Below are 121951 nucleotides of genomic sequence, written 5' to 3' on the forward strand. Positions count from 1 at the left end.
GAATCTTAAAATTTGCTAAACGTGAAAAGAAAAAAAATGTTTGTTTGCTGTTAAGTGCAAAGCTATATAATGGGTTATCTTTATTGTGCCCACCCTGGGTTGTAAAACCCGATTTTTAATTTCAGTAGCTATCAAACTTACCTCTGAGCTACCCGTCAGGACACAAATAAAATAAAATAGTGATTCAAGACTTTCAAACTATCAGCACTACGGTACTACTGTTATAAGCTGTGTTTATAATGTCACAATTTGTTTAATTTAACGTGTTACAGAAAGACTCTTGGACTGCCTTAGTCATGAAGTGGGAGTATTTTGTTGCAAATAAAATTTAATTTGGACTAAACTTCAACATGACAACATGTACTCAAAGTAAGATTGAAGATTTGATACAAATAATGATACAGCAGGAAGGTTACCAAGAAGAAGTTAAAAATATTAAAAGAGCAATGAGAACTATAAGAAAACCAAGAAAAAATTAGCAAAGAGAGACAATAATTTAAGAGAGGAATTAAAATAAAGACAAGTAAGAAGGATTATAATAAGAAAGCAATGAATTACAGAAAGAAGAAAGATTAGTATCACAAACTGCAATGAAGTGGAAAATAATACTATTGTAATATACATTTTTAACTTTTTAATTTTAATTTTTGTTAGAGAGAGCTACTTGTATACGTTACAATATATTTGGAAAGTTCATGAAAATTAAGGCATCTGTAGTAGATAGAAATTTTGTGTAGTATATTAAAACAGTGGTACAATATGCTGTGATGGAAACATGTATTGCATCACGTAATTTTTCATACTTTTTTTTGCAATCATCATCTGTTTTGAAGCCCAATTCATGGAGATACAAATGTGTTTCATGGATCACGCGATACTGTCTAATTAGTATATCATCATCTTTATAAGCAGTCTGAGTATTGCATCTTATTGAGAGTGAAGTTAAAAGCCAATCTGACACAATGTGCATGCTAAGCTACTGTGCTCAAGGATTGCGAGACGATTCCATAGGAAAAAAAACATTGTGTCTTTGAGCAGAGAGGGACTTTAAACTAAAAAAGACTGCTAGAATAATTAAAATTAAGCAGTCTACCGTGAGCCGCATATAGAGAGAACTGCTGTGTGGAGTGATGGAATGTAGAAAGAACACTTCCACTGAAGCTGATAATCATATTATAAAATGCATGAACATGCAGAATCGTCTATTGTCGTCTACAGATTTCAAAGGAGCATGGCATGAAACTTTAAGTATAACTCACTGCACACACCATATGGTATCACCTGTTTTCATATGTACTCCCAGCAAGATAGTCAAGTAAACAAGTTTTTTATTACCAATAAGATGAGAAAGGATTAGGTTAAACTGGGTCAAAGAGCTTTTTGGTTGGACTGTGGCAATGTGGAGCAGAAGGCTTTCTCAAATAAATCAAAGTTCAATCTGCACTAGTCTGATGGAAATCACTTTGTATAATGTTGACGTGAAGAAGAATTTTTAATTCAGCATCTTTGATTTAACTGCAAAGCATTTGAAGGATCACGTGATATAGGGTGCATGTGAGGTATCTGCAATTTGAGAAGAGCATTGTCAATGCCAACAAGTACCTACAGAACCTAGATTCCTGATTAAGACTAACAATTCAAGATTACATTATTGAAGCTAACCAGTTCACACTCCACGACGATTCTACTCTCTGCCACAGGCCTGAAAAGTTTTGTAAGATTCATTCATTCTAAGCAAAAAACAAGAACTTTTACTCTACATGTATTTAAAAGACATCTTAGGTTTAATTGCATTGCTTCAGATAAAGAACTATCTTTAAAGAATCCGTGATGACGAGAAAACCTACTTGTAGAGAAAATTATGTATGTATAAAACAGGCTGGTATGGGTAGAATGACGATGACCGAAGAAGGTCAAAACGTGTTCGTTCCTCTACATAGTGCTTTCTCTACTCATACCAGCGGTTTTATACATGTATATATATCTATATCGTAACAGAAGTTTAAAACACTATGAAATTGAAGAAACTCTGAATAACCTTGGAACTGCAGAATGCCTTAATCATGAATTCACCCCTACTTACATTCAGTCCCTCGTACACTTTATGCCATGGCAATATCAAGTGGGTATCAAGCCCAAAGAAGTTAACCAAATATTAAAATAATAGGCAGTCTCTCTGACCATTTTTTGTCCATTATAGCGGTGATATTATCTGTAAATTCAGATTTTTCTCTTCAGAGATCATTTTCATATTTGCTAAGTACTTGTTGATCATCTACTTTAATCTGTTTGCCACTGTTAATTTATTAATAAAGCAGCGAAAATACGTTTGGATGACTGAAATATGAATTATCTTACACTGCACAATAGCTTTAACTGTTTTGCTCCAGTTCCAATACTTTCACAGTGCACAATCTTGTAAACAATGATAGAAACCAAGAAAGTTTGTGTAAATTCGGTGCTGTTGTCACTGTACATATAATAATCAATGAAGTAGCGAATTAATGAATAATTCAGTTCAGATTTGATTGTGAGAGTGTTGTATTTATTTACTTATCACGTCTGTTACTCAGTGAGATAGCGTGTTTTTGTAATGATCAAATAGTTTTGCAAGAACTAATATTGACAGTGATATGGAGGAAAAGGATCTTGTTGTTATTGTTGACCAGTCTTTTAAGCCATCCAAGCAACGTTATGTTGTTAAAAGCAAATAAAATATACTTTTTATTAAACAAACATATTGAGTAAAAGTCGAAAGAGTTTATAATGCCATTGGTTGACCAAATTTGGCATATTCTATTCAGTATTATGCTCGCTTTGCCTCAGAAAGAAAAGTGAATTGTCGAAAAGGATTGAGATAATGGAAATTAAAATGATATTTGTAATGGAAAATTTATAGTGTCATAATAGATGAAAGTCTCTGAAACTGTTTTTTTTTTTTTTTTTTGTAAAAGAAGAGTTAGTGATGATCTGATTAAAGTGTTCAAGACTGTTAAGAGTAATAATAGTGATGGTGCCTAGTCTTTTTTTTTGTACTTAATGTTAAAAATGGTAAATATAGGGTGCACATGTATATATTTCGACACTACAGTGGCCATTTTCAGTTGAAACAGTTTTATTTTCTTAACAAGTCGGTTGGACTTTGGAATAAATTCTCTTTAGATGTGATAGATATAATTTATTTTAGGAAGTTTGCAAGAAGTCTTAATAAATATTTGAATGGTGAAGGATAGTTTTCAGTGTTTAATTTTTTAGAGTTTTTTTTTTTTTTTTAGTATCGTGAATAAGATGACTTAGCTGGATGAACAGATTGTTTGTTGATCTTAAATTTCATGTATAAATTAGGCATATATACCATTAGTCCCAGAACGTCTGTTGAAATATTATTTGTGAACTCTAACCTACAACGTGTATCAAAGTAAATATAGCCTGTAGTAACACTGTTGAAGAAGTTAATTAATTAGTTATCTTTATGTGACTGAACATGGTATTATATTTAACAAGTAATGCAAAAGTAATGACATGTCATGTTACGACATTATCAATAACATAATAACACATCTGAAAAATGAACCTGTAAATGTAAGGACCAAACTAGCTACTTCCGTTTTCCATGTGCCTGAAAATTTTAATCCCAAACGCAGTTAACTATGAAAATTCCAATAAAAGAATTTATATGGTGTACACCGTTAGTACTACTACGGGTTAATTTAGAAACATTTCTCTAGAGAGAAACCAACAGGTTATGCTGGAAAGGTTTACTGGGAGATATATTAGACTTAGTTCAAAATAGAATAGAACAAGCATTTAAAACATTATCTAATCTTCCAGCTTATAGCCTTAACAACTGATGGTCATTGGTGAATAAACCTTATCAAACAGTTTTAAGAGTGACACATCAGCAGAAAGTTTCCAAACCACTATTTATGAGAACAATATGAAGATTTAGTTCAAGTTCCAGAAGATATAAAAAAGCTCTCCCAACTGTCTTATTCGGTTGCAATACATGAAATAAAAATTCGTTGGCATGTGAAAAATTCAAAGATGTTATAATAAATGAGGTCGTTCACCTTAAGTTAAAGCAAAGTAGATGTGCATTTCTGAAAAAAAAACTCTCTAATTTTTGATGTGATTTGAATCCCATAAGTCACATATAAAAAAAAACTAAAGGCAAATCAAGGAATTGCACATTTATCAGATCAAATGATATAGAAGCATTAAAACTCTCTGATGAAGAACTCGAATAGCTCAACTGGTTTAATATACGGCTGTTAATTCAGAAGAGAACAAGCAAATTACACGACAGAAGGTAATTGAATAACAAATTAAAGGGTTATATTACTAGAAACTGCATACAAAAGCCTTTAATTAGGAAGTTGATTACTCAGGATGAAAGAAGTAAACCACATGACAGAAAATATTTTCACAATAACTTAAAGTATACATTGCTAAAAAATGTTCCCAAAGGATGACAAAATAAAATTCTTTAATTACATCTGAGAATTAGTATCAACCCAAGAAGATGATATCTTGAAGGTGAAAAATACTCCACCTGTTCCAGAAAAAATAAGGATCATATTATTTAAAGAAAGCAATATGTTGATTGACACTATGTCTATAGCTAGAATTACTCAACGTAATGTAGGATAGAGGGTGGGAAACTGAATACAGAGATGAACCAAAAAGAAGGGTTGATGGAAACAGCAAATTGTCAAAAATTTCAGCAGTAGAAAATTTGGAATCACTCTCACTATGAGAAACGTCTCTACACAACATATGTATGACAACTGACACTGTGAAAGAGCAGATATTAGGAGCTGACTTGATGCTTGTTTGTTTGTTTTTGAATTTCCTTCAAAGCTACTCGAGGGCTATTTGTGCTGGCCGTCCCTAATTTAGCAGTGTAAGACTAGAGGGAAGGCAGCTAGTCATCATCACCCGCCGCCAACTCTTGGGCTACTCTTTTACCAACGAATAATGGGATTGACCGTCCCATTATAACGCTCCCACGGCTAAAAGGGCGAGCATGTTTGGCCCGACGAGGATGCGAACCCGCGACCCTCAGATTACGAGTCACACGCCTTAACACGCTTGGCCATGCCGGGCCTCACCATTAAAGGAGGTAAACCTTTGTGTTTTATCTGCAGTGTGTTATTCAGTCATTACAAAACCAGTGATTTAAAACGCCACTGTGAAACAAATTACAAAAACTTTTCTTCTGGTTATCCACCAAAATCATAGTTACGGAAAAACAAGTTAACTAGGCGAAAATCATCACTAAATAACCAGCAGACACTGTTGACAACGTTCATTAAGGAAATTGATACAATGACTGAAGCTAGTTTTATTGTATATCATGGAATATTGTTCGTGCTAAACGCCCATATTCTGATGGTGAATTTATTAGGATGAATATAGCTGAAGTTATTGCAATGTTAAATCCAAATAACACAAAACTTCAGCGACTAATGAAACAAACACCAGGTTTACGTTACACAACAGAAAGACGTATCTCCCAGATACGTGTTGATGTTTAAGGCAAAATGCAAAATATTTTAAAGAATTATCTTGCATTCAGCTTAGCCCTTGACGAATCCACAGATATACAAGACAACCCACAACTGGCGGTATTTGTTCGTTATGTTTCCTCTGATGTAACTGTGAATGAAGAGACGTTGGAGTTAGTGGTACTAAAAGAAACAACCCGTGGTGTTGACATTAAAAAATGCGCTTGACAGAGCCTTAACAAATGCTGATATTCCACTGGATAAACTCGTCAGTGTTGCAACAGATGAAGCACCTGCAATGGTGGGAAAAACATGCAGCCTTAACTGCACTTATGAAAAGTGATCCCAGTTTATTAGAGTTTCTCTCTGTTCATTGCATTATTCATCGTGAACACCTAACAGCCAGATACTTCAAGTATGAAGATGTTATGAAATTTGTTCTTGAAACTGTCAATTTCATATGCTTAAATGGGAAGACCCACCAACAGTTCCAAAATTTTATTGAAGAACTGGTGCTTGAAGATAGACCCAGTGATGTCTCTTTCTACTGCATTGTGAAGTAACTGTTAACCAGTAATGTCTTCAATATGTTTGTGAATCTGTTGGAGCCTATTATTACTTTTCTTGGAGAAAAAAAAAGATTCTATCCTCAACTGGGAAATGATGAATGGATGCGAGATGTAATGTTCCTTACTTATAAACTCTCAATTTAGCACTCCAGGGAAGAATAAGGTTGTTTCTGATCTTACTCAGACAATTTTTAGCTTTCAGAATAAAATAAGACTTTTTCAAAGAGACATATTGTCAAGAAACTTTAGTTACCTTCCCAATCTCAAAAGTAGGGTAAATAGATTTCCTGATATTGAAATAAAAGACTATAAACTGGAAGAATACAAAAAAAATTACAAGAACTGCTTGATAATTTCATAGACAGGTTTGAGGACTTGCAGAAGCTGAAGTCCTGCTTTGTCTTTCTTCTAAATCCATTCATGGTTTATACGATCAAAGATATTTGTCTAATTCTCGAACCTCTGGTTACAGAATCGTCTGCTGAAGAAATGATCTAATAGAACTACAAGAGGACTTGGGTATAAAGATGATCCGTAAATCCCATTCTACAATTGAGTTTTGGAAGCAAGTTTCATAAATAAAATATCCTGAACTGAAGAAAACCAGTGTGAGACTCATCTCAATTTTCAGAACAACATATTGCTGTGAATCACTGTATTCTGTGATGAAGTTTGTGAAACCGAAGCATCGTGCAATCCTTATAAATCAACATTTGACGGACCTAATTCGTACAGCCTTGAAAACATATCAGTCGGAATTTGAACAACTCACAAACAAAATGGAAACTCACAAGACCTCTACTAGCAATAAATAGCCTGATAATTGTATCAATGTCTGTTTATGTCAGAAAAATATTATGATCAGACTAAAATTTTGTAAGGTGGTATCTGATTAAAATATCTAATTTTGTTGTTTTACATATTTTCCTCCACGTTTTGACAAGATATTTACTAAGACAAATAAAATCATTAAAAATATCTGTTTGTATACCTTTTATTTTTATTTTTGGTAGTCTCATTTAATGTTAATGAAATGCAAAATTTGCATATTTTTTCTTAGATGTTTCTGTAGTTCATTACAGTATTAAATGCGCTCAATGTAGTTAAAACAAAAATCAGTCAGGATTTTGAAAATATTTGTTATACATACGTGTACTTTATGATTGTTAAAACTAATACAGATTAAAAGTTTAAAAACTATGTACATGAATAAATATTATTACGTACACGTATTTCTTAATACTTATATAAAATTTATGTAACAAAATGTACATGTAACAACAAAAACGTGTGTGTATTATTTGTTCATGTCTTGTGGCTCTCAAACATATGAAGTTTATTGTACATGGTTCTTACGTTAAGCAAGTTTGGCCACCCCTGCCATAAGCCATAAAAAAAAGAAACACCAAAAAGATGTGATGAATGGACAGATTAAATACTGCAAATCAGATAACAAATATTTTGTTTTTTAAAATCAAAATTGTAATTGCATTCTGGCTTATTTCATAAATGGCTTAGTTATTGTAATATCTACATATGAGTAGTATTTTCTTAGTGATTGTAAATACTAGCTTTATTTCATTATGTAAAATATTTATGATTATGCACGTTGAAGTTTTTCGAAAGAACATGGGTTTCTGAATAAATTCCTAAATTTTTTCAATAAAAGGAATTAAAGTGCAAACTGCGCCTCTATCATTGGAGATTACAATTAACATTTTCAAGTTAGGTGTAGCTGACCTTTGCTGAACTTGTAGCTGAAAATTAACAAAGGAAACAAAATATATATGTTAATAATTTCCACGGTCAGAGAAATCTAGCAGAACATGATCAGCATTCAATCGAATTCAGTCATTATTTTGCTACCTTGTAACAATGTTCTTTGTGCTTTTCCTTCCATTCATGCTCTTGTTTCTATACAAGCAAAACCCTAATGGCAAGTGAAGCTCAACACCCAGAGATACCTGCATTAATTGAATTGTTCACAGGTTTTTAGGCAAAGTGTTTTACAAATAGATTAAGCATGAGCTCACGTGGACTTGTAAAGATAGAGCTTGCTCACAGATTTATATTGGTATTTTTCACTTCAATTTTGAAGGAGCTACTGAGAAGAAATATTTTTGTAACTAAGATAATACAACTTTAACCTACATTCTTGATTGAATTTTTCTGACCAATCAGAATTCGTTTTTTTTTGCATATCCAGTCTTGACATTTCCTTTTCTAACTCACGAGGCTATCTTAGTTTTCCAACCTGTCAGTTGGAGTTATCTGTGTTTTCTTTTGTTGCAAAACTATTTCGAAACGTTAATAAATTATGAAAAGAACTAAGGGCGGGTTTTCTATGGTTGTTTTCTTCTCATGACACAAAGTAAAAATCAACAACAAAAAAACTCAATGTTATTTTCTCTGTTGCACGTGAGACGTGAATTAACTAATTAGCAAGCATCTCTTTTCCTATCGAAATAAATAGTTATGACATTTTGAGATACATTGTGGTCTTTTCTTTTAGTTAATACAATAGCCAGATGCTGCTACACTTTTACGATCAGATCGCAGTATTTTGTATATAAAACCACCTATAAGAGAAACTTTGGTGAGCCTTTTATGCTCTTGGTAACTTTTCTAGGATTGATAAATTTTGTTTGAATAATCACATCTATTGAATTTATGTTTCATAATGCATGAGAGCTTGTATGAAAGTTTGTAATTATTATTTTGCAAAATAAAATACCACGTTAATACCCTCTTTTCTCGTTTTCTTGTTGGGCATTGATGAAAGTTTAAAAGGTTAAAACAAATGATGTTTCTATAACTTGTGTGTGCTATGGATAAAAATCCGGAGTAATCTAAATGATAATCTGTATTTCCCAATAGAACCTGAAACAAATTATTTCGAAAGTGCTTTATAAACTTATGAACCTTGCTTTTCTGTCCTAAACAAGCCACTGGCAGAAACATATTAAACGTTTAAAAGACATACTCCTCAAACATTTTGTGAAAATGTAAACATATCTGGTTTGAAGTAACTACAAAAATAAAATACATAAACTTAAGCAATTCCTGTTAAATACTTACTTACATGACAATCATAATGAAAAAGAGAATAACTTACATATTGTAGCTTCAACAACAGGTCTCCTATCTCATCTTTCTCCAACTACGATAGAACATCTTCACATTCCGATAGATTATCTTCCATGTGGTTTCCATTGCTATCTTTTAGCCAACTGCACACTGGGAAAGAGGCACAATTTATGTGTTTTCTATGTTTATTTGATATACGTCCCCCGCTAGTACAACGGTATGTCTCCGAATTCACAAAGCTAAAATCACGGGTTTGATTCTCTTCGTTGGGCTCAGCAGATAGCCCGATGTGGCTTTGCTATAAGAAAACACACACACATTATTTGATATAAATTATTTCGTTTAGGTGGGGGTGTTTTATCAGTTTTATTGTTAAAATCGAAAATCAGTTTTATTAATTGATATATCTATGCAAAAACGGCTCATTTGGGTTGAGAAAATATTTTACATAGAAGAGCGAACAACGTTTCGACCTTCTTCGGTCATCGTCAGGTTCACAAAGAAAGAGGTAACTGACCGGAAGCTGACCACATGTTTGAAAGGGGTTGTGAAACTGAGTGTCGGAACGTAGAGGGCGGTGTTAGATGTTTTCTCAACCCAAACGAGACGTTTTTGCATATATATTTCTCTACAAGTGGGTTTTCTCGACATCACATCACTGATAATTGATTGGATATTTTAACATTCTGAAGGAGTTTCAGGCGCTGATTTCAAATCTGAAAATGGCCCTAGTTTGTATGCAATTTGAGGTTAATGAAATTGTACAAATGTGAACGCGTAAACCATGTATAAGCATTTTCACGCGTGCGACTCTTTTGTTTCAGATCCGAGGATCGCGGGTTCATCTTGGTGATCAAGACAAGCAATGGTCTCCTCATGTTGTGTGCCACAATTGTGAGGAAATGCTTCGAGACTGGACCAAAGAAAAACGCAATTGGCGCGAACCCACCAACCGCGCATGGTAAACACAACGGTGTTGGGAAGAAAAACCGACATAAGATTACGTATCCGAACATTCCCTCAGCTATTCGGCCTGCTCCGCACTCTGAAGAAGTTCCTGTTCCGCGACATTGGACATGATACAAGCGAACAAGACAGTTGTGACAGTGAATTGTCAGAAAAGTGTACACAATCGGAGAACTGTTCTTCAGACATTGAACCTTTCCCCGTCCCCAAGCCTCTTCCCAGGCTGAACTGAATGAACATGCTCGCCCTCAAGCTTACCAGCCGTCAGAAAGGGGCGTATAATGTGACAAGGGTCAATCCCACTTTTTTTTCGTTGGTGGGAATGTTTAAAGTAGTAGCCCTATGATGATAAGAGTTGGCGGTGGGTGGTGATGACTAGCTGCCTTCCCTCTAGTCTTACACTGCTAAATTAGGGACGGCTAGCACAGATAGCCCTCGAGTAGCTTTGTGCGAAATTCCAAACAAACAAACAAACCCACTGAAAAGCTTATTTATCTATTTATTTTTTACCGCTAGATGGTAGCACAAATTATTATGTTCTGAATGTAAAAAGTAGGAAACTAAGTTATAGTAGTAGCAGTGTAAATTGGATTATTGTAATAATGATTATGAATTATGTTTTCAAGTTTATAGTGCGTAGTTTTCTTGGTTGAAAAAGGTGTTTTGAATTCGCAAGTACGTTCGAAATTGAAAAGAAGATTACACCTAAAAGATTAACTGATAGTAACAGTGCTCATAGTAGTAGTACGGGTGATTCAAGAAATACATCACAAAGTATGGCTGTTGCAGTAGCTGTTATTGGAAAAGAGGTTGGTATTATGGACAGAGTAACTCGGGTTACAAAAATAGCTGCAACAACTAGAAATTTGTAGCAACTAATACTATTAGTTCAGTGGCAGACAGATTCTGAAATCATGACAAAACAGCCTTGATAACTTCGTGAGATGAAATGAAAAAGAAAGGTCCACCTTTCGAAAGCACTTGGGTTATAGGGTTTTTATTATTTTGTATCAGTACTGTTTAAACAATCTGTGTTGTGCATAAGTTATAAAGTTCAGGAAAGAAAATGGCTTCAAAATATCGTAATATATTAATATAAATAATAGTAAGTAGTGTTTGTATGCTGTAATACCAATACTGCTAAGGTTTGTCATGCATTATAATAATAATATTAATATTATTACAAAGTATATTCCAGGCCTACTGTTTCTTTTGAAGCTTCTCTCTCTAGATGATTGATTATAACAATAGATTATTATTTGACGTTGTAATTTTAATTGTAGCAATTATAAAGGAAGGTAAGATCAGTTTTCTATCAGTATTTTGACAGACCTTCCACAGATTCTTTAATGCACCTATCTGTCAACTTCCAAGACCATTCTTAAGCATATAAGGCAAAAAAAAAAAAGTCATTGGAGGTCTGTCTTGACAGGCATGCAGTTAAAGTGATTACCATGATTCCTGTTTCTTTATCACATTTTCTCATGAAAATAGTTTAATTTTAATGTAACTGAAAATTTTTGAAATGTCTGTCTTAAGAGCCTTTGTCATATTCAGTTTTCCAAATATCTTGTTTATCTTGTTAATTGTATCAAGAAATACATTTGACTTAATTTCTGGATTTTTCTGTCAGAGGTATTTTTGTTTTCTAACATTGCCTTCACTTTGTGATTGAAGACTTTATTCCAGGTTAACTTGTGGTGTGGTTTCACAGCTTCTTATTGTTCTAAATATTTTTGAGAGAGTTTTTCTGCTTCCATGGAGAACATTGAAGGCTTCCTACTTTAAAATGTTTTGCCTTTGTCTCTGAATTATGTAATAAACTTGCTAAGTGAATATTCTTCTTTGGAAAAGGCTATGATAATTCCTTCAAGCAATAAGTCTACTTGTGGCAAAATATAATGTAGAAGTGGTGAGAAATTGTCACCTCACAATTATTATGTGTAATAATTTTTTCTATACCAGTTAATCAATTATTGGAGTGTTATTGGTAGAAAAGTATGCCTGTTACAGACTTCCAGTCAATATTGTATTATATATTTGATATCAAAGTTACAAACGATTCATTTTATTTTACAGTGCCAGTGCAGCAACAGTTCATGGCTGAGAATGGTAAATACCAGCTACAGTGTTAAGAGATTCTTAAAAGACTGTGGAAATACATTCTGGATACCTTAGAGGTTAATTAAATGCAGTTTCCAAATTGTGTAATAGATAAGCGTTCACACTTTTCATATATACATTACCTTGTACATTAAAAAGTCAGAGTTCAAGTCAGACTGTGTTAATTCAGACATATTGTAACATATCTGATATTTATGTACAATGGATTTGTACAATTTATTTAATGCTTGTCACATTTTTTTTTATGTAAGTACATGAGGTTAATTCAGGATCATTATGAACATTCCCAGAGACACTATGAGATTGGTCTAATGGGTTGACCCTGTGCTCACTTGATTGGAAAAATGGGAAATGTTATTTTTGAAATTTTCCAGCAGTTTTTGTTATCTCAGCTGTGTTTGATTCCATGTCATAATGTTACAAAGTTTTGTTTTTTTGCTATCATATTTATGCATGTTTGTAAGATGCCTTACTCATTTTATGCATCATTAGTATCAAGAAATGTTACATTTCATTACAAATTATTTATTCCTTTTGGTAGAAAAAAAATATTAATTGAAAGTTTGTATTTCTACTTGATCATCTTACTTATAATAAATGCAAATTACATGTAATTTAACATTATACTGAGGATAAAACATGCTTTAACTTGTAGAGTTTCATTACAAAATGTTTGAATTTTATGGGTGAGAACTGTCAATTTGATTGTTTAATAGTATTTGATATGAGACTGAATTCAGGTGAATAACATTCTCTTAAAAAATATGCAACTGTAGCTGTGGTAACAGTCATTTTTAGGTATATTCACATTATTGTTAGTGAAACAAAACTTGTATATATACATTTATAATAATTTTAACAAACCTTTTTTATCAAGTTGTCAAATATCTTGTCTAATGAGTATCAGTTTTTGTGTGTGTTATTGAGTGACTTGTTTCACTGAAATCTGTTCACAAAAAGCAGTTAACTTTTTTTTATACCTCTTCTGGGTCATTTTAGTTATGAGTGTTGAACACAACAAAATTATAAACAAGTAAAATAAGTGGAAAGTATATTGATTACATAAATTATTCATTTATTTTTTTTTTTTCAGTTGCTCCTCAGTAGTACAGTGGAATGTCTATCTACTTTCAATGCTAAAAACCAGGTTTCGATACCTGTGGTGGGCAGATCACAGATAGTGTATTGTGTAGCTTTGTGTTTAACTTCAATCAAACAATTTCTTTTAAACTGTTGATGATGTGTGAATCTTTCAAGTTTTAATCTTAATATTCTATTTTGTATATTATTTATACTTTCCATTGCATGTATAAAGACTTCATGCTACTAAATTTTTTCATGTTGCTGGTAAGATAATTTTTTTTTCATCTTGATGGATATTTATATTCTGAATGAGTGAACTTTCATACTAATTGAGAGATGTATACATATAACGAAGGCCATGACATTATGTACAATGACTGAAGGCAATTCAGCTAATTAGTGACTACCTCTCTACCAATAAAATATCCAACCATAACAGTAAATTTAACAAACTAAATGCAAGATGCAATGTTTACATGTATGTACTTATCCATATATTGTTTAGAGTATTAGTTAATAGCCCAAACCATGTTGTATAAGCTATTTCACAAGTGTGTAACTCTGAGAAATAATTTTGTCTATTAATAGTGTTGACTTGAGTTTTCAAAGCTTGTTGTTATTACTATTTGATATTCATATTTACATTTTGAGCTGTTGGTCCCATTTCTCAAAGGAACTAATGTAGGCAAATGGACAAAATCTGTAACAATTTCAAATACTTTTAGAAAATCTTCCTTAGTTCTATTTCTCTAAAAAAAATGAACAGAAATCTAACTTCCTCTTGTATGTAATTTTTTAAACCAGATACAATTCTTCACTTTGTACTTTTACCACAAAGCTTACATAGTAATAAATATAACCAGTGATGGTAAATATGTAGTATAGCTGTTCAGGACCTTTGACTAGTAATTAATAAATTTTCAAACAAATACTCACCTTCATGCACAGTTATTTTCCTTTTAAAGTCATTCATATTTGTCTGAATGATTTGCATGGTACCAGCATTGTGAAAACTCCCATTTAAATTCACATTTATGTGAAGTTGCACTGCTACATCATATCATGCAGCAAAAACATCCACCAAAAGATGCATGATAGAACTTTTTGCACAAATTATTTTCCTATCTTTGTGTGTGAGGATCCTCACTTTTTTTCAGAACATTTGTGTCAAGATGTGGTTGCTTTTGCTGAGACTTGTTAAAGAACTCTGTTCTCAACATACTTTAACTATGATTAAACATCTGTTACAAATTCACAGTTATATATGGATTTTTCTTTAACTGATGTGGATAAAAATATCATTCACACTGATTAAATTGTTAATAATTATGAAATTTCTTTATCTGTGAAAGACAGCTATTGTTCAATGTGTGGTGAGGCCCATGATGGCATCAAGATCTTTTACTATTGTCCCTACCACCCAGTTCCCTTCTTGTGCATTTGATACCAATGCTGAAGAAGTTGATGATGAATGGCTTTAACAATTTTTAGGCTTTGCTTTTGGTACACCCATGTCTTATAAAGAACTCCAATCTTCATATTTCGAGAGCCTCATTACCTTGGTTTGCACTATTCTTTCTCTGTTGTCCATAATTGATGATGCTTTCTGTTCCCTCTTAAATATCTCTTCTCCTGAGCAGTTTCATTTTTTTCCCTTTATATCCTGGTATTTCTTTTCATGTCAACTCTTTTTTTTTTTTATCAACTTCATTCACATAACCTCATGCCTTATCCCCTCTGCCTGATGGATTCATATCTTTTTGCATATAATCACTTTTTTTCTTTGGAATAAATTGTTTTCTGTCAATTTTACCAACATTGTGCCTTCCGTACTGCTCTTCTTAGATAGCTCTCCATTCTTTACCTTATGGAAGTGGTTCCTCATTTTCCTGATGAATTTTCTAGTGACATCAGTGTGCTCCTCTTTTTATACATTACCTGTTCTATTTTTTCTGCCCTTTCTCTTTTCACTTTGTGTCTTTCTTGTTGGGACTTTTTGAGAAGGATACCCTTTCTTACAAAGTCTATTTTATTTTTCTCTGCCACCCTTGTTTTATCCCCTTTCTCCAACAAGCAGTCTTTTGCAGGCTTCTCTTTCTCTTGAATGATAGGTTGAAGCTGTCTGCCATCAATCTTCCCCATTTCTTCTTAGTCTTATATTTGTTCTCATCTTTTTCTTCCACACTTATCCTTTTCCCTAACTCCCTCTTTCCCATTCTGTCCCGTTATCCTGACCTTCCATCTCTTCCTGTTCTTCTTCCATCTGTCAGAGACTATTCAGTTGGTTTGTGATGACCTGTCATAGGTCATCTGTTCCTGTTTGCATATCTATAGACACTTTATATTCAAATCTTTAATCATAGTCTCATCTTTTTTGTTTTCTTCTCCACCTCTCCCAACCTTGTTTTTCACCACACTCAGATTCAGCCTATCCTCAATATCTGGAAGGGGTAGCTTTTAGGGTTAATGGAGAAATAGGTCATAGAGAGAGTTCATGATCTTCCTGCAGGTTACTACTACCTCCTTTTTATTGCCCTCCAAAAGCCCAGAAAATTGCATCCAATTATCAGTCTATCCTCCATCAATCATTTTTTGATTGTCCCACATTTTTGGAGGAAGAATTATTTCTTTCTCTGCCAATCCATGCATGGGCAGGTGGTTAAGGCACTTGACTTTTAATCTGAGGGTCATGGGTTTGAATCCTTGTCATACCAATCATGCTCGCCCTTTCAGCCATGGGGGCATTATAATGTGATGGTCAATCCCACTATTTATTGTTAAAAGAGTAGCCCAAGAGTTTCCTTCCCTCTAGTCTTACACTGCTAAATTAGGGATGGTTAGTGCAGATAGCCCTTGTGTAGCTTTGCACAAAATCCAAAAGAAAGAAAAATTCTCTGCCATTCTTTCCAGTTAGTTCTATGGATGGCCAAAGTAGATGTGTTGGATTGTTTTTTTTCCATGTCCTAATAGCCCCAGCCTTATGGTGTTTCCTCCATAGATTTATTCATAACAGTTATGTCTCTTAATTCTGTGTTTTTCCATGTGAATACTGTCAACCCCTTACATCTTGAATTGCCTTGTGATCACTTTGCTTGTAATTTTCATAGTTGGGGACTGTTTCTTTTTCCTCATGGACAACTGGCTTCTCTCCTGCTCTCAGGAGAAATCTTCAAATCATACCTTCCTCTTCCTCCACAAAGCTGCTTGATTGTTGAAATCTTTCCTTATTCTAACCCATTATTTCATCCACCAGGGAATCTTTTAATTTTCACCTCAGCCCTGCCCAACCTTCACATCTGTTTTAAATCCTCAAACATGTGTTCACTAAAGTCCACACTTTTCCTTCTGCATGAGAGGTTATATCTTCTTTTCAGAACTGTGATTTCTTTGGAACTCCTTATTGGCTCTCTCAAGTCAGTCAAGAGGTTAAATTTTCAAGATATACTGGTTGAAACATCTATATGACATCCTATCAAACTTCTCTTGAAATCAAAAGGCCTTGGGGATGTATCTATTGAGGTTACTTCCCATGCTTGTTTGAACTCCTCACAAGAATTTTCCTAGAGAGGGATTTAAAGAACATTCTAGTGTTAGAGATTTTCACTGGTTTCTTCAGCCAAGGAGTTCCTGCCATGTGATACACTTCCACTTGCAAGGATGGAATCATGTTGCTGACCAATGTACTAATTTTGACAGTTACATTGCCACGTCTACCTGCCTCTGTCAAAGTAGGTTTTCTTAACTGTAAGGTATCTTAACCCTTTCAGATGTTTTCATTGTCAACAGTTTGAACATTTTGAGGCATCTTGATGTGGTTCATTGATGTGTGCTTATTGTTGTGGCAAATATCATGATACCTGGGAGTATCAACTGCACCCTTACTGTGTATTAGTTGTAATGGTTCACATCCCTCTTATATGGTTGGAGGAGAAAGAGGTACAACATTTCTTATCCCAAGGCTTAAAAGGTGTGGTTCTCCACTCTCACACACCATGTGAAGAGCCTTTTAACCCTTTATGGATAATAAGAGTATACAACTCAACATCTACTCTTATTTTTGTCCTCACTGTTACATCCAGTGTCTGTCTGGGTCCATCTCCTTCAGCCCTGGTTTCTGGTAATAGTAATAGTTCAGTTTCATCTTCTTCAGCACCAAGAGGCAGAATGAGTATTCATTCATGCCCTCAGTCACTGGAATCTGCTTCTACTGGCAGAGATCTGTCCATTTGACCCAGGGCAGGTTCTGTGGAGGTCAACAGATCTACATCCACTGAAGTAAAATGTTGTGGTTGCAAGCAAAAGGGTTCTCTTCATAAATAAAAGTGGTCATGTTGATACAGTGAAACTGTTGAGGTTTTATTCTAATCTAAATGACGTAAGAGTCTTCATTGATCCTGTCATCCAGTGTTTCTTTCTGTACAGCAAATGTTCCTGAAATTTGTTCTATGTACATGCCTCCTGTTGAGATTCATGATCAGTCAGGCCTTGATGTTTTTTACAGAACAGTTGTTATCTACCTTTTTCATCTTGGATGACTTTAATGGACATAATCTCTTTTTGGTGGTGCTGATATTGATGGGAAGAGTTGTTCCATGCAGTGTATGCTCTTTGATCACAACTGACTCTTCAATAATCATTATTTTACCTATTTTCATGCACTTATTCAGTCTGTTACTACTATTGGTATATCTATTCCCTTCACTTTTCTCTTGTTTTTCTTGAAGGGTTGATAGTGACCTATGGGGCAGTGATAATTTTCTTATTGTTTTTAGGGAGATTGCTTATGGTCAGTTCCACCTGATCCAGGTTCCATGGCCAAATTTGAACCAGGCTAACTTGCTCTATTTCACCTCTTTCTTGGAACTTGATCCTGCTGTTATTAGTTTTCCATCTATTAATGACTGTGGAGTCAGTAAATGATTGTATCATTCAAGCAGCTGTTCATTTTATACCTGACATCTTGACATGTTTCCAAAAGTATCCTCGTTGATGGTGGTCTCCTGCCAGCAGCAGGCACAGAAGGCTAAAGTACAAGCCTAGGATACTTTTTGTAGGTATTCAGCTTTTCTTACCGTGCTGCTTTCTTGCAGGCCAGTACCCATCCTCAGCAAGTCTATTGTCAAAGTTCACAACCAGCTCCTCTTCCACTTGTTCCAAAGTCATATGGGACAAGATATGGAAGGTTAATGGTAGGTATACCTCCCATCACTTTTCTGATTGTCATGAAGTTGCTGACATAGAGAGCATCACCAATACCCTTGGGGGGTATTTTGTTTATCTTTCCAGTATTTGTTTGTTTCTCCATCTTTTTGGCTATTGAACTGATTGTGTCTATGATTACAGTTTTTCCTTTACACTGGTGGAACTTAAAATCACTCTTTATCAGTGTGACAGTATGTTGATTGGACATGATGATATTCACTATGAGATGATGCACCATCTCTTTCTTTCCTCCATGTTGTTTTTAACATGGTGTAAAGCTACTGTCTTACATTTTTCTAAACCTGAAAAGGATTTCAAGATTCTTTCTAATTATTGTCCAGTTGCTTTGATTAGCTGTGTCTGTAAAATCTTGGAGAGGATAGTTAATGCTCATTTTGAATCAAACAATTTTATTTGTCCACCCAGTTTGGGTTCCATTGACAGCACTTCACCATGGAGCATCTGATTTGACTTGAAACCTTGATCAGAGAAGCCTTCCTCAAGAGAGAACATCTTGTTTCTGCCTTCTTTGATCTTGAGAAAGCTTATGACATTACTTGGATGTATGGCATTTTACAGGACCTCCATTCATATGATGGGCGATTCCAAGACAGTGTGGGTTACACCATTTTTTGTTCTTGTACACAGGAACTTGGAGTCCTTTTAGGCTATGTCTTTAATTTCACACTTTTCAATGTGAAAATCAGTGTTATTACACAACAACTTCCTACTACAGTTGCAAATGGCCTCTATGTAGATGACTTCTTCATCTCTTGTTGGCTATCGAATGCGAGTTTTATTGAGTGGCAGCTTCAAACTGCCTTTGGTTACTTGTTAAAGTGGACCACAATAATGGTTTTACGGTTTTACTCTCCACAATTATATGCATGAATTTTTACCACCAACAATGCCTACATCCTGATCCTGAGCTCCATCTCAGTTATGTTGTTCTTTATACGGTCCCTGTGGCAAAGTTCTTTGGGCTTATCTTTTACCATAAGCTTACTTTCATTCTTCACATCAAGCAGCTATGTGTCAAGTGTACAAGGGCACTGAACATCCTTCATGTCATGTCTTTTACCTCTTAGGGTACAGATTGATGATTTATGCTCAAGATCTATTGTATCCTCATTCAATTAAAACTGGACCATGGGTGGGTATTTTGTCTGTGGTATTGCTAAGGCCTCTTCCTTGAAGATGTTGAAATACATTTACTGCCTGGGGCTTCAGTTGTCCAGAGTTTGTACACTGAGCCCTATGAACTGCTTCTTCATATTCATTGCTTGCACCTTTCTCTGCAGTATACTACCAAGCTTTGATCTTTACCAAAGCATTCCACCTAGGTTATATCTTCTTTCCTCAGTAGGTTATACTCTTTTATCATAGACAGTCTGTATTTCCTTCTTTTGACCTTCTTATCCTGGTGCAACTTGTTAAATTGAGTATGTTATTGGATGATGTTGCTGTCTCCAATAATCAGCGCATCCCACCATGATTAATTACCATCTTCACTTGTTACTTTTCTTTGAGTCATCTAAAGAAAGCATATTCTTCTGATTGAAAGTATCATTGTCTCTTTTTGAAAAATCTTTTCAACCATACAGTTGTTTATGTTTGTACAGATGGTTAAAAAATTGGGTAATTCTGTGGGCTCTGACTTGATTTGTTGTGGCTCAGTGGTTGCTTGCAGGTTCCCCCATACAGTTTCTGTGTTCACTGCCATTTTTATTCTCCTGAATAATTTAAAATCTATGCAGTATATTGAGTATACTATTTACACAAACTTCCTTAGCTGTCTATTAACCCTGGAATTGTTTAATGTTACTTCTTACCCTGTTCTTATTGATATTAAATGATGACTGGCCCATTTTTGTTTATCTTCTGTTTCAGTCCAGTTTTTCGGGATGTTTGGCCACATTGGTATTTGCGAGAACAATTTTGCTGATTCTGCAGCTGAGTCTGTCTGCTCTGGTGCTATCACAGCTGTGTCTGATCTGCATTTGATATACAGGCTTCTATTCAAGGCTTGGCTGCATGCTAATTGGCTGTTGGCTTGAAGTGAAAAATGTCATAACAAGTTCTTCCAGGTTAATCCTACTGTTGCTCTCTAACCATCTTGTTTTCATGAGGATTGGAAGGAGGAAGTTGTTATAGCAAGGCTACACATTGGTGACAGTTATTAATTTTTTTTTTTTTTACTTGGTACTGACCCACCAATATGTAGCCTTTGTGACACTCAAGTCACAATTGTGCATATTATACTTTTATGTTGTTACAACTGTGAGCAGCGGCTTCATTTTAGACGTGTTTACTTAGAGTTTATCCTGGATATTGGATGGTGTCACAGGCAATGGTCCAACTTGATTGTGGTTTTTGCTTTTTATGGGCATCAGATCTTTTTAATTCTATTTGAGTGTCTTTTTTACCTCATTTTTAGTCATTGTTTAGTCTTTAACTTACTAATATTTTTTGTTTTTAGTATTTTACTTTTTACACTTTTACTGTTTTTTTAGAGCAGATACCAAGTTACCTTGTGCCAAAAAAATGTTAACCAACCACACGGTATGGTTTGAATGTTTCCCAGTCTCACTACACATAAGTAAACCACAAACTAATGTGGCAGGAGTTTAGAGAGAGAGAAATCTGAAGAATTTTCTCTCCAACTGCGATGATCAGGAACGTTGTGGTTTCTCTTCATCCCATCTTGTGAAAGATTATTAAAATTTGCATGGGGTTATTGCCTTTCTTTTATTTTGACTCTTTAGGTGAAGGAGTGAAGTTGGTCATAATACTGATCAGCGAGACAAGGGTAGCATTAGAGAGACCAGACAGACCAGATCCCAAAAAGCAGATGTCAAAGCAAATATGAACATGCAGGTGAGACGACCCAATTCAGGGCATGGCAATATGATGCCTTGGCTGGGATCTAAAGATCCAATGCCTAAGATTTGGATGTGGGGGGGGGAGAACGGGAGTGCCCCGAGAAAACCCACTTTCACAGGACAGGCAGCAAAAGATTTACCTGTCCTGTACACTTATGTAGTACACATAAGTGGCTTTTTGATGGCTTATATGCAAATACTCAGATGTTTATTTATCTTTTACCTCTATCATTGTGACATATTTTAGGCTTTTTGCCTTGACTTTTCCTGTACACAGGTAAAGCTCTGGATAAGAAAGAGATGTGGTCTCCCATGAGTATCTCATGGCCTACCTTTAGATGTTTTCAGAAGGAAGTTCATCTAGGTTGTCTTTGCACAAGTTTCTCCATCATCTCAACATGGGATTCTGGCTGTCTGTGTACAGAGAAGCTTATTTGTTTCAGAAGTTAGCATTTTCCTTAACTGAAAATTTATTTATCATGGATATTCACTTGCATATGCATTCCCATCCGTCCTCCCCACTTTTCCAGCACATCTTTGTTGATTTCCTCATCAAATAAAGAGGATTCTTGCATGCACATGTAGAGGAAAGAGTTTTGCACAAGGAGATGAGGCGTGTCATGCTCATATTGGTAAAGGATTTTACTGCATGATACGTCATCCTTCATGTGGTAATGTAAATTGATATGAACACATGAATTTAGATGATATTTTTCACAAGACTGGTAGCATGCAAAGTTGTCAGATATGCACAATTTCAAGAGAAGAATAGTTATATAAGTACAAAGGTAAGTACCTAATGTAAATTCATTTTCAGGTAGGGGAGACTTCAAACTTTTTGTAAAATATCAAGAATTCATGGAAAGTCAATATGATTTCATAATGTTGATCCTATTATGACTGCTGAAGAAGTAATATTTTGTGACATACTTTTGGAACATAGATAAGATTGACAGCTGCCATATTTAGTAGGAGGTATCAGTAAATGTCAATCTTTTTCAGAATTCACCTTTGTTTGTCAGGACGGTTAATCCAAGTAGTGAATTGAAGTTTATGTACACTATTCATGCATCCTTAGATGTTGTAGAAGAAAAAGTGACTGTTGGAAAGAAGAGCAGTGGAGAGCTGAGAGAACTGTATTTGGGACTTCTCTATCCCACAGAAGACTATAAAGTGCAAGTGTATTTCTTTACTGTATTTATCATTGGGACTGTGCTATGCCCATTGTTAGCCACAGAATTAATAACATAATATTCTTAAATATGTTATGTCTTATTGGTTATGCTTTGTGATTTTGCAGCCTTCAATATTTGTATGATTTCCAAGAATGTAAGATGGTTGTTTATTTGGTTAAATTGCAATGTCAACATTTATAAAAGTACATTCACATACATAACTGGATATAGATATGTTAACAAGAAAAACAACAAAAAACCAGTGTATGATGGTAACAAAATTGTTTTAAAAAAATTGAGACATTGATACACTAATGTAAATGCTTTAACTTGTCATAACATTGATTTGACAAGTTGTCATCATAACTGTATTTTAAGGCAATGAGAGTTGATGTTAAGTACTTGCTTCTGAAATTTTAAATTCATACATAATACAGTATTTTCAAATATAATTGTGTATGTTCTATCACACAAAGTTTATAGAACTTGTTTTAGTTTTTAGTGTAAGAAAAATTAATGTGGTTATGATTTCTTTACTGTAGGTATGGATATGTCACAAATACAAGAATTAAATTTATAATCATTGTCGAATCAAGTTATACAACACTTCGAGATAATGATATTAGACAAGTAAGTAAGAATAGTTTTTGTACTTGCGTAGTATTATTAAGGTCGTGTAAATATAAAAGTATAATGCAGAATTATAAGGTATGTTTAAATTTTAATACTTCTTTGATTAATTTATAAATTATAAGTTTTAAATAAAATATTTATTTGTCAAGATATGTAGCCAGAATAGGATATAAGTACTATAGTAGAAAGGGCACCTAAAAGTTATTAATAATAAAATCTTAGTATTTTTGACAGGTCTGCCTGTTGGAAATACTAGGACTTTAATTAGACTGGTTAAATGATAGTTTCCATTACTGATTTGTTAGAAAAAGAGGAATGCAAGAGTTAGCAGTTGGTGGTGATGACTTCATTTCACATTGCTAAATTAGGGATGGCTAGTGCAGGTAGCCCTCATGTAGAATTTTTACGATCAGTACAAACAAACAAACCATTGCTGATTTATTTAACTTTTTTTCTGTTTTCTGCTTCAGTTTTTATTTCAGTTTCCACTTCATCTATAAAAACTTGAAAAATGGAAAGTTTCATTTTATTTAACTTAGATCTAGTGTAGGTTAACAATCTTTGTGAAGAATCATGATTAATTATTATAATTACTTTAACTTAAATTTAGTTTGGAGGTTATGGAATTAATTGAAGTAAATTTTATATCATTAAGTTTTTCTTTAAGATTGAAATCAGTTTCCCCATATGATCTGGCATTCTTGATAAACATTTGCAAATTTATGATTTTTAATAGTTACTGGTTTGAAGATTAAGATAATGTAGTGTGCTGTTTAAAGCAGAATGATAGAACATATTAATATAAAATTCCTTTAATATACTGATTTTGTTGAAAACAAGCATTAAAATTCATATCTAAAGCTTTATTTTAGAAGAAAGAAAAACAACTAAATATTAAAACTGTAACATTGTTTACTTTGATATAATAAGTTAAAGTGTATTCTCATTAGGAATATTTTCTTTTCCTAGTGTTTTCCACAATTTATGCTCAGACTGTTTTACATGATAATTTTCTATGACAGATGTTTCGAAAACTTCACAATGCCTACAGTGATGTTGTTTGCAATCCATTTTATGTACCAGGAGATACCATTTGTTCCAAGTAAGAGAGTTTAATTTAGATTAAAATTCCTAGGTTAGAGAATATTCATAAATTAATATGCTGTAAATGCATTATTTATCTTTAATGTTCACTTCTGTCAAACAAATATTTTCAGTTGCATAATGTTTACTGAATTGTGGTATACCTACTATAGAACTGTTAAATTATTCATTAGTTTTTACAGCAATTAATATGTGCTTAAAATATTCACTGGAATAAATTTGAGACATTCCATTTCCTAGTCTTAAGGTGAACCTTGTCACTGGATCAAGAGCAGTGTCTCTCAATCATGTTGTTAGTTTGTGAGATTTCATAAAAATTAAAAGCATATTCATTTGTAAATCATAATGTTTCTTTTTTAGGTGTTTGTAAACTTTGGTGGTTCATAAAGGTTTAGGGAGGCAGGGAGTCAGTCTCAATTATAAAAAATGTTGAGAAACTTATCTACAGTACAAGCTATAGAATAATTAGTGTATTTTCGTTTATTTCATATTTACCTAGTGTATTTAGTCTAGAGTGCAAGCCAAAGAATAAACTGCTTGTTGACAATTCGCCTTATATGTTACTGTTAAAATCAGTTAAGTGAAACATTGTTTATTTTCACACAGCTTAAAACTAGTTTAAAACTCAAAATGGTTCAATATGGCTGTGTAGCAAATTCAGAAGTAACTTACAGGGGACAAAGTTATTACGTGTATATTTTTCCAACTTGTCGTGACTATGGTCATAATCAGCATATTTATAGTAGGTCATCCCACATTTTAGTATTAAATGATCCATAATTTATTTAGTACACCATTACTTTTTTAAGTTTGATTATTTCTAGATATTTTCTGATATCATAAGCAATTAAATTACATGGTTTGGCTATAAAACATGATGTTGAGTAACTCGTACATGTTCAGCTAAAACATGATTTGTTGCACTGGTATTTTCATACTCCATATTCTCCTAACTTGTACAACTTTTTACATTTCATATATTGTAGTTCAGTTAATTTTAACTAAATTATGTTATTTCATAAATCCTGGTTGTTTTGTTGTAGGTTTCAAAATGGGATAAAATTTTAAAAATGCTGACTAATTTACTACATAATTGAGAAACTTAAGGTAATATTAATATCTATTTTTTATTTTATTGTATGGATATTTGAATTTGCTATCTGTACACAATATACATAATGTATTCACAGTATTACATTAAATCCTACTTCAACAATGTGCTAAAGGCCTTAACATTTATTATTTTAATCGTTTTTAGCACACAATTTTTCACCCTATGAATATAAGTATAAATGCTGTTATTTCATGTCAATTAGTACAACCATTTTCTTCGTGTGGTAGTATGAGTACTGTTAAAGGTTCCTGATAAACTGATATTTTCACATTGCTTGTTCTGACAAGCACACTTTAAGAAATGACAAATTGTTGTTTTTCTCTATTGCATGTCAATTATATTGCAGACTATACTAATCAAATAATCTACAAGTTATTTCAACATACTTTTTTCATACCTTCACTGTGGAAATGTATCATCAGTATATTTAATTCAAAGTTCAAGTTTTAAATTTGCATTATTTAGTACCAATTAATATAAAGATGACACTAATGCTGAGAGGGACGAACCTGCAGATAAATCATTCTTTATTTATAAAATGTACCATTAATTAAAATAAATTAATATTCTACACACTTGTCAAAATAATTATACATATAATTTTATCATTTGGTATATGTTTAAAACATTCAATTACATCAAAACGTACTAGTACAACTTTAACGTAATGTAAGATTTAGAGACAACAACGAACCTGTTGGTCCATCTTTGTTGTCTCATCCTGTAAGCCAATCTAAACCTATTATTTTAAAAATAGTAATTAAAGCCAGCCCTTATTATTTATGTATTTATCGAGCTTTCTTTTAAACTCACTCAAATTTACTGTCTCCATAACATCTGAATGCAACCCATTCCATAGGTCAACAACTCTGTTTGAAAAATAAAATTTTCTAAGTTGAAGATGGCTTCTACATTGCCTAAATTTATGTTTTTGTCCCTTAGTTTTATAATTATTGCTCTTAACTATGAATAATGTCGATAAACCAACAATATAAATTTTAAACACTTCAATAAGATCTGCTCTAACTCTTCATTTTTCAAGGAAAACAATTTTAAGGATCTTAATTTATCCTCATAAGACAATCTCTCCATCCCAGGTACCATTTGAATAACCCTCCTTTGAACCCTTTCAAATAATTTGATGTATTTCCCAATATAAGGAACCCAACACTGACACAGTGTTCCAAATGTGGACTTACCGTTAACATATACAATGAAATTATAACCTTTTTAGAATTGTATTTAATATTTCTGTAGATATAACCTAATATTCTAATTGTGTTACCACTAGGAACAACATACTACTTGAATGGCTTAAGAGACTGGTAATTTATTACAACACTGATATCATTTTCTTTCATGACACTGTTAAGTTTATTCATTTCCAAATTATACTTATAATTCAAATTATGATAACCTTTGTGCAAGATCTTGCATTTATCATAATTAAAACCATCTGCCATTTATTTTCCCAATGCACTAAATTATTTAAATTCTTTTGTAAATCAGCAGCATCCTCTTCACACCTAGCAACACCCAAGACCTTGAAATATCAGCAAATTTAAGTAACTTATTGTCCATTCCTTCAACTGTGTCATTAATGTAAATTGGAAAGAACAATGGTCCTAAGACTAAGCCCTGAAGTACACAACTTGCAACATTAATTCATTTTGACTTAACCTCATATTTAACAACCCTCTGCTTTTTCTATCAAGCCACACTTCTATCCAGTATGTTATCTATAAAGATAAGTTTCTTTACAAGCCTTTTAAGTGGCATTTTGTCAAATACTTTCTGAAAATCCAGATGCACCAAATCTACACCCTTATCCTCATTTACATATGCAGTAACATATTCAAACCATGTTAAAAGATTTGTAATGTAACATTTTCCCTTAGTGAAACTATGTTGACTATCCAATAAAATTCTAAATTTTGTTAAATGACTGTGTAAAGTATCTTTTATCAAACTTTCCAAAACTTTTCCCACAACTGATGTAAGACTAATATGCCTATAATCAGTGATGACAAGAAAACCCACTTGTAGATAAAAATATATATGTAAAAACGGCTGGTTTGGGTTGAGAAAATTTTTTATGCAGAGGAGTGAACAACTTTTCGACCTTCTTCGGTCATTGTCAGGTTATGACTGAAGAAGGTCCAAACATTGTTTGCTCCTCTGAATAAAAAATTTTCTCAACCCAAACCAGACATTTTTACATAATATGCCTACAATTACTGCAATAACTTATATTATCTCCTTTGGAGATAGGAGTGACATAAACTAATTTCTAATCTGTTCATACTTTTTCACTATGCAAGGTCTTACAATAACTGTGGCAAGTGGCTTACATATCCAATCTTTTATCTCCTTTAAAACCTTCAAGGAAATATTTTCTGGTCCACAAGACTTGTCATTCTTTAAACTTTCCAGATTTGTTTTAACAGGCTCAGAATTTATGCAGTTGTCTTGTTCAACTTTGTTTTCATCTATCATTTGCTCAATATGAGGAATACTTTTTAAATCTTCATTGATAAAAACTGAAGAAAAAGCAGAATTTAATAATCTAGCCATTTCTTAATAATCAGATACAAGTTTTCCTTTGTTATCTCTCAGGGGTCCTATCTCCATCTTAACATTTTGTTCACCCCAAGTATACTTTTAAAAATCCTTACTTTTAATTTTTATTTTTAGCCAAATGTTTTTCATACATCCTTTTGGATGTTCTAATTTCCTGTTTGACAAACTTTATTGATCTACAACTCTCTAAATCTTCTGTAATACCAGCTAATTTAAATTTCTTAAATTTTTGATGCTTTTCTTGCATTTTATCTCTTATTGTTTGTGACTAAACCTGGTTTTTACTTGTAGCTACTCTTTTCTTTATGTAAAGAATATATTTATTTTGAATTGTGAAAATTTTTCTTTAAAAATAAATAATTCAGTTGCCAAATTCACAACAGATAATTCTTGTTGCATCTCTTCAAAATTTTTTTTTGAATTCCTAATTTCAATATGCAGCAAGACATTAAACCTAATATAACAATGATCACTTGTACCTAGGATTTCCTCATTTTTCATCATTTCAACCATTGTTATATCAAAAGTTAACAATAAATTTAAAATAGAATTATTTGTAGCAGGTTCCTTGACCAGTTGGTGAAGAAATCTTGAACAGTTTCAAGAAACCTTTCTCCCTCTTGGTTTCACTCTAAAATTTCCCAATCAATATTTTTGAAATAAAATTATTTGTTTACATTGATCAATTGAATCTTATTTACAAACTTTGTTGAATTCTTTAGTATGTATCTGGTTTTTATCTTTTAAGTTTGAAATTTTATGAGCTATAAAATTTTCTGGTTAGATGAAATACCTATGTTTGAAACTGTAGGTATAAAACATTAATTTTGAATACTTTGGAACTGTATCAAATCTTGTTGCAGTGTCATTGATTGGTATTAAAAGCTCATTACACTACAATTTGCTTAACAACATATAACAAAACATCCTAACAAGTTAAGGATATGCATTTATAAACATGTTTTTATTTTGGTATTTCTATGCAGGGTTAATCTTAATTCTTCACACTTATTCTCTTTTAACACGTTTTCAACCCCAATATGATAGCCACTTTTCTATAGTATAGCAGTTTAATATTCTTGTTTCCTTTATTTATTGAAAGAAGATTTAACCCTGATATTGCATTTTGTGCATTATATAAATTTATGACCCTTGAAAGAGAGTAGGAAATATTAAGTTAAAATCTGCATTGAATAAAGATAACACAGAAACAGTGATGTTAAGTTACTTTTCTAGGTTATATAGTCAAATATCTAGTGTTTTAAAACATTAAGAATTTTTGTTCATTTTTAATTAATACTAAAAATAATTTAGAATTAATAGGAAAAAGTGGAATATATTTAATTGATGTGAATCTAGAAACATCAATATTGGTTAAGATAAAATAAATTAGAAATATAGGTCAGAAGAATATAAGTGTGTTGATGAATCTGAAGAAATGAAAAGCATAGTGAGATACTGATTAAAGATTATGGACTGACATGAAATATTGTGAATGTTGCTGATAATTACGTGACTTTTTTGAAAGGTATAAATATCGTAACTTATGAGTTATTTATGAAATTGGTATGGTGGTCACATCAAAACTTTTTAAACTGTGAACAAATAGGCATTTCGTTTCATTTAACTGATTTCAAACAAATGAGTCCAGTTAGATTTAAAGTTCACTGCATTTGTTTCTAAGCTGTTAACATTGTTTTGAAAAACTAGCAACAGGTAAAGTTATAAGTTACAAGTAATTAATTTATTTTGATATTAGATAATAATTTGATGTAATGATTATTTATTGTTTTGATATTTGTAATTAATTAATGTTGCAAAAGGAGAAACTTGATTGAATGTGAGTTAAGGTAAGAGTTTTTTTTATTGGCTGTCCAATAACAATGTTTGAATCTCTGTCACACCAAACATTCTCGTCCTTTTAGCAATGGAGGCATTAACAAGTGATGGTCAGTCCCACTATCTGTTTGTAAAAGAGTAGCCCAAGGGTTGGCTGTGGGTGGTGATGACTAGCTGCTTTCCCTCTAGTCTTACACTGCTAAATTAGGGACAGCTAGTGCTGATAACCCTTGTGTAGGTTTGTGCAAAATTCAAACACCAAAGCAAATAAATCATATAGATTAAATATTTTGATACATGGGCTAGAAATATTATCTTAACATAATAATTACCAAATGTATTCTTCTCCTGTTGACACTTTGTTTCATCTGCTCTACAATCAAGAAGAATAACTTGTTAATAAACTAATTCTAGAAGTCTAGCCAACTGAATGTCTGAATACTGAACTAATTCTAGAAGTCTAGCCTACTAAATGTCTGAATACTGAACTAATTCTAGAAGTCTAGCCTACTAAATGTTTGAATACTGAACTAATTCTAGAAATCTAGCCTACTAAATGTCTGAATACTGAACTAATTCCAGAAATCTAGCCTACTGAATGTCTGAATACTGAACTAATTCTACTGAAGTCTAGCCTACTTGCCTACTGAATGTCTGAATACTGAACTAATTCTAGAAGTCTTGCCTACTGAATGTCTGAATACTGAACTAATTCTAGAAGTCTTGCCTACTGAATGTCTGAATACTGAACTAATTCTAGAAGTCTAGCCTACTGAATGTCTGAATACTGAACTAATTCTAGAAGTCTAGCCTATGGAACATCTGAATACTGAACTAATTCTAGAAGTCTAGCCTACTGAATGTCTGAATACTGAACTAATTCTAGAAGTCTAGCCTACTGAATGTCTGAATACTGAACTAATTCTAGAAGTCTAGCCTACTGAATGTCTGAATACTGAACTAATTTTAGAAGTCTAGCCTACTGAATGTCTGAATACTGAACTAATTCTAGAAGTCTAGCTTACTGAATGTTTGAATACTGAAGTAATTCTAGAAGTCTAGCCTATGGAATATCTGAATACTGAAGTAATTCTAGAAGTCTAGCCTATGGAATATCTGAATACTGAAGTAATTCTAGAAGTCTAGCCTACTGAATGTCTGAATACTGAACTAATTCTAGAAGTCTAGCCTACTGAATGTCTGAATACTGAACTAATTCTAGAAGTCTAGCCTACTGAATGTCTGAATACTGAACTAATTCTAGAAGTCTAGCCTACGGAATGTCTGAATACTGAAGTAATTCTAGAAGTCTAGCCTACTAAATGTCTGAATACTGAACTAATTCTAGAAGTCTAGCCTACTAAATGTCTGAATACTGAACTAATTCCAGAAATCTAGCCTACTGAATGTCTGAATACTGAACTAATTCTACAAGTCTAGCCTACTAAATGTCTGAATACTGAACTAATTCTAGAAGTCTTGCCTACTGAATGTCTGAATACTGAACTAATTCTAGAAGTCTTGCCTACTGAATGTCTGAATACTGAACTAATTCTAGAAGTCTAGCCTACTGAATGTCTGAATACTGAACTAATTCTAGAAGTCTAGCCTACTAAACATCTGAATACTGAACTAATTCTAGAAGTCTTGCCTACTGAATGTCTGAATACTGAACTAATTCTAGAAGTCTAGCCTACTGAATGTCTGAATACTGAACTAATTCTAGAAGTCTAGCCTACTGAATGTCTGAATACTGAACTAATTCTAGAAGTCTAGCCTACTGAATGTCTGAATACTGAACTAATTTTAGAAGTCTAGCCTACTGAATGTCTGAATACTGAACTAATTCTAGAAGTCTAGCTTACTGAATGTTTGAATACTGAAGTAATTCTAGAAGTCTAGCCTACTGAATGTCTGAATACTGAACTAATTCTAGAAGTCTAGCCTACTGAATGTCTGAATACTGAACTAATTTTAGAAGTCTAGCCTACTGAATGTCTGAATACTGAACTAATTCTAGAAGTCTAGCTTACTGAATGTTTGAATACTGAAGTAATTCTAGAAGTCTAGCCTATGGAATATCTGAATAACTGAAGTGGAATTCTAGAAGTCTAGCCTATGGAATGTCTGAATACTGAACTAATTCTAGAAGTCTAGCCTATGGAATATCTGAATACTGAAGTAATTCTAGAAGTCTAGCCTACTGAATGTCTGAATACTGAACTAATTCTAGAAGTCTAGCCTACGGAATGTCTGAATACTGAACTAATTCTAGAAGTCTAGCCTACTGAATGTCTGAATACTGAACTAATTCTAGAAGTCTAGCCTACTGAATGTCTGAATACTGAACTAATTCTAGAAGTCTAGCCTACTGAATGTCTGAATACTGAACTAATTCTAGAAGTCTAGCCTACTGAATGTCTGAATACTGAACTAATTCTAGAAGTCTAGCTGAACTACTGAATGTTTGAATACTGAACTAATTCTAGAAATCTAGCCTACTGAATGTCTGAATACTGAACTAATTCTAGAAGTCTAGCCTACTGAATATCTGAATACTGAACTAATTCTAGAAGTCTAGCCTACGGAATATCTGAATACTGAACTAATTCTAGAAATCTAGCCTACTAAATGTCTGAATACTGAGCTGGTTAATTGAAGTAATTGGTTGCTGGTAATAAGTGATGTAAAAATAAATAACATTGAAAATCCTTATTCTCATTCTTACATGTTGTGGCAAATTTATACTTCACCAGCTTAATCTGTCAAATAGTTTGCAAATATAAGTAACATCTGAACCACTGCTATTTTTATTGTATTCCAGCTAGTTTGAAGAGCACTGGTACTGCACAAGAGGCCATTTTGGCACTGAATGTAGTGGATATAGTTTGATTGGCAAAATCTTGTATACTATTCTTTACTTTCATTCAGAAGTTCCTAATGACCTAACGAAAATATATTGCTTTAGAATATTAACAACTTTCAGAAACTAATAAACTAGGTGAGAAAAAACCAGTTACGTACACTGTTTTGTTAATTTAGCTTATAACACTGGCAGACCAAATAGAATTTAATTTGCTTTGAACCAGAAGAAGGTGAGACAAAAGTTAAATCTGCTCATGTTTAGTGTACAAGTGTTTCTTTATAATAAGTTGACTTTTAAATATTTTATTAACCAGTATTTACCCATGTGAAATCCTTCATATAGTTACAACTAATGTATAGTTAAACTGTTGTTTTTTTTCTGGTCCTGCAAGGGATCAGAGGATTTGATAAGAAGACTGTTTTAAAGTTTAGCTCTTAATGTTTTTTTATTGTTATTTCAGGCAGTTTGAAAGCATCGTCAAAGGAATTCTCATCCAGGAGTAATTGAGACAGTTTATAAAATACAAGTCTGTAGGTAATTGTGTGGATATCATTTTTAATGTACCTATATATATACACACACACTCATCAGTATGTTCATAAAATTGTGATTTCAATTAATATGTATGTAAAATTACAGTATCTATAATTTTAAAGTATGAAACATTATTGCAACTCTGAAATTTTCTAAACAATCACAAATTTCTTTTCTTTATGTATTTATATGATGTGTAATAATAATGTAAGTATGTTGTATTAATTTAAAAATAAAGAATATGAATAGTCTTGAATTTATACTGTTGATTTGCATTTATATTTTGTCAAGTAATGAGTCAGGACTGTTTTGTTTTTCACTAAAAAAAATTGCTAATTTAGTAATGTAAGAAATCTGGAATATATGAGTAATGTATAGTTCATAAAAATTTATTAATGGCTCTGTGACAATAAATATTTTTATTCTTTGACCAATTAAGGACAAACATTTTTATTTTCTATGTAATAATTTTACAATTCAATCTTTTTGAGAATTTGGTAAAACCAGCTGATGTACCTGTACATTGCACAGGGAGAAGACATAGTGGGGTCAGAACCATATTTCATGTCTTTCAGCATCGGTTTGTCTTCTTCACTTTGTTTGTTCATTTAACCATGTTGGTTGTTTTTTCTCTTTGATCCAATTAACATAATTTTTAAGATCTTTGTATTTTTCTTGTGCCATCCATCTAATTCTTTTCTTTCTTTCACTGTTTTTGAACAATTTTTAGTGTTATTAGTAATTTAGTAACCTAAGAAATCTAGAATAACTATAACATATAATCCATGAACAATTTTTTAAATTGCTTTTTTAGAATAATTTTATTTGCATCATTAACATTAAAAACTTTTGTAGGAAGTACTTTTATCACTGGACCTTTTTCTATATTAAGTACATGTAGCATGAGTTTGTTGAACATTTGCATATGGTTGTTTTGTTGTAATCATAAGATAATAGGATATTTATATTTCATTGCTTTGTTCTAACCATATTAAATTATGAGACTAATAGATTTACACATGATAGCTTTTATCTAGCTGTATTAAAACACTGAAATTACAGTATCTCAAAACTGAAGACAAAAGGCAGAAGACATTCGAAACTTTGTCCTCTACACTTGCGTTTTCACAACAGGCATTTGCTGTCCATTCTACAAGTTTTATTCATAATTGTTGCCGAACACAACTGTAAAGATTTTATGTAAAGTTTACTCACTAAAAATGAAAACTTGAAGGTTTGAGCACATTCCTAAGGGAAGTATTGGGACAATATTCTGAAACACAGGGATGACTGAGAACTAGACATAAAATAAGTTATTAAAATTGTGCTTGGTTTTAATAATTTTAAACACTTGATAAACCTTATGTGCATCTTATGTTTTGCAAAAAAAATATTTTCACAATAAATTTAACCTGAAAATCCACTATTTTGAAGCTATTGTGTTGAAAACACATCAAAATAATCTTGTGATTTTCTTTTACACATTTATAAATATACAGTGGTTACAATGATTGTTTCACTCTTTTTAAAATCATTTCTTAGTTTAATAATCTCTATAATGGTATTTATACAAGTACATGAGTTCCTTTTATGAGACTCCTCCATTTGTGGCTGAGCGGTAAGTCAAAAGGATTGTAATTCAAATGTAATGTTTTGATACCTTGGTGGGTAGAGAATGGATAGCCCATTGTGTTGGTAGCATTGTGCCTGACAACATAAAACAGCAACAAAAAATTATGATGCTTCACATTATATTTCAATCAACAGGTAATGTCGAGTATTAATATCCTTTCTTAGCTATATGATACACATTCATGGTCTAGTTGTAACATTATGGACATACAATACTACAATTTAGGGTTAGGTTCACTGTGGTAGACAGATTGTGAATAGTACATTTTTAGCTTTATGCCAAAACCAATAGTTAAAAATCGTTCTTTTTAACTCGCAATTGCCACATGTTGAAGGTACCTAACACAATTACAGAAAGTAAAGCTTACTGACAAAAATGATAATTTGACATCAACCATCGACAACTGTTGAACTACTATTTTACTAACAGATATTGGGACTGACTGATAGTTTAAAATGTCAACACAATGTAGAAATTAAACATGATCGTTCAAATATATTCCAATCCACAACCCTCACATTACAAGTCCAGCACTTTAATCACCACGTGTGTGACAGACTCTAAGGAAAAAGTTGTCAGAGGATAAAAGCACCGAACACTAGTGGAAACGAGAGGGAATCTTCAATAGCTGGGGCATTAGAAATTATTTTAAGCAGGATTAAATTAATCTGTGAGATCATTTTTCTTCTTTTTATTAGCTATATTTCTGTGTGCCAGCAATACCATGCATAGGGTACGTGTATGTCAAATTCGATTTCATTACTCATCAGGATCTCTACCAGTTTACCCTGAAATTGAAATTCTGTTGGGCGTGATTAGAGTAAATTAATCTCTGAGACCTTGGACATGGTCAAATACATCAGTCAATAAGATTTATCTTACTGAGTTCAAGATATGACAGAAGTGTGATTTAAAGGTTTGTACTTTATAAGCTCAGAACCATTGTATGAGCCACCAAAGATTATAGCTTACTGATAGAAAAATGAAAACCAAGACGTTTAAGCGTTCCAAAGATACCTATAAAAGTCTCACTTTGTTTTGTCGAGTGTAGAATCACGCACTCAGCCACGTGTATGATAGTGACATTAGGTCATGTGTTATAGAGCAAGCAGCAAGGTGGACTTCTGAGTTGTGTGATGATTTATTTACTCTGCAATAAGAAAAGGTACCTTGATGGTACAATTAATCTATATCACTGTTAAACTAGGTAGAAAAGTGTGTTCTTAAAGCATACTGTTCCCCTGGGTAGTAACACACTCTCAACCTAGATAGCAATAGAATAATGAGTGAAATTAAAACATTAGTATTGTTTTATAGCCAGAATAATAAGTAAGATTATGATACTTTAGGTCGACGCTATGTTGGGTTCATCCGCTCTAAGAATAAGAATATTGTCAATTCATCATTTTAAGAAATCTAACTTGGTGGTTCATTATTTCTTCTGAAAAATGAGCAGGTAAAATTAACCTAAGTATTGGTGCCATCCATATGTGATTGATTTTAGGAAAGGTATGTAACGACTATTCTCAATGTAAAAATTTCTGTTTGTCACATCACTAGAAAGCAAGAAATGTTGTAATAGTTATAGGACTGACGATAGGAGTACTCTCTCTCCTAGGAAATTATTTTGTCAAAATGAACCTGCAAATACATGAAAAAGTAGACATCGAAAGTGCTCATAATGAGATTTACTTGTACTCATTTTACTATAATGTACTCATCTCTAAAGTTTAAAACAAAATTCTACCATGTGATTTCTGTTTTATGGATATCTTCATGATTGTTTATATTTCTTTTTTAAAGAGTGTTACAAACTCAACGTGAGTTATGGGTGTGTTTATATGAGTGTGTGTTTTCTTATAGCAAAGTCCACCGAGGGGAATGTTTATAGTTGTAAAATGTGCTAGTTCTCAGAAGATATGAATTTAATGATTTTTCTCTGTACTTTTTTGGTCGCACCACACAGATGAAAGTATCACATTTTTTGAAGTCACTGTATTGATTTACAATATAACCAGAAATGTATTGATTAATGAGAGAGAAAAATTCAAAAAGTATTGACTAAAAACTGAAAATGTACACTTAAGAAAAAAGAGATGTTATAAATATTTTATTATCCTTTATTAACTCTGTGCTTACTAATCAATCCTTCCAGATGTTTCATTCCCAACAGCAACATTAAATATAGAACTAGAAAAGAATGTAATAACAATTCAGACAAAAGTGATATTTGCTGCTAAGTTTACCACAAGGAATTAAAGTTCATTTTTGCAATCGATACTCAGTTTAAAGAAGTTGGAAAATTAATGTACCTCTGTTGCATCTAATATAGATGACAAAATATCTTACTTTAACAATAACTTACACGGAATTATTACACAGAAAAAATTATGCAGGTAAGGTCTAGAATCGTACTAACACCAACACAAGTTTTTCCTGCAATCAAACGTGTTGTTAGGTTGTTTGAAAGGTATGTTAGCAGCTCGATAATTCTAAACAAATGTAATTAGTCTATTTTAAGCTAGTTGAAATTTCTTGATTTGATCGATATATATTTATGTACAGTAAACTGAGTATTTCAGAACTTAACTCGAAAGAATCATGAACTAATTGACATCAAAATAGTTGGTTTTGAAAGATTTGAGAATAAATGTTGGTGTACAAAGGATTTAAAGTTTTCCTGCCTCTCGCCCACAGAGCTTTATCATATTGGTCATTGGTAAATACAAAAACACACTAAATATTTACTTAAATACAATAAAGTCATGTTTTCAATTTGTTGTTCAAGTAATATCATGTAGATTGGACATTAAAGTGTCTTTAGTTGTTGACTCATTTTTGGCTTCAACGATTGATGTGTCAGGCTTTTATATATATATATATTGATTTTGTGTATCTTGCAAGTAGACAAATACTAACTGTATTGTTCTAGAAACTGCTCAGTGTATTCCTAAAACATCAACACATTTCCCACAGTATCCTCGTCCATGGTGGAATCCTGTCTGCCAAACGGCAAGGAAAGCTAAAAAATGAGCTTGGGATACCTTTAATAGGTGTTCCACACTTTCAAACCACACTGCATTTCAACGAACCCGAACACATGGTGGGCAAATCAGACATCAAAGACAGAAAAATCTTGGATTAAATACACTTCTAACGTCTCTTCTACCACTAGTTTGAAAGTCATATGGGACAAGATTCGAAAGGTTAGTGGCCAGTATACTTCTGCCCAGCTTTTGATCTTGCTCTCTGGTGGCCAGAAAGTTGCTGTTACCCAGAGCATCACCAATACTCTCGGCAAAAGCTTTTCTCGTGCATCTAACATTTCTGATTCATCCTTCACCTTCTTAGCCATGAAGATACGGGCAGACCAATGGCCTCTTTCGTTTTGAAATGATCATCTCTATGACTGAAATTGCCACTTTATGATTGTGGAACTCAAGCTGACTCTTACATCTGTCTAGCAGCACATCAGTCAGATCCAATGATATTCCTTATGAGATGCTATGCTACTTCTCTTCTACTTCTCTACTTCTGGTTGGATTTAACTGGATCTGGCAGGAGAATATTTTTTATGCTTGGCACTGTGCTGTTGTATTCGTTCTTTCTTAGTCTGGGAATGATCCCAAGATTTCTTTGAACTACCATCCAACTGCTTTGACGAGGTGTCTCTGTAATATCTTGGAGAAGATGGTTAATGCTTGGCTTGTTTGATTTCTAGAATTAAACAGCCTCCTCTCACTCACTCAGTGTGGGTTTGGATGACAGTGCTTAACCATGGGCAACCTGATTTGACTTGAAACATCAATCAGAGAAGTCTTCCTCAAGCGACAACATCTTGTTTCTGTATTTTGTTACAGTGAGAAAGCTTGTGATACAATGTAGAGGTATGGTATCTTGCTAGACATTCAACTCATACGGGTTGCATGGCTATTTACCCATTTTTATAAATTTTTTTTAATAAACTGGTGATTCCAAGTCCTTGTGGGTTTGATATTTTCCTGTTCTTTCCCACAAGAACTTGGGGTCCCTCAGGTTTGTGTATTGAATGTTACACATTTCATTATAAAGATTAATACCATGAGTGGACAACTCCCCCAACAGTTCGAAATGGTCTCTATGTTGAAAACTTCCCCATTTCGTGTCAGTCGTCCAATATGAGGTTTATTGAATGACAGCTATAGACTGCCCTCAACTGCTTACTTAAGTGGATCACAGCAAACTGTTTTACCTTTCTCGCTCCAGAACTGTTTGCATGCATTTCTGCCACCAAATGAAGTATTCACCCAGATCCCGAGCTCTATCTTGGAGAAGTTGTGATTCCATGGTCCCTGAAGAAAAGTTCTTGGGGCTTATCTTTGACCATAAGCTAACCTGTATTCCACACATCAAGCAGCTATGTGTCAAGTGTACAAGGGCATTAAACATCCTTTGTGTCCTCTCTTTCATCTCTCTGGGAGCAGATCAATGTTTTGTGCTAAAATCTTTTTGTCTTTATTCGATCAAAATGGGACCATGGATCTCTAGTCTATGGCTCTGCCAGGATCTCGGCCTCAAAGATGCTGGGCCCTGTTCACCATCAGAGGCTTTGGCTCTTCACAGAGACCTTCTGCACTTTTGCAATTCAGAGTGTGTACATTGAGTCTCATGAAACTCCTCCATACCTTCGCTGTTTGCAAAGCTCTTTACTGTACTCTTCAGAACTTCGATCCTTACCACAGTATCCCACCTGGGGTTGTGTTTTGTTCTCTCAGAATAGATGGTCTGCCATTGTTGTTCTTAGCTTTTGCATTCAGGCAGAGTTGGATGAATTGTGTCTGTCCTTGAATGACATAGCTGTATCCACTGATCAGACCATTCCACCAATGGTAATTACCGTTCACAAATGTGAGCTTTCTTTGAGTCATTTGAAGAAGGTGTAACTCCCAACTGGAAGTATCATCTTCTATTTGACGAACATCTTTCAACCCATCCTTCCATTTCCATTTATGCAGATGATTCGAAACCTGTTAACTCTGTGGGCTCTGTCATGGTTTGTTGTGATTCGGTTGTAGCAGTCAGAATTCCCTCTACAGTTTCTGTGTTTAATGCCGAATTGTATGCCATTTTTCTTACCCTGGATCACATAGAAATTATGCAATACACGAACTGTACTATTTATACTAGTTTGCGTAGCTCTCTATTGGGCCTGGAATCGCTTTGCGTTAGTTCTCATCCTGTTCTCGTCGATATTCAAAACCGAGTGGTCAATTTCTCTCTATCGTCTACTTCTGTCCAGTTTTTCTAGATACAAGACCACGCCGATATTCGCGGCAACGAGCTTGCTGACATCACAGTTTAGTTTATCTGCTCTAGTGCTATCACACCGAAAATGTCCCATACATGGGATAGAGTTTTGTATTTAAGATTCCACGCTAGTTGGTAGTCGACTTGAAGTGAGCAACATGATAACAAGCTTTTCCAGATCAAACCCTCTATTGCTCTTCGGCCGTCTTGCTTTTCGTAATGATCGGAAGGAGGAAGTTTTCTGGCTAGACTACGCATTGGTCACAGTTTTTTAACTCATTGCTTTCTTTTATCTGGTACTGGTGCACCATTGTGTGATCTGTGTGACACTCAAGTCACAATATCCCACATTTTACTGTGTTACTGTCCACGTCAACTGTATTTTTAAATTTTTAAGGGCCATTGGGCTTTTTATCTTTATTTACGATTTTAATTTAAAAATTGGACTATGTTTTGTTTGGTTTTGAATTTCGCGCAAAGCTACATGAGGGCTATCTGCGTTAGCCGTCCCTAATTTAGCAGTGTAAGATTAAAGGGAAGGCAGCTAGTCATCACCACCCACTGCCAACTCTTGGGCTACTCTTTTACCAACGAATAGTTGGATTCACCTTTACATTTTAACGTCCCCACGGATGAAAGGGCGAGCATGTTTGGTGTGACAGGAATTCGAACCCTCGACCCTCAGATTACGACTTGAGTGCTTTAACCACCTGGCCGTGCCGGGCCTTTTTGTTTTAGCATGATTTCCTTTTACATACTTTAATGATATTACATTTTAATCTGCTTGGCGCAGATAGCCCACTAGCTTTGGGCCAATACACGCTGAACAACCAACCAATCGACAACCCGGTATTTAGCGTTATAAGTCTGCAGAAATAAGTATATGGACAAAATGGAATTTTACACATTTGTGTAAAAAAGACGGAGCTGTAGAGACGTCGATGGTTTTTTAAAACTATAATAAATGAGTAAAGTTAGTCTCTGTTGTAATAATCATAATTGTTTTTGAGAAACTTAATATGTATTGTTTATATGTTTCATAAAAACTATTTTTACAAAAAACTTAATCTTGCTACGCGCATTGAAACTTGCACAAAAAATCGTGAGTTTTGTTGTATAGTACTAAAATGGGGTTTTCAAGTCTGTATAGGGTAACTACGTATAAATATCCATTTTTTTAGTTTTTTCCTTAATAAAAACTTCTTTACGAAGCTAACAGGGTTGAATACGTTGTATTTAAATTAGTTTGGATATGCCAATCAACAAAACACGACAAACACTAAGATATACAATACTGTTTAGAGTTTAATGTTAATGTTGGATTTAATTTTGTTTAGAAACGATAGTTTGTCATAGGTTTGTTTAAGTAAATGTAGAATACTATGGTTCAATTGTAGTAGCAAATTCAGAAGCGTAGCTGTAAACGTTAGAAGACCACTGGCACATGTATCTTACAAAGGCAACCGGTATGTACTAACAGTAGCAGACCCTGTAACACATTACCATATAGAGATGGAAAATGTAGCAGTAGCCTTTCTGAAAGTTTTCTACAGAGTATCGCTTGGCAAAAGAAGTCTTGAGTGACACAAAGGCTCTGAACTGGTTCAAGAACTGTGCAAGATGTAATGGATTTTGTAAGAGTCAACGGGTATTAAAGAGAATGGTAAAGAAGACTTGTCGAGAGACCACGTGACTGGGATAGGTACCTGTAGTCAGTGTTATTTGCCTTATTTGTTATATGCAGCTCAAGACAGTCAGAAGCATTTCTATGACATTAACATTTTCAGATGAAACAGAAGATGCTAGTTCTGCTACCCACAAATAACAACAAACTCACTGACCTGTCGAAGTCAACAAAGTGGTTAGCAGAATGAACTAAAAGGTGAAAGTGTTAGATGGGAGGAAGATCAACCATGTCAACCTGTTGAAGAGGGACTTCAAGAGGGAAGAAAGCCTAGCTAGTGAAGCTGTCAAAAGAATTGCAAATGTTGTTGCAGACTTTGAGTATATTGTAAATATTTTTTCTTGAAAATGTTCTTTGTTTGACTTACATGACTGTTTTAGTTTAATGTTAAATTTAATTGGTTTTTGAAGTGATTATTTTTCACGTGTTTATGTAATTGTTGAAATAATACGTAAACTGGCTAATGTTGTATTATTGGGCCATGTTACTGAAATGTTAATTGCTCTCTGAGAGTAGATATTTTTTGTTTTTATGTTTTTTGCCCTATTAAGATCAAACAAGGCCCATGTATATTCCTTTGTTTATACCATCTTCCTTTATTAGGATTATCAGAATTATTTTACAGGAGAGAGCATACATTACAAACCAATGTATGTATTGTTTCGTTTTGTTATTAAACAGTACACATAATTAACATGGATTTTCTCCAGCTTCCGTATAATATAAAAGATTTTTGTAAAAAAATTGATTGTTTAACCAGGTTTTATACTTTATGGCATTTCTATGTAATTACACTCACTAGTGCTTCTGGTCATATTCGTTGTATTTTTAAGTGACAAAAAGTAGTTTAATATTGGTCAAATTACTGATTTGTTTCATTAGATGAACACGTAGAAGTTCAGTTAGCGTTAAATGATAGAGAAACTAAGATTTAACGTGGAATCATAATAAATTAGACTGAGTTGTGAAGTTCTGCAAAATTCACGGAGTCGTCAAATAAAATGTCTTCGTTTTATATGACAATAAATGGGAAAGCTAATACCCTAAAGAGTTCTTAAAATTATTTATTGCTCTTTTCTTTTCAATACAATAAATAAATTTAAGAGACAGAATAATACGTACTTCAGGATTTTAAACATGAGTGTGTGTTTTTTATAGCAAAGCCACATCGGGCTATTTGCTGAGCCCACCGAGGGGAATCGAACCCCTGATTTTAGCGCTGTAAATCCGGAGACATACCGCTGTATTAGCGGGGGGCCAAAAGGCGAGCATGTTTGGTGTGAGGGGGATTCGAACCCGTGACTCTTGGATTAGGAGTCGAGTGCCTTAACCACCTGGCCACGCTGGGCCTCAACCTGTAAAGAAACTAAACGGTGAGAAAACAAAAACTGAAAGAATAGAGAAGAAAGAGGTGGAACTATTTGTGTCTTTGTAAAGTGTTTTTTTTTTCCAAGGATGATTATTGAAACGTAAAGTACCACCAAAGTTAATGTTTCTGCTGAGTTAACATTCCAAATTGATCTTGAAATAAGAAAAAACAGCACTAATGTAAGACTGACTGTTTTATTTTGCATTACATCGTATGTAACATACGTTATTAAAAAACAAAATGCTTACAAAATATTCCAATTACTAAGTTATGTTCGCAGTAACAAAACGGTATTTGAAAGTTAATATTGAGTTAATACATGCACTTAAGCTTTGAGATTACAAAAATTACTGTCCAATGAAATCACACTGTAAAGACAACTGAAGATATTTCATATCAATTTATCAATAAGAATGTATATAAGAATAAATAAACTGTATCATCTATGCTTTCCTTTAAAACTTAACTACCTAATAAATACTTAACAGATATGGCTCAGTTCCAGCTATGTGACAGTTGATCTCCCTATTCAGTTAAGAGTTGCAATGTGGCTACAGATTTCCTTCTTTCTGGTCAGTAGTACTAAATCTGATTTGTGGTTTTCGTAGTGCAAAGTAACGCATTAAGCTATCTGTATTCTGTTCACAAATGTTTATCGAACTATTATTTTTAGCCATTCAAGTCACCAAACTTAGTTTCTTTATAACGAGACAGACCTAAACCAGGAATGACTACGCCACAACCTTGAGATCTCTGATCTGGCCATTTAGCTCATTTGTCACATACTAAATATTATTAACTGATCATTCTTATTATAATATATTCTTTAAAAAGAGAGTTTGATATGAGAGCTAATAATCATTAAAGTGTTAGTGGAGTAAAACTAGTTAGTAAACGCAGAAAACGTATTTACTACCCTAAGTTTTTTCGGGAAGAAATGTTTGGATGTTCGAATAAGTTTGATTAAACTAAATGACCAGCGTTCTTACAAGAAAATAAATCAAATATGACTTGTTTAATTCTATTTTTTTGACAATGGCTTTATTTATTTATTTATTTAAAAATGGCTTTCATTAATAAACTAAAACATGTAATTTAGTTTGTTTACTTTCCACAGTGGTATATCTGCAGACTCACACTGCTAAAAACTGTGTTTTGATACTCATAGTGGGCAAAGCGCAGATTACCATTGTGTGGCTTTGTGCTTAATTGGAAATAGTCAAAATAGTTTGTTTACTTATATCGAATATTGGTGCACTTGAGTAATAAAACTTAAAGAGAAGGCAGTATATCCACCACCAAACGAGCTATGGAGTTCATAGTTTGTTACATTAATCTTGGCCAAACCCATCTATTTTAGTTTTAATTCAATAAGTTCATCGTAAATAATACTTGCATGATATAATTAGTGGGACGGACATAAATAAAAGACAAATTGCATAATTGAAATGTTAACACATTTTAATAATGGAAAGTATTTCAAATACATCTTTCAAAGAGGGAGAATAATAAGTGCTATATAGTAAGATGGAAACTTGGTGTTGTTTTTCAAACATATGTTATTTAACATTGATGCAACGTCTAAATGTTAAGTTTCTGCTTTGTTTCTGGATTAATCTGTAGCGTAATTACAATATAGGTGAGAACTGCTCCACCAAGTCCGACAAATAAACCTCGAGTAATAGAGACCATCTTACAAATAGTTAGCTCTTGTCCTGCTCCTTGAATTTCCAGAAGAAAAAACTGTAGATGATGATGGATGGGGAACTTTGTTTCAAGATCATTGTTTGTAAAGTCTGTGAGAAACGTTGTCAAATCTTGGGCATTTTCAGTTAGAAATGAAGCTGCTAGTGTAAGACAAGATAGAATAATAATATTGGAAACAAGCACCGTGGACAGATACATGAGGTAAAATACTCCGTACTTGATTGTAATACCCACACAAATTAGCGAAGTTACTAAACAGATAATACTAATTATCGTGTACATATAGAACATCATGATCACAGGCCCGAAAAGATTGTCCAGTCTGGACATTTGAGAGCGAAATAAGCTGTAGTGTTTTCGCAGTTTACATAGTAGGGATAAAGAAAAGTGGTTTTTCTCCAGGCCTCGAGTAAATCTATTGAAGTCGCAGATCTTTTCCTTAAGACTCAAACATATCATAATATAAAGCAAGGAGCTAGAGAGAATTGTTCCTTTTGCGAGAACGTCGTGCATTATTACCTGACTTATTTCTTGAACCTTATACAAAATGGAGGACGTTCGGTCAAAGCAGAGTGGAGCTAATGCTAGAATTCCTTGAGCGAGTAAAAAAATCCATCCTACAACAGTATAAAATATAGACCAAAATCTAACCCTAGAACGATTACAAGTGTCGAAAGAGAAATTTCGTAATTCGACATCAGTTACAAGTAATCCAATCTGTCGTTGACGAAGGTACATGTTGTCTGCAATAATCGTAGCTGCGAGGACACAAGCGAATTCTATTAAAACATACAAACTTGCTGTTAAAGACATAGTAAAAACTATATGGATCCATAGACCAAAAGCAACTATAAGATATAAATGAAGGAAAGTTAAGCAAATCAATCTCCATAATGATCTTGGGTTCTTTTCTGTTTCTTGCGGAATTTTGCAGCCGATGAGGGTGAGGGAAATCAGTACAGCTCTCATCCTTGGCATTGACCGTTCTTGATGTGATGGGTTTTGCAAATTGCCAGAGTTGTGAGTGAACCAGGAATTCTGTCGTTGCTCAACAGAAGTGTTTCGCTCGTACATGTCTGCAAACAAAGGATATTAATATATGTTTATTAGCTTTGTACTTATCTCCAACCTTCAGGAATATCCTCTGTGTATATTCCACATATAACGATAAGAGCTGACATATCTTATGTGTCGTCAATCCCACTTTTCGTTGGTAAAAGAGTAGCCCAAGAGTTGGCGGTGGGTGGTGATGACTAGCTGCCTTCCCTCTAGTCTTACACTACTAAATTAGGGACGGCTAGCACAGATAGCCCTCGAGTAGCTTTGTGCGAAATTCCAAAAACCAAACCAAACCTCTTATGTGTCATGAGTACTGAGCCATTACTTAAAATTGTCTTAATTTACAAAAACACATCTTTATATATTTACAGTTATAAATGATATTGCTAAATAGATGTTGTTTTACGATTATGTCAGCAAATGGTGGTATAGAAAAAAATCAGATTTATTACATAGAGATATAGAAATTAACGACAATTTTAGTTCGGTGAAAAGAGATATAAACTCACTGAAATTCAGTAAATAGTTTAATATAGATAAACAGGATAATATAATAGAATACGATTAATATTCAGTAAATATAAGGAATATAGAGTTATACTGAGATTCATATTCAGTAAATAAATAAAGATAAATGATGCAGATGAAAATCAAATATATATATAAACTGTTACTATACTTCTAAGGAAATACAGTCATGTGAAAAAGTTAGGACACCCTATGAAAGCCTGTGTATTTTTGTAACATTTTTGGATATATAGATATTTAATCTCAATTTCAACAATACTGAGAGATTATAGGAATATAACTAAACAATTAAAACTGAAGAAAAGACTTTTCAAGATCTTCTGTAAATGTAATTCTACAAAAAATGCATATTCTAACTGAGGAAAAAGTTAGGACACCCTACCCCCTAATAGCTAGTGTTACCCCTTTGGCTGAAATAACTGCAGTGAGATGCTTCTTGTAGCCATCTACCAGTCTCTGACATCGGTCTGAAGAAAGTTTGCCCCACTCCTCAATGCAGAATTCTTTCAGCTGTGAGATGTTTGAGTGGTTTCTTGCATGTACAGCCCATTTCAAATCACCCCACAGCATCTCAATGGCTTTAAGATCTGGGCTATGACTCGGCCATTCCAGGACTCTCCATTTCTTAGTTTTCAGCCAGTCCTTGGTGGATTTACTGGTATGTTTTGGGTCATTGTTGTGTTGCAGGGTCCAGTTCCGCTTCAGCTTTAATTTTCGTACAGATGGTCTCACATGATCCTCAAGCACTCTCTGATACACGGTAGAATTCATGGTGGATTTTATGATTGTGAGCTGTTCAGGTCCTGCTGTAGCAAAGCAGCCCCAGCCCATGACACTTCCACCTCCATGCTTCATAGTTGGTAAGAGGTTCTTTTCCTGGAATGCTGTATTTGGTTTACGCCAAACATGTCCTCTGTTCTGGTGTCCAAATAATTCAATTTTTGACTCATCTGTCCAAAGAACATTATTCCAAAAGTCATGGTCTTTGTCTACATTATCTCTGGCAAACTTCAGTCTAACCTTGATGTTTCTCTTAGAGAACAAAGGTTTCCTCCTTGCACACCTTCCATGCAAGTTAAACTTGTGCAGTCTCTTTCTGATTGTAGAGGAATGCACTTTTACATAAACAGTAACCAGAGCCTGCTGTGGACCTATCCCGTGATGACATGTTAGGGTTTTTGGAGACCTCTTTTAGCATCTTGCGGTCTGTTCTTGGGGTAAACGTGCTTGGACGACCAGACCAGGGCATGTTGGCAGTTGTTTTGAAAGCCCTCCACTTGTTGACTATTTTCCGGACAGTGGAATGGCTGATTTCAAAATCTTTCGGGATCTTTTAAATCCCTTACCAGACTCATGAACTGCTACAATTTTGTTTCTGAAGGCCTCAGACAGCTCTTTTGCTCTCACCATGGTGCTCACTCTCACTTCAACCGCCAGGAGCACACCAAACTAAATGTCTGAGGTTTAAATAGGGCAAGCCTCATTCAAAATGCTGAGTAACGATCTTCTAATCATGTGCATCTGGTGTGATACACTTGTGTGTGAGTTGAGCTATTTTAAGTGGGAATAAAGGTGGGGTATTCTAACTTTTTTTCTCAGTTAGAATATGCATTTTTGTAGAATTACATTTACAGAAGATCTTGAAAAGTCTTTTCTTCAGTTGTAATTGTTTAGTTATATTTCTATAATCTCTCAGTATTTTAAATATTGAGATTAAATATCTATATATCCAAAAATGTTACAAAAATACACAGGCTTTCATAGGGTGTCCTAACTTTTTCACATGACTGTACATTTCATTAAGTGGACGTTTAGACTACAAATGTTATTGCTTTCTGTTATAACTTCTCGTATTGTAAATTTGCGTTTGTTCAATGTTTGTTACTGTAAACCATTTGTGTTTAAAGAAATATATTTCAGAATATTACAATATTCATTAAAGTTTTTTGCTGTGTATTCTACATGTTCTTTAATTTCTAAAACACATTACTGTAGCATACAATGTAATTAATAAAGATAATCTCTACTGTATGAATTTTAATTTTAATTGTTCACCTTCTAAACACTTTACTTTATAAAATGTGGTCCTGAAAGAATAGCTACTCTGTGATTTTTTAATGTTAAACTGCAGCACAAAAAAAATCTGGTTTCAATACCCCTTGAGTGTAGAGCACAGATAGTAAATTGTGTTACTTTGTGCTAAACAACAACAAACTCGACCAAACTTACTGTTAATCTTTTGTCATCTAAATACGTGTAGTGTAGGCCTAGTATGGCCAGGTGGTTAAGGTAAAAGAGTAGCCCAGGAATTGGCGGTGGGTGGTGATGACTAGCTGCCTTCCCTCTAGTCTTACACTGCTAAATTAGGGACGGATACCGCAGATAGCCCTGGTGTAGCTTTGCGCGAAATTCAAAAGAAACAAACTAGCAATACGTGTAGTGTACATTTTAAATCACAGAGATAATTTGTCTTAGGGGAGGAGTGACACCATAGTTCCATAAATTCTGTTATAGCTGCACGAAAGGGTGCTAGAAAGTGCATTATTAGGGGCGGATACTCTTACCAAGTGTATGTAAGCGGACTGTATTATATGTATAGTGAATTGTGTTACTAAAGTTACTATAAATGGATAGTTGAATAGCATGAGGAGCTCATTATAGGGTTTGTCAAAGTATTTGAACTTTTGATTACGTCATCAGTGTCCAGACTTAATTTAAATGTCTTAAAAGTTCTGTGTAAAACTATTATTAAAACGAGAAAGTGTAACCGATCGCGTTTCCACATATACTATCTTAATCTTTCTATTATTTGAACAAAGCAAATGTTATTGCACAGCCACATATATGTATCTATACATATGTTTTCAATAACGAAAGTCTGCTAATAAATAAGTTAGCATAAACACTTTCAATAAGACTGACGCATTCCAGCTGATAGCAAGTTCACGCGGCTTTACCCTCATTTAAACTACGTGATGCATAACACAAGTAACGCTTTCGTTTCTGTAATTTTACAAAGAAACCAGTAAATATGTTTCTTTATATGTCAAAGCCCACTTTATTTACACTATGATACTGAAACTTACTTTTTCACCCAAAACATTGAAGACATCCTTTCCAAACGAACATAATTTATAACAAAAAGAGATAATAGTTATAACTTAAAATGATTATTAGTCATTTGTGGGCCTGGCATGGCCTAGCGCGTAAGGCGTGCGACTCGTAATCCGAGGGTCGCGGGTTCGCGTCGCGCCAAACATGCTCGCCCTTCCAGCCGTGGGGGCGTTATAATGTGACGGTCAATCCCACTATTCGTTGGTAAAAGAGTAGCCCAAGAGTTGGCGGTGGGTGGTGATGACTAGCTGCCTTCCCTCTAGTCTTACACTGCTAAATTAGGGACCTACTCACTTAAATACTTGTTGAAGAATCCGCTAGCGATTGCGGCCCTATGTTCCTAGATGAAATCTAATGGTGATAACTAACTAACTATTAGTCATTTATAAATCATGCGATTACTTTCATATTTCATAAATCCAATACATTTAATGTTTATCATAACAGAATATAAGTTATAACAACAATTAAAATCACAGTTTAACAAGTATCATCGTGCTGAAACGTTTATTAACAAAACTTAAAGGTAAACTAATGTACTATTTACATAGCATCTTGGTTTATAAAACAATGAACTTTCTTTCATACAACTATTGTACATTATGTTCATATCACTATTTACTTGTTTTAGTGAAAGGTTAGCTAAAAATCCACCGTGGTGTGATGAAATCAAAAACAAATTGTAAATGTTACATATGTGCTCACATGCCCATCCAGACAATAACTGACTTCTTTCTCCAACCTAAAGTTTTCACGATATAAAGAAATGATGCAATAAATTAGGTAGTTGGATGTACAGGTGAACAACTAATTGATTGTGTATGTGGAGTTTGGTCTTAATTTAAAAGTACTGGTGTTGACGTAAAAGCAAGTTTTGCACCATGAACATGTGTAACACACTGGAGATGGGAGATTTATTCTGGCGTCTTCAACCGTGCACAAACTAACGTATCTTTCAGGCTTTATCAGTGTCGGAAAAATAAAGTTAGGTGAATCCTTAACTTGCTTCTACGATTGTTCTTCATTTTGAAGTCTCTCAAAATTTGATATATTTTTCTGTTCTTATAAAAACAAGAAATATAATATGATTAACCCTAAACATCAATACAACGGTCTATGTCAGTCCTCATAATGATACTCAGGTTGCTTATTTTCTTGTGGATTTATCCTTTTCTGCACTACTTTTAATAAGGTACTGTTGTCGTATCTTATTTTAAAGTACTTGTTCAAACAATCATATTATCCCTAATGGTTAATTTATCGACCCGTCTTTAAATATGACGAAATTTAGTCTTGTCAAAAAGAGACTTATTTGGTGTTCTAAAAACATAATACGCGATTTTTACACTCTGTTTGTTTGTTTGTTTATTTTTATGAATTTTGCGCAAAGCTACCCTTGGGTTATCTGCGCTAACTGTCCCTAATTTAGTGGTGTAAGGCTAGAGGGAAGGCAGCTAGTGATCACCGCCCACTGCCAACTCTTGGGCTACTCTTTTACCAACGAACAATGGGATTGATCGTTACTTTATAACGTCTCCTATGGCTGAAAGGACGAGCATGTTTGGTGCGACGGGAATTCGAACCCGCGATCCTCGGATTACGAGTCGAGTGCCTTAACCACCTGGCCATGCCGAGCCTTTACACTCTGTCATCCAACAAAATGTTGTGTTTTTGTTTTGCGTCTCATAACCTTTCAACTTGTTCTAAACAGCTAACCTGCAGTTTTAAATGAAACCGTGATAATTATTGTTCATACTCTTTCAGCCTATATCGAATATATGAAGGAAGTTTTTCAATATATTTATTAATTATCTAACGGAATATCCTTAACTACTCCTACCCCATTACTACCAAAATCCAAATCGTTGATATTAATTTAGGCTTTAAAGTTTTTAAAATATTAAAACAAAAAGGAATTTTAGGTTTCAAATAACTATCCACAATGGACATCAATTCCTTATTTACTGTCATACCACATAGTCAGGGTCTTGTAGGTTCCAGATTCTTACTCAATCAGTGAAAAGTGCTACAGTCGTTAACATACAATCTTTAAGAACGTTCGAACTAGTTTTTGCAATAAATATGTTTTATTTAAGTGATTCATATTACAAATAAATAAAGGATGTAGCCATAGATATTAAAATGGGATTATCATGCCAACCCGTTTGTAAGCCGCATAGAACACAAGAATTTTTAAATTTATCATAAACCCATGTGTTTTTCATGCCGACGAAGCATTGATGACATCATTAGAGTTTCAACTTTTAGCACGGATGAACAACATAATTTTGTCAGTTTTGTTCAGAACTATCATCAATCTCTTCAGTTCACGAGCAATGTTTGAAACCATTTTATAAACTTTCTCGAGATCACCCATACCTTAAATACAGAGAATATTATTTAAACATTCGTCTATGATAAACGCAATGACTTTCACTCTTTTTTTCTTTATAACTCTAACAATCCTAAAAAAACTAAAATGTCATTACCAAATTACAATCTCGCCATCTACGTCGTTTATGCAATCCTGAATCCGATTTTGACCAGAAAGTTGATGGAGTGTCAGGTTTTTTATTCAGGATCACGAATTATCCGTCAAGCATAAACAATTTAGCTTGTAAAATTTTTGCAAAGTTAAATCACAAAAACGTACTAAAGTTGAAGAGAAAAAGAATGATAATAAAACTCAAGCCTCTTTGATATTGTCATATCATTCACAACACATGCCATTACAACAACACCAGTACTCCTGTGTTTATATCCAAATCCACGTATGCAACCAAAACAGTTTTCATCTGTACATACAAATGTTTAATTTATTGCATCAGTTGTTCATATTGTGGAAAGCTGTATGTAGGAAGTAAAAAATTCATGTTGTCTGAATGAAGATGCGAGCACATCTGTAAAATCCATAATGTTTTTAAATCTGTGACTAAACAGTCCAATAATAATGACCATAAGATTAGCCACTTCGAAATTCCAACCGTCCATCATTCATTTACAGTCAAGAAAAATAGACAATATGATGAAAATGAACTCGTATATTAACTTGTTACCATTCACCCGAGATCAGTACAACTATAACTTTGTCCATGTTAGTGTTTGTTCATAAGCTCACATTTATCTTTTCTTGCACACACACACAAATATTTATTCTTCACATTTCAAACTTTAGACAAACACATAATTTATATATTAATGTCATAGCATGTTTTCAAGTGTGTTAAGATATAACATACAATTATTTTTTATTCTTATTCATATCTGTACTCTGGTTTTCATTGATATATTATCCTGTTGTAAACATATTATTTTAACAGTGTTTCTTGTGTTTGCCACATTGGGTCTGTTGCGTGATATTAATTTCAAATGTTCTCTTTGACAATATGAGATTAAGCATTCTGTTCCATTAAAGTTAAAAATCTCCAGAAAAATGGTGTCCCAGCTGGAAACATTATGTTGGCTCTCAGACTAGATTATCAACTATATCACATTTCAAAACAGATATTTTTTTACATAGATTATGAAACAATGTTTTGAATACGTATTATCTTTTCACTTAAACACTATAGAAATCGTCAGTTACAAATCAGTGATTTTTGATTTGCTTATACAACATTTGCAATTCATCGTAGCCCAACACGTTTAAATTAACATACGTAAGTTAAGTGAAATATCGAAAATACTGAAATTTTTAGTCGCCATAGCGCACTCTCGCCTGGGATTTATTGAGGTCTACCATAAATATTATAATGTTTACAAATTCTCCATACCTACATGAAAGGAATCTAATTTTTAAAGTTACAATCAATGTTCTGTGTTTTTATATATCAGGTGAAATATAATAGTTATTGTTTTCACTATGTTCAGATATTGCATGACAAGTAATTAGGTTGCTTCTGAAGTTGAGATAATTGTTTTGTTTTTGAATTTCGCACAAAGCTACTCGAGGACTATCTGTGCTAGCCGTTCCTAATTTAGCAGTGTAAGACTAGAGGGAAGGCAGCTAGTCATCACCACCCACCGCCAACTCTGGGGCTACTCTTTTTTACCAACCATTGACCGTCACATTATAACGCCCACATGGCTGAAAGGGCGAGAATGTTTGGCGCGACTCGGGCGCGAACCCGCGACCCTCAGATTACGAAGCGCACGCCTTAACGCGCTAGGCCATGCCAGGCCCTGGGATAATCGACATTCATATGTCTAATATATAAAGGTCATTAGGAGAGTCTAACTGAGTAGAAAATATACAATAATTTTACTCTAACTGATATTTATCATAGTTACTTAATCCTTGGCAGCCCAGTATTGTAATAATTCATGCATATATTACTTTGTGTCTTTCTTAAATATCAAATGTCACCTAACTGTCAGTTTATCAGTGGAACTTAACTTTCAGATACATTTGAAAAAACACGAAGCAAATTGTAAGATTGGTGATACTGATATTTTTTTACTTGTCTAAACAAAACTAGAAGAAGATAGATAGCAGTATATCTTAATGAGTTATATTAGCAAACAGAAGTAGTTTTACGCTAGAAATATGTGAGTTCTAGATGGCAAACAGAAAGTAGTACTTTAAAACAGAAAATAACTTCTCATTATATCCTCATATATTGAGAGTGCCATAAAGGTACATTTAGCTTTCTGTATCATTATGTAACGTGGAAAAATAGATAAATTCGTTAGCTACTGATGTTAACAGTGATATAAAAAATATATTCTGTAATAATAAACGTTGAATGGTAAATACGATGGATTTATAAAACGTGAAAGAATCGTATTTTTTGTAGGCCATATTTTTTTATTATAAGAAGCAACACCACTATCAGTTAATTTTCAGATTTGTTCTTAAAATCTCCAAAGATAAGATGCATACACATTATTTTGATACATTTTGAATAAAATAACTTTTGTAACTTGAAGTTTTCTTATTAAATGATTTAGTGTGTGTGTGTGATACTTTTCATGACTGCAATTTTACTTAGATATATTGAAGATACCAATATTAGACTATGGTGAAACATAATTTTTATATAAGATACATAGTAGTATTAAATGTTCGAACATGCTTATGAGACTGATATTCGTGGGCTGCATTTTTTGTGAAAGACCAAGCTAGACACATAATTATCTGACATTTGAACTTTGGTCTAAAAAGAGTAGGATTAAGTTACTTTTTGTTAGAAAATTATCAATGTAAGTGAATATAAATTAAATTTTCCGAATATTTGTAGACTGACCCCATGTGAAACTTTGATTGATTATTATAGGTTGGGAACAGTTTAATCTTATTGGGTTGAGAGAACAACTGTTTTTGTTGTAAAGCATGATGAATTCAATGAAATACTAGAATTCTACATTAACTGTTTCGTTTAAAATTATATTAGAAATCTTACACATTAAACTGAAATGAACAAGTGGTAATACGGACATGATGCCACGAAAGCCGTATGAGTGTTAATTCAATATTTTATAAATTTACTAATACATGGGTTCTTTTTACGAGCCTCCTTCTCTCAATGACTCAGATACCAGTGATGTGCAATTACAGATACCCTATTATGCAGGCTTGTGTTTAATAACAAATAAAATACTTTATGAAGCTATAGAACGTTAAGCACGTGATAGTAAAACTATTTTAAATATGCCAATTAGGAAATAACGTGGCAAACACAGTCGATATAATGTCAAAGTTTAATAAGTAAGTCTACATGAACATTGTCTTGTTCAGGACATAAAATTATTAATTTAGTCTTATCCTGTCGACACTTTGTTAGCTTGTTCCATTATGGGAACAAGAATATTAACTTGTCGATTCACCATTTTAAGAAATCTAGCTTTCTGGCTCATCATTTCTTCTCGAAGACGAACAGGTAAAATTAACTTAGGTATTAGTATCACCTATAAGCAACCACTTTTGGGAAAGGTATGTAACGACCCTTTTCCAAGTTAAAATTTTATCCAATCAGGTCATAAAGATGTTATCAGCCCTGAATTTTAGAATTTCCAGGAAGAAATATACTTTATATTTATTGGTATTGGAAAAAAGGGAATATGAATCAACGTCAGGTACTGGGACCACCTAAAAAGAGACCTGCAGCATGTAATGTCGCAGTCGTGGTACGCAAATTAAAACTTCTTGTAACATTAATAACCCATTAACAGAAAAGTCAGTGGAAAAATCGTCTACATGTCCTATCTAACAGTACGTAATATAATCAAGAAAGATTTCCCACTAGAAAAGCGACACAGCTCACGAGTATAAAAATACTTCTACGATATTTCCGTTCAACTGTGGCATACTTTAAACAGCTAGTGAACGACATTTCTATCAATGCTATTCCATACGAAGATATGCTAGATAAGCCGTCTAATGATTTTTGTGCGATCAGGCTATTGATCCAAAGACTATGAAACTGTTGCTCTCGAACACTATAATGAAAGGAATAGGAAATTATTGGTGTATTTTTGACATGAAATCTCTGCGACCTATCCTGTTGCAGTGGAAAGTACGGCACATTGCTATCGTTTAAATACACTGTCGTCAGAAGAAGCATGACCGGATATGGTGAGGCTAATAATCACTTTAGTTTAACATTATCATTCTCAGTAGTTTAAAATAATATTCTAACACTTACCTTCCGAGTTATAAATATTTTTTTGCAGTTGTTCAGAGTTAGTTCGTAAAGTGCTTTCACAAGCTTAACGTGAATTGTGAATATTTATACAAGAAGGACGCTATATGTCTCACAGTATGAATTGGTTGTGAAATTTGAGCTTCTCAAAAGATATGAATTTTATGATTTTTTAGTCAATACTTTGTACAACCCAAGCATCGCAACTGACTAACACATTGAAGTTTAATAAGCGACTACATTGGTTGACAGAATAATGAGAAGTGTTGTGTCAGTGAGAGAGAAAACCTCAGGAACCATTGATTAAATAACTGAAAATTAGCACTTTGAAACATAACAAAATAACAAGTAAAAAAATATTATTGTTCTTTATTAACATTGTGTTCACTAATCAATCCTTCCAGATGTTTCATTCCCAACAACGCATTTTCTTTGAGCAACATCAAATATAGAATTTGTATATCGTAATGATTCAAGCAAAGGTAGAATTCATTAGTAGCTTCAGCAAAACGATGGAAAGTTCATTTTCATCAATACCTGAGTTAAAAGAGGTATGGAGAATTAACGTCTCACTATAGCAATACAAAATTACAGCTTAATACAGTTTACAAAATATCTTAGTTTAACGATAAGTCACACATTGTAATTGTATGTATATATTATGTATGAAATTTATAGAATCGTATTGGCGCTAACATAAGTTTTTCTCTGAGAACAGATACCAGTTGCTAGGTCTTTTGTATTAACGAAAAATTCATTAATTAAACTGGTTCAGTAAAGTTGATTTTCGAGACTTAACTTTAAAAAAGTTAAGAAATACTTGATGGAGAAGTTGTTGGCTTTAAAAGATTGGACAATATACAATGGCATATATAGAATATGAGGGCTCTCTGCTACACCTATCTCCCCACAGCCTACCCTTATAGAGTGTATGTGTTTTCGTATAGCAAAGCCATATCGAGCTATTTGCTGAGTCCACAGCAGGGAATCGAACGCCTGACTTTAGCGTTGTAAATCCGGAGACATACCGCTGTACTAGCGTGGGGCGACATTATAGATGTTACATAAGTACAATAATACGGTAAATATTGATATAAATAAAATGATATTACCGATTGGTTGTCCATGGATGGGAGATGAAAGACTTAAATAAAAACTCTGTAGTTTATTACTCCTTGTGGGCTTCAAAGATTTCTGTGCATGAGTTGCAACTGATTCCTTAAGTTCCAAAAGTTTTGATTCTGTAGGCTTACACAACTTAGGGTTAAGTATCAACAGAGGAGCCAGCACAAAATTGTTAATTTTATTAATTTCAAAAGTGGACCTTCCGTCAGTTAAAACTAAATTGGGCGGAGCTCTGCAGAAAATTCGCAGATACGTTTGACATGACCGAAATGTTTTTTACATGAGATGTCTTTCTTTACAATAAGCTTAACTTAAGAACCGTTTCGGATTAGTATTAACCTAACAGTAAGAATGTCTCATTATTTCACACGGATAAACTAGGTTGTTTGCTTTATTCTTATATCACATTATTAATCAAGATAATGATATTATTTCTTAGATCACTATTAGTCTAAGTAGTGAATATTTTGTTAGATCACTAGAAGTCTCCTTATATCAGACTAAATGTTAACAAGCCGTGCAACGTTATAAATACTTTGATGAAAGAAAGACGCGTTGGAAAGATATACAAATATAGTTATTTTGTGCCTTGTAAATTTCATTTGAAGATGATAAAGTGGCCATATTGAAATATGTAGAACTTTCAACAAAACTGGGCTACTTAGTGGAGTGTGGCCCGACATGGCCAAGCGTGATAAGACATTCGACTCGTAATCTGAGGGCCTCGGGTTCGAATCACTGTCACACCAAACATGCTCGCCATTTCAGCCGTGGGGGCGTTATAATGTATCGGTCAATTCCACTATCCGTTGGTAAAAGAGTAGCCCGAAAGTTGGCGGTGGGTGGTGATGACTAGCTGCTTTCCCTCTAGTCTTACACTACTAAATTAGGGACGGCTAGCGCATATAACCCTCGAGTAGCTTTGCGCGAAATTCAAAACAAAAAACGAACTTAGTGGAGTAACAACGCTAGAAACCGAGTTTCAATATCTTGTTGTGTGTCTTTTTGCTTAACTACAAACAACAAAACTTTGTTAAATACAAATAATAATTGTGTTTTATCTGGTTCATTTCTGACCATGTATGGCCAATTTACAGATTTATTGCATTTTTCTGTGCTGACATCATATTACTTTTAAAACAAATATGAGTTAAAGTAGGGATTGCATAAAACTATTTTTTGTTAATATTAGGTGATAATCTGGTGCGACTTTTTTCTGGTTCCTTAACTGACATCATCCTGTGAAAGTGTGGTTGTTCTTAAGCGCAAACCTACACAATACAGTGTCTGTCATCTGTCCACCACGGGTATGGAAACCCGAATCTTATTGTCGTATTGACAGACTCACTACTGAGCCGCTGTGAGCAAGAAGAAACTTTACTTAATGGTAAGTAAAACATTAGTTTTGTTTTTGTAGTCAGTCAAATAAAGAAGAATTTATATTGTGTTATGTAATGATGAATTATATTAGTGTGTGCACATTGTATTAAGCGAAATATTAAAAATAATAAGAAAGGACCAACGTTTTATTAAAAAGGTGTCGATAATTTAGCTGTCTATGATTTGTTTGTAATTAGGCAAAAACTATACAATGTGCTACCTGGGCTCTGTCCATTACGGGTGTCGAAACCTCATTTCTAACTATACAATGTGCTACCTGGGCTCTGTCCATTACGGGTGTCGAAACCTCATTTCTAACTATACAATGTGCTACCTGGGCTCTGTCCATTACGGGTGTCGAAACCTCATTTCTAACTATACAATGTGCTACCTGGGCTCTGTCCATTACGGGTGTCGAAACCTCATTTCTAACTATACAATGTGCTACCTGGGCTCTGTCCATTACGGGTGTCGAAACCTCATTTTAACTTAACTATACAATGTGCTACCTGGGCTCTGTCCATTACGGGTGTCGAAACCTCATTTCTAACTATACAATGTGCTACCTGGGCTCTGTCCATTACGGGTGTCGAAACCTCATTTCTATCGGTATAAATCCGCAAGCCTACCACTATACCGCTAGGGAGCAGTATTGTTTGTTTATTTTGTTATTATGCACAAAGTTACGCAAAGTGTTATCTGTGCTCTGCCCACCATAGGTATCGATACTCGATTTATAGAAGTACAAGTCCGTAGAAATACCATTGTGTCACTGGGGGCAAGTGTTTGGTTTGTTTTGAATTTCGCGCAAAGCTACTCGAGGACTATCTGCGCTAGCCGTCCGTACTTTATCATTGTAAGACTGGAGGGAAGGCAGCTAGTCATCACCACCCACCGCCAACTCTTAGGCTACTCTTTTACGAACGAATAGTGGGATTGACCGCTCATTATAACGCCCCCACGGCTGAAAAAGCGAGCGTGTTTGGTGCAACAGGGATTCGAGCCTCGACCCTTGGATAAGGAGTCGAGTGCCTTATCCACCTGGTCATGCCGGGCAAGAAGCAAGGAGAAGTAAAGTAAGAAATCTAGAATCACTGAGAAACATGTATAATTCACACACACACACACAATATCTGTTACACGGGTGTTTCGAACCAAACATTTTTAATTATGGGGTTTTAGTACGTTTACATATGACTACTTTTTTCTAACCATCTTTAACTACGAGCTTGTGGCATGTTTACTTATGATTTACCTGTTCTAACCATGTTGAATTGATTAACTGTAATATGCTTACACATGATAGATGTCTTCTAACCATCTTTATTTGCAATATTATATGATATTTATATATTAACACCTGACTCGGTTATTCAAGCGAGTACCCTAACTTCGCTATCATTCAACCAATTATCTTCACTCGCTGACTAGGACAAAATTCAACCCATCACACTGATTGGTCATAATTTAAATCAATAACTTGACTCCAGTTTCAACAAAACAAAACAAAATATGTATTGATTTTTGAGACTTGTTTGTTTTTCATAGGATAAATACAAATATTTTAAACCATAAGTCATTAAACAACAAAACAACTTTCTTTTAGGAAAAATATCTGATTCCTCTTACTTTAAAATTATCATTCCATCTTAACGTTTGCCTTTCACGCACTCTGACAAATTTTTTAAAACCGTTACAAACTACACGAACTTCGTTATGTAAAACACGATACATTCCCAGATTTAAAACTCAATTTTCTGTCAACATGCACAATAATCACGAGCCTGTCTTATGTTAGTTCTTTTTAGTTTTATCTTCTTTTTTTTTCTAATTTTAGTAGTAAGAACGTTAGAAAAGTATATTTAGTTAGCTGTACGCATCACCAGGTGTACATTTAATCTGCTCTAAGTGGGTAGCTTGCTCTGTTCAAAAGTTAGAATAAATAACCAGAAATTTTACCAAGTGAAAATATCTCGAACCTCTTAGTAGCTATATTGTAAGTCTCTGGTGATTGAACACACTTTAAGAAGTATAGAAAATTTCAGCATAAAGAACGAGACAGAGAACACATGATTCTCACAGGCTTTTGGAGTTCAGAGATCTTCATTCTTTATTATCAGTATGAGTTTATCATGATACTAGTGATTCTTTTTACTTACTGGAGAGACGGCGTGACTCTCTCTGTCAATCGAACATGTAGAAGGAAAAATGAAAGTATGAAACAAAGAGAAGAATAAAACTAATCTTTAAACCAGTGTAATAAAGAATCTAAACTTCGAAACTTACAAGTAAGGGATAGGTGACTGACGAATAAATTTAATACGTGTCACAATTGGACGATTAGCTCAATGTTTATAAGGAAAAATGTGTAAAACAGTTTTGTATTCTCAAGACGGCTGATATGGATATTGAAACTTTAATTAAAATAAAGTACAGAACAACGTTTCGACCGAAACCGGTTTTGTTTGTTTAAGCGAAAAACAACATGTGGGGATATCCGCGCTATATTAACTGCAGGGATCCAACCCTTAATATTAAAATTGTAAGTCCGTAGTACAACGGGAACACAAAATGATGAAATGACCTTCAAGCAAAACAAATACATTTGCGAAAGGATAAGTATAATTTATTGATGATCAAGCTTGACTTGTTATTTAATGTTTAGATTATGTTATTTGATTTATTTATGCCCATACAACAATAATATGTTGTATATATATACATTTACTTACATTATATATATAATGTTTTGTAGACGAAGATTATGTACGTAAAGACAAAATGTTATTATTATAGTATTAGTTTAATTTAGAAAGTACTTAGGGATTCACATTACTTTTGAATACAAATTTTAACTGTGATTTTAAAGCTGACAGAAATGGTGAACCTATTATAATATATATATGCAAGTTAAATAGTTTATCAAACAAAATAAACAGTTGTGGAAAATATTAATTTGTTAAAGAAGTCATCATTAGCATATAAAATTATGTGGCCCAGTAGAACAATCTACTCGTAAACTGAGGGTTGCGGGTTTGAATCCTATTCGCACCAATCATCCTCGTCCTTTTAGCAGGGGGGCGTTATAATGTTATGTTCAATCCCACTATCCGATGGTAAAAGAGTAGTCCAAGAGTTGGCGGTGGGTGGTGATGACTAGCTGCCTTCCCTCTAATCTTATACTGCTAACTTAGAGACGTCTAACGAAGATAGCCCTTATACAGCTTTGCGCGAAATTAAAAAAACAAAAAGCAAACATATTAAATTATGAACAAAAAGTATAACTGTAGTTAAATATTTTAACGACTGATAATGATCCTCAAATTAAGTTTATATTAATAATGAAAATTATTAATTCAAATTATACATATATAATGGAAAATGGTGAAATATATTGAAACATACTACACAAATGAAACAACAATAAGAGATCACATGACCAAATTAAGTGACAGTAAGAGACGAGATGACCAAAGGTAGAAACCAATAAGAGATGACCATATGAAACGACATTAAGAGATTACATAACGAAACGGTTAAAAGAAATGCAAACAGATGGAAGAAATATGCAAAGCCAATAACAAATCTAAGTGAGATATGTATTGACGAGGTAACTTAACGAGAATGTATAGAACTTTTGTGGAAAAAATCAACATTTTTAATTCGTATCAATTTCAAATATAAATCACAATAGTTATCAAGGTTTTGCATCTGATTAATTGTGGATAAATTTTAAATCCTTTACTCTGAACTGTAATAATACGTTTAGATAGACGAATTCGCATACTGTTGTTCACTTTTTAAACAGAAGGTAAGCAAGCGAACTTATTCTGGATATTCAGTCTATAAATAACATGAAAGCGACCCAAAATGTTTAGAAACATTCACAATCTCAAGTCAATTGCTTAGAGTTTGACCTGGTCCGTTTCATGGCTTTTGGCCTACATTGACGTTATTACGAGCTTTGTTGGGACTCTAAGAAAAAGTGGGTTACAGGTAAATCACCAGCAATAAATTTCGATAAAGAAAAAGCAAGCGATAGAGCGTTAGGCCTATTTAGGATGATACTTCATGGTGAAGGTAATTCATACGTACTAAGGTTATTTGTAACAATATATAAATAAAAAATATACCATAGATGAATTGTGAAATGTGACTGTAAACACTTATTATGTCTACACGCTTAAGTTCACACAAAAGTGTTTTCGTATTTCTACGATTTTCAAGATGTTTAATCAGCTTCGGACACTTTCTTCTTGTTTTTTTTAAAGAGTTCAATGGCTAATTGTTTGAAAGTTATTCCAAAGACAAGTGAAGGGAAAAATTAAAAAAAAAAACATATTAGAAGAGATAAATGAATAAAAGTAAATAAGAAAGTGAGACATACAAATGGAGATAAATGAAAGAAAGGTTAAGAACATGGAAGGTATTACAAGAAATAAAAGAAAAAACTCTTAAGAAAAAATGAAACACACAACAAAGGGTAATAAAAGATTCGTGTTTAAAACAATAAAAAATTTACATAACAGTAGAATTAGAAGTCTGCACTTTTATAATATTATTGATATTTGTTTTCAAAAGTTCATTCTCCTACTATTTTTAATAATGTTTTAACCACACTTTAACCAGACTTCCCCAAATTATTATGCCAAACGTCAGATTTAATGTAATTAATAAATAATATTATTAATTATTCATGGTCATGCTATTGTTCTCTTTATTATTTTCGTTTAGCATATCGCTTAGAGTTACTTTCACACAAATATCTATTACTTCCAAAATTAATCCCGTAAGCTAGTATGTGGTTTTAAGCCTTGAACAATATGTTGTTTTCTTCAAGATGGATTTTTTTGTTAAAGTATTAAGGGCTGTATAATAACTTTACATTCCTTTCCGCTGTTTCTTCTTCAGTATTTTGATTTTAAAGAAGCGGAAAGCAATGAATAATTATGATATATTTCATCGCCCCCCATTTTCCAGTACCTAAAGCGTACTTACATAACGATTAATGACCCCGAAAGGTCGCATGAACTAAAAGAGAGCGTCTAACAACAGTCTCATAATATTTCAAATGAAGAATACTTTGTTGAACCTTGTTTCCACCTTTAAACGGGTAAATAAGATAAAAGTAACATAAGTATTTAAAATAAAACTATCATAAACATGTCATAACTTAACCGAGTGAAAAATACACGAGGGCTATCTGCGCTAGTCATCTCTAATTAACCTAGTATAAGACTAGAGGGAAGAGAGATAGTCATCACCACTCACCGCCAACTTTTGGGCTACTCTTTTACCAACAAATAATGGGATTTACTGTTATTTTATAACAGACCCACGGCTAAAAGAGGCGAGCATTTTTAAGATGACGTAGATTCGAACCCGCGACTCTCCTATTAGGAATCGAGTGTCTTAGCCACCTGGCCATACCAGGTGACTTAAGTAAACGCCAAGAAATTAATAGTTGAAATTTAGTTGATATTATAATAAAATATTTTGTTGTTTAAAATTGGTGAAATAATACATAAGTCCCGTTTTAATTGCAAAGCTGAAGCTGAGAAACGGACAGCTGAATGGTTCTAATGATTTGTATTTACTATTATAATAGCAGCAGATAGGAGATGGGTATTCTTGGGTGATATGTTTAGCACCTATATGTTTGTTTCATGGCAACTTCCCAACCATTTTATAAGGCAGTTCTGCTGATGTGAACTTGTGGCTTGAATAATAGTCAGAAATCTTTTTGGAAAAGAGTATTCACATAGCAAGATTAACAACTAGTATAGAGTGAAAGAACAAAGTATTTTAAAGATATAGTCAACAACGTTTCTCGTAGAATTAGAAAAAAATTCGCATAGCAATGGACTCCGAAACAACACACTAAACCACTCTGTGACAACCTAAATTGACAAAAAGAAATTTATGATTCGTGATGATGAGAAAACCCACTTGTAGAGAAAAATATATATATGTAAAAAGCGGCTCCTCTACATAGAATTTTCTATCCATGCCTGGCGTTTTTACATATATAAAGAAATCTCTGGTTACGTTAAAGAATCTTCCAAATTAAAAAGTCACTACGATAAGCTCACCTTAATTTCTGGTAAACAAGATAATGAAAAAACAAGATAAGAAAGATTCACAAGCCAAAAATATACAAGTTTTCAGCCAAACCTCATTAAAGACGATGAATGAAGAAAGAGGAATCACTGAATTCACATGAAGTCGTAGCTCCAGTGTTTAGATGTAATACTAGAAATCGACGTCATTTGTGGAAAATTGGACATTAATATTTAATCATGGCTATTAGAACGAACTCGATAGACGTTGCAGAAAATAGTCTTAAGTGCTATTATTCTTTTACAAGTAAAAAAGCAAAGGAAGTGAAAGTAGGTGTGGTTAATACACAGTGTAGTAGAATGTTAACAAACACAAATAGGATAAAGTCATTGATAATTCGTGCTATCCTGTATGAATAATGTAAATGCCATTCCTACTGTCTTATTTGTATTGTTTTTAAGCAATTGATATTAGCCATCTCTATGTACACTTCATTTTTAAAAAAACACTTTTCTTTACTTGTTTTTGTTTAATGCGGTGTTTCAGTAGAAATAGAATAGCTTTACTCATAACCAGCTTCTAAATACTTGGTTTGTTTGTTTTGAATTTCAAGCAAAGCTACTCGAGGGCTATCTGCGCTAGCCGTCCTCGATTTAGCAGTGTAAGACTAGTGGTAAGGCAGCTAGTCATCACCACCCATCGCCAACTCTTGGGTTACTCTTTTACCAATGAATAGTGGGATTGACTGTTACTTTATAACGATCCCACGGCCGAAAGAGAGAGCATGTTTGGTGTGAGGGGGATTCAAATCCGCGACCCTCGGATTACGAGTCGAGTGCCTTAACCACCTGGCCTTGCCGGGCCGTTCTCACTGTAATATTTATTGTTTATCTATCATCAGATGGTAATTCCTGAACTTAATATTTTTAAAGGAATACCAAAACTTATGTGAGAACGTTACTTCAAGGTGTAATGATGACACCGTTTACAATAAAATTATGGTTTAAAAAAAATTACTGCTAGTTAATAATTCTTATAAAAGTGGATAATCCGTTCGAAACGGAGTAATGTCAGCGAATTTATTTGAAATGGAATACAAAAAAAGAGACAGAAGAAAGAAGGACAAAAATTGAAACATTTTGCTATGATTCTTACAGACATTGTTATAACTCGTAACAAATTAATTGTATTGATTCTGTTATGAAAGGAAACACTGCATAGTATTTAAATTGGATGACGAGGAACCCACTCTATAGAAAATAACAGTCTGAAAACGGCTTGACTGGGTAATGAAGAAAATTTTTTTAAATGTACGACGTTTTGACAAGATTATATTGTCTTCAGGTTTAAAGATACACATGAATATATATATATACACACAGTATGGAACAAAGAGGTCACGCAACCGGATATTGTTTCACACGTACCCTGGGGTTTTGGTTTAGGTGGGGCTGTTTTGTTCATTTAAGATAACTTTTTTTAAGCTGCGTTCATCGACGACTGGCTCTATTTAAGATCGTAATGATTTATGTATACTGTGTTTTTTGGTGTGTATTTTTAGTTTCATGGTTGATTTATATATACTGTGTTTTTGGTGTGTATTTTTAGTTTCATGGTTGATTTATATATACTGTGTTTTTGGTGTGTATTTTTAGTTTCATGGTTGATTTATATATACTGTGTGTATTTTAGTTTTTTGGTGTGTACTGTGTTTTTTGGTGTGTATTTTTAGTTTCATGGTTGATTTATGTATACTGTGTTTTTTGGTGTGTATTTTTAGTTTCATGGTTGATTTATGTATACTGTGTTTTTGGTGTGTATTTTTAGTTTCATGGTTGATTTATGTATACTGTGTTTTTTGGTGTGTATTTTTAGTTTCATGGTTGATTTATGTATACTGTGTTTTTTGTTGTGTATTTTTAGTTTCATGGTTGATTTATATATACTGTGTTTTCTGGTGTGTATTTTTAGTTTCATGGTTGTAAACATGGGAGAGTGTGTTTTATTATGTTCGGTGCATCTGATTTTTCAGTTTTTTTCCGTTTCTCCAATGTAGAATTCTAGACAGTTATTGCACGTTATTGTATGACAGACATTGTTTAGGGCCTGATTGCAAGGTAAACTTGAGGTCAATAGGAATTATATATTTAATGGCAAATTTTCTCTAAGTGTTAATTATCTTTTAACTGATTTCAGGGAACAATGGAAAACTGCAGTGTATTGTCTTGTTGTTATTTGTTAGTTAAGTTTTGAAGGTTTTGTTCTGATTTGTTTGACAATGGTTAGTGAAAATTTGTTGGTGTGAATGAAGGAATGTTTTATGTTGTGATGACCTCTTCAGGAAATATTTAAAATACTATTTCTATGAGCCTTCCAGTGGCACAGTGGTATATACGCAGACTTATATTGCTAGAAATGTAGATTTATTTATACCCAAATCTAATGATGTTACTTCTTAAGCTGAAAAATGTTATTGTATAGGTTGATTTCTACCAAAATCTAGTTTTCTGACAGAAACAAAAATATTACAAAAAGTTTCGTGGACTACTGATTTTTTTGTTTAGTGGATCTCACGCAAAGCCATTCGAGAACTATATGCACCAGCCTTCTTTAATTTGAAATGACATACTGAAAGGAAAGCAGATAGTCAACAGAACCCATCTCTCAAGCAATGAGAAAACAGCTTTAAACCAGTTTTTACTGAAACATTAAGACTGTAATGTTGTGATTTAGTACAAAACAGTGGAACTTTGATACACATTTCTCTTGTACAAGAACAGCATACTTCAATGTATTGAAATAAGCTTTTAAAATGTAGTTTACGCTTTAATTTTATATAGTTCCTAGTTCACACTTAATGTTTAAAATGGTTCTTGTAAGTAGTTTCGTTTGTTTAGCAGGTTGAATGAACGGGAGGGTGTCTACCTTGTGCCATTAAAAATGAATAAAAAAAGACAGTAAATACGTTTGTTTATAGCTGATTAAACGAAACAACGTACTTGGATGGTCTGGTTGACCTCTCTTTCTCTCTTGACTATTTCTACAAAACAGGTAGGTCTCCCATCTGTTTGCCCCCAACAACAGCGGGGCGAACGACAACCTTTTTTACAGCCCTGCACAATAATAACGAACACTCAAAGCGGGAAACTGGGATGCATTCAGTATATATATAGGAAAAAAAACTCGTTTTACTGATGTTAATAAATGCGTAAAAACAGCTCGTTAATGTGTCGTGATGTTAAACATTTCTATGGTTCCCTACGGTTGACACATCAATAACTATATTTCAGTTATCTCAGAAGAATACAGCATGTTTTATTTTCACTTAAGGTACTTAATGTTTGACAAGTTTGATAGCATAATAATCTTATCTACAGATATAATATTTTAAATTAAAACTAATATGACTTATAAAATCGAACTCATCTATCTATGATTAGACATTAAAATCTACCTTTCAAACATCTGTCTACTTGTGTCAACACTTTGTTTGAGACGAAGTCTACGGATTTGCAACGGTAAAATTAGGGGTTCGATTCCCCTCGGTGGGCTCAGCAGATAGCCCAATGTGGCTTTGCTATAAGAAAACAAACAAACAATTGTTTGAGACGATGGTCAAGAACCGGAGTTGTAAACTCAAAAAAAATTGTTTTAAAATTCTATCCACAAATTCGTGGTCATTTAAATCACATATTCATATTAGTTTTAGCTATTTCTCTTTGTCAGAATTTCTCCCAAATTTTTGCAGTGTCCTTGTTTTCAATATCTGTACGAATATTTAAATGACCTTAACTTGATTCACTTAAGATTTATTTCCACTACATTAAGTTTGTCGAGGACCAACGTATCTTCGCCATGTACTCAATTACCGTGAATGTCTAAACGCTAACTATTAAATAAAAAAAAAATGCCTATTATAATATCAGATACATGTTAAATGAATTATCCATAAATAACTGTGCCATCATCTGAATATTTTAAAATATAGTATTATAATAATTTCGAAACAACATGGCTAAACAAACAAATTTCTCTATGACTGAGAAGTAAGCTTAAAATGTAAAATATTTTGTCCATCGTTCTGTGATAATCAGTTATAACAAGATTTAAAAATGTGTGAGAAATGAGACAAGAGAAAGGAATAACAAAAAAAGTGGTAAGGACAACACACAGATAGTAACCCTCTTGTGACACAGCGGAATTTTTGAAGACTTACAATGCTATAAACCTAGTTTCGATACTTGTGTTGGGCAAATCACATATAACCCATTGTGTCGCTTTGTGCTTAACTTCAGTCAAACAAGCAAATCACTTCTAAGTTAGGATCGGCTAGAGCAGATAGTCCTCGAATAAGACTGGCGAAATTCAACAAACGAACAAGCAAAACAAAGCCACAGATAATTGAAATACATTGAAAAACAAGAATAAAGAACGTAACACAAAATTTAGAAAACATTGAGTTAAACTGAAAAAGGGTTTGAAACAGAGTAATCATCTACTAATACATAAACTGTAGAGTAAATTATGGATCACAAGATCATTAGTGTGTAAAATAATCAACACAGTGATTTTGAATAAGTCATGAAGATAATCCAGGACAACCATTCAGGAACATATGCGAAAGAACCATGAATTTGAAAAGTAAAAGAATAACAACAAAAGTGTCTAAAATATGTAGATGAACAAGTCATTTTTTACAATACGAATAAATTAACAAACCATCAAAAGACCTTGAAAAATAACAGACTAAAATAATTGTATACAATATTAAATAGTCTGTCACAAGAACCTAGAAAAAAATACATATAAAACATTAAAACCTGGAATACTCTATGATATACCAATAGAATTATTATATATAACATTAAACAACGTGTGGTAAAAAACTTACATTGAAATACACACAACATTCAATAACCTATCACATGAAATAAAACAACAAAACATAGGTTACTTGTGTTACATGTGTTACTTGTCATACAAAATTTGAACTGATCATATGCGACACTAAACACTTATCATAAACACTCCGAGGACATAAAATCCGAAATAAACTACCATAATAAAAGGTCGACTAGTTATATGGAATCTTAAGTATAATATAATAAAAACTTGACTAATTATAGAGAATCCCAAAGAAACTAACATTAAAACTGGACTAATTATATAGAATCTTAAATGAACTACCACAAAACACTTGATAATTATATATATAATCATTGAATAATTATCTATAACACTAAATAACTTGTCACATAACAGGATTAAATGAACTCAGAGAGAAAGGATTAAGTTAGGAAGTGGAATGTCTTCAGAATCCTTGTATTAATCAAGTTACTGACGTATCACCCAAATAACTTAGGCAGTGAAGTGTCTTTTAACTCGCAGTGCTAATCTAAATATTATGATATCTGATGTGACAGCAGTAAGTGTACGAACTTACAACACTAAAATCTGGGGTTCAGTTCCTCCGCGGTGGACACAAAAGATAACCCAATGTGAATCTGCTCTAAAACAAACAACATAAATAACGATATATCTTCTTCCATAAAAATAACCAACTAAGGAATGAAGTTTCTTCTTTCAAGATAGTGATGATTGGTAGAGTAATATGAAAGTAATAATTTAAATATTCGCACGACTTTATTGATGACCACAATTCTGAAGATAATGAGGCTTCTTCTTCCATGACAAACATTAACTTTTCGAGTAAGGTTGTCTTCTTTTACGAAAGTAATAGCCCAAGTTGGAGATTCTCAAATTGTTTTTGGTGAGTCTCCTCTTCAAAATATTTCAGACTGTGGTGCCTCCACATAACGAGATAACAAATCACTGTACATATTCTACATCAGTTAGTGTAATATTTTTTAAAGATCTTACGACATTTTTTGGGAGAGACCCCAGTTTGAAAAGCGATGATCTGGGTAATGATATGTTTTCTTTTATGATAGTTATAACTTTATGTAGTGAGGTATCTTCGTTCTTGACGGTAATAATTTCAGTTATGGGATGTCTTCCTTTATGACTATCTGAAATAAATATACACAACACCGAACAACTTACCATAACACACTTAAACAATATGTACAACATTAAATAAATTACCCGTATTGCATAAGCTACTATGAAAAAATAAAATATCTGTATACATTACTACATATCGTAGCGTAAAACTTGAAATAAATATATATACCACATAAAAGGTCTCCAGTGTGTCAGCGGCAACTTTACGAACTTACAATTTAAAAATCCGAGATTTAATTATCCGTGGTGGACAATGCTAGTTAGCCTATTTAGTACCTTTGCGTTCGAACAAGTGACAGTAAACAACTTAGAATATTTACTACCACCAAGAGTAATTATATTACATCACCGTCTGGTCTTTTCAACTTTTAGAAATGACCTATCCAATGTCATATGTGAGCCTATGATAAACCTATGAATATCATTTTTGTATCCTCCTAGAACTCAACTCTGTTAGTGCTGTGTAAATGAAATAATGAACTAAGTTGTAAATCATGTTTCCGTTTGTTTCATGTAAAGTTGCGGAGGATTAGTGACTCGTAAGGAATCTCAAAGACTGACGCGTCGGCCCTGTTCAAAGGTATACCTTTCACGAGTTGCAACTGCATTTCAAGCAGCACATTGGGTCACAAAAATGTTAATTTTTGTACCTTACAAGTAGGCCATTTGAAGCCAAGTATAATAAAATAAAAGCATGTAGTTGTTTGATGAGTTAGGTGAGGCGGGATTTAATAGAAGATGTTAAGGGTATTATGGAACTGAAGCTCACCAGAAATAACTCAGAAATCTATTCAGTATGTGATGAAATATTCAGATCACAGAAGTAAGATACAATGGTTACTCAATTTTCTTCAATGTGCAATATTCCAAGAAAAGTGATTCCAGAAGTATGGAATCTTTGTAAGAACTCACATATTCCAACTTATTTTCTTAGCCTGTCTTCTTTTTGCCTTCTTGTTTGTTCTCTCCTTACGTCATCATCTATATACTTTTCTTGCCTATCAACTTGAATGACTCTCAATGGACCCTCTTCTTGTAAGTTTAAAACATACCTTAAGAACACAGAAAAGTCTTTAAACAATCAATATTTTATCTCTTCATCAATATTATAAATATGTTGGTGCTTCCAGACTTATCGATCGTTCTAGAACCTACGAGAAACACGATACAAATATGTAAATAATTAATGGGTCGCATCGTGTGTAATTTTTAGTTATTGATTATACACGCATTTTGACATTTTATTTTCTTCTGTATATTATTTATTCATTCTTATGGTACAAGATGTTGTGTTAATGATCCAAACATATGCTGTTATATTTGTGGTAAATCTATTGTAAAGAAACAAAGGCAAAACATTACAGAATTCGTGAAAAAAGAGTAATAGGCGTATTTTGGAATACAACTTGGGGAACAAGACAAATCATGGACTCCACTCAGAAATTGCACCGTTTGTGTCGAAGAGTTGAAGCAATGAACTAAAGGTTAGTAAAAGTGTTTACCTTTTGGAAGTACAAATGTCTGGAGTGGGAAATCGTGGGAAACACCTTATACTATGCTTTCCACAATAACTGTCATTGGTTTACTACAACAATATTGCGATTTAATACCAATGCTAGGAGCTGCTGGACGTAAACCACGTGAGTGGTGATTATTTATTGATTCCTTCAGGAGAAGTCTATAAGGTGTTCTTCTCTACATTGGTAACATATATGCATCGGTTCCTATTACTCATTTAGTCACTTGAAGAAAACGTACGAAAATTTCCAACTTCTTCTCTGTGAAGACTTAAAAGTTCTTTGTATGATGCTGGGTCAAAATTCTGGTTATACAAAGTTTTCATATTTGTAATGTGAATGGAATAATAGAGCACGAAATTAGGATTGGATGAAGAAACAATGGCTAGATAGAGTCAACCTCATACCAGGACCAAAAATATTGAATGTGAAGCTTTGATTAACACAAAGAAAGCCCTACTACCTCCATTTCACATAACATTATAATTCATGAAGTGGTTTCAAAAGGCTTAGACGAAAGATGGCGACTGTTTTAAGAATCTACATGGGCAATTTTCATCTCTTTCAGAAGCGCAACTTGAAGAAGGAACTTTCGTTGGGCTTCAGATTGGGAAATTGATTTCGGATGACCAGTTCGAAAGGACAATAAGTGAAGCTGAAGGAGGAGCGTGATTTCCTTTAAAGATGTTATTGACAGATTATTGGGAAACAAGAACTCAAATTATCAATACAATACACGTTGGGTTGTGATATGAGCTTCAAAGCTCATTTCTTACACTTACATGTTGATTATTTCCCTTAAAATCTCAGTGCTATTAGCTAAGAACAAGGGGAAAGGTTTCATCTAGACATCAGAAAAATAGAGAGGAGGTATCAGGAAGCATGAAAGATCAGCACGATAGGTGATTACTGCTAATCACTGAAATAACATCAGCATGATAGGTGATTACTGCTAATCATTGAAATAAGGTGTTTGAAACGCAATACATAAAAGAATCTAATAAAAGTAATAAAATAAAGTAAACTAACCTGGAGGCAGATATTGTAGTTTTAAATCTGACAAAATAAAATTAACTAACCTGGAGGCATGTCTTGTAGTTTTAAATCTGACAAAATAAAGTAAACTGACCTGAAATTTGAAATTAGAAATATAAAATAAACTAAAAAATTTGTTTGTTTTGGATTTCGCGCAAAGCTACTCGAGGGCTATTTGCGCTAATCGTCTGTAATTTAGCAGTGTAAGACTAGAGGGAAAGCAACTAGTCATTACCACCCACCGCCACCTCTTGGACTACTCTTTTATCAACGAATAGTGGGATTGACAGTCACGTTATAACGCTCCCACGGCTGAAAGTGAGAACATGTTTCGTGTGACGGCGATTCGAACCAGCGACCCTTGGATTACGAGCCGAGTGCCTTAACCACCTGGCCATGCAGGACATAAACTAAAACTTTAAGGTGCAAAACAATTTCCGGGGATAAGAAACCTAAAAAAAGCTGAAAATATTGAATCGCTAAACCTTTCAAGTATCGTGATAATTACCAACAAAACCTGGTTAAACTTCATCTCTTTAGACGAAAGAAAAATAATTACTAAACAGTTTGGTTTATTGGACAATAAAAGTTATGGTCAAAGGGATTTCAGGTTTAGGATGCAGTGAGTTGTTTCTTGAAAAACTAAACAAAAACAAAAACTTATCTTGTGTTTTTCAGCAATATAAATATTTATTGGTTATTTTTCTTAAATGGTGTTTGATTAATATAAATACTAATAACGGTCTGTGTTATATGTATTAACTAGTCATAGTTTGTCATTTTACAGAGCTAGTAGTAATTTAATAAGATATTATTCGACATATTTGAATAGATAGAGTCAATGCTTTAATTTAACCAGTGCTATCAGCGTTTCAAAACGTTACACTGATAACTTTGGTTTCATAGCCAAAGAAAGAATAGTCACGATTCCAACGGTTTCGAGGAAAATTATCTGCTTTTTTATCACAAAGGGATGGAACTTGAAAATGATGCTGTTGGAGTTTGAAAGGTTCGAACACGTAAGCTGATCAACTTTAATTGTTTTTATATTTTTAACAAATTCTCCAAGTCAACTGTGCAACTGAAAACCTTGTAAATAACATAAGTAATAAAATTTCGATTTTTTGAATTGCACGATTAAATTTTCTTGCTTAAATATCAGCTAAACATTTACGTTTTTTTATTTATTTATTACTACCTGGAGTAGTCGTTCTTTGGATGGAAGTTATTTAAAATTCATGATTAATTAAAAGTTATCTTAGGACATAAATAGTTGCTTCTTTTATATGTAATTGTGAGAAACGAAATGCCCATAAAGTTGCAAAATACAAAATGTGAAAACGCAATTATGCATCTATTTTTCACATAAGCCCAACCAACGACAAATCTGTTGAAGATCCATCAACATGGGCGAAGTTATTATTGTTTTGTTATCAAGCATACAGTTATATACGGGTATCGAAAACTGGTTTATAGCGTTATAAGTCCAAAGACATATCCCTGTGCCACTGAGGGGAGGGGGTGAAATGGTGGTAAAAACACAAAAATGCCCATAAAAACCGCAAAACCCTCACATGAAGTTAATGAACTTCCACAAATATTTTTTGTGAAGATCCATTCACAACCTGAGAAGAACTTACATGGACATTAAACAGACAGTATTAGTATATTTACGTAGACAAGTTTTACCATTAACAATACTGAAAACAGAAACGAGGCGTATTGATTATAGGGGTCATAAAATAGTTTATTTATTTTTCTACTCCTTTGACACTAATTAATCAGAAACTTATTGAGGTCAAAGCATCACTGGTGACATTTATATTTAATATTATTGTTTCAGAATGATCCATATCTATCTTTGATAATGCGTTAGACTTAACATGTGACTTTTAATGTTGTTGGCTCGAAATGGTACATATCTACCTTTGATAATGCGCTAGACTTAACATGTGGCTTTTTATGTTACTGGCTCAGAATGATTCTCTAAAGCAGCACCCAGATGTTTGTTCACAAGCTGAAGGTCTCACTTCGACATTTATGGCAAATACCCTCTACATTCTGTATGGAATATTTTGAAACAGGTTAAGATTAATTTCCACCTGCATCGTGTATCACAATTAAAATACGTGACATACTCGCTGTACAATGGTTTTAAACCCTTCTCACTTGGGATTATAATCTCAGTTATAATATACAGTTGTTACAATTACAAACATTTTGGATATAACTCTACGTTTTAAAGAATGTTCTCAGTGAGAGACTGGGATCTTCTGCTACCTTGTTACACGTAGAAAATATAATAAACTTCGTTATCGAATACTCTTCCAAGTTGATGCTTCATAGGTATGTACTGTTCCTCTTCGATAAGAGCAATACCAACTTGAACCCATTTTACTTAGGTAGTTTTCATTGAGTTATCATTCAGAGTTACAACTGTCTTACAGAGGACTTTGTTCCAGCTGCTAACTTAACTTTACTAACTCACTTGAAATCTCACTTCATGTGCATTTCATCTTACTTCCTGAATCTCATTACATAAATTTAACCTCTACAATGTTAATTAAAGTTGACGAAATAGACATTTTTATTTCAGTGTGTATTACCTTTCTTTAACACTGTAGAAAGTGTTATAAAATGAATAGTAGGCGTTGATTTTTTTTGTCAATATAACACTCCGATCAGTCATGGGTATCCAATTGATGTAAAACCCAAAGTTCCACCCTTTTTCGATAGGAGCTCATAGAACATTTTCTACTTTCCCTGTAGTCAAATAACATTGTTTATTGTTTTAGCATAGCCTTCCGTTCAATTGCCCTACATACGTGTCAACAGTTAAAATATATTTTTTCCAGCCTTCATTCAGGTAATGTAAAAAACGTCCAGTAATTTGAAAATGCTGCTTCATAACGGAGGCCTACAGTTTATTATTGATATTACACACAAAGCATAATTAGTTGGAAACAAGTACAGGATAATCTATTAAATTATCAAAACAGCAAGTCTTCTATGTTGAGTTAAAGTTATCACATACTTTCTAGAGTTGTATATATTAACACAGATTATTGAGAAGTTCGACACTAACTACCGTTTTAAAATGTTAAAACATCATTTTACCAACCTTGATGTCTCAGCTGAATAAAACATACCTCAGTAAAGAATGATCAAAAACAGGTTTTAGAGTAGAAAATGGGTATTTGTATTGTAATTAGAATAGTAAAACTGCTTATGCTCTGCAGCCACTGCCTGATGTCACTATTTCACTTACTGACCGTATTCATTAATTCATCTACTATCTTTAATTAATAAGTCAGTCACAGATTTTATTCATCAAATCAGTTACCAAATGTTGTCATTCCGTCATCGACTTTAATCATTAATACAATTACCATCTTTAAACGGTGGTTCAGGTTATTCAGGTGCTAATTTTAACCACCAGTTTTGACGTCAATAATCATCGATTAACTGTATGAGATAAATCTCTAAACCCATTGTAAACTTTAATGATTAATAAAGTCACTGACCTTACGTTTAAGCCACTTCATGATTTTAACCATTATTTCAGTTACTAGCATTAATTGTGTAATTATCGATTTCGCTGATTTCAGTTATCAATGTACTGTCTGATTTTAAAACATTAAATCCAATTATTACCTTAACAAAGTTTAATTCACCTTATTTTATGTACCACGCGAGTACAGCGGTAAGTCTACGGATTTACAACCCGAGAAGGAGGGGGTTCGCTTTCCCGCTGTGGACTCAGATAACCTGATGTGACTTAGGTATAATAAAAACACCTACTTCAATCACTCCTTCTGTCTTTAATTATTAATTAAATGAATGATCAAGATTAATTTAGTCACTTACTTAATCATTAAGTCAGTTAGTGACGTTAATACTTTTTAATCATTATTTAAGTAATTGACTTTAATAACAGTTTTAGTCACTGACTCATAATCAATAATTCAGTTAGTGGTTTGAATAGATAACTAAGCCATTCATTTTGATAATGATTGTTAACTGTGATTTATATATCACACTCATAAGCCAGAATTATTAGGATAAAAGTTGGTTTTGAGTTCTGACCCTTAATACTAGCTAAGCTTAATGAGATGTTATGCATAACGGTATTTTACATGACATGTTTAGAGTATCGAATATTGAAGACGGAATGCTAATATAAGTGTATTTTATGCTAGTTTTGTGAAATGTAACTTAAATGTTCTTAAAGACTTTTCAGATGAGACCAAAAATATTGTGTGTTTTTCTCTATTTGCAGAACCGAAAAAAATAGAAATAAACTAAAATGGCAAATTTGGCAATTTACTATATTTCAACTGGTCAAATTAAGTAAACTTTCGCTCGACACGTAATAAAATTTATATTTAGAAAATAATTGTCTCTGTGAATATGCTCCTCAGTCGGTGGCTCAGCGGAAAGTCTGAGGGCGTACAACGCTAAAAATCGGGTTTCGATGCTTCGAAGGCACACCACTGATAACCAATTGTATAACTTTGTGCTTAATAACAAATAAACAGAGCTACGTGAATCATGCAGAAATCCCTTTGAAATTTCTAATTTTAATTTTATCATAATTTAACAGCATGAAATTAGATACAACTATACTAAAGGTCAAATATAACATTTAGGTGATGAAGACTGGTGTTTCACCTTATCTCTTCCCTCTAGTCTTACACTGCTAAATTAGGGACGGCTAGCACAGATTGCCCTCGAGTAGCTTTGTGCGAAATTAAAAAAAAAATCTTCAAAATATTAACGTATATTTTTTTATTTCAAAATATATATATATAAGATTAGAAATGATTATTTTAAAATGAAATAACTACCGAACATTTCTTTCTTTATTTAAATCCAGTAAACTTTGACCGGCTTTAAAAAATGTTTAAAATAGGGTTTGACTGGGTATTACTAGCCCCATGACCGGCGAGAAAATGGGTCACGTTGATCTCACGAGCTTCGTTAGCTTCGTCTGCTAGCTCGGGGAATGAATAGAGGCGGAAAGGAAGTTATCGTCCGCTCTTTGCTATTTCTTCACTCTGTTCAGAAATATGGGTCAATAAACCCTATATCGCTTTAAAAGAGCTGCAGAGAGGCTTATGCTTGTTATTTGAACAGTGAAGAAGTTATTGAAATCGGGAACGTTTGGAAGTGATTCATGATAATAAGTGATATTCGTATTTTTTAAAAGAAATGCTATAAATTTAGAGTTAACGGGTGTATGTTTCTCAGTTAGTCCTCTGTGCTACATAGGGTGCAGTACGGGGCGCAGGTAGTTTAGCAGACTAGTAATTGAAACCGGAATCAAGATCAGCTTAGCTAACAGTACAAAGGTAAGCTTATCTTTAAGTTGAATGGCTATTTTGATTTAATATAAACTAACAGTGTGAATTTTTATATATTATGGGCATTTTATTTCCTTTACCAAACTGAAAGCTCCGCGTTTGCATTTTATATTACTTTAGAATTTTGAATATCAATTAGAAAGGTGAAATTGAAATAATATAATTAACAACAAGAAGTTATTTAATACAAATATAAGAATGAGTTGACGTATTTAGTTAATTAGGTATCACATTGTTGAAAACTAAAGGAAAAAACTTTACTAACGTTTCAAGTTTCTTCGATATCTTGAAAGGTGTTTAGCTCAAACAACAAATGCATTTTGATGTGAGAACTCGAACATTTGGAACTAAAATTAGATGATGTATGTGTTCCATATAGATATACTTAGTAGAATTAAATGAAAACGGAGGTTATGTAATTCGAAATACGCGAATAATATTATAGATTCCATGTATTAAGAAGAGCTACTTGATTTTGTTTTTACGTGTTTATGATGTCGCAGGAAAGACTTGCTAGACGTTTTGAATTTTGTCGACAATATATTTGAAAGGCCACTGGAGGTTTAAGCAGAGCTCTTATGAATTGAAACAATTACATGTGTATATTAAACAAAACTACTGTTTTATTGATTTCTACTATATTTTCCTATAACTGTTTTGTTATTACGCACTTAACTACACAAATGGCTATCTGTGCTCTGTCCACCATGGGTATCGAAACCCGGTTTCTGGCAATATACATTATTGATTTATATAATAAAGTTTTCCTTGTATATTCACAAAAATCTACTAAATCACACATTTGTCAGTTTATTTTCAAAGGTAAATAATCATCTCTGTATGGACACCTATAAAAAATAATCTATTGATTTCATCTGATTAAACAAATACTTAACACTTAGGATGAGTTAGTTTCACCAACAGCTTGCACTTGTGAGTGGTGGAGAGAGCTTTGTGATCTGTCATTCAAAGTCATCGTGATTAAGGGTGTAGTGACTGACTTTAGTTATTTATTTTAGAGCAAAGCCACATGGGGCTGACTGCTGCGTCTACCGCGGAGAATTGAACCACATATTTTGGCATTGCAAGTCCGTACACTTACCACTGAACGATGGCCATTACACAGTGTTTGTTAAAGTTAATGGTTAAGTAAGTATTCCGTAACTTAATATGGGAGGCTGCGTTTATAATCCATTATATCGTAGTCATTCAATTCTTACAAACTATTCAATAAACAGTGGAGTAATTCAATTAATGGCTACAAAATAATATGTCCTTTAAGAATGTGGCTTTACCAAACTGTTGTTAACACTTAAGTATATAATAAAGTCATTGGTCACTTACTAAAATGTTTGTACGAATTCGCCAGATACAGGTTTATTTGTGAGTTTTGTGTTCATTAATGCAGGATCGAATGTTTTTTTTTTATTAATGGAATATTTGAATAACTTGAATCATATCTAATCTGGTAATGATAAAAACTTTTCAACAAGCATTTAATTTTATGTTGTTCATTTGTAGTGACAAAAGAAAGACATTCAGTGACTATTTGTGACTTAATCAAAATAATATGACAAACAGTGATTTACAAGTATAATAAAATTATTTTTTGTAATTGTTGAACATTGCAAGTGTTTCAATAGAATATTGGCCTATGTTATTCATGTGGTATATTCCCCCAAAATTACTTTGTTATGCTTATAAATCATTGATTACCAACTTATTATCATATATTAACATAATTTGCATCCTTACCTAAATATTATATCAGCCATTGTATCTTAAAAATCATGGATTTAGATACAGATAATAAGATGATTAGTGCTGAACAATTAAGTATATCTGAAAATCATATACAAAGAGATATGGTTATGTAATCTATAAAACTTGTATGAAGTTCGAAATTTCTGACTTCAGGAAATAATAATAATGGTTATCCTTCCAACTGCGCACATAAATATCCTCCATCCACACGTACATACGTACCATAAGTTGAGCAAAACTCTAAGATTTTAGGAAACGGAAGTACAATATAAATACATACGCTAACCGGAAGTTAAAATTGAACCTTTTGAATTTTAGTCATCACCAAACTGTAAAGAGAGGTAGGCTTATCTACGTTTATCATACGCTCTTGGCCGAGTAATTTTTCTCTGCTTTCTTGACCAACTGGATTATTTTCAACTTCCTTATTTCGTTTCGATGACAACACCCTTTACTTATACTTGAGAAACACGAGAAGAGAATGATAGAATTTCAAATTAACATTGAATGATATGTTTTCTAACATTACATAATCTTGTCTGGAAGTGAATCATTTGTTATTGTCTTTGACATTGTTCTAAATTTTTTTCATGACTGTTTTTCTCGCAATTGAGGGTGTCTTTTATTCATTTTGAATAGTTTTTAAGTGGTGTGTGAATTTACACGCTGTAGAAACTAAACTGAGGTGAATAAAGATATTCATTTGTAAGGATTTTGGGTGCTTTTAAATACACTTTTTCAAGGTCTAAGTCATATAGAAATGTATATACACGCAGTAAGTATCATAGTTTGAAATCAAGGTACGTTAGCTTTTATTTTCTAGTTTCCCAATGGTACAGTGGTATGTCGGCGGACTTACAATGCTAGAAACCGGTTTTCAGTACCGGTGAAAGAGGACAGAACAGAGCACCGGCAGCCCATTGCATAGCTTTGTGCTTTATTTCAAACAAATATAAACTCATTGTTGTGTTTCGTTGATTTTATGACTATATGTCCCATGGTATGTCATGATCAGTCAAGACAGAAAAATAATTCATTTCGGCATTTTAAATTTTGTTCAGTCTAAGATTGTAAAACAATTCGATTGGACATTCTTGCTTACTGTAAAATCGGTAAATTTTAATAAAATATACTTTATCAGTAAGTAAACTCAAAACCATTGATTCCACTTATTGGTAAAAATTAGCATGGAGGATTAATGCCGTCAAGCATTTAAGAAATTGTTAATCAATAACCAAAAATTAGACTAAAACAGAAAACTCTTATCATTTTTGAGTGATTACGACATTTTTATTTCTATCCTCTTATTTCTTCCTAGGGTAAAATAATTTGTTTATACGTAACTTTGAACACATCTAGCATGGCAAACTTGTAAGAAATGTCACATACAACTGAGTTAAGATTAGGGTCGAAGTTTGATTGAGTGTTCCGATGAGATGTATCATCCATTATTTTACACCAGTGGAATAAATAAGTGATAAATGAGCTACGTACTAAAAACAAAAAGCTAGAATTTTGTATATTGTGATATGTTACACATCAATTACAACTACAAAAAATATACAAACTGTGTAAATAAATGGGATCCGGTCTCAGATCTCGTTTGAATGAAACTATTTTATCCGTGACGACGAGTAAACCCACTTGTAGAGAAAAATATATATGTAAAAACGGCTAGTATGGATACCGAAAATTCTATATAAAGGAGCGAACAACGTTTCGACCTTTTGTGAACCTGACGATGACCGAAGAAGGTCGAAACGTTGTTCGCTTCTCTACATAGAATTTTCTCTATCCATACTAGCCGTTTTTGCATATAAACTATTTTATCATTTTAATTTTTATTTTCTGTTATTACAGCAATGTGTTTTAAAGTATTTATTTTAATAACAGTGTGTTATTAAATTTCACTTCGAATTACGAAGACATGACTATAAGATACATCTTCTATGAATAGTGGTTTTAAAACAATGTTATTTTTTCCAGTTATATAAACGGCATACTTTCAGGAAAGAACGTTATGAAGTTTTTGTTGCTGACAGTATTTTTAGCGGTAAGTTCAGTAAAGGTATGAAGTTGTTGTTACTGACAGTATTTTTAAAGGTAAGTTCAGTAAAGGTATGAAGTTTCTGTTGCTGACAGTATTTTTATAGGTAAATTCAGTAAAGTTATGCAGTTTTTGTAGATGACAGTATTTTTAAAGGTAAGTTCAATAAAGGTATGAAGTTGTTGTTACTGACAGTATATTTAGCGGTAAGTTCAATAAAGGTATGAAGTTGTTGTTACTGACAGTATATTTAGCGGTAAGTTCAATAAAGATATGAAATTGTTGTTACTGACAGTATATTTAGCGGTAAGTTCAATAAAGATATGAAGTTTTTGTTGCTGACAGTATTTTTAAAGGTAAGTTCAATAAAGGTATGAAGTTGTTGTTGCTGATAGTATTTTAACTGTAAGTTCAATAAAGATATGAAGTTGTTGTTACTGACAGTATATTTAGCGGTAAGTTCAATAAAGATATGAAGTTTTTGTTGCTGACAGTATTTTTAAAGGTAAGTTCAATAAAGGTATGAAGTTGTTGTTGCTGATAGTATTTTAACTGTAAGTTCAATAAAGATATGAAGTTGTTGTTACTGACAGTATATTTAGCGGTAAGTTCAATAAAGATATGAAGTTTTTGTTGCTGACAGTATTTTTAAAGGTAAGTTCAATAAAGGTATGAAGTTGTTGTTGCTGATAGTATTTTAACTGTAAGTTCAATAAAGATATGAAGTTGTTGTTACTGACAGTATATTTAGCGGTAAGTTCAATAAAGATATGAAGTTTTTGTTGCTGATAGTATTTTTAAAGGTAAGTTCAATAAAGATATGAAGTTGTTGTTACTGACAGTATATTTAGCGGTAAGTTCAATAAAGATATGAAGTTTTTGTTGCTGATAGTATTTTAACTGTAAGTTCAATAAACATCAGGGCTTTTGACTTTGTTTGCCTAGAGTGGTAAAAAGTAAAGGTATATATATCAGAAAAATATCGTATACTTTGAAATAACAGACTGCGGTTGAAAGCTTAAAAACAAATTTATTTCTTAGATGAAATGTAGATAACATCGCTCTTCGAAATTCTAAAACGTTCTTTAAACGTTTGGTTGTTTTTACCGCAATTGGATTATTTGTACTCTGTCCACCTGGGAGTGGGAAAATCCCAGGCATTATTTTTTGTAAGTATACAGACTCAATGCAGACTCACTGGAGGGCTTTAAATGTTCAGACAACTGCAACACTTCGCAACAGTTTTGATTTTTGTGTTCTATAACTTTATAAAAACGCATTTTTTCTCTGTAAAGTACGTATGAAATAGTCCAAAGATTTTATTTTTTACCTTCGCACTTACAACTATTCTGTGCGGATAAGTTCCAGGGGCGTAGATTTTTTACACCCGATGAGGGAGGGATGATTTTGCAACCAGTTATGTGGACTGTTCAATTTGCAAATTGGTAATCTCTGATTACATGAACCTAAAAGCTGTAAACATGCAGTCACAGAGTAATCTTGTTACCACGATACTTGCATGTATACTTAGGCTTACTGACTGATACTTACGAACTGTCGCTTAGATCAAAAAGTTTAGAAGCAAGCTTATATTAAAGATGTACATTTCGGCTACTGGAAAAGCCTACATCTAGGCCTAATTATGTAATTCGATTGGTAAGAACACGAGAATCACAAGAACAAACACACAATTTGTAGGCCCGTGATGCAATAAAACGATTCAACAGATGGGATGATTGTATGCACCATACCCCCCACCTAAAATGAAGGGGGATGTTTCCCCAATTCCCCCAGGATCTACGCCCCTGCAGATAACACTCAATTTATCCTTTTTTTTTTTTTTTCAAGTGGGTTTAGGATCGTGTGTAGCTAAGTAGTAAGAGTTAAAGAGTCCCGTGACTATAAATTTGAGGGGTCATGGCTCGCAGCTCGTTATCACAAAAATGTGGTTCGCGTTTTGGAATTGTACATTCATATTTCACAGCTTTAGCAAAAAGAAAAAAAAATTCCAACAGAAACAACAGCAAAAGAACCACAAATGTTGTCGGAAGTATGTAACTTGTGCTTTACACGGAAACTGGTTTATAACCTACGATAGTGCTTTACTGTATAACCTTCTTTACTCCCCATTAAGGCATACACGACCTGTTATTTAGTGTAACCTCTGTTTCCTGTAACCAGCAGAACAGCCATATCTAGAGCGAAAGACAAACAAACAAAAACAACGCACATAATATTTGTATAACTGAAACATGCAACGAAAATATTTCAAGGTTACAGTAAAAAAAGATAAAACAGTCAAAACAATGGTTATGGTATTGAATATCTAATCATACTTGTTATTTATCTTCCTTTCCATTCCGGTTCAAGGTTATTTTCTTCTCTACTGCTTTTAAACTTTCCTTAGTACTTTTAGCTATATTTGTTTAAAAGTGAGTTTCTGAAAACAATAACCAAGATGTATATATAAAAAATAACAATAACACAGAGTTGATGTTTTTACTCTCAGTTGAACAGCTCATCATAATATGAAATATTAAGATAGGTTTGTTTTATTAAACTCAAGACTACAGTTTCTTTGTTAAAAACATTAAATTTCAACTGATTAAATATTTAATCTGTAGAGTTTACTCTTATTATGTTTCTGATTTTTACTTGGTATTTTTAAATACGGGTATAGAATTTGTGGAATATTTTACTCGAAATTATAATTACTAATTAGAATGTTAAAACTTTCATTCACTATGCATGATTTTTACAATTGTTTGGGTTTATTAAATTTGTTAAGCTTACACACACATAGCCAATTTTTAACTTTTAAATTTAATTCAATGCCTTCAGGTTGGTCACGCCAGAGACGCAAAACAGTATGGTTCATCTTCAGGACAGAGTCAAGTTCCACTTCTTAGCTTTATTGGTGCTACCTCCTCCAATAGACAAGGTCAAAATCCACGGAGTGGATTTGTTTCAGGACCACAGCACATCTCTCCAGTCAGACCAGTGAATCAAAATTCATATTCTAATTTTAATCCTCTCCCAGCCGCCCAAAACATTCTACCAGAGTCTGAGCTGTTACCATTGGCCCCTGCAGGACAAATGCCACAAATTATCAACATTGACGTCCAGTGTCAGAAGGAAACAATGGCCATCAGGATTGAGTTCAGTAGTCCATTCAACGGAGTTATTTATTCTAAAGGATATTACAGGTAAAATGCTCATTACTTTGTGAAGTGGTTTTATAACAAATATTTCGCATAAGCCAAATTTTGTTGTCATTAACACTCCTACGAAAAGTGGGGCCTAATAGGCCCCAGAGCAACTTGAAAGGTTATTAATATTAGCCTAATATTAATTATTATTAATATTATTAAGGTTATTTATTAGCCTAATATTAATAACCTTTCAAGTTGCTCTGGGGCCTATTAAGCCCCACTTTTCGTAGGAGTGTTAAATACTTTTGCCCCATTATACTGAACATGCTCAATCGTTCAGCCGTGGGGGCGTTGTAATGTAAATATCATTCCCTTATTCGTTGGTAAAATGAATGTCCAAAGAGTTGGCAGTAGATGGTATTTGCTAGTTGCTTTCTCTCTAGTCTGTCACTGCTAAATTATGAACAACTTGAAACAAATAGCTCGCGTATAGCTTTGCACGAGATATGAACCAAACTTTTGCCAGTAAGTAATATAACATTTAAATTAAAAGTAAATTATTGAACTAGAAATACACACAAGGAAGGCAATTAAATAAACTAACTTAATAATTAATTAAACACCTTAATTTTAGTATAAGTTAATTACTATTATTCAATGTTGAAGAGTAATCATTACAATTAAAAAGATATATCATATACAGTAAACCAGTGAAGATAGCTTGAAATATAATAATTGTAATGATACAGTGACTTTTCTCCAGCTTTTATTTAATATTAATTAGCTCTAATTTCTAATATAATAATCATTATAAAATGGTAAAAGTATTTAGCAAGGTTAAATTGTAGTTAGATTGTAGAGACCTCTACTGTATACACTAAAGAATAAATTAAATATTTACCGAAAACAGAACGGTATGGTTGTTTGTTTATTTATATTAAAAACACAAAAATACATAATAGGTTATCTAGGCTGTGCTCACCACAGGTATCGAAATCCTGTTTTTTAGTATTATAAGTTGGGAGACTTACTACTGTATCATTAAGGGTAAAAACAGATGGAATTTTTTTTAAAATTCCAACATATCTTTTTTCCGCGTACCGAGCGTCAACCCTCTAGCTACAAATCGTAGTTTTTTAAAAATATTTCAACTAGTCACATATCATACTCTCTATTGCCCTGGGCGTATTCTAAGGTCATCCCTAACAGGATCCCAATTTACGCCGTATCAAGGTTAGTGTGAGCGCTGCGTCCGCAAACAATGCCGACCCGTAAGGGGTGTGAGTTTGCATCTTTAAACACAAGGGCGCAGAGTTTCTTTCTCACACAGAGCGCCGTTAACAATTGATACAGCCTTGTGCCGATCGTTTTAATGTTGTTAAATGACAAACCGAAAACATTTTAACCAAAAGAATGAACTTTCTTGTTACCGAAATTACGGAATTTGTTAAATATTTGAATTATAGGCCACAAACAAGAATGGAAAACTTAATATTCATGCACGATTCGAGTTTAGGCTCTATTCCATTTCTCATGTAAAGAATAATAAAAGAAAAATATGCTCCGTCACTCTTATTCTGTTCATAACTAAATCATTAGTAATGCCAAATCTATATAGCTTCTTTTAAATTTCGCGCAAATCTACACGAGGGTTATCTGCGCTCGCCATCCCTAAAGACTAGGGCGAAGCAGCTAGTCATCATCAGCCACCGCACACTCTTGGACTACTCTGTTACCAATGAAGAGTGCGGTTGACCATGTTTAATAACACATAATAACGTATCCACGATTGAAAAGGGTATATTTTTTAGGATGGGGATTCGAATCCGCGACCCTCACATTGCAAATCCAGCGCTCTAACCACCTGACTATATCTCAACATATAGGTAATAATGAACCTTCTCAACTGTTTAGACTAATTATAAGTTATAACCAAGTGAAACAGTTAAAATATTCACAATGATGAACTATACGTGTTTTGACATGTCACTTAGTAGAGTTGGAAACATGCATAACTATAAGAGTAAATAATAAAATGTTCGACTTCTTGTTAATTAATACTTCTACATCCAATGCGACTAAACGGGAATAATATTGTTCTAATAATTCATCTTTTTTTCTCTTTTAAATAGTAATACGAATTGTATTTATGTGGTGCCGAACAATGGAAGATCCGTTTACGAATTCACCATTTACCTTGATCGTTGTGGTACCCAATTTGTAGATCAATTCAATCAAGGTGGTCAGGCTTATTTAGAGAACACTATAATAATCCAAAATGAGCCTGGTTTTCAAGAAGTATGGGATACTGCACGACACATTCGTTGTCTCTGGACAGGTCAGTTCGAGAAGACTGTGACGTCCAGTATTAACATAGACATGCTGGATATAATCTCTATAACCTACAGCGGAGATTCTGTAGACAGTTATATGGATATCCAAGTTGGACGAGGGCCATTTGCTGTTCCTGTCACAGGATTGGTCAGAATTGGCGATACTTTAACAGCAGTTATCTATGTACAAGGCACTGACAATTTTGACATTCACGTGAAGGAATGTATTGCACATTCTGGAGATGTCAGTAAGGGCATCCAACTTACTGATGTACGAGGATGTGTAATAAAGAAGAAGTTGATGGGCCCATGGCAGAAAACAAGACAGACAGGGAACACTGGGGCAAGCATCATTGCTTACTCTTTTTTCCAAGCCTTCAAATTTCCTGACACAATGGAAGTGTTCCTGGAATGCAACATTGAAATATGCAAGTTCCAATGTCAAGATTTCTGTACAGAATTCCCACAAGCTCGGTCAGGACGAAAGAAGAGAGATACTCGTGGTGGAGTAAAGGTGATAAAAGAAGACAAAGACGGCATCCTCAGGCTTCACGACACCGTTGAACCAATCCGCTTGTTGCGTGGAATCCGAGTTGTGGCTCCAGAAGATATTATATTTTCTGAAAGTGGTAACGGTACAGTATCACTGACCACAGGATCTAACCTTCGAGATGGTGACATCTGCATGTCCACCCCTAGCTTTGTCACATCACTTGTTGTTACCATTCTTATACTTCTCGCCTCTTCCACGATAACCGCTGTTCTTTGTATCCGTATTCGTAACATTCCGTCCCATCATACATCGACGTTCCATTCCTACTCTCAACGTGACCTGCTAAACAGTCTTGGTAAACCTTGACTTTTGTAACGGCTGTTCACATATTTTGTATCAGCCTTAAAAAAAAAAAAAAAAGAGTATTAAATGTGCATTTATGGTGTTCTTCTAAAAAAGTCGAAGAACATTGTTTATCCGTTTGTTATAGTTAGTTTGCTAACTTTCTGAACATTTTTGTAAATACAGTAACAGTTACAATATTCAAAAGTAAAAATTCGCTACGACACTGTTTACTCAGCTCTTCGTAAAATATAATTCCATATTATTATTTTTGGCGTTCAAACAAAATTTTAAAGCTTGTAATGTTTTAATATGCGAGTTGTAAAAAATTATATATTTTCATGTTGCTAGTCGTTGAGAAGGAAAAAGATCGTACAAAAAATTTGTAACGTTTGCGAAAAGGAATAACAAATATTAAAAGCTGTTTCTATCGCATGTTATTTTCCTGTTTATTTCAAAATTTTAATGTTTCATATAATGTACTAAACACTCCTAACAACGAACTTTAAATGTTCTATTAGAAGATCGTAATAATGTGTAAAGCGCACTCTTAGATGGTTTAATTTCACATCAGAACAACCATAAGACATTTGTTTAAGAAATTTACTTTACCTAGAACTGAACCCAACTAAATTTCTTATTATTAGTCAAACTTGTATTGTTTTACGTCATCAACTACACGCTCAAAAACAGTGATTTAAAATGTTGTTTTACACGTTGTACCGTGTGCTCCAAAGATGGTACGTTTAAAGTGCTTTTCTGGAGACCCAGTGCATGTCTCGAGTAGTATTTTGGGCGTGTTCTATAGCTCAGGGTTGATATTTATAAATTCGTATGTCAGAACTAATTCAGGTGTTTCCATGCTCCTAAGCATTAGTGTATAAGGTGCTGGTTAAGGTGTTTTATGGTATATTCCTCAGACAATCAACCACAACAACCAATAAATGTGGTTTTAGATGCTCACTTGTATGCTTCAAAGCTATAATGCTACAATGACGTTTAATATATAATATTGCATATTCATATATGATAATACAAGGAACTCCACACTTCAACATGCCAGAAGACTAATTATGAGTGAACACAAGAAATGGCTCCAACACCATACAATAATGACGTGCATTTCTAACAATGTGAAACAAATTTCTTATGTTGAATGTTTATACGATGCCATGTGCAGTAGTTTCACACACATTGCGTTTAACATATTCTAATATTAACATATAGCAAAGGGTAGTGCTAATATAGCAATGTAATAACTGTGTAAAGTTGTAAATAAAATGATTCATACAAAGGACTTTTGCAAATATATACTGGAAGTTATGCTTATCAGCAAGAATAAAAACATTAAATATTTCATAAAGATTACGTTCAGTTTCTGTAAGACTTATCAATACAAGGTAAATATCAGGGGATCACTTATAGATATCCTGATATATTTTTTCAGGTTATTGAATAAGTTGAATCTACATAAAACTTTTAGCATTTTTACCTTAATAACGATTTACAGTATTTTTATTCAACAAGTAATTTTATTATTATAGTCCCATCTGTAGACGCATAGAAATGTAGCCATTGAAATCAGTGACTGTAACACTTTAAACCACGAACATAAGTTTTTTTTTTTTTTTAATTTTGCACAAAGCTACATGAGGGCTATCAGTGCTAGTCGTCCCTAAATTAGTAGTGTGAGACTAGAGGGAAGTCAGCTAGTCATCACCACCCACTGCCAACTCTTGGGCTGCTCTTTTACCAATGAATAGTGGGATTGACCGTAACATTATAACGTCCCCCCAGCTGAAAAGGGTGAGCATGTTTGGTGCGACCACGATTCGAACCCGCGACCCTCAGGTTACGAGTCGAATGCCTTAACTCACCTGGCCATTCTTGGCCAGGAACACAAGTGAAGGATTTTTAGTGCTGCAACTATTCATAAATGATGATATAAATATACTTCATGATCTACTGTCAGAAATAATAATACAGGCCTGTGAAAACTACGTAAGTTGATCAAAAATGATAAACATTGTACATTTATAGAAAGAAAGGGTAAACTTATTTTACCTGGAACTTAATGTCTAGATAAGTTATTAATATCGAAATAGAATGGTTATATTTTGTTCTACCATTCTTAATCACTATTATTTTCTTTACCCTGGTATATACTTATTACTAATGAGGATATAACTGAATGTAAAGAAAAAAAAAATCTTAATTCCATTTCACTTATTTACTTCAATGAACCCTCACACTAACATGAATATTATGAACAAGATGTGATGTATATATATAGTCACAATATGGCATCCTAAATACATAATGCCACAATTATCTTTTCCAACGGAGGTATATTTTAGTACCTGAAAATCCCTTTTATTTATTTTTTTTAAATCACTTACATAAATGCAACTTAGCTAAAATAGAAAAATTCAATTGTAATGGTAGTCTTGTGTTGGTAAACCTCTATAAAATTAACAAGTATGTGTCTTCTGGTTTGATAGAAATTAATAAAAACCTAAAAACCCAAGCACTTTGAACAGGTGGACCTTTTAAAAGCATTCAGGTTATAGGGTTTTATTCATTTCTACCAAGACTTCTTGAACCCATGTGATTTTCTAATGTCATGAATGTCTTCTGGTTTAAAATATTGAAATACTAATTGTAGACTTGTGTATTTTACATCAAAGAACTAAGTATGATAAAAATCAAAATCTATGCACCTAACAATTTCCATATCATCATAAAAAACATCAATTACAAAAAATTGATAACAAGTAAGAAGTCTTATATGTGTCCATCTGATTGAGGTCACAAAGTGAATCAGACACTGAAGTTATCACTATATTCATTATCAAATGTATTTGTTAAATTCTCTTGCTAAATCACAGGTCATCAGAAAGAGAACAGAATTATCTGAATTTATGTTTGTTTGGTTTGAATTTTGTGCAAAGCTACATGAGGGCTATCTGTGCTAGTTGTCCATAATTTAGCAGCATAAAACTAGAGGGAATGCAGATAGCCATCACCACCCACTGCCAACCCTTGGGCTACTCTTAATAATGAATAGCGGGACTGACCGTTACATTATGACATCCCCACAGCTGAAAAGGTGTGTTTGGTATGACAGGGATTTGAACCCATGACCCTTAGATTACAAGTCGAGTGCCTTAACTACCACTCCATGCCAGGCCCTGAATTTATGTCAGAATTTCTTTTGCTCACAAAAAGTTAATACGATTCTCATAAAATTGAAAATGAAGTAATACAATGCTTAACATATTCTTAGTATTTCCACTGTAAGTACCTATAATTGTGAAGTAAATGTGATTCATCATTTTGTAATCAAAATCAAATTATATTTGCTGTAAGTTGTTAAGATCAGCAACATACTTGATTACCTCTGAACTACAGCGTGATGACAATCTTGAAACATGGGCATGATGGAACAGTTACAAATCACAAAACTTCACTTCATTACACAATTAGTATTAAAACAATGACATTTTCAACTAATTTTGATTTTGACCATCATTCAAGGGAATATTCTCCATTTAATCGTTTTAGTTTTTTCAAAATATTTACTAAATCTTCACCAGCAACGTAAGTGAGAAGAATCACACTCTTACTAAATATGTTTTAAAATATTTTTGAGATGTCAAAATTAATCACATTGGATTGTCTTCAGAACCAACCAGATGTAACTACACATTATTGTCCAACCCCACAATTTTCATTGTAACATTTTTCTGCCAAGGATGGAAAGCCAATTACAGCTCCTCCAACATCTTGAAACTTTCTAAATATTCTCAATCATACATGTAAACAGATTTCAGCTTCGAAGACAAACTTCAAGCAGTTTAAAATCACAGAAACTTGTGGTTGAATGTAGTTGTTGTGAGTACACTTTCCTAAGCCATCTTTCTCACTAAAATAACCACTGATTTTCATGAGTAGTTAGAAGAATTTGTAAGCAGTGGCAATAGATATCTCAAGTTTCCATGCAATGTTTTTCTCCTTTTTCATTGAAAGATTTCTCTGAAGATCAGACCATTGCTCAGACTGGTATGTGATGTAGTTTGAGACTCTGTTACTGTCCTATCTTTGTTGAAACATCAGAAATTCATTACAATTAAATGATATAAACTTGTTAAATGTGTCACATGTGGCAGCATATTTTACACCTGCAAATATATCCTAATGAATTAATCTACATATGCAAATATTTCTTTTTATCTGTGATCAACTCTTTGCATTTTATTTTGTACAAGCTCTGGTGACAGTTTTCTTAATCTATGTATATCAGGCACAGGGTTTTTGTGATATTACAATTCTGAAAGTGTGAATTACTGAACAGCTTTCTTATTAAAAATATCATTCCTAATAATATTATACTAAAATATTCAGTAAATGCAAAATATCTGTGTTCTTTAAAATAAAGAGATGTGAATACTGAATGCTCTTGTTGAAAGTAAAATATCTTAAACAGTTATTAATTACAAATGGTTGATAAAAATAGTATCTACTCTTTGAAGAATTTCAAGAGATATTTTGCACTAAAGAAAATATTCCAATTTGTTTTTTATTCATTAAATATAATGTTCTAAGTTATTGTGTATTTTCTAGCGTTGTAATTTATTCTCATTAAAATGAGTAAATCTGTTATTTTTGTTTGAAATAAAAGTAATGAAAGAAACAATATATTTACTACATTTATATATACTACATTTATATGTCCTGTGTCTAACTATCTTCCTCTATTCATAAAAAGATATCTTAGTGAGAGGGCAATTCTTCTGGCTTCCCATAGGTTTTCTCCCATAGTTCTATATATTCCTTCTTCCTTTGCTCTCTTCTGGCAAAATATTCAGGATACTGTGCTTTCTCAAGTGGATGCCAGTAATCCAAGACCTAAATAATAAACAGAAAATTGTAAACAAAACTTTGTATTCTTAATTAGTTCACTGACTGCAATCAAATACGAATTAAAACACCTGAAAGCATTAGATAAATGTAAGTAAAATATAATTACAGTAATACGTAAAATATAACTTTAGTACTTTCAATATATTCTGTCTTTTTCATTCATATTATCATGAAAATTTATTTATTATTCACCCATAACTATCATAACTTTATTTTCTACTTACCTGTATAACTGAAAACTCCTGATGTTAACCAAAGTACAGTCACAAGGTAAATGAACAAATGTATTCACTGTAACATTTTTCAAATTCATTTTTATGATTTTATTAACTGTGTGTGACAAAATCTCATCTTACACACCCACAAAGAAAGATTGTTCAGATAACTAGATTTGTTAAGATATCATTAAAATCAAAGATATAAATTTTAGTACAGTGTGCAATGCTGAAAGGGATACAGCATTAACAAGACTGTTTTTTCTCATGCAATATTTTTTAACACTAACAGCTTCAAAAACTAAAATACATAAATCAAGAACAGAGTGAAAATTATCTATAAAATAGAATATTATCAGCACATCCTAGAATTTAAATATGTAAGTATTATAGTATTATGCAAGGTTTTCTAATATGTATATACCAAAGAGAAAGTTGAATAACATTTACTATTTAAGATAACAATAAAATAGAAAATATCTTCTGAAGGCTTATTCAATATAACTAATAAACATGCCTTCCATCATTAGCTATAATTAAAGTAATTCTGAAAACACATTTTCCAAAAGAGTTGTAGAGATGGATATGACAGCATCATGGATACTAAGTTATAGTTCCTCGGGATCTCTTAGCATGTTACGGTGCTTTTGTTTTAAAAAATTTCCAAAGATAACAGTCAAGAGTTTAAACCAGGAGAAGTCTTCAAAACTTGTCATTATACTCAAAAACACGCTCACTTTTGAAGTTTGAAATAAAACACATTCACAAATAATAATAATAAATATAAGCAATAAGTATGATAATTAATTTAAATGAAACTTACAAGCTTTCAGAAGATATTTTGTTTTGAATTTTGTCGTCTCATACAATTAAACATTTACAACTTTCTTTTTGGTATACTGATTTTATAACAGCCTGTACGTTTCCAGGCCAGGAAGAAATAAAATAATGCTCAGAACCATTTACAGACTTGAAAATAGCTTGGTCTTTCCTAGAAGATATTCATTTAAAGTGAAAGTTTCTTATTATGGGTTTTTTAATACTACATCTATTGGGAGGACACACACAAAGTACTTACCCAGTCAGGGGACCCAACTACTCTTTCATAAGCTACTCCTCCAGGACTACAAGGAACTGAAAATAATAATAACTATTAATATATCTTTATACATGTATAATTATTTATTTAGACCTAAAATGATTTTAAACCATATCTTTACTAAACTGTCACACCACTAGATTAATTTTATTTTTTCTGTTGATTACTTTTCTAATGTGCTTGATTCAGAAAACTGTAATGAAATTTTGACTACTTGGAACCATGAAAAATCTGCAAAATGTACCCTAATCTAACCTTCAATACTGAATTTAAAATGTAGGCACCAATGGGAAATTTATACACAGTACTGTGCAACAGTATTAGTACAAGAGAATATTTTTCATTCTTTTTAATTTTATGGGGCTAATTCTTCCATGCTCTTAAAGAATGCCACTTTCAACACTATGGTAATGCTTCACTGATCCCTGTTGACAACTGAATGAGCCAGGATAAGAATATTTATCATTCTTTAGAATTCCCATATACTTGTACTAAGGGCAGGTTATAAGGGTTCTACTTGAATAAGCATACTGACCATGTTTAGGGTCTGAAATAACTGCCATGGTACACCATGCAGTGTCTTAACTATATCAAAAGAAGTAAGCAAGGAGCTAGCATATGATACTAGTATATGTTAGAAAAAATGGATTTAATGGTACTCCACAAATAAACCTTGATAAAGACTGTTTAATAACTATATATTAAGTTATATTTTTGTGCCATGACCAAAAAATCATAGAGAATTGTCAGTACAGCTCAGAGTTCAAATAAAAACCTTTATATAATGCTGGTTGGACTACCCAAGAAATTACTGCACACTTCAAATGCCACCCAAACACTGTCAAGTACACCCTAGATTATGACGTTGAGACATGATTTGAAAATATGAAAGGAAGAGGTAGAACACTTAAACTCAATAATATTGATGTAAAGTATCTCATTTATTTTGGTACAGAGGAAGACTGCCATTGATCTCAAGCATGAGATAAATGACCAGGTACCAAATGACAAAAAAGTGTTCAGACCTACAGTATCAAAAAAACACAACTAGAATGGAATATCTGATCATATAGCAATAAAAAAAAAACACCTTTATTCCAATCTCCAAATATTGTCAAGAGACAGAAATTTGCCAACAAGCACAAAACCTGTGTTGTTGACAATTAGAAAAGGGTGATGTGGATGACTGGCAGAATACAGATGAAAGATACCTCAATGCATAGTACCTGACATGAAGTTTGGTGGAGGTAGTGTAATGGTTTGAAGGTGCTTTTCAGCTAAGAGTACAGGAAATACTTGCAAGATAGATAGAATAATAGATCTGTACAAGTACCATCAGATGCTGACTGATCCATCATGATATGCCTAGTTGTTTGTGTATTATTGATAAAAGCTCTTACTACTAAGATGACCCTAAACACTCATCCAACCCATGCATAAATTACTTAGCTATGAAAGAAGCTGTTAGTCATTAAAATGATGGAATGGCCCCTACAGAGCCCCAATTTCAACCCATTTGAGTGAATCTGAGATTTGATACGTCAAAATTTTACAAATCAAAAGTTACTTGTAAAGAACACTTTAGGATTTTACTTCAAATGTTTCTAAGAAACTCCCATAAAGTTTCTTTACAAGTAACTTTTGATTTGTAAAATTTTGACGTATGTTTGTTCTGACACTTGCATAATACGGTACAAACATAAATTAGTCTACTTCTACAGATAAAATGATTAGCATCTGTTTCAGAAGTAACTTTCAAGAACAAAGTAAGTTAAAGCTTTGTAAACAATGGAGTTTGAAAACCAATGTATTTAAAACCAAAGCTATGGTATCCATAAAAGATTTTATAACCCTTTCATGATGGGTCACAGGTCAAAGGGCATGTCATACCATTTGATGACTTGAATTCAAAATTTTAACTACTATTTTATAAATTTTGTCAATAAGTTTAGAATCAAATTGTAGATTATAATTCAAACTTTAATATTATATACAAGTTAATTTGTTAATTTAAAATAAATGTTAACAGAACCTACCTAAATGTAGATTTTAGTGAGTCATGTGGTATGTTGAATGCAGCACTGGTTAGAATAAGATGCTTGTGATGCCAAAATACAAACCTCAACTTTTTATTTTGATGAGATATAGCTTATGTACTGAAATAAATGCAGTAGACCCGCTCACCTCTTTTCAATTATTTGAAACAGTCTCTTATATTCTCTTACTACAATATATGACATGTGAATAACCAATCGACAGCTCAGAGTGTACCCCTAGTGGTTTTCCAAGTCATTTTAATCTGTGAAAAGGCCACCACATTCTTTCAATCTAAGATTTCAAGAAGGTAAATTGTGCCTTTAGTTTGCTCAAAGTTTCACACTTTTAAAACCTAAATACAGCTTAGTTATTTATGATTTTTTTGGGGCTATTCACCTCTTTTCAATTATTTGAAACAGTCTCTTATATTCTCTTACTACAATATATGACATGTGAATAACCAATCGACAGCTCAGAGTGTACCCCTAGTGGTTTTCCAAGTCATTTTAATCTGTGAAAAGCCACCACATTCTTTCAATCTAAGATTTCAAGAAGGTAAATTGTGCCTTTAGTTTGCTCAAAGTTTCACACTTTTTAAAACCTAAATACAGCTTAGTTATTTATGATTTTTTGGGGCTATTCAACTGTATATGTAAAACCTAACAAAAATTGTTTGATATCCTCCACATGTGATATTTTAAAAAGCTTAGCAACCTATGTCCAGCAGCAACTGAGTTCAAAGATCGTAGCTACAAGAGAACTGTTTGCTTTACTTCTTTTTACTGTTCTATATTTTAAGAAAATAAATATAATAACTAAGTTATAAATAGTAATAATCTCTCTCTCTCTATATATATATTAGATATATATTATTAGATAGAATAACATGAGTGTACATGCACCACTTCAATGAAAGTTATGTAATGTTTTAGCTAGGCAAGACTAAGGTCAGTATGATAACAATAAATATATAACATTATGAGCCTTAAACTACTTAGACTAAACATTTGTATTAGTGTGTTCTAACATGTAGCCATTCGAGCACAAAAAAACAATTTATATTTACTTCCTAATTTTTTTTATGATGGTTCTGAGGTTAGTTAGTTGACAGACCCACATACAGTATAGAAACAATATAAAGTCTTACCGAATATAAACATTTAAAATCTATTTCAGAAGTTTTAGAGATAACACAAATAATACTGAAGATTTTTGGGATGAAGAACAGTTTGTTTTATTTGTAACACAAAATCATTTCACACTTGGGCAAGTAACCAAACAAACTTGATATTTTCACAAACAAATCTTTAGTAAAAATATTTCATATAAAATCTGTTTTTGTGCACAGAAAACTTGTAATCTTTACTAAAAGTGTGCTAAATTTTGTGAAAGTCCACATATTGTATCAAAATACTTAAAGTGTGCAAATGTGTGTATGAACTTGTGTATAATATACTGAGACCGCGTGAAAGGATTGATGTCTTTATTCTGCTTAATTACTTGGTATTCTATCATGCTAATCATTATGTTATAGAAAACCTAAAACTGTTTCTGTAATATTATTTTAAGGAGAATGTTTTACTGTATGATAAAGTGCCCTGAATTCAGACATAATTAACTTGCATATTTTTAAAAGCCATGTACAACAGAAATACTATACTTTAATATACACCAATGACAGAAGATTAATAAAAAAATGTACATTATGGAATGAAGTTGAGAATAATTACACATATTAATTTGTTTTATTACAAATATCACGTTTTTTTTGTGCACTACTGCATTCACGTGATGTTTGTTGGTTAAATGTTCAGTGGATAAATGTATTACTTTGAACGTATGCTTATTTAACTGAACACCTCTACTGAAACCATATAATGATCATTATTATACTCATAAATGAGAGTTAATTTAAAAGGATATTTTTTAGTTATGATTGTTACTTGTGAGTATATAAAGCACTAAAGATCTTATGTCTAGGTAGTGGCTCAGGTACGTAATACTTCATTACTGAGTATTCAATGAGAAATGCAAAACATATCTTTTGGAAACAGTATTTGGCAAAAGGCCCACTTATACTACTTACACTTAGTAACCTAGACCACAATACAGATTTTAAAAATATTATCTTAATAAATATTTATAAAAATTTTAGTTTCTACTGTTTCTAGAAGATGGAAACATGAATACAAATCAAAGACAGTAAAACTAGGAATAGCAGCTGTTTATAAGCTATTTGCTGACTATTTTGACTAGCAGATAAACAAATTGAGTGCTTTCAAAATAAACATTGAAAATAAAACAAATCCATTTATAATACAGATACAAGAATCAAAGACAGAGTAATTACAACCAAAAAGTCAATTTATTATTAATACATTATTACAGAAAATTAAAACATGTTTACAGTACATTAGTATTTTGTACTTGCTTTACAATTTCAAAACAGAGTCTAAAGTAACTTACATTTCAAAGGTTGATAATGAGACTTATGAAATAATTCATCTTCTCCTTGCTCAATAAGCTGCTTAGCGATCCTCATGTCAGTAATGTTCCGATTTTCTTCAAAACGTTGTCTCAGTAATACTGCATTAAACCGAAAATGTGGCCTGAAAAAAATTCAACAAAGTTAATTTACCTGTCTGTAACAAATATTTTGGTATTTTAAAAATATACTGAGGATACATGTTTGATACAGTACATAGCATGCTACAATATATTTAATTTTTTTCTCTAGCTTCCACCAGTGTTTGGTAGGAAAGATTTCTTTACAGACAGGCCTAAACTACATATAACATTTTGATCTATTTGTGACCCTGATTGTTTAATAATTTCAGAAGGGCTTTAAAAATAAAAACTATTGGGCAGTTCTTTCAATAACATTTCTTCAATTCAGGTGAAAGAAAGGCATTTAAAATATGACGTGATGATTAAGACATTAGCAACAAATAAGTACATCTGAATGAAACAGTACATAATTATAAACAATGTGGGAAGTAATATATCAAGAAAACAAACCCTAAAGGTTTCATTAAAGACTGTTCAAATTAAATTTATTTAGCAGAACAGACAAGACTACAATACAGGGTGGTAATTTCTCTGTTATAAGATAAATACAAATAGTTTTAATGTCACAGAATGGAAAAAAAAGCTTTTCAGTTGGATGAAAGCTATGTATGGCAATATTTTAGTCAACACTTTAGTTATTACTGGTATAACAAACTTAGTGAAACAGAGATAATGGCACACATGAACTGCTATGACAAAATTAATTTAAACAGATGAATAAGGAGTTAAACAATATTTTATCAATGCATATATTTATAATGTAAGAAATCCTTTTAAAATATTCCTGTTGAAGAGAGTTATTTTGGATAAAGAGAGAGAGATAAAACTTGTGTGTCTGATGATTTTTACCTTAGAATTGTACTAAAAGTTACTGAAGATTTTAACACACATTCTTGAACACTTATTAGAACCTAGAGATATTTCAATGAAAGTAAATAGCCTATACAATGTACCTGGAAGAGAGAACTAAACAGCTTTACTCATTAAATTTCATTTGTAAGTACATACAGTAATAACACTCCAAAGGACAGGAAGTCAAGTACACACAATTAATTTATCACATAACCATTAAAATTACAAACCAAAACTGAATGGTGATTTTAATTTGTATCCCTAATAAACCAATTGTTGAATAATGTTATTTGTTCAAGAACAAGTAAAGAGAAGGATCTCAAAAGCTTAAATTTATGTCACCTGATACATACCATATACTCCAATAATTATAATTAAGTTAAGCAGTTTAAAACATCTGAATAATAATAATTACATGTATATTTTTATATTCTAGGAAAATCCACTACAGTTCAAGGTTAAGTTTTTCTTTATAACTTAACATTTTACAGCAGATGTAATTGTAAGAGGTCTTCTAAACATTTTTTTTGCAGCAAATGTATGCCACTTTCAGAAAACATTTGACTTAGTTTAGGACATAGCTTAGATTATAGTAGCATGTATACACAGCTTTATCACTTGCTTGGGTACATGGCCCAGATTACAGCAGCATATGCACACACCTTTCTCACTTGTTTTGGTACATGGCTTAGATTACAACAGCATATGCAGACAGCTTTCTGATTTGTTTTGGTACATGGCTTAGATTACAACAGCATATGCAGACAGCTTTCTGATTTGTTTTGGTACATGGCTTAGATTACAACAGCATATGCAGACAGCTTTCTGATTTGTTTTGATACATGGCTTAGATTACAACAGCATATGCAGACAGCTTTCTGATTTGTTTTGATACATGGCTTAGATTACAACAGCATATGCAGACAGCTTTCTGATTTGTTTTGGTACATGGCTTAGATTACAACAGCATATTCAGACAGCTTTCTGATTTGTTTTGATACATGGCTTAGATTACAACAGCATATGCAGACAGCTTTCTGATTTGTTTTGGTACATGGCTTAGATTACAACAGCATATGCAGACAGCTTTCTGATTTGTTTTGATACATGGCTTAGATTACAACAGCATATTCAGACAGCTTTCTGATTTGTTTTGATACATGGCTTAGATTACAACAGCATATGCAGACAGCTTTCTGATTTGTTTTGATACATGGCTTAGATTACAACAGCATATTCAGACAGCTTTCTGATTTGTTTTGATACATGGCTTAGATTACAACAGCATATGCAGACAGCTTTCTGATTTGTTTTGATACATGGCTTAGATTACAACAGCATATTCAGACAGCTTTCTGATTTGTTTTGATACATGGCTTAGATTACAACAGCATATTCAGACAGCTTTCTGATTTGTTTTGATACATGGCTTAGATTACAACAGCATATGCAGACAGCTTTCTGATTTGTTTTGATACATGGCTTAGATTACAACAGCATATTCAGACAGCTTTCTGATTTGTTTTGATACATGGCTTAGATTACAACAGCATATTCAGACAGCTTTCTGATTTGTTTTGATACATGGCTTAGATTACAACAGCATATTCAGACAGCTTTCTGATTTGTTTTGATACATGGCTTAGATTACAACAGCATATTCAGACAGCTTTCTGATTTGTTTTGATACATGGCTTAGATTACAACAGCATATGCAGACAGCTTTCTGATTTGTTTTGATACATGGCTTAGATTACAACAGCATATGCAGACAGCTTTCTGATTTGTTTTGGTACATGGCTTAGATTACAACAGCATATTCAGACAGCTTTCTGATTTGTTTTGGTACATGGCTTAGATTACAACAGCATATTCAGACAGCTTTCTGATTTGTTTTGATACATGGCTTAGATTACAACAGCATATGCACACACCTTTCTCACTTGTTTTGATACATGGCTTAGATTACAACAGCATATGCAGACAGCTTTCTGATTTGTTTTGATACATGGCTTAGATTACAACAGCATATTCACACACCTTTCTCACTTGTTTTGATACATGGCTTAGATTACAACAGCATATTCAGACAGCTTTCTGATTTGTTTTGATACATGGCTTAGATTACAACAGCATATGCAGACAGCTTTCTGATTTGTTTTGGTACATGGCTTAGATTACAACAGCATATGCACACAGCTTTCTGATTTGTTTTGATACATGGCTTAGATTACAACAGCATATGCAGACAGCTTTCTGATTTGTTTTGATACATGGCTTAGATTACAACAGCATATTCACACACCTTTCTCACTTGTTTTGATACATGGCTTAGATTACAACAGCATATTCAGACAGCTTTCTGATTTGTTTTGATACATGGCTTAGATTACAACAGCATATTCAGACAGCTTTCTGATTTGTTTTGATACATGGCTTAGATTACAACAGCATATTCAGACAGCTTTCTGATTTGTTTTGATACATGGCTTAGATTACAACAGCATATTCAGACAGCTTTCTGATTTGTTTTGGTACATGGCCCAGATTACAACAGCATATTCAGACAGCTTTCTGATTTGTTTTGATACATGGCTTAGATTACAACAGCATATTCAGACAGCTTTCTTGATTTGTTTTGATACATGGCTTAGATTACAACAGCATATTCAGACAGCTTTCTGATTTGTTTTGATACATGGCTTAGATTACAACAGCATATTCAGACAGCTTTCTGATTTGTTTTGATACATGGCTTAGATTACAACAGCATATGCAGACAGCTTTCTGATTTGTTTTGATACATGGCTTAGATTACAACAGCATATGCAGACAGCTTTCTGATTTGTTTTGATACATGGCTTAGATTACAACAGCATATGCAGACAGCTTTCTGATTTGTTTTGGTACATGGCTTAGATTACAACAGCATATTCAGACAGCTTTCTGATTTGTTTTGATACATGGCTTAGATTACAACAGCATATTCAGACAGCTTTCTGATTTGTTTTGATACATGGCTTAGATTACAACAGCATATTCAGACAGCTTTCTGATTTGTTTTGATACATGGCTTAGATTACAACAGCATATTCAGACAGCTTTCTGATTTGTTTTGATACATGGCTTAGATTACAACAGCATATTCAGACAGCTTTCTGATTTGTTTTGATACATGGCTTAGATTACAACAGCATATTCAGACAGCTTTCTGATTTGTTTTGATACATGGCTTAGATTACAACAGCATATTCAGACAGCTTTCTGATTTGTTTTGATACATGGCTTAGATTACAACAGCATATTCAGACAGCTTTCTGATTTGTTTTGGTACATGGCTTAGATTACAACAGCATGTTCAGACAGCTTTCTGATTTGTTTTGATACATGGCCCAGATTACAACAGCATATTCAGACAGCTTTCTGATTTGTTTTGATACATGGCCCAGATTACAACAGCATATGCAGACAGCTTTCTGATTTGTTTTGATACATGGCTTAGATTACAACAGCATATTCAGACAGCTTTCTGATTTGTTTTGATACATGGCCCAGATTACAACAGCATATTCAGACAGCTTTCTGATTTGTTTTGATACATGGCTTAGATTACAACAGCATATTCAGACAGCTTTCTGATTTGTTTTGATACATGGCTTAGATTACAACAGCATATTCAGACAGCTTTCTGATTTGTTTTGATACATGGCCCAGATTACAACAGCATATTCAGACAGCTTTCTGATTTGTTTTGATACATGGCTTAGATTACAACAGCATATTCAGACAGCTTTCTGATTTGTTTTGATACATGGCTTAGATTACAACAGCATATTCAGACAGCTTTCTGATTTGTTTTGATACATGGCTTAGATTACAACAGCATATGCAGACAGCTTTCTGATTTGTTTTGATACATGGCTTAGATTACAACAGCATATGCAGACAGCTTTCTGATTTGTTTTGATACATGGCTTAGATTACAACAGCATATGCAGACAGCTTTCTGATTTGTTTTGATACATGGCTTAGATTACAACAGCATATGCAGACAGCTTTCTGATTTGTTTTGATACATGGCTTAGATTACAACAGCATATTCAGACAGCTTTCTGATTTGTTTTGATACATGGCTTAGATTACAACAGCATATTCAGACAGCTTTCTGATTTGTTTTGATACATGGCTTAGATTACAACAGCATATGCAGACAGCTTTCTGATTTGTTTTGATACATGGCTTAGATTACAACAGCATATGCAGACAGCTTTCTGATTTGTTTTGATACATGGCTTAGATTACAACAGCATATGCAGACAGCTTTCTGATTTGTTTTGATACATGGCTTAGATTACAACAGCATATGCAGACAGCTTTCTGATTTGTTTTGATACATGGCTTAGATTACAACAGCATATTCAGACAGCTTTCTGATTTGTTTTGATACATGGCTTAGATTACAACAGCATATTCAGACAGCTTTCTGATTTGTTTTGATACATGGCTTAGATTACAACAGCATATTCAGACAGCTTTCTGATTTGTTTTGATACATGGCTTAGATTACAACAGCATATGCAGACAGCTTTCTGATTTGTTTTGATACATGGCCCAGATTACAACAGCATATTCAGACAGCTTTCTGATTTGTTTTGATACATGGCCCAGATTACAACAGCATATTCAGACAGCTTTCTGATTTGTTTTGATACATGGCTTAGATTACAACAGCATATGCAGACAGCTTTCTGATTTGTTTTGGTACATGGCCCAGATTACAACAGCATATTCAGACAGCTTTCTCACTTGTTTTGGTACATGGCCCAGATTACAACAGCATATTCAGACAGCTTTCTGATTTGTTTTGGTACATGGCCCAGATTACAACAGCATATTCAGACAGCTTTCTCACTTGTTTTGGTACATGGCCCAGATTACAACAGCATATTCAGACAGCTTTCTGATTTGTTTTGGTACATGGCCCAGATTACAACAGCATATTCAGACAGCTTTCTGATTTGTTTTGGTACATGGCCCAGATTACAACAGCATATTCAGACAGCTTTCTGATTTGTTTTGGTACATGGCCCAGATTACAACAGCATATTCAGACACCTTTCTGATTTGTTTTGGTACATGGCTCAGTTCATAACACATCTCGACTTCCTAAAATCTTTAGATAAGCTTCAATACAAAAGTGCATCTAAAACTTTTATTGTAATACGTCATAAAATTGTTTTGAGGAAGAAACTAGAATTAAATGAACTGTAATTATTTAAGATCAGAAGAATGTTACTAATGTGGTTTCTCAAAGGTCTGGTTTATTTCATTAACGCTTTGGTAGTAAGTTATGCAAACTGAATCAAATCAGTAATGCTAGCACTAAATGTTTCAATGATAAAGACTGGGGCAGTTTTTTAGATGAGTAATAATTTTTAAAACTTGTTTTAAAATCATAGTGTTTTGTTTTAAAAAAAACAAAAATTCAGGAATAACTCTTTTTCAAGTGACAAAAGATGTGTTGCAAATTAGTTTGTTTTTTTTTTCACTAAAATGATAAAGTTTTTAGTTGTTACTGTAGCTTTCAGTTTAATGATAATGATGTTGAATAATCTTGGAAGCTGGTCAGTTTCTTTAGAATACAGAACCTAACAGTAATATCTTAAAATCTTGAAGTAGTTTAATAGTATGATGCAGATACTTGGGGCCTTACGTGTTTTATACACAAGTTTGTTGATATTAGAGAAATTACTAAATGGAAAATTGCTGATCTGATTCCTATTTCTATAAGGATAAAGTATGAGAGGATCTGAGAAACAAGGATAAGCCTATTTGGTAGCAAGGATTTATCAGCTTCTGTCAAAAGTACTTTAGAAAATTAGCATTTAGTGAACAATTTTTAGCATGGTTTTATAGAAGAGCTTTTTTAATTCACCAATGTGTTAGTTTTTTAATACATTTTTATCCTTTAATTTTGAAAAAGATATCTTAATTTATGATATTTGCTTTGACTTTCAGGTCAAGGTACATCATGAGAAATTCTTCAGTAAGTTGGATACCTCTGGAATTGGTTGAAAAGTTAAATGGATTTGGGAACTATGTTTAAGTGTATAATGCATGGGGTCTCATCCAATAGACTGACCCTGCATTAGAAAAGTAATGTTGACCATGTACAGTGTTGCAATTTTTAGTCAAAAGTACAAGACCATTGTGCTGAGAAAAACAGAAATGTTATTAAAGTTTTGACATTCATGATATATTTATAAAATGACAAAGTCAGTCTGATTCAGGCTCTTGATATGTCAAAGTGAAGGATGATGTTTATGTAAAGAATAAAAATACTTCTGTTAATTATACAGTTTTCAAATTGTTTTTGCATAACCTCTACAGTCACCTTGGAACATATTTAAAGTTTTTTAGCATCCATACGTACTGAATCTGGCATTTTCTCTACACCAGAGTGACCTGCTGCAAGATAGAATTGTAGGAAAACTTTTGATAACAAATACTAAATGCATAACAATGTATTAAATGGCACTCTATGTTGTCAGGTCCTGCACACTTTGACTCAAACCAATATACCTCTGGTTAAAATAAATCAAAATGTGATAATAAAAAGGTATTTTTCACACTGAGGTAATGACACTTATGTGGTTCATCATAGAATTGTTACTAAACCTGTTATTCATTATTCATGTTAATTACTTGGAATAAATTTTCAGTAGTAGTAGTAACTTCAAGTTTGCTAACAACAATACTAATCTGGAAAAAGCCAACTATATAGAAAATATTTCTCTTATGCAAAAGGACCTAAATAATCATAATGAATAGTCTGTTTTGAGTATGTTTTGAAAATATTTAAGGGCAATAAGGGACCTACTGGTTAATCTAGGCTGTTCTATCCATAAAGCAAAACCATTAACAAATACAACAATCTCAGAGCCAGCTATCATTCAAATATTTATAAACCTTGGACTTGCAACATTCATCATGTTCCATAGGTTATGATGTGAGATATGTAATCTAAAAATTTAGTGTTTCTTGTGTAAAAAAAGCAAAACAATAGTATTATGTTAAAATCTAAGGAGGATTTAGAAATTTTGATGATAAAAACCTAATGCATTTTGGTGAGTACTTAGCTGTATTTAAAAAAAACAAATACAACTATTGATCTTAATTTTATACATTTTGAAAGGAAACTTTTTTCTAACATTGTACAAAATTCTGGTAGGACTATACTGAAGTGATGGGAAGTATTTGTCCTCTAAATGCAGTATAGTAAGGATATAAAACGTACATAGAATTGGTTTCACTTATTTGTTCACACACTACCTAAACCTTTTTTCAGCAGACCACAAAGGGATCTATGAAGTTATAAGCTGCTTCATTTCTCTAACCATATATACATTCACACACAGATCACTTGATAGGAGTCCATGAACAGAAACTGAAAACCATTGGTAAAGAGTGATTCCTGGTATATATCATTTTTAGATTGGATTTATTATGGAATGCTTTAATTGAAGCATTAAAAACTACTGAGTAGGATAGTTTATATACAGGGTCAGTGGTAAAAACATTGGAAATACAAATTTAAATATTTGAAGTTTGGAAATCGATATGCAGACTTATTCCTAACATTTTCATTTAGTTTTTAAACTTATGGAATAGCTTACTATATGATTTTCCCTGTACAATTAGTTTGATTTTTTTAAAATTCTGTTAAACAGATACAAGGTTTTGATGGACTATTTTTAAGATTGTTTACAAATTTAAAATGCACTAGAAACTTTTTAATAAACTTTTATTATTAATTTTTTGAATAAGGACTGATCTCAATAAGCTGAAAGATCCTCTTTACCTTTTCTGTGATATGACAGGGTAGATTCAGTTTTAGTTGGGAAAATGAGTGGTCACTTTCAGAATGAATATTCTTGATGTATTAAATGACCTTCTCTCACCTTGTTTTATCTCAACATGTTTTCTTATCCTTATGACACAATGAAATGCACAGGTCAACTGTGTTTGTGTATATATATTTTGAATCTATTTTAGACTTGATATACAGCCAAATATCTTTTCAAAGAATTGTTTCTTTCAGAAACCTAAATAAGTCATCAAGTTTATTGTATATTACAAAAATTGTTGTTGTAAGTTACAAATTACTTATTTACATTTTAATACTTTATCATTGCACTCAAAATTTCACATCAGATTTTGTATCACATATATCAGATTTTATTACAGAGTTTTGCAAATTTTTTATCCTTGCATTTTCTCAGAATAGACAATATTAATTGTTTTCATATCTGGTGCCAAAATGAAAAAGTTGTTGCTATCACCAACCCTGAAGTAAACAACATATAGTTGGCACTGAGAAAATCAGCAGACTTGCACGTTGAGACCAACAACCTTAGTAGAACACTAATTACAACTATAAATGTAATTACCTTTCGTGTATATACGATTCCAGATTTCTCAGAGCCCTTTTGTATAAGCTACAAACCTTTACAGTATGACTTACAAGTCTTGTTTCGAGGTACGACATCTTAGACCAATTTTAACTTCTCAAATTTTATCCTGAGCTCACCTTCAACATTTATAAGCCTAATAGATAGCGCTAATGTCGAATGGAAACAATAATATTACCCTAATAACAAGTATATTAATTTTTCAAATTACGACATTGATTACAAATGACAGAATATTAAAAAAATATTGAGTTCTTAAATATTAGTTGATATTCTTTAGCATAAAATTTATATAATATTATATTTTTCAAAAATACTATTACATTATCGTGTTTGAAAAACGAAATATATAATTTTAGACTCGCCATTGTAACAACGTGAAGGTCAGGTAGTTAAGGCACTCGACTCCGTCATCCAAGGGCCATGGGTTCGAATACCTGCAGCACCAAACCAAACATGCACGCTTTTTCAGCCGTGGGTGCGTTATAAGTGACAATCAATCCCACTATTTGTGGTAAAAGAGTAGCCTAAGAATTGGCGGAGGGTGGTAATGATTAGGTGCCTTTCCTATAGTCTTATACTGCTAAATTAAGGACGGCTAGAGGATATAGCCCTCGTGTAGCTTAGCGTGAAATTCAAAACTAATCAAATAAACTGAGTTGCAGTAGAACCTATTCAAACATCGGAAACAGACACAGGACCGCTATAATATTTATACATTTAAATATATTTTAAATAAACTTCGTAACTTCAGAATAAACCTGTGCTGATATTAATTTTCAGTCCTTGTCCCATCCCCAGTGGCACAACAGTGGCGAGCACAGAGAGCAAATTGTGTAGCTTTGTGTTTGATTACAAAAGAAAAAAAGTTTTAAAAATAGAATGTTGACTGTTTTGGCGTATTTGTAGTTTTCGAATAACGAATTAGGGCATGCAACTCGCAATCTGTCAGTCATGGGCTCAAATCCCTATCATACGAAATGCGTTCGTACTTTCAACCGTAAGGGCGTTATAATGGTTAGAAAAATCGACTATTCATTGGTAGAAAAGTAGCTAAAGAGTGGATGGTTGATGAATAGTTACCTTCTCTCCAGTCTTTCACTGCTAAGTTTGGAGCAGCTAGTGCAAGTGAACACAATGGAAACTTTAGTTTGAGAATCACTTCATTCTTGCCCCCATCTTATAAATATGACTGAAACTGAGGATGATTTTGACAGAAACAAAATTAGTAAAAACTATTACGATTCATGCATACATATTCATTTATTTTAAGAATTAATAGCACCCTATGGCTCAGTGATAAGTCGGAGGGTTTATTACACTAAAAAATTGTTTAATGACTTCTACCGTAGGTTTAGCTTAAAGCTAAATACGAAAAAAAACAATAACTAATTTGGAGTATATAATTAGCATTAATAGATTGAAACTCGAATATTTATTGTTTCTCTTAATTTCTTATTCCTTAAACTGGAAACGTAATGTGTGACATGCAGTAACGATCTAGGTGAATTGCCTAAATTCTAAATAATACGTACTACTTGCGACATCTATAGAGTTAAAATAAAGGTATAATCTGTTTGTTTGTTTGTTTTAGAAATTAAGCGCACGGCTACACGACGGCTATCTGTGTTTTGCCCATATCTAAACCCAGTTTCTAGTGATGTGAATCGATAAACATACCGTTGTACCAATGTGGGCAGGTATATTCTGAAACAACAAAGTGTAAAGAAAAGTCTCAGAAGTAATTTGTGTAGGCTAAATACATTTTATGAGAATGACTTGCCTATGTTAATAAAGCGACTTGTCGCTGCAAAGGTAAGCCAAAGCACCATGGGTTGCGTGTTTAGCACCTTTGTTTTTGGTTGAAGACGAATTTTCTAACATTTGACAATACAATGATACTAGGAAAAAATATGGATGCAGAAATATATTATAGTTATTTACGAGGAAGGCTATTCCTATTATATATAGCAGTATTTGTTAATGATTTAGAACCAAGATCGCAATTTTTGAAAACGATGTCTTCGAGTAAGTCGCACAAAATTTAAGACAACAACAGGCTCCGAAACGCACCTAACCATTGTTTGCGTAAGTTTGTTTCAATATACATTGTTATTTTATTGATTGTGTGCTATCATGCCCGTCAGAAAAAGCACGAAAAACAAACAGAGAAGAACCATACAATTCTAGGATATTTACTGCTCAAAAATAATATATATGAGAGAAACTGTTTCGACAACAAAAACAGATCAAATTGAAGTAGTTGCTAAATATAAAATTACGTTAAAGAAAGTCATAAAAATCTAAGAAATACGCAGTAACATGCTTTAAATAGTACAAGTCTCAACTTTTTGAGATACAGATTGAACAAGTTAAAATAACACAAACATCTGTAATGCAATTATTCGACTATGCAAATAATTCTGACTTTAATATTACATGCATATTTGAATTTAGATTAATCACAAAAAAACGATTTTATCCTAAAGGTTTTACCATATAACAGAGACGTTAAAAATATAAATTACTTGTTGCGTCTTACAAGGCACATAAAGAGAATGCTTTTGAATTCGGAAGGTTTGTTTGTTTGTTTGTTTTGGAATTTCGCACAAAGCTACTCGAGGGCTATCTGTGCTAGCCGTCCCTAATTTAGCAGTGTAAGACTAGAGGGAAGGCAGCTAGTCATCACCACCCACCGCCAACTCTTGGGCTACTCTTTTACCAACGAATAGTGGGGTTGACCGTCACATAATACACCCCCACGGCTGGGAGGGCGAGTATGTTTAGCGCGACGCGGGCGCGAACCCGCGACCCTCGGATTACGAGTCGCACGCCTTACGCGCTCGGCCATGCCGGGCCGAGAATTCGGAAGGAGATCGTAGGATCTCCAGCTAACAACTTAGTAAATTTAAACTAGTAAGTTAAGAGTCTTGTTCAAGTTCGCAACAACACGAAGCATACCAACCCTCGAACTCGCAACTGTATGACTACGTTTAAAGAGGAAAAGGTTTAATATATTACTGATCTTTCCAGGTTCTGTATTCGATGTAAAACCAGATTCAGAGGAGATAATTCAAAGAGCAAAACTACTGAGCTACATTGCCTTTATTGTACCACCCTCATAGAAGATCCAAATAAAGATAATATAACTCTAATAACATTTATCATAGATAATTTAAATTTCACTCATTTTTAAAATTGAGCCTGATACCAATGAAATAATTGCTAACATATATAATTTTATATTATATATTATCCAAAACTTCTGCAACTTACCATACATTTAACTAATTAATCATACAAGCATAACTGAATAACAAAAGAACTAAATAACAAATATTTGGTCTGCGCATGGTGATAATTTTTAATATTTTGAATAATTACAATGTAATAAAAATACATATTAATGATAGAACTGGTGAGAATGATATTTTGGATTTAATTTTACAACAAACGTTAATGTTTTTAATGTACATCATCTTCCCATTATAGTTCCTGTTAATAGACCAAATAAAGGAAATATAAATTTGAATATCATGTTTTAAATAAGATTGTTTGTTTGAAATTAAGTCCAAAGGTACACAATGGGCTATGTATGCTCAGCCCACTATAGGTATCGAAACAAAATTTCTAGCGTTGTAAGTTCGCAGACATTTCGTTGCGCCACTGGAGTACATTATAAGCTCCTCTAAGATACAGAGGGGTGTGTAGTCAGTAAATAACAAAAACTTAAAATATTATTAATGAACAACAGTAAAAAGAATAAAGATTTTGTAAGAATTTAGATCAGGAACAAGAATCATTCAGAATTTGAAGAAAGAAAAAGAAAATAAGAAGTAATGCCACCTGACTGTTAACAGGCACAGTCAGATATTTATTCGTTACTTGTTTTCCCTCAGAAACAAGACCCATTATGAAGGGATTTATCTTCTAGCGACAGTGATTCCAAGCATGCAAGAAATGCAACAAAACGACAACCAGAGATTCTGTCTGAATCATTTAAAGTAATGCAGGACATTTGGAACTTTATTTCGTAGTATAATAGTAGAATAAAAATTAGGTGAAATACTCTGTATTGCAGAACTTGTTCGCTTTTCTTTTACATGTTGTTTGTGACAATGTATTATTATACTTATAATAAATTAACCATTTAGTTGTAATTACACATTGTTTCTCACATCTCTACACGTTCTGTGTGTTTGCTTGTTTTGAATTCTGCGCAAAGCTACACGAGAGCTATCTGTGCTAACCCTACCTAATTTTGTAGTGTAAGACTAGAGGGAAGACAGCTAGTCATCACCACCCACCGCTAACTCTTGGGCTACTCTTTTACAATGAATAATGGAAATGACCTATACATTATAACGCCTCCACGGCCGAAAGGGCGAGCATGTTTGGTATGACGGGAATTCAAAGCACCTGACCATGCAGGGCTCTTTACAAGTATGACCTGTTTCCTGCTATCATGAACTATGATAGTGTTACATAACAGGATTTGCCCAGGAATTTAACAAAAGTTGTAATAGAACATATGGGCAAAAATATATTAAAAACAAACTTGTTATTGATAAAACACCAAAAAAAACCTTCTTCCTCAATGGCTATGGCTGCTAAAATATTGATAATAGCAGAAGCAGTAATTTTTCTGATTGTTTAACAAAATTCAAAATTCACTATTTGTTATTCATAGTATTCTTGTTTTATAGAAAAAAACAAAACTGTTGAAAAATTTTATTCAAATTTGGGCAAACCTAATAAAACTTCTTTGCAGGTCATACGAATATTTTATGTTCATTCTTGAAAGGGAGGGAGAAACTTTATCAGTGTTTCATTGTTATTGGCCAAGTTTCTCTTTAAAATTATCAAAATCTCGAAGCTTACATCAAAATCGGCTGCGTATAATGCGCCAATATCTGTGCACAACTATTAAACAAACACACGCAAAAGCTGTAGAACGGATTATTTTAAAGTTGATTCTCAATAGTCGAGATTTCCCATTCTAATAATTACTAAGATCTTCTTTGCTACCATGTGCCCTGAAAAGCCATTCAATTACCATAGAAATGTAGATGGCATTTTAGTACCATTATACTAATTGTAAATGCTTTGTTTTATTAGATAAAAAAATCGTTTATTTATATCTGTGTTTCCAGCCTTTTTTGTTATCGATTAAAACCCGGCATAGCAAGATGGTTAGGGCGCTAACTCGTGGTCTGAGGGTCGCAGGTTCGAAGCCCTTCCAACCAAAACATGCTTGCGGCCCTTTCACCCATGTTGGCGTTACAATATTATAGACATTCTCACTATTCGTTAGTGAAAGCGTAGCTCAAGAGTTGGCAATTGGTGGTGAATACTAGGTGTTTTTCCTCTAGTCTTACATTGCTAGATAAGAGACGGTTAGCGCAGGTAGCTTTTGTGTAGCTTTCGCGGAATTCAAACCAAACCAAACTGTTACTGATAAGAGTTTTGCAAACCACTACAGAAACAAAAAAAGACTACGTGTATTTTACTTAATTCTGGACAATAGTAATGAATGTAGTATTCATTATGTCAGAAGGTAGTTTTAAAGTTAATTAAAGTATCTTCGTTTTTCGTCCCAAAGAATTTCTTTAAGTTTTTCACTTTCTGCCATTGAAAAAAAAATCTAGTGTTTTATTGGAAAATAACTTGTGCAAATTATAGCGCTTTAATTGGAAACTGCCTTGTTGAGGATTCATCATTTTCTCGAGTTCACCATTGTACTTTATTGGTTTTCTACGACTATTCGGAGAGTTTCCTAACAGTAGACGACTACCACAGTGGAATACTCTGCTCTTGTGAGTGATGATTTATTCTATTGATTTTCGTACTTCGCTTGTTAAATGCGTGTTTACACGAGTCTTCGGGCACAAGACCTCTTGGCTCAGTAAATAATGGATGGGTGGAAAATAAGACAGTGTAGCAGTAAATTGTTGTAAAATATGTAATACTGAAGAGAATGAATAGAAAACCTATGTAGCTCAAAATGTATTGCCCATAATTAACATAAAAACTTGAGAAATAATATAATTAAAAACTGTTCATTTAAAAAAGGAAATAGAGATTGTCATGTAAGTACAGGAACGTTTTAAATCAAAATGGAAATTATATTTTCAACCCTACAACTGGGGACTCTAAAAAAAGTTAACAAACCAGGCTGGAAATATACCACATCATTTTGTCAAAATACAACTACCTAATTTTGTCTGCAAGTCCACAGTAATTATCAGTTAAACTATAATAAACTATAAAAAAAGTTAACAAACCAGGCTGGAAATATACCATATCATTTTGTCAAAATACAAATACCTAATTTTGTCTGCAAGTCCACAGTAATTATCAGTTTTAGTGGAATCAAACAGGGATTCGTAATTTTGGAAAATAATGTAGACACTATCTCTTGCCTTGTTTGTTTACTTTTTTCAGAGATCTTAGTTGTAAGCTTGAAAATATATTCTTTGCATTTTGACTCAACTTGTTTCTGTACATTTTTGACGCTATTCGTCTTTTTAAATTAATAATTTTTAATGATTTGGTAATTATTTCCAATCGTCTATTTAAAGCTTAATTACATGTGTAAATAACTTCATTTTTAATCTTAGCTTAGTATTTATTAAAATTACATTGTGAATTTCAATCATCACGTTTCAAAAAGCAGAATATATCTCTCTGTTTATTCTTCCTAAGAGCAAATCTACGTTAGGCTAACTGTAGGAATCGACCCTTTTTTATTTAACATTGCATTGCCGTAGACTTAGTGCTCTCCTAGCGGGAACGATGGTCTCAGCCTTTTAATGTTCAAGATTTCCATATAGTGGTTTTATTCATTGTCCAATAAGTTGCTCAAATATAACAGGACATTTACCAATTCAAAATTCTTTAAGAAATCAAAATGTTTACCTATCTTTGTGACATTTGTAATTACGTTGCATTTATGGAGGACTCAGGAGGTTTACAATTGGTCCAGCTAAACCTAATTTATCATCTTTTACAGGAAAAGATACAAATCTAGAAAGCTTCGTCTGAAATAAACACAGACAATTTTCAAATTTGCAATGAGATCTTTTAAACTATGAACTTTACTAAATATTTTTATACTAAAAATGAAAACATGTTAAATCAGAATGGGTTTTAAAACGTTATGCCAAGGTTAACATATTTCGTAATAATGTTTATCCATAAAATTGCAATAACAAAATTGTCTTAAAAGTGACGTGGTTTACATATACTCTATTATTTAATATAAGTGTAAGTCTCTCGTTCATTATCTCCAAATATAGCCCATATCCTCCTCTCCTTACATTAAAACACTGTACTCGGATGAACTTGAATTTCTTTAATTTTCCTCTCTTATAATATGCCACCCAGTGGCTCAGCGGTATGTCTGCGGACTAACAACGCTAAAACCCGGGTTTCGAAATCCGTGGTGGGCAGAGCATAGATAGCCCATTATGTAACTTTGTGCTTAATTTAAAAACAACAACAACTGTTACAATATTTCACAAATATTGTTTCTGAACAACACACACAAAAAAGATAGCTCCTTTTACCAAAAAATGATGAAAAACCGAAACCTAACAGAATAAGTACATTTAATTATCTTTTTGAATTACATATAGTGTTGAGAATTTCATAATTTCAAATTATAATTGTTTAAGGGCTAAAACCTTATTCTTATATCTTCAGACTTATAGCATTAAAAACCGGGTTTTGATACCTGTGGTGACAAAGTACAAATGGTTCATTGTGTAACACTATGCTTAATTTCAAACAAACAAAATTATTTTTGTAATTTTATCACTATATTTTATTTTTATTGATTGATTCAGTTTATTTTCAATTAAATTCGTGTTATTGTTTTTAAAATTTAGGCTTGATGTGTTTCAACTTATATACCATTTCTTAAAAATATTTCAAATTTTGCTTATTCGTTTTGATATCTGTCAGTTAAAGATAACTTGTACAAATCATGCAAAGTATCAAACTATTGCATATGAAATGTCGGATTTGTAAAGTAAAATGTGAAATAAATACTTCTTTGTATTGTTTAATTTATTTAATCTAAATAAGCCCCTTTAGACTCAATACGCTTATTCCAACGAGTTATAAGTTTATAAATGTCATATTTAAGGAATTGGACTTTCTTTGATGCAAAGAAGTATTCAAATACACTTTCTATTAACCTTTGGTTTGCAGTCGTTTTATTCTTTAAAAACTGTTCCAATGTTTATAAAAATGATAATCTGTAGGGGAATGATCTGGTGAATATGGTGGATGAAGTAAGGTTTTATACTGAAGTTCGTTTAGTTTTTGTGCAGTAACGCGTGAGACATGAGGACAGTCATTGACGTCTTCCACTGTGATTGACTACTACTGGAAGTATGGGTCCATTGTGATTGACTACTGCTGGAAGTATGGGTCCATTGTGATTTACTGCTGTTGGAAGTATGGGTCTACTGTGATTTACTACTGCTGGAAGTATGGGTCTACTGTGATTGACTACTACTGGAAGTATGGGTCCACTGTGATTGACTACTGCTGGAAGTATGGGTCCACTGTAATTGACTACTGGATGTTTTAATGACAACATTCGATGCATAATTTCACGTTCATTACAACATTTCTCTGCTGTGGTTGTTTCTCCTGGGATTAAAAATGAATCATGGATCACACCTGCTGACGACCACCAAACACTGACCATGAGGGTGAAGAGCTAGTTTTGCTTCTTCATAGTCAAGTCATTGTTCAGATCGTCGTAAAAATTCATTTTTCATCACAGGTAACAATTCTCTTGTATTTGTTGCGAATAAGAAGTAAGGAACAAATTTCAGTCAATTCGTAAGGTGCCCATTTATCGAGCCTTTTCTTTACCTTACTAATTGCTTCAAGATGTAGAAAAACTGTTGAATAATGAACATTAAGTTTGTTCTCAAGTTCTCTCAAGTTTGACAAGTATATAATTCAACCAGGGCCTTCAAGTCTTCCTCGTTAATGGCTGTCTGAGAGTGGCTCTGAGGCTTACTTTTAAGGCTTGTGACACCACAGGGAGATCTCTTAAGCCGACGCTGTGCTGTACGATCATTAGCTGTACAACCATCAAATGTATGATTGATATTATGAGTTACTGTCACTTTACTAAGACCAAGCTTGAACTCATACCAGAAAATTACACGAATATGAATTTTATCCACAGTGACAAAAATCGATATAAGTATGATTTAGTTTCTGAAATGAACCAGACAGTATACTATATTATTCTGACAAATTTACAATTATGCTTCTTCTTCAGCCTCTAAAAATTAAGTTTCATATTTCCACATGAAAAGATCCGACATTTCACAAGGAACAACCTTGCAATATTGTAGTATTTAGATGGTAGTAGTACGTGGAACAGGAATTCACCTGCTGTGTTTCTGTTATTTTCGTTATTTAACTGCTTCGTACATAATTGTCCATGTCACTGGATAGATGGCTAATTTAATTTGGCAAATCAATGTTTATTTTTCTTGTGTCAGAAAGTTTATAGAACTGAGGCAGACAGACTGTAGGATTGTGTGGACAGCGACAGGTTTAAGTTTGACCACCTGCGACATTAACTTTCCTATAATTTCATTTCATGTGTAAAGGGATGTCAAGTAAATGATCAGTTATCAACTGTATATTAATAACTGTGTACCTGCTTCTAGACCACTCTGTATAATTTTAAACTGATAAACTAGAGAGAAGGAAACTAGTCAACAGCACCCACCACCAACAGCTGGACTACTCTTCCCTAATCAATCAATGGTATTTGACCGTCATCATTATAGTGCATCCAAAGCCCCAAAGTGCGGAGCATGATATTATGGCAAAGGGACGCGACAAGAATCACAGGATTCACAATTCCAACACGCAAACCATTTTTCCAGAGAAACAAAAAATATTTTAGCGATTGATAAAATTTTCAAATTAGTTTTAACGCTAGGACTTATGGATAGTGTAAGAATGATTTCATGTTTTTGACCACTCCAATCAAAAACTCAAGGTTCTTTCTCGGTTTAAAGAGTTCAAGTATATAAATCTCGTGCATATATTATTTAAATATAACAGATGAGTTTATAATGATAAAACAAACGTGTTCCTGAGCAAAGGGCCTGGCATGGCCTAGCGCGTTAAGGCGTGCGCTTCGTAATCTGATGGTCGCGGGTTCGCGCCCGAGTCGCGCCAAACATGCTCGCCCTACCAGCCGTGGAGGCGTTATAATGTCACGATCAATCCCACTATTCGTTGGTAAAAGAGTAGCCCAAGAGTTGGCGGTGAGTGGTGATGACTAGCTGCCTTCCCTCTGCTAAATTAGGGACGGCTAGCACAGATAGCCCTCGAGTAGCTTTGTGCGAAATTCCAAAACAAACAAACAATCACATGAGACTAAAATATAAGTTTATCCTATGAGTTTATTCCACGAAAAAAGATCAGTTACGAATGTTTCATTCTATAAATGTTCACACGATTTACTGTAAAATATTAGCGTCTTAAAATTCAATCAGTTTATACAAAATTATGTAATATTTTTGTCTTTAATTTGAAGATTCCGAAAGGCCTGAACCACTCGTGGCTTAGTTGCTAGCTTATTGGTGTGTGGATCTAAAAATTAATGGTTCCTGTCTATTTGTCGAAGGAAAACAATCGTGTTTCTCTCATCTTGAAATGTGGGTACCTCATAAGAACTACAATCAAATTCCACTGTTCAATTAAGGTTTCAAAAGACTCAACAGCGAGTATTATTGAGTAGTTTGCCTTCCGTCCAGTCTACAGCGCTGGGTACATTACTTTGTGATAAGACCATTTCGAATACGTATATCAGGAAGTTACGTCGTGGCAAACACAACTGATATAAAGTCAAACTTTAACGTGATAAATCAGAACTGCATTTTTGCATTGGTGACATTACGTAGGTAATGTAATGCCACAATAAACTGATCAGAGATTTATGTTTTTCCAAGATAGAGATACCTTCTGGAGATAATAGCATTGGAAAACAAGGGAGTACGAATCAATTCATGGCACCAGTACCACCCAAAAGGAAACCTGCAATAATTGTACGGCCGCCATAGTAACCAGTGGGAATTTACGAACACATAGGTTAGTGAAAAAAAAAAAACGTCCACATGTCTTTTACAATAGGACCTCCATGTGAAAACGAGACCAAAAGGGTAGAGCTTCCAAACTGTGCCTCCCTTTCACTCGTTGCATATTTTAAGCAGCTGGAGAATGAAACGAGTATTCGTGGTATTTCTTAGTAGACATACCAGTCAAATCACCAGAAGCAAAACCTGTGGATTTATATTCGATTGAACTATTGCAACTGTTAAAATTGTTGCACTTGCATAATATATTGACAATGACAAGCCTGCAGAGATGAATGATAAGCTATGGACGTGACATCCTTAAGACTGCTGTATGACTATTGTCAAGATACTCGGTCATCAGACAGAGCATAGCTGGATATGGTAACATGGACCGTAAAGTTTATTCTGGGAATAATTCGAAACGCTTTAATATAATGTACCCGTGGCAGTAGCTAGCTGAGGTTATCAAGGTCCAGACCTTACTTAAAATGAAATGTAACGAAACATTGAATTTTACACCCTTATGGAAAATGTAAACAAAATGCAAGGTTAATCCTATCAATGTTTACACCTCAGGTAGATTCTTACTGTAGTTACAGCCATGGATGTACCTAATTCTTCCTAAAAACAAAAATAATGATGGATATACAAACAGTCCTTTACGCGAATACTCGAAAGAAACCAATTGATGTGTTTGATTAAATACGTTTACAACTGTTGCTGTATGTTCGTTTTTAATTAATATCCGCTTTCCACCTGTTTAATCTATTGCTGTATTGTAAGTTCAGAACTTATGTTTTTATTGAAGTGAAGTAACATACAATATAAAGTGTTGTAAACACTAAAAAGTAAAAGCCATTTCTTAGTATATTTTGGAATACGTGAGTACATGTTTTACATTTTATCGTTTTGATATATCTCGCTTTTCTAGTTTCTTTAACGTCTTAGGAAAAAATTAATAATCACTTTTGTTCATTTAACAATAGATCTTCTAATTTTAAAATAACAAAAGTAAAAACAATATATCTATACAGTAGTTTTGAAGTTTTAACAATTTACCAAACCAGTCTTTCTTAGTACCCACTAATTAACGAAAAATATGAAGATTTAAAACGGCTGTTTTCTGGGACAATACTTATTTCTGTTTAACGTTTCGTCTCCACCAGAGAGATATGATCATGTGCAACATTTAAACATTATTCTTATGGTTTGAAAGTGTATTTCCAGCTTTCTTAAACATAAAGAATATAAATATTTAAAGTAAAAAGAAATTTTTTCTTCGCAATATGGAAAAATCTTTTCTTCTCCCAACTGAGCTTACCAAAACATTTTAAACAATGTTTTTGAGTTCCCAAATAAAGGTTTTGTCTGTACAAAATAGTAATAAATGCACACTTCAGACTCATTTCTTTACTTTGTATGTTTTAACAGATTTCTTGATCTCATTATTTCCTTTGCTAAATGGTGTTTAAAGGGTAATTTTAAAATGTTTTTGTGAATTAACTGTAGTTGTCCCTTTATCAAATCTAAATGCTGATCTACATAGATTTGTTGAAGGCACTAAATTATTTCAGTTTTTTGCTATAATAATGTTGAAGGTGTCCAATATCAATGACTTAGTGACATTACAGTATCTAAGGTACTTCACTACATTTTCATAAAAAGTTTAAATCACCATCAATAAATCTTGCTTTGTCTTATTTATTAAAGAATTTGTTTTGTATACGAGTTTGACCTTT

General features: G+C 33.1%; 4 protein-coding genes across 17 annotated transcripts; 2 read left to right on the plus strand and 2 right to left on the minus strand.

Annotated features, from left to right (window-relative positions):
- The first annotated feature begins 10630 nt into the window (after window positions 1-10630).
- Window positions 10631-44255, plus strand: LOC143230946 (trafficking protein particle complex subunit 2-like protein). Of its 13 annotated transcripts, none has more exons than XM_076465291.1 (7): window positions 10633-10938; window positions 12209-12241; window positions 22423-22595; window positions 23138-23225; window positions 24198-24330; window positions 33192-33265; window positions 43027-44255. In XM_076465291.1, exons 1-6 carry the CDS (start codon window positions 10906-10908, stop codon window positions 33236-33238), a joined length of 507 nt encoding a protein of 168 aa, XP_076321406.1. In that variant the 5' UTR covers window positions 10633-10905; the 3' UTR covers window positions 33239-33265; window positions 43027-44255. The 13 variants fall into 13 exon arrangements, with proteins under 13 accessions (XP_076321415.1, XP_076321406.1, XP_076321403.1 ...); XM_076465288.1 differs by lacking the exon at window positions 43027-44255 and adding an exon at window positions 41972-42917; XM_076465290.1 differs by lacking the exon at window positions 43027-44255 and adding an exon at window positions 41582-41965.
- Window positions 43112-89385, plus strand: LOC143230943 (uncharacterized). 2 transcript variants are annotated; one of them, XM_076465284.1, is made up of 7 exons: window positions 43112-43241; window positions 58604-58798; window positions 78699-78778; window positions 79810-79939; window positions 82541-82607; window positions 85443-85807; window positions 87886-89385. In XM_076465284.1, exons 4-7 carry the CDS (start codon window positions 79902-79904, stop codon window positions 88943-88945), a joined length of 1530 nt encoding a protein of 509 aa, XP_076321399.1. In that variant the 5' UTR covers window positions 43112-43241; window positions 58604-58798; window positions 78699-78778; window positions 79810-79901; the 3' UTR covers window positions 88946-89385. The 2 variants fall into 2 exon arrangements, with proteins under 2 accessions (XP_076321399.1, XP_076321400.1); XM_076465285.1 differs by lacking the exons at window positions 43112-43241; window positions 58604-58798; window positions 79810-79939 and having other exon boundaries at window positions 78417-78778.
- Window positions 44743-56416, minus strand: LOC143230945 (uncharacterized). The gene is made up of 2 exons (XM_076465286.1): window positions 56290-56416; window positions 44743-46020 (listed from the first exon to the last, which is right to left on the minus strand). The coding sequence occupies exon 2, from the start codon at window positions 46016-46018 to the stop codon at window positions 44819-44821; it is 1200 nt and encodes a 399-aa protein (XP_076321401.1). The 5' UTR covers window positions 46019-46020; window positions 56290-56416; the 3' UTR covers window positions 44743-44818.
- Window positions 89386-93482: 4097 nt separating the features above from the next.
- On the minus strand, window positions 93483-109242 carry LOC143230948 (NADH dehydrogenase [ubiquinone] 1 beta subcomplex subunit 9-like). Its single transcript, XM_076465301.1, has 4 exons — window positions 109066-109242; window positions 99662-99804; window positions 95138-95193; window positions 93483-93829 (listed from the first exon to the last, which is right to left on the minus strand). The coding sequence occupies exons 1-4, from the start codon at window positions 109161-109163 to the stop codon at window positions 93695-93697; spliced, it is 432 nt and encodes a 143-aa protein (XP_076321416.1). The 5' UTR covers window positions 109164-109242; the 3' UTR covers window positions 93483-93694.
- Between the last annotated feature and the right edge of the window lie 12709 nt (window positions 109243-121951).

The sequence above is a fragment of the Tachypleus tridentatus genome, chromosome 10 (assembly GCF_004210375.1).
Source record: "Tachypleus tridentatus isolate NWPU-2018 chromosome 10, ASM421037v1, whole genome shotgun sequence".
In the NCBI taxonomy this organism is placed as follows: Eukaryota; Metazoa; Arthropoda; class Merostomata; order Xiphosura; family Limulidae; genus Tachypleus; species Tachypleus tridentatus.

What these genes read in the sequence shown, in the direction of transcription:
- LOC143230948 (XM_076465301.1), bottom strand. Translation starts at nt 109,163, where the DNA reads ATGTCGTACCTCGAAACAAGACTTGTAAGTCATACTGTAAAGGTTTGT. An exon ending in GAATCGTATATACACGAAAG is followed by an intron (nt 99,805 to 109,065) that starts GTAATTACATTT and finishes AATTTTTTTCAG; the next exon opens with GCCACATTTTCGGTTTAATG. An exon ending in TAGTTGGGTCCCCTGACTGG is followed by an intron (nt 93,830 to 95,137) that starts GTAAGTACTTTG and finishes TTTATTATTTAG; the next exon opens with GTCTTGGATTACTGGCATCC.
- LOC143230946 (XM_076465291.1), top strand. Translation starts at nt 10,906, where the DNA reads ATGGCTGTTGCAGTAGCTGTTATTGGAAAAGAG. An exon ending in ACAGTTCATGGCTGAGAATG is followed by an intron (nt 12,242 to 22,422) that starts GTAAATACCAGC and finishes AATCTTTTTCAG; the next exon opens with AATTCACCTTTGTTTGTCAG. An exon ending in CCCACAGAAGACTATAAAGT is followed by an intron (nt 22,596 to 23,137) that starts GCAAGTGTATTT and finishes TCTTTACTGTAG; the next exon opens with GTATGGATATGTCACAAATA.
- LOC143230945 (XM_076465286.1), bottom strand. Translation starts at nt 46,018, where the DNA reads ATGTACGAGCGAAACACTTCTGTTGAGCAACGACAGAATTCCTGGTTC.
- LOC143230943 (XM_076465284.1), top strand. Translation starts at nt 79,902, where the DNA reads ATGGCCATTACACAGTGTTTGTTAAAGTTAATGGTTAA. An exon ending in TTGTTAAAGTTAATGGTTAA is followed by an intron (nt 79,940 to 82,540) that starts GTAAGTATTCCG and finishes TATTTTTTCCAG; the next exon opens with TTATATAAACGGCATACTTT. An exon ending in TATTCTAAAGGATATTACAG is followed by an intron (nt 85,808 to 87,885) that starts GTAAAATGCTCA and finishes TCTTTTAAATAG; the next exon opens with TAATACGAATTGTATTTATG.